This window comes from Grampus griseus (genome assembly GCF_964374135.1).
Source record: "Grampus griseus genome assembly, chromosome: 1".
Taxonomy (NCBI): Eukaryota; Metazoa; Chordata; class Mammalia; order Artiodactyla; family Delphinidae; genus Grampus; species Grampus griseus.
The window spans coordinates 165,370,037-165,501,376 of NC_139017.1; the positions used below are offsets into that span (position 1 = coordinate 165,370,037).

At 44.7% G+C, this 131,340-nt stretch overlaps 2 protein-coding genes and 1 long non-coding RNA gene across 4 annotated transcripts; 2 read left to right on the forward strand and 1 right to left on the reverse strand.

The window, feature by feature from the left end:
• The first annotated feature begins 30,824 nt into the window (after positions 1–30,824).
• Positions 30,825–46,905, forward strand: LOC309833390. Of its 2 annotated transcripts, none has more exons than XR_014297751.1 (3): positions 30,825–30,887; positions 36,454–36,537; positions 46,843–46,905. It is a non-coding gene; the product is annotated as an uncharacterized lncRNA (long non-coding RNA). The 2 variants fall into 2 exon arrangements; XR_014297752.1 differs by lacking the exon at positions 30,825–30,887 and adding an exon at positions 31,407–31,503.
• Positions 46,906–48,109: 1,204 nt separating this feature from the next.
• On the forward strand, positions 48,110–49,243 carry HTR1D (5-hydroxytryptamine receptor 1D; the record flags this gene model as incomplete). Its single annotated transcript, XM_082679269.1, has 1 exon — positions 48,110–49,243. One exon carries the CDS (start codon positions 48,110–48,112, stop codon positions 49,241–49,243), a length of 1,134 nt encoding a protein of 377 aa, XP_082535395.1.
• A 22,318-nt stretch (positions 49,244–71,561) lies between these two features.
• Positions 71,562–121,249, reverse strand: LOC309834507 (large ribosomal subunit protein eL43-like; the record flags this gene model as incomplete). Its single annotated transcript, XM_082673410.1, has 2 exons — positions 120,909–121,249; positions 71,562–71,705 (listed from the first exon to the last, which is right to left on the reverse strand). The coding sequence occupies exons 1-2, from the start codon at positions 121,230–121,232 to the stop codon at positions 71,562–71,564; spliced, it is 468 nt and encodes a 155-aa protein (XP_082529536.1). The 5' UTR covers positions 121,233–121,249.
• Between the last annotated feature and the right edge of the window lie 10,091 nt (positions 121,250–131,340).

Sequence of the window (131,340 nt, forward strand, 5' to 3'; positions counted from 1 at the left end):
CAATCCTGGACTTCCCTGTGCCTTTCTTTTATATGACTCACACGTTCACACGGTACACTTTGACAGACCTTAATATTTTAATCTACATGCAGTACTCAGGATAGCCTGTGACTAGTGCCATAGTATAGTATAGTTATTAACCTACAGTCAAAAACAAACGTGATGCTTGCATTTCAAAAGATAACGATGCATTTTTTAGAAGATATTTTTGTTCTGGTGTAAACAAAACTGTTTATGAACTTAAAGGTAGAGTAGGAGATGAAATCAGAAAGGTGAAAAGGGTGAGGTCTATAGGATCTTAAAGGCTGCTGCAAGGATTTTTGAGAGAAATGGGAAACCAGTGGAGGATTTTGAGCAGAAATATGACTTTCTCACTCAACTGCAGCCACAGGGGTTTCCATTCCTTGAAAATGAGCAGCTTCCACAAAAATCAAAAAACAACAAAAAAGGGAATTCGCTGGCGTCCAATGGCTAGGACTCCTTGCTTTCACTGCTGAGAGGGCCCGGATTCAATTCCTGGTCGGGGAACTATGATCCCTCAAGCCCCTCGGCACAGCCGAAAAAAAAATCAAAAAGAAAAAAAAAAAAATGAGCAGCTTCTATTTCAGGGCCTTTACACTGGCTGTTCCTTTCTGGATTGCTCTGTCCACAGATACCTGCAAAGCTCATTCTCTGCCCTCTTTCAAGCCTGTGCTTCTCCACAGTGAGGCTTTTCCTGACTACCCTATTTAAAATGGCAGCCTGGCCTGGCTTGCCCTGCCTTTGCACTTCTGATTCCTCCTTACCCTGCTGTACTCTTTCTATAGCACTTATAACTGTTTAACCCATATCATTTACTTACTAATTATGAACATTATTTATTGTATGTCTCCCTCTGCTAGACTGTAAGCTCCATAAAGGCAGAGATCTTGGTCTCTTTAGCCCACCGAACACCTAGAACGTGTCTGGCACATAGAAGGCTCCCACGTATTTGCTGAAAGAATGACTTAAAGGAATAAATTTTGATTATATGGAGAATTAATTTTTTTCTCATCAATGATGAATAAATGGTTATTGAAGATTTAGGATCCTGAAGAACCTCTGAATTATTTCATGGAGGTTCAGTTCTGTTCCTTAGAGGTGTTTACCAAGAAAATGGACTTAAATTCTAGGAATATTTTTAGCACTGTGCAGTGAAATAAAAGGTTTCTGGTCAATTATTTTTATTATAATTTATTTTCATATAATTCAAACTTACAGAAGAGTTGCAAGTTAGTACAAGGAACTCCCTATAGCCTCTATCTAGATTCATCAATTGTTTACATTTTGCCCCATTTGCTTTATCTTTCCCTCTCCCTGAATGTGTGTTTCTTTTTTTTTTTTTTTGCAGTACGTGGGCCTCTCACTGTTGTGGCCTCTCCCGTTGTGGAGCACAGGCTCCGGACGCGCAGGCTCAGCGGCCATGGCTCACGGGCCTAGCCACTCCGCGGCATGTGGGGTCTTCCCGGATCGGGGCACGAACCCGTGTCCCCTGCATCGGCAGGCGGACTCTCAACCACTGCGCTACCAGAGAAGCCCTACAGGTGTTTTTTAATGTTATATTTTCTGTATATAAGGAAGCCTTTTACTTTCTTCATAAGCTATGTGTAACCCATGACAATTTAGTAGACTCTGCTTTTGCAAGCTGAGGTGAAACTTCAGAAAAGGATCTTATTCTCATTGGCTCTTCCCTATTCCCCCCTCCCCCAGAAACTCTTACTGAGTCTTTCTACTTTTCATGGCAGTATAGTTATTTGCATGGGTTTGTTAAGAATATATCCTCTTTTTTTTTGGCTGTGCCACATGGCATTCGGGATCTTAGTTGCCCGACCAGAGATCGAACCCGTGCCCCCTGCAGTGGAAGCGAGGAGTCCTAATCACTGGACTGCCAGGGAAGTCCCCTATATCCTTCCTTTTGCCATTCTATAATTTGAAAAATTCATTTTGCAGTCAAAGGCTTGCCTTGTCATATTTGAAAGTGATGCTTATTTAATTACCACTTTCGATATGACTGACACTTTTAAGGAAATAGAAGCCAATGGCTTTCACAGCCCTCCCAGGAAAACTGACCTGGCACCCAGTGAACAGAGTTCCCAGCCTTACAGGTGAATAAGGAAGGTCACTTCCTGGTAAGCCCCAAAATCTTAGATAGTTGGAGGACTCAAGAGGAGAGGAATTTACCTAAACTTAAAGTCCAATCTGAGATTCCTTATGAAAATTTGCAACAAATTCATAAGGTCTGTCTGGTAGATTAACATTCTCACCGCACCTATGTACATAGTCAGGCCAAACCAAATGAGACCAATCTCATTCTGTGATCAAGAATAATCTTTCTTTGAGATTATTTTTTGGTAAAAGGGGATATATTAGTTTCCTATTGCTGCTGTAACAAATTATCACAAACTTGGTAGCTTAAAACAATATAAAAGTATTACCCTACAGCTCTGGAGGTCAGAAGTCCAAAATGGGTCTCTCACTAGGCTAAAATCAAGTTGTCGATAGAGCTGTGTTTCTTCTGGAAATGTTAGGGGAAAAGCCATTTCCTTGCCTTTTCCAGCTTCTAGAGGCTACCTGCGTTCCTTGGTTCATGGCCCCCTTCCAACTTCAAAGCCAGCAATGGTTGTCAAGTCTTTCTCATGATGCCAGCTCTCTGTTCTGACTCTTTTGCTTACCTCTTCCCAAGGAACCCTTCGGGGGCTTCCCTGGTGGTCCAGTGGGTGAGACTCCACACTCCCAACGCAGGGGCCCGGATCCGATCCCTGGTCGGGGGACTAGATACCGCATGCATGCTGCAACTAAGAGTTTGCATACCACAACTAAGAGTCCCCATGCCGCAACTAAAAAAACAAAGATCCCACATGCTGCAGCTAAGACCCAGCGCAGGCAAAAGAAATAAATAAATAGATAGATTTTTTTTTTTAAAAAACCCTTGGGATTACACTGGGCTCACCCACATAATCCAGGGTAATCTTCCCATCTCAAGATCATCTGATTAGCAACCTTAATTCCCCTCTGCTATGTTACATAACATATCTATTCACAGGTTCCAGGGATTAGGACATGGACATATATGGGGGGCATTATTCTGCCTGCCAAACTGAGAGACTATAGAGAAAATTTTATGCTTCAGCAGAGAACTGCATTGTTTAGAGCAGGAGTTGGCAAACTACTGTATATGGAGCAAATCCAATAGCCACTTGTTTTTATATCCCTTGAGTGGATTTTACCCTTTTAAAGTGTTGAAAAAAAATTAAGAATAATATTTTGCGGGCTTCCCTGGTGGCGCAGTGGTTGAGAGTCCGCCTGCCGATGCGGGGGACACGGGATCGTTCCCCGGTCGGGGAAGATCCCACATGCCACGGAGCGACTGGGCCCGTGAGCCATGGCCGCTGAGCCTGCGCGTCCGGAGCCTGTGCTCCGCAACGGGAGAGGCCACAACGGTGAGAGGCCCGCGTACCGCCAAAAAAAAAAAAAAGAATAATATTTTGCGACATGTGAAAATTATATAAAATTCAAATTTTACTGCCCTAAGTAAAGTTGTAGTGGAACTCGGCCAGGTGCACTTGTGTGTTATCTATGGCTACCTTCATACCTAAGGGACAGAGTTGAATATTTGAACAAGACCATATGGCCCACAAAGCCTAAAATATTTACTACCTGGCTCTTACCAGTAAAAACTGACCCTGGTCCGGCACACACTTTTCCAGGTTATCTGATTCTAGCTTTTCATTGCCTTTGAACTACTTTATAACTCTGTGAATTGTAGAGAACTGATAGCAAAGTAAAATAATTCTCGTCTATCCACATGCACATTCTGTCTGGCAGACGTTCCATGGATTTTACTCCTTCACTGTGGAAGAAGCTGGTTTTTCTTCCATTTGGACATTTATGTCAATATTCCTGATCAATAAATATGTCTGTTCCTTGGATTCTCCTTTGAACTGGTTGTAACATCTTACCAGTTCCTTCACTGACGATGTGTTAAATGAAATCTTTAATACGTGTTCATTTTATACCTGAATGCAAATCATGATTTTACCCTTTTTTGAAAATGGTGCTTTAACATGGGCTATTCAGTGAGAGATGCAAAGATGCATGAGACCCAGCCTCAGCCCCTCCAAATCCAGCCTCTGCCTGGCCCCTGCTTTGGCCCTAAAATTTCCAAAGCTTCCAGAGATACCACAGAAGTCGTTCTGCTATTGGGCCTATTTAGTGATATAGCCAACACCAGGACTCAAGGGCCTGTACAAGGGAGGCACACAGCGGAACATGGACAGACTAGAACCTGTCCAGAGGTGAATAGCAATAGTCTGGGGATCCAAGTGCACAAAAGATGAGACTAAGCAGGCATTTTGCACGGTAGCAGAGCAGATGGCCTTTGGAGTCAGACAGCCTACCTCGTTCCTGTCCTAGTTCTGCCATAATGTGATCTTAGACAAGTGACATTGTCTTCTCTGATCCCACTCCTTCTGTATAAAGTGGGCATAATACAGATTACTTACAGAGTTGTTGTGAGAACTACATAAAGAAACTGCACTTGGTCCAAGGCCTCTCACGTGGTAGGCTTCAATAAATATTATCACCAGTGCTTGACCAGAAAATTCTAAGAGGAGGAGCAGGGACCTTTCCTGGAGAGGAGGGGTTGGTCCCCAATGCAGTGGTCCTGCCCATGCCCATAACACCTGCCCCTGTGCCCTGGAACATTTTTTTTTTTTTTTTTTTTTTTTTTTGCTGGGCCCAGCCACTCACACGGCATGTGGGATCCTCCTGGACCGGGGCACGAACCCGTATCCCCTGCATCGGCAGGCGGACTCTCAACCACTGTGCCACCAGGGAAGCCCCCAGAGGAGGCAGCTTTTAATGAGACTTGGAGGGGGAGAAGGAGATGGCCAGGAGGAAAAGTTGAGAGGGGTGGGAGAGGAAGACAGCATTTCAGTTAGTAGGAACCAACTAGAGCTCAGCAATTTCAAGGAACGGGAAGGGTGAATGCTTCCTTTTCCTCCCTCTCCACCTCCCATGCCCCAGAGCTACCTACCCCAGTACAGAATCTGCCCAGGATATTCATACACACCTGGAAGTCTGAGCAACAATATTGGTCTCTCCCTTACCTCTCTGACTGGAAGCATTTCTAGGAGGTAGGGTGACAAGAGCACATGTTTGGGACTAAACCCACCTTGGTTCAAATCCCAACTTGGTAACTTCCTAGCCGTGTGAGCAAGTAGCTCTCCCTCCCTGAGCCTCTGTTTCCCCACCTATGACAGGGCGCTAACACCCTGCAGCCTGTTCTAATAATGAAAAACCAGGAGGCTGTGGCCAAACCTCCTGGCACCACCCTGGCACAGTAAACAGCAGCTGTTATTCTTATTAGGAGGTATGTGGATGACTGCTTCAATTCCAACTAGTTAATTTCAGGGGCTGAAACATTTTCCATGGAGCAGATGCCCACTGGCTCTAATGACAATCTATGGGCAAAAATCTCTGCAGGGGAAAAAAAAAAATTCTGCAGGATGCAAAGTCTAAAAATTAAACGAAGCCTGAAATTTAAACAAGCCTAAAAATTAAACGAAACAATTCATGTATGCAGAGTGCTTTGTCCAACGTCTAGCACGTAGCGGGTGGTGCTCCAGAAATGAGAGCGCTTCCTAATATTTATAATTCAACAAGCTTTCTTATGCAGACTTAAAATGGCTTTAGCGCAGTGTAAATAACCATGATTTACAGAGGATTTTTTCAGGAATTCATCTCATGCTTTCTTTCAAGGGACTCCTATCTTGTGCAACCATTTTATCTCTCTTTACAAACCTCGTTAGGTTCTGTGTATTTTAAAGACAAGTTACTTTTTGGCAAGCTTGAATTTGTAACTAGAAAAGGGATATGATTGCTTTAGAACCAGAGAGCCCATGTGTGAGGTTGCCATAGAAACGATTTAATGTAAACTTTATTTTACAGTACGCCCATCTAAGTCATTGGTTGGGAATGGAAGAGGAGGGGAGAAGCTAGAAGCAATGTCCTCCAAAAGAGAAGAGAAATAATAACTAGGAAAAGGCTGATGGGTACAGAGTAATCCTTTTCTGCTCAGGGAAAATGTAGTTAAAAGGTTCATGCTTCTGATGAGGGCAGAGGCCGCATGGAGCTGGCTTTCTTGTGTTTCCGTCTATGGATTGAGATACAGGGGCAGAAACAGGGATAGAGAAAGAAGGGAAAACAGTAAAGTTAAATAGCACTCCCAACTAAAAGTGTGTAGTCTCTACGGCTATGAGAACACCACTGGCAAGTAAGAAAAGCCACAGGTACAGCCTTTTGTAGTTAAGGTGTTTTCAAGCCCCACAGGGATATTTAGATATATATCACAGGAAGTTTTAGACTGTTAGGAGATGAAGAGTAAATTAAAGATAACTTCTGTTCTAGCCAGAGCCCTAAGTCCGTGTTAAACCTAACAGTGATAAATAATAGTTAAGAATTAATAAAAAAAAAAAAAATCAGTGATACCTGGCTACTTGTTTCAATCTAATTCTTGTTCTAATTGCATATATTTTAATACAATATATTATTATATAGAACATTAACAGTTTGCTAGTGTTTCATTGGTCTTTTTAAAAAGCAAGTTTTCTCTATTCACTAACCACCCCTTCTGCTAAACGTCTGAGTCATCAGCCAGTTGACAAATATTTACCGAGTGTCTAATGTTTGCCAGACCCTGAGCTAGGCCTATGGGTACATTCGGAGGTAATCAAAGTAAGCAGGGTCACTTCCCTCGTAGATTTTATAGCCTAGGAAGGGAGGTAAAATTCAAGAAAAATTACAGAAGTGCCTTATAATTGCAGGGCAAGTCTGAAGATGTGCAGTTTTGTGCAAGCAGAATATGAGAAGTGTGAGCCTAAAATGAAGTACTAAAACGTCACTCACGCAGAACGTGACCTCCAGAACGCTCGAGCATGAACGCCAAGAACTAGAATCCTGGGCTTCCCTGGTGGCGCAGTGGTTGGGAGTCCGCCTGCCGATGCAGGGGTCGCGGGTTCATGCCCCGGTCCAGGAGGATCCCACATGCCGCGGAGCGGCTGGGCCCGTGAGCCATGGCCGCTGAGCCTGTGCGTCCGGAGCCTGTGCTCTGCAACGGGAGAGGCCACAACAGTGGGAGGCCCGCGTACCGCAAAAAAAAAAAAAAAAAAAAAAAAAAAAGGTAAAAAAAGAACTAGAATCCTACTCACGTGCTTTCTGAATTCAGCAAATTTAATTTTTTTTTTTTTTTTAGTATCCATTATGTACAAGGTATAAAACAAACGTGATCCTTGCCCTCCACGAGCTTGCACTGTATGTGGGGAGACAGATATATGGAAATGACCTCTTGTAGTTCTGTTATTAGCACACAGTCCTTGAGCCCTCGTTCTGGGCCTGGCATGAGGCTAAGTGCTGACGTGTGTTATCTCATTTAGCCTTCACAACAACGTCGTCATGTCGGTGCTATTATTATCCTTATTTTTCATGTGGGGAAACTGAGTCACAGGGTGGTGGAACAACTTGCTCAAGGTCACACAACTAGGAAGTGGTGGAGTGGGAATTTGAACCCAGGCACTGGGTTTCCAGGGCTTAGCTGCCTGGCCACTGTCTGCTGCTAATCACACTGTGTGAGCAGCTATTTGAACCTATTTTGGACAGAGGATATTAATCAGGAATTTGGAAAAGTCATACAGTGGAAATGGTGGGAAAAGCCAGAAGTCAGGACAGAAATCCCCAGGATTAAGAGGGGCTCCTGGGTAAAAAAGAGACTCCCTTCCGTTCCCCAGTGTTGGAGCACATCTGCTCCTTCCTCCTCACTTTTCGGGCAAGGCACCACCTGGTCCTGCTCTGAGAATGCTGAAAAGCAGAGAGTATTTAACAAAAGCTGGAGAGGAAAGAGGGTCACGGGACACCCGGGTTAGCTGGGCATGCGCCAAGCCTGTTCCTAGGATCGCCGGAAGAGAGCAGCCATCAAGCACATGTGTCCCCCGGAAATGGGCCTGGAAAAGAGGGAACCACGGGAGGCCCTGGGAGGCATGGAGGTGACAAGCCTGGGTCGGGACCCTGGAGGGTCCCACTCACCAATGACCGCTGGGTGACCTTGGGCAGCCATTATACCTCCCTGCACCTTGGTTTCTTTTTCCCACTATTCCCACTGCTTCCACAGTATAATGTTTCCAAATTCCTGACTGATAGCCTAGAGTGAGGAAATAGAGGCAAGGTGTGTGACCTTACTCAAGGTGAAGGCTAAGAAGTGGGGAGCCTGGATGCAGACCCAGCTCTCCTCCCCACCGGTCACAGTCCTTCCCACACTCAAAGGCCCAGCTGCCGCACTGAGTCAGCCCCCTGAAGCAGAGGACCAGTTTGCTTTCAGGTGGTTTCCCTAAATCAGTCCCATCGCACACCACCTTCTCCCTCCCCCTCCTGGCCACGCCAAGAGCTCCCTGAGAGCCCAGTGATGTAGAGCCCTTCACCCAGCCCAACCCACCACTGAGCACTCAGTGGAATGGGTCTGTGACTGATGGATACAACCATTTTCCTGATAAATAATTAAAACCCACTGGACATTTGCAGCCTCAGCTTTTGGGGTAGCAAGTGCTGCCTCGGTTATTTCTGAAATAATTAATGAATGTGCTTGTCTAATCTCACTTCGGGTGTCAGGAGCAGGCAAAGGGGGGGGGGGTTGCTGCTTCTGCCCCACCAGGGACTTGGAGGGTTATTTTTATAAATTGGACCTCAGAGCCTTTGCTGAGACAGCCCCTCCCTCCCTGTTCGGCTGCTTCAAGATGACAGATGTTCTGGCCAACCCCCCCCACCCGGAGACAACTCTAGACACGCCTTCCTCATACTCAGGCCCACGCAGCTCCACACACAAGCACTTGTGCACTGTCCCCACCAGCCACACCCCTGAGGTCACACCGAGGGTCACAGTACAGTGAGAGCCAGAGGTATGCTGTAACCCCGCTGTGCTAAAGGCCAGTGGCTTAGATGTCACATCTCCCATGTGCCAGGCTCACTAGCAGCATCATTTCCTCTTAAGACATCTTCCTGGAGAGGAGTTTTATTATCACCCCCACCTCCATTTTCCAGTTGGGGAAACTGAGGCTTAGAGAGGGTAAGTCACCCACCCAGAATCCCATGGGTAGTATATGGCAGAGGTGGATTGGAAGATCAGATCTGTTGGACCCTGGAGCTCTTAACCAGTAAATTAACCTGGGAGAGCCAGCAGGTCAGTGGAAACCAGGCTGGATGGAAATCTCACAGGGACTGACCATTTGAGCAAAGCATCTCAGGGGTGTCACTGGGGAACAAAGCAACCAACTATCTCCTTCCAAAAATAATAAAAGTGCAACTCTTAGAAGTCCAAGCAGCTCTCTAGGGACCATACACCCGGGCAGCCCTGGGCAGCTGGAAGAGACCAGCCCATTCAGCCTCCTTGAGGGCAGAGGCTGGCACTGGGTCCCAGGAGCCTCTGCTCCTCACTCTGCTTGTGTCTCCCTGTTCTGTTCCTGAAATGTGCCCCTCAAATGCCACTAACATACTGGAGAGTCTGCATGTTTCTCTTGTGCGGAGCAAAGGAGGTACTTGGAGGGCCAAGGCTGTTGGGTTAAAAACCCAGAACCTGAAACTTCTGAGGACAAGGAAAGCAACAAACATCCTGCCAGAATAGGCTCAGGAAGCCAAGAGAAGCTCTTTGCACCACTTCTGAGGCGCCAGAGGTTTGCATGAAGATCTTCCAGACCAGAGTCCTCTGCTCAAAATTAACTAAGCATCGTGACAAAAAAAAAAAAAGAACAAATCAAAGCAATGGCAGTTTTTTTTTAAGTAGAAATGTTATACATGCTCATGTGTAAAGAAAAAATTTCTTTTTTTTAATGCCTAAACAAATATATGTGTGTGTCTGGGTGTATAGTGTTAGGGCTTCTTGTTTATTTCTTTTGCTTTACTTTTCTACCAGCAACAAAATCATTTTTTATTGTCCTAGGACATACATTTTTCATTTAACAATATACTGTGGACATCTTTCCAATATTTTTAGATCTGTGTATTCTTTTAATTAATCTAAAATTTTAATAAGTAATACATTCACGTGGTTCAAAATTCCAAAGGTATACAACAGTATTCAAAGATGAGCTTCCCCCCACCCCTCCCCTTCAGGCGCCTGGCTAGCTCCCTAGAAGCAATGAGCATGACCTTTCTTGTGTATCCTTCCAGATCTGCTAAGCATGGACAAGCAAATGTGTACGTACATTGTGCCTCCCAGTTTACATATCAATATATATTGTACATATAATGTATTCTGTTCTGCACCTTGCCTTTCTTAATTAATACCATGTCTAGAAGTCGGTCATATCCATATGCAACATTTCATTCCTTTTGGTAGTTAATAACATTCCATGGGAGGTAGGTAGACTAATTCCACTGATGGACCTTTAGGTTGCTTCCCGTTTCTTGCTTTTTGCCATTACGCAGAGTGCTTCAGTGAATCTCCTGTATGCCTATCCCTATGTGGTCATGCTTTTATTTCTACCTGACAGATTCCTAAAAGTGGAATTGCTGGGTCAAAAAGTATGCAGGCTTTAAATTTTAGTAAATAGTGCCAGATTATTTTCCCAAAGTTTGTAGCAATTTGTGAGCTCACAAACATTTCTCCATATTTTATTAGTTGTTTACATTTTTGCCAATCTGATGAGAGAAAATAGCATCTCCTGATTCATAATGTACATTTCCCTGACTTCTCTGAGGGGATGAGCATCTTTTCATAAGCATTTTGGCTATTTGCAGTCAATTTCTATGATTGTCCATGTCCTTAGCCCATTTTTCTAGTGAGTTCTTTGTCTTCTTCCTATTTACTTCTTAGGACTATTTCTTTTTAACATCTTTATTAGAGTATTACAGTGGTGTGTTAGTTTCTGCTTTATAACAAAGTGAATCAACTATACATATATATGTATCCCCATATCTCCTCCCTCTTGCATCTCCCTCCCACCCTCCCTATCCCACCCCTCTAGGTGATCACAAAGCACCAAGCTGATCTCCCTGTGCTATGTGGCTGCTTCCCACTAGCTAGCTATTTACATTTGGTAGTGTGTATATGTCCATGCCACTCTCTCACTTTGTCCCAGCTTACCCTTCCCCCTCCCTGTGTCCTCAGGTCCATTCTCTATGTCTGCATCTTTGTTCCTGTCCTGACCCTAGGTTCTTCAGAACCATTTTTTTGTTTTTAGATTCCATATATATGTGTTAGCATACAGTATTTGTTTTTCTCTTTCTGACTTACTTCACTCTGTATGACAGACTCTAAGTCCATCCACCTCACTACAAATAACTCAATTCCATTTCCTTTTATGGCCGAGTAATATTCCATTGTATATATGTCACATCTTCTTTGTCCATTCATCTGTTGATGGACACTTAGGTTGCTTCCATGTCCTGGCTATCGTAAATAGAGCTGCAATGAACATTGTGGTACATGACTCTTTTTGAATTATGGTTTTCTCAGGGTATATGCCCAGTAGTGGGATTGCTGGGTCATATGGTAGTTCTATTTGTAGTTTTTTAAGGAATCTCCATACTCTTCTCCATAGTGGTTGTATCAGTTTACATTCCCAGCAACAGTGCAAGAGGGTTCCCTTTTCTCCACAACCTCTCCAGCATTTATTGTTTGTAGATTTTTTGATGATGGCCATTCTGACTGGTGTGAGGTGATACCTCATTGTAGTTTTGATTTGCATTTCTCTAATAATTAGTGATGTTGAGCATCCTTTCATGTGTTTGTTGGCAGTCTGTATATCTTCTTTGGAGAAATGTCTATTTAGGTCTTCTGCCTATTTCTGGATTAGGTTGTTTGATTTTTGATATTGAGCTGCATGAGCTTCTTGTAAATTTTGGAGATTAATCCTTTGTCAGTTGCTTCATTTGCAAAATATTTTCTCCCATTCTGAGGGTTGTCTTTTGGTCTTGTTTATGTTTTCCTTTGCTGTGCAAAAGCTTTTAAGTTTCATTAGGTCCCATTTGTTTATTTTTGTTTTTATTTCCATTTCTCTAGGAGGTGGGTCAAAAAGGATCTTGCTGTGATTTATGTCATAGAGTGTTCTGCCTATGTTTTCCTCTAAGCATTTTATAGTGTCTGGCCTTACATTTAGGTCTTTAATCCATTTTGAATTTATTTTTGTTTATGATGTTAGGGAGTGTTCTAATTTCATTCTTTTATATGTAGCTGTCCAGTTTTCCCAGTACCACTTATTGTTATTGAAGAGGCTGTGTTTTCTCCATTGTATGTTCTTGCCTCCTTTATCAAAAATGTGACAAGATTTGCGTGGGTTTATCTCTGGGCTTTCTATCCTGTTCCATTGATCTATATTTCTGTTTTTGTGTCAGTACCATATTGTCTTGATTACTGTAGCTTTATAGTATAGTCTAAAGTCCAGGAGCCTGATTCCTCCAGCTCGGTTTTTCCTTCTGAAGACTGCTTTAGCTATTTGGGGTCTTTTGTGTTTCCATACAAATTGTGTAGTTTTTTGTTCTAGTTCTGTGAAAAATGCCATTGGTAGTTTGATAGGGATTGCATTGAATCTATAGATTGCTTTGGGTAAGATAGTCATTTTCACAATGTTGATTCTTCCAATCCAAGAACATGGTATATCTCTCCATCTGTTTGTATCATCTTTAATTTCTTTCATCAGTGTCTTAAATATCTGCATACGGGTCTTTTGTCTCCTTAGGTGGGTTTATTCCTAGGTATTTTATTCTTTTAGTTGTAGTGGTAAATGGGAGTGTTTCCTTAATTTCTCTTTCAGATTTTTCATCATTAGTGTATAGGAATGCAAAAGATTTCTGTGCATTAATTTTGTATCCTGCTACTTTACCACATTCATTGATTAGCTCTAGTAGTTTTCTGGTAGCATCTTTAGGATTCTCTATGTATAGTATCATGTCATCTGCAAACAGTGACAGCTTTACTTCTTCTTTTCCAATTTGGATTCCTTTTATTTCTTTTTCTTCTCTGATTGCTGTGGCTAAAAATTCCAAAACTATGTTGAATAATACTGGTGAGAGTGGGCAACCTTTTCTTGTTCCTGATCTTAGAGGAAATGGTTTCAGTTTTTCACCATTGAGAACGATGTTGGCTGTGGGTTTGTCGTATATGGCCTTTATTATGTTGAGGTAAGTTCCCTCTTTGCCTACTTTCTGGAGGGTTTTTAATCATAAATGGGTGTTGAATTTGGTTGAAACTTTTTCTGCATCTATTGAGATGATCATATGGTTTTTCTCCTTCAGTTTGTTAATATGGTGTATCACATTGATTAATTTGTGCATGTTGAAGAATCCTTGCATTCCTGGAATAAACCCCACTTGATCATGGTGTATGATCCTTTTAATGTGTTGTTGGATTCTGTTTGCTAGTATTTTGTTGAGAATTTTTGCATCTATGTTCATCAGTGATATTGGCCTGTAGTTTTCTTTCTTTGTGACATCTTTGTCTGGTTTTGGTATCAGGGTGATAGTAGCCTCGTAGAATGAGTTTGGGAGTGTTCCTCCCTCTGCTATATTTTGGAAGAGTTTGAGAAGGATAGGTGTTAGCTCTTCTCTAAGTGTTCGATAAAATTCTCCTGTGAAGCCATCTGATCCTGGGAGGACCATTTTTGTATTAACCCTTTGTTTTATGTGGAAATATTTCCCCCTAATTTGTTATTTTGACTTTGTGTGTAGTGTCATGTGCCAAAGAGAAAACTTTATTTTTGTTTGTTGTCAAATCTGTCAAGCATGATAATATTTTAAGGAAAATAAATTTACTTTTATCTTAAAAGATAAATGTTTTTAATTTAGATAGTGTAATTTCAGCGTGAATGCTGATTTGGCTTGATGCCCAGATGCTTTACTATTCTAGGTATTGTGAAAGAGAAAACAACAGAGGTCATTGGATACACAAATCTTTTTACTCTGCTTAGTTGCAGATAATCCCCCCCCCTCCAGATGATGAAGATGCTGCTGCTGCTGACGATGCTGATGACAAACACCTACTCTGTGTCAGGTGCTATGCTACACTCTTCCTTATGCTCTACTCTGCACTATCTCATTTAATCCTTAAAACAGCTTTTGGAGGTAGGTTTTTTTTTTTTCTCTTGAAATAGAATTCACAGATCATAACATTCACCCCTTTAAAGTGTACAATTCAGCGATTTTTAGTCTATTCACAAAGTTGGGTAACCATCACCACTATCTAAATCTAGAACATTTTTATCACCCCCCCAACCCCACAAAAATACCCATGGTAAACTGTTCTCATCTCCACTTTACAGATGAAGAAACAAGCTCACAGAGTTGATGTAACTTGGCCAAGACCACACAGCTGGGTCTGGATTTGAACCGAAGCCCCATTGCCTGGGATGGCATCTTCCTAACCGAGATCCACTATTCTAGACGAGGGATCAGCAAACTTTTTCTTTAAAGAGCCAGATGGTAAATATTTCAGACTTTGTGAGTCACACAGTAAGTAAGTATTCTTTTCACTGAATTTAGGGCAAACTAAGGATAGCTCCATATGACAAAGAAATTTCTAAACGTCCAAAAGTGGGTCAAGATTCCAGGGAGGTATTCAAGCAGAGGGTTGGGTCCAGAATAATCCAACTGGAGCCGAGACTCCAGTTCAAAGTCAGGAGCACCAGACCTATGAGACATCTCCCATCTCAGCTCCCATGTCTAAGAGCACACCTGGCCTACAGCAGGCCCTTCAGAAGGTGTATTGTAAGGTCTAAAGTGTCACGTGCTGCCCTGGCATCTGTGAGCCTCACAGGGCCCCAAAGGCAGTTCCACTGCTCCAGGTATTCCCCCACCCATCAGGAAAGGCTCTCTACCCTGCTAGTTCCCCTACTGGCCAGACCAGCTGCCCAACCTGGTCCTTAACCTAACCTATTTCAACTCCCTGCCAGCCTGAGAAATTATTCAAACAAGCCAATCACTTCCTCCTGAGGAAAACAAGGGTCACCCCATCCTCTCGTTTACTACAAAGTCCACCCTCCCAAAGCCCCTGCTGGCTCACTCTGTTCCTGACTGCAACCCCCGTGTGGCCCTCTGTGGCAGGCCATGTACACTTCTGGGGCTGTGCATATGTTTGATTAATATTACCTTCTCTTTGAGTTCATCTGTCCATTGTCAAGTGTCATGTGTTTGGCTATCTGTACTGTTCAGGGCGGGGTTCCTCCCTCACCAACCAGATGAATAGGAGGCAATCGGAACAGAGGCATCCACCGCCCTTTCCCTGAATAATTTTTCCGGTGTCAGCGATCTGATTTTCCCTTGCAGACATCCCCCCCCCCCACCCCGCCCCACCTGCCACTCAGGTAGGACTGGCTCATTAACATATTACGTCCATTTTGCCACAGTGATTGGTTCAAAGACAGACACATGACCCAGCTTGATATACTGAGAGTCAATTCCAGGACTTTTTCTGGAACTGTTGAGAAAGAGTCACTTCCTTTCTGCTGAGGTGGCTGATAAGTAAGATAATCAACAGAAGTTCCTGGTGGCTGCTTTATTGCACTCACGGGGAGCCTGTCTGAGAATGAAGCTGTTATAGTGGAAAATATAGCCTGGATCCAGCTATACCTGAAGTGGTGCTGTTCTTAGACATGTTCAGCTATGTGAGTCAATAAGTACCCTCCCCCCTTTCTTTTTTGCTTAGCTCAAAAGTCGTGACTAACAATACACTCCATAAATATAAGTTGAATGAATAAATGCATTCTCAGTGCTTGCTACACTCCTTGGCATATGGTAGCTCTTAATCTGTATCAAATGAAGTCACCCACTTAAGAGAGAAGAAATCTTATCTGTTGGAAACAGAGCAAGGACTAAGATAAGAAATCTAAGATGGTGTGAAATTTTCGGGGCTGTATATTTTCATGTACTCAGGCCACCCACTGAAGCCACCAAGAACCAGAAAGGACTGGTCTGCCTGGGAAGAACCTCCCTGTGTCAGTATCATGCATGCCTCTCTTGGTGGTCCTGTTCCCTTGGATGGGTCACCCCAACAAAAGGCTTTTTTCCCCAGGTGTGTATAATGGGGTTGGAGAGCATCATATACTTGGCCAAATATTAGGTCTTCCATGAAACAAGCCATTGATGGGTTACCAAAGCACAACTATGTCTTATTCTAGTATAGCTCAATCCAGTGACCATAGTTACAGTCTATGCAGGGGATGTTAACCAGGGTCCATGGACAGAATTCAGGCAGGACATGGACTTGGATAGTGGAAAATTATATCTGCGTTTTTACTATCTTTTAACCCAAAGTTAGAATGGATCAAGGCAATAAACTACATATTATTAGCAATTCCTGTGGCTCTGGTTCCTAAAAATCATAGATATTTTGGCATCACATTATGGTTATTGCAGATATCTTGAAATATTGTTTATGGTCACCATGACTTTGAAATTAGAGTACGTAGTTATTACACCAGCTGCTAGATCTTGTTATTTAATGTGTTAATAAAAAATCACTCTTGGGACTTCCCTGGTGGTGCAGTGGTTAAAAATCTGCCTGCCAATGCTGGGGACACGGGTTCGATCCCTAGTCCTGGAAGATCCCACATGCCGCGGAGCAAATAAGCCCGTGCACCACGAATACTGAGCCTGCGCTCTAGAGCCCGCAAGCCACAACTACTGAGCCCACGTGCCACAACTACTGAAGCCTGCGTGCCTAGAGCCCATGCTCCATGACAAGAGAAGACACTGCAATGAGAAGCCCATGCACCACAACGGAGAGTAGCCCCCACTAGACACAGCTAGAGAAAGCCCGTGTGCAGCAACGAAGACCCAAGGCAACCAAAAAAAAAAGAGCACTCATTATTATATCATGGGTTTTTAAAAATTTTTTTATTCATTCATTTATTTTTTGTCTGCACTGGGTCTTCATTGCTGTGTGTGAGCTTTCTCTAGTTGTGGAGAGCAGGGGCTACTCTCTGTTGCAGTGTGGGATCCTCCTGGACCAGGGACCGAACCTGTGTCCCCTCCATTGGCAGGCAGATTCTTAACCACTGAGCCACCAGGGAAGTCCCTATAATGGGGTTTGTTTGTTTGTTTTTTTAATTGAAAACATTTTTTAAAATTATTTATTTATTTTTGGCTGCACTGGGTCTTCATTGCTGTGTGTGGGGCTTTTGTTTTTTTAATTGAAAACATTTTTTAAAATTATTTATTTATTTTTGGCTGCACTGGGTCTTCATTGCTGTGTGTGGGCTTTCTCTGGTTGCAGCGAGCAGGGGCTGCTCTTCATTGTGGTGTGCGGGCTTCTCATTGCAGTGGCTTCTCTTGTTGCGGAGCACGGGCTCTAGCCGTGTGGGCTTCAGTAGTTGTAGCTCGCAGGACTTAGTTGCTCCGCGGCATGTGGGATCTTCCTGGGCCAGGGCTCGAACCTGTGTCCCCTGCATTGGCAGGCGGATTCTTAACCACTGTGCCACCAGGGAAGCCTATGATGGGTTGTTGTTTTTTTTGCGGTACTCGGGCCTCTCACTGCTGTGGCCTCTCCCGTTGAGGAGCACAGGCTCCGGATGCGCAGGCTCAGCAGCCATGGCTCACGGGCCCAGCCGCTCCGCGGCACGTGGGATCTTCCTGGACCGGGGCACGAACCCGTGTCCCCTGCATCGGCAGGCGGACTCTCAACCACTGCGCCACCAGGGAAGCCCTATAATGGGGTTTTTAAAAAGCATTTTGACAACTGTATTTCATTATCATTTGTTTTCTTTGCAATTCTATGTATTTTATTTTAGGCATTTAAAAACATGTTCTGAGGAGGAGTCCATAGGTTTTGCCAGGTTGTCAAAGAGGTCTGAAACACAAAAACAGACTAAGAGTCCCAAAACTAGTCCTTTTATCAGTTATACCCTGAATCCAGTTCTTAGCCTCAGTGGACCTCAATGGACCTATCTATAAATGGGAACATTAATACCTATATTACAAGACTATTGGAATGTTTAAATGGCATAAACATAGTATCTAGCCCACTGCTTAATATATAGGAGGAAATCTGGGCATGTTTATTCCCCTTTCTTCATTTCAAGCCGTTCCCAACTGGTGAAGCAGCATAAGGCACAGGGAATTGACGCCAGAGCCTCCCGGGTTCAAGTCCCACTTCTGCTGTTTTATTAGCTGTGTGATCTTAGCTCCCTAAAGCTGTCTCCTCATCTTTGAATCGGGTCATTTTTCCCCAGCGGTGTTACAAGCATGAAAGATTTTACATCTGTAAAATGCCCCACATAGTGCCTGGAGCAGAGGAGATTCCAAAAGGTAGAAGCTGCTCTCATCACCAACAGTCCCATCAGTTCCTGTCCAAAAAAAAGCTGGACACTGCCTAGCACATTCCCAAGTCGTCCTTGCTTTGCCAGAGAACCATCCTCATCCTCAGCTCATCCCTTAACGGTCCCAGTCACACTCTTCTAAGTGGTGAGTAAGTATATGGGAATTTCTCTTCCCTGATTTAGCTTTTCCCCCAGTCACCGCCTCAGGATAGCTCTGGAGGCAGCCTGGTGCTGTCCTCATGCATAAAATACTAGGTAGTCAGAGCTGAAATGTCCTCTGGACCTTGTGTTATAAATGGGGAACCTGAGTCGCAGGAGGGTAAGGAGACTTACTCAAGGTTGTGCAGATTTCCTTCAGGAACATAGATTAAGTTGCTGTCCTTTCTCAAAATCGTTTCATCTTTCCTCTGCATCCTTCCTCCCTGAGAAAGAGAACAAGGAGGGTCAACCATAGGCCTTTCTGGAAAGTGTAGGTGAATAATAATGAGAAAAAATAAAAGAGCTAACTCTCAAGCACTTAATCATGCCTGGCTTTGTGTTAAGAGCTGGACAGACATCCCCTCACACCTCCTCACTCCAACCTAGGAAGCAGGTATACTATCGCCATCTTACAGAAGAGGAAACCCCAGAGAGGGCTACATATCTTGTCCAAGGTCACATAGCTAGTAAGTGGCAGGGCCAGGATTTGAATCCTGAGCTGTCTGATGCAGCACCTGTGCTCTTCCCCTGATGACATTCCAAAGGCCTCTTCTGCATCTCATGTTTACCGAGTTCCAACGACACTGTGACTTTACAGTCGCGCTGTTGCATGGGGTCAGCACTGCCCCTGTTGGGGGCCCCCAATCCTGCAGCCTCTCCCTTGTACAGCACTGTGTCCTCCACCCCGCACCCCAGTGTCAAGAGCTGGTGCCAGCTGCAGTCCCTGCATGCTCCAACCGGAACCCAGATCCAAGGGGAGCCCTGGAGCTGAGCCGACCTGCTGCCCACCCCACGGGCACCACTGTCCCCCTGTCTTTAGATTACAGGGCTGCATGAACCTGCTGATTGTGTTTGTATTGGGGTTGATTTGTGTTTGTGCTCAGCACGTATCCACACCCCCCACCATGAAAGCAGACGGGCACTTTGTGCCTCCAAAAGAAACATAATGAAGGCAATTTAGCAGCTTCCTCAAAGGATGCTCTTCCTCCACATGGGAGGAAATGTCTTTGGAGCTGCGTTAAAATGTTTGAGGAGGGCTTCCCTGGTGACGCAGTGGTTGAGAGTCTGCCTGCCGATGCAGGGGACACGGGTTCGTTCCCCGGTCTGGGAAGATCCTACATGCCGCGGAGCGGCTGGGCCCGTGAGCCATGGCCGCTGAGCCTGCGCGTCCGGAGCCTGTGCTCTGCAACGGGAGAGGCCACAACAGTGAGAGGCCCGCGTACCTTAAAAAAAAAAAAAAGCTTTTCTTTTATTTTTTAGTATTTGTAGAATTTTAGCCAGAAGGTACCTTAGAAGCTCCTCATACGTAATGTGGAGCATGAAGTTGCTGATGTAATGTAGCTTTTGCTCAAAAGCCTCATAATTAATTTTTATCATATATTTGAATATGTATTTTGAAGTCACATAAGTTATATGCTTGAAAATAATGCCAACAAGAAGAGGAAAATGCCAACGTGTAAGAGAGTGAAAGGTGAAAGTCCCTTGCACTCACCCTATCGCCCTCCCTCCTCAGCTGACCACTGTTAACAGCTTGGTGTGATTTCTTCCAGTCACTTTTCTAGCATTTATGTGCATTTTTATAGTTGTACATATACACAAATGTAGTTTTGGTACCTGAATGGGATCACAGCATATGCTGTTCTGTAACTTGCTTTTTTCACTTCAGCTTTTTTCACTCAGAGAGCTTATCACACCAATACATGGAGATCTGCCAAACTATTTCTAATGCTTTATGGTAGCTCATAATGTAGATATAATATCATTTATTTAACTAAAAGGAATACAAAGGCATAGAAGGAAATCTAAATATCATCTTCATTTTTTTTTACAGTGATAAACATACATCTGTATGCGTGTGGGAGAGTATATTTTTAGGATGATATTTAGCAGTGGAATTGTCAAAAGTATGCTTACTCGAACTTTTTTTTTTTTTTTTTTGCGGTACGCGGGCCTCTCACTGTTGTGGCCTCTCCCCTTGCGGAGCACAGGCTCCGGACGCGCAGGCTCAGCGGCCATGGCTCACGGGCCCAGCCGCTCCGTGGCATGTGGGATCCTCCCAGACCGGGGCACGAACCCGTGTCCCCTGCATCGGCAGGCGGACTCTCAACCACTGCGCCACCAGGGAAGCCCTTACTCGAACTTTTGATAGCTGATGTTAAATTTTCTTCCAAAAAGACCATCCTCATATGCACTTCTCCCAGGAATGAATGAGGGCCCCATTTCCTCACATCCTAGCCAATGCTGGGTATTACCAATCTTTTAAAATTTATTCTCTGATGGGTGAAAATCAACTCTAATTTTTCAAAATTGCATTTCAAATGAATGTTTATATCTACATGGAATTCAGAGGTTTTTTATGTTTTGAAGGGAACACATGAGATTTTAAAAAGATGCTTAGGAATCTCAAATGTATCTGTCAATTAAGTTTTCATGCCAGGAGGTTCCCTTGAATTTCAGAAACTGTCAAACTTTCTTTTTTTGGAGCGATGAGAGCTGATCTTTCCAGGATACCTGAGGGTTAAATTTGGAAGCATCCTTTTTTTTTTTTTTTTTTTCCAAGCCACGTTTTAGAATTAAATTCTGCCTTTCAGCTTGGCTGGGCCCTGGCAGGCGTGGTATGATGGGATTATAAAGTAATGAGACTGGTTGATGTGTGGGTTTACAGCGTCAGCCTTATTTCTCTCTGCTCAATTCATCTTTGAGAAAGAACCCAATACTTACTGGATTCCTCTCTGTAACATGCACACAGCCACAGGGTGGAAGAACACTCCAGGAACAAGGGGCTCGTGAGCTTTAGGGATACAATGGGGAGAGAGGCAGGGAAGCAGCTTTGCGGAGCTGTCTGCGGGGGCAGGCACAGTGCTGGCTACTCTCCCTAATATCCTTTAATCTCGGTTCCAGAGTAGCAATCCCTCACTTCATACTTTATACTTTTCATGATGCTCCCCTGTGCATTAGGATCTCCTTTGTACCCCCCCCCCCCAGTCCTTTAAGAGTAGATGGTATGGGCTTCCCTGGTGGCGCAGTGGTTGAGAGTCCGCCTGCCGATGCAGGGGATGCAGGTTTGTGCCCCGGTCCGGGAGGATCCCACATGCCGCGGAGCGGCTGGGCCCGTGAGCCATGGCCGCTGAGCCTGCGCGTCCGGAGCCTGTGGACGCAAAAAAAAAAAAAAAGAGTAGATGGTATAAGTCCTAGTTCATAGTTGGAGAAATAGACTCAGGCTGAGTGGCGTGGGCCCCAGAGCCGGTTGCCTGCGTTGGAATCCTGGTGCAGTCATTTACTAGCTGTGAGTCCTTAGGCAAATTACCACCCACTCTGTGCAGTTTCCTCATCTGTAAAATGGGGATAATAAAGCACAGACCTCATGATCAGTTGGGAGCTATTGTATGGAAAGTGTTCCTTGGGACTTCCCTGGTGGGCCAGTGATTAAGACTCCGCCCTTCCATTTCAGGGCGTATGGGTTCGATCCCTGGTGGGGGGAACTAAGATCCTGCCAGAGGGCAGCGCAGCCAAGAAGAAAAACAGTGTTCCTCAAGGCAGTGCCTGGCATTCAGTGAACTCTTAGCAGACGGCTCCTGTTTTTTCCAGCTCTCCCTAAGGAGACCTGGGGAGTTATTTCAGCCCTCTGAGCCTCAGGTAGTTCATCCATAGAATAGGGATGATAATCCCCTCTTCAAAGGCTGTTGTGAAGATGAATTAAGGAATTATTTGCACGCTGTGCCCAGTGCCTTGTCACCCTCCTGGCCTCAGCCCTTTCTCTCATTGACATGTTCGGAGGGGTGCCGTCCTGGAATCCTCTGGGAAATACAAGATTGTGGAGGGCAGCAGGGTTGACTGAGGGTGCTCTCTGTGTCTCTCCCTGAGTCTGAAATTGGTCTGTGACAACCTACTGGGCTTCTCAAAAATGGTCCTAATTTTTCTCCCCTCATCTTCCCCACAGCCACTGCTGGAGTCAGGCCCCATACTTCCTCCTGCCTGGTCTTCCCCATGGCAGACCCTAGTCTTCACCCATCCTTTACCCTAGTTCTGGAGTTTTCTCCATATCACATACCAAGTTTGGATTACCAAACCAAACTCCAGTCCACTCGCCCATGCAGTAAAGCCATTTACTGACACTGGGTTGTAGTGAAGGAAAGTGCAGCATTTATTGCAGGGCAACAAGCAAGGAGTCCAGGCAGCTGATGCTCAAAAGACCAAACTCCAGTCCACTCGCCCATGCAGTAAAGCCATTTACTGACACTGGGTTGTAGTGAAGGAAAGTGCAGCATTTATTGCAGGGCAACAAGCAAGGAGTCCAGGCAGCTGATGCTCAAAAGACCTGAACCCCCTGATGGCTTTCAGGGAAAGGTTTTTAAAGACAGGGTGAGGGAGGGAGGTTGTGGGGTGTATGATCAGCTCGTGGACATTCTTCTGATTGGTTGGTGGTGAGGTAATCAAGAGTCAACATCATCAACCTTCTGGTTCCAAGCTTTTGGGGTCTACATGCTTGTGGGCAGCATGCACTTCACTTCTTCCACCTGGTGGGGGTTTCAGTATCTGCAAAGCAGCTCAAAGGACATGGCTCAGAATATTATCTATAGCCCTTGAGAAGGAACTGAAGGTCCTTGACTTTGTTTAATGGCTAAACTATTATTATTTTGTCTTGCTTGACTTTTTCTCACTTCTCTGATCAAATTTATTCTTTGGAACTTGGGAAAGGCCTAGGAGGCTAAAGTTTCTCTACAAATAAGAGGCAGGTGGAGGGCACTTGCGGGTTGGGGGAGGGGTGGGTCCTGTCCCAGGAAGGCCCCATAGGGTCCTGCTCCGTTACATTGAGCACTTACTATGTACCCAGCAATGAGCTAAATACTTTATAGGCATCATTTCATGTGCCACAATATAGGGAGATGCTTTTACTATGCCCATTTAACAGATGAGCAGGGAAGTAACTCATCTAAGGTCACATAGCTGGTAAGTGGAGGAGTGAGGCGAAAACACACTAAAATCCTCACCACAGTCCTGTAAGGTAAGTAATAGCCCTTTTTCATTATTTTATTCATTTGGGAAATACGTACTGTGCATCTAGCATGTGCAGGCATTAATCTAGGGCCTTGGGTGGATTGACAAACAGGATAGACAGTAGTGGAAGAGATGGACGGTAAACAATGAAAATATAACGTCAGGTAAGTGCTAAGAAAAAAACATACTGCAACAGGGTAAGGGGAAAGAGCATGATTGAGAGGGAGTGCTGGGTAGACCTCCTCCAGGAGGAGATAGCTGAGAGGAAACCGGAAAGAAGGTGGAGGAGAGAGGAAATAAGGCCTTGGAAAGATGATGGGTCCTGCCCAGGTCACCTGGCAAGAACTAACGGTCAAGTGAATGGGACTCAAAACCAGGTCCCTGTGCTTTTCTCTGCTTCTCGCCACCTCTTTTCCTCCTAAGACATCCCTAAGACTGCCTGAAGCTGGGACATCGAGGTAGAAGCTTCTTCTTGGCCATTTGGGGGGCAGAAGCATCAAAACCCTTCTCAAATGGCTTTGTCATGAATTAAACCAAGATACCAGAAAATCTGCTCCTCTTGGGGGACACACCTCCATCCACAAATAATTGACCAGTTAGACTAAGTTGAATGTTGCTTTTTTTCTTCTTTAAACAGAATTGATCAGTGAATTTTGTTAAAATGACTAATCTGGCCCCAGCCCCAAGTCGGCCCTGCTGGAAGTCTTCTTTGCAAATTACTAACTCTCCAACCCAGCCTGGAGAAGATTCAGAGAGCCGAGAGGTAGGAAGTTATCCCAAACCACAAACAATCCTTCCACAGAAATTCCTTCCCTCCATGAAAAACCCTGGGGAGCTGGTGGTGATAGAGGGGGTGAGGGGTGTTTAAATTTAACAAACACTAAATGAGTGCCTACTATGGGCCAGGCCAAGTGGTAGGTATTTCCATATCCTGTTTCAGTTAATTCTCACAATAACACAGGGAGGTAGGCACTAACATCCTCATTTTACAAGTGAGAAAACTGTAGCTCAGAGAAGTACTGTACCTGCCCAAGTTCATTCCATAAGAGAGTAGCAGAGCTGGAATTTTCTCCCAGGCCTAACTTCCAAGTCCGTTTTCTTTTCTCTCTGACACTTACCTCCCTTCTATTTTCCAGGTTCTGTCTTGTTTATTCCTTGCCCCCCAACTCTGCGAGAAAGATGTTATTATTCTCATTTTATAGGTAGATCAGGTGAATGGGTTGCTGGAGTTGTCCCCATTTTACAGATGAGGATACTGAGGCTCAGGGAGCTAAAGTATCAGAATTTGAACCCAGGCCCACTGGCTTTCCACTATACGCCAGCAGCCCCAGGGAAGACAATCAGAGTGATGTGAATGGGGACAATGGGAAATATCAAACTTTACCTATTTCTTTGGCTGGTTTAAACTTCTTACAAATTGTATCGCAGAATCTAAAACTTCCCAAGATCCTGTAGGGAAAGATTCTTGTCTTAGAGGTCACACGAAATGTCCTCTGTGAGCTGAACTCCTCTGCTGCAACTTAAACCCATCACGGGTTGATCTGAGTCAAGAGAGGCCCTCCCTCCCTTCCTGGCCACCACGAGCCTCAGCCTCGCTGTCCCCTCAGATTTCTATTCCCTGGGCAAAGCAATCAAGCTCTTAATTAAATTCTCTGGTTTGAAGTCAAGCCGGAGGAAAACAAACAGAAAAAGCTCTCCTGTGGGACCTGTCTCCTCCTTTCACGGAGGTTTGATGCTGGAGATATTATCTCTGACGCTCTCTGGACAGCCATCCCTCACTGCTCCCGGGGCATTTCCTGTTGGCTCCTTCCCCACGAAGCCCCACCCCATCTGGCCCAGAGGAAATTGCAACGGGCGGTGTGGGATGTTATCAAGAGTCTCCTGCCTGTTCCAGTTAGGAGTGAGTCTCTGGACTGCAGTCAAGCGGGGAGGGTGGGGGTGGGAAGGTTTCAAAGATGGGGAGGGGCAGTAGCAGGAAGCACTGAGGCAGGGACTCAGGGACATCTGGGCACTTCTTCCCAAGGACAGCAGATACCTGAGCACACGCATCCCCCCTCCCTAGGTGACCTCCATTCTCCTCCGACCACCACTCGAATGGACACAAGGAACCATGGAGAGCTGGAAAGAGCACTGGATGGTGAGTCAAGGAGCCTGAGGTCTAGTCCAGATCTGTGACTAACTCACTGTGTGACTGGTTAATCGTAATCAAAGCACGATGTGTTGTGGGATTACTTAAGTGTTATGCTAAATCCCATGCATGGATGATCTTACTTCATTCTTATAATTTTAGCCACCCCTCCCTTTTTTTTTCAAAGAAACTGAGTCTCAGAAAGGTTAAGTGACCAACCCAAAGTCACACAGCTGGTAAGTGGCAGAGCAGAGATTCAAACCAAATAGTCTGTCTCCAGAGCTCAAGCTCCTGACCACATCCTCTAGTTAGTTCCTCCTTCTAGGTCTCAGTTTCCCCAACTGTAAATTAACGGGATTGGGGTACTTGCACTGTGAAGACCCTTCCAGCTCTGACAATCTGTGTGCTGTATTCAACGTTCACTGGGAATTCCCTGGGCTGAGAATACAAAGGTAAGTGAGGCTTAACCTCTGTCCTCAGGTTATAAACTCCTTGAGAGTAGAAATCACATCTAAATTATCCTTGCTGCCCTGCACCATTTACCTTCGCACTGTGCAGAGCGAAGGTGCTCAAAATATTTGTTGATTAGATGCATGATTCATGCGGGGAGCACAGGCTTCGCGACTTAGATATAATCGAGGTCCCATTCTGTTACTACCCTTGCAAGAGAAAGTCCCCTAACTTCCGTGTCTGGTTCTTCATCCAGCAGCAATCCACAATGGTACCTTCCTGGCAGGGTTACAGAGAGGGGACTGCACGTTAAGCACTTAGCATTGTGCTTGGCACATAAGAACTGCTCAATAAATATTGGTTCCTTTCTTTGACAGATTCTCCCATCCTTCCTTTTACCCTTGACACCAGCTGGCAAGGGGCCGTGCTGTACCCCTCTTTGTTGTCCCCTGGTCGAAGCTGAGAACTAATTTCCACTGCTGGAGACTGGTAGCAAACTTGCTTAGCCAGCTCCTGAGTGGCGAGGAGGGGAGAAAACAGGGAGAAGGCTGGGCTTCCGGTTTCCTGAAAAGCCCTCCCCTGGATTCTGATTCCCATGCAGTGCCTGCTCCTCCCTGGCTGGTGCAGCTGTCACCTCTGTCTAGACTGCTCTCCCCTGAAGAAATTGCAAACCGCAGACTGTCTGATGACAAAGCTTGCCCCAGACAGTAGTCCCCTGACACACAATTTGTTCAACCCTCTTCAGAAGAGGGCAAGCCTGGCTCCCACCTCCCAAGCAAGGTGGACTCTATGGGAGCAGGAGTGTCTGGGTGGCTTCTTTCATGCCTCTATCCATTCATCCATCCATCGATGGTTGAATGCCTACAGTGTGCCAGGCTCAGTGCTGGGCATGGGACATGGCTAGGTGAATAACCTCTACCCTTCAGAAACCCATGATGTTGGGGGAGATGGATGCAAAATAATTGTGAAAGGGGTGGCATTCCAATTACAATTACAGTGATAGCGAACACTCATGGAGGGCTTACTGCGTGCCAGGCACTGGGCTATGTACTTAGATGCACAAGTTTAAGTTGGCCCTCATCATAACCCCACGAAGTAGGTACTGTTATTGTGATCATTTTACACATGAGCAAACAGGCTCACAGAATTTAGATACAGTAGGTCCCCTACATACGAACCTTCAAGTTGCAAACTTTCATAAGATGCGAACGTGCATTCGCATGTCCAACCACATAAAGTACTGTATAGAGTACAGTAGTACAGTATCTTTATTTCAAGCCCAGGATGTCCGGAAGCCAGTGTAAAAGCAGCAGGGATGTAGCTGGTACATACTACTGTACTTTTCAAGGTACTGTACTGTAAGATTAAACATGTTTTCTTTATTTCTTGTGTTTGTTTTTTATGTATTTTTTGTGTGAAAAGTATTATAAACCTATTACAGTACAGTATTATATAGCCGATTGTGTTAGTTGGGTACCTAGGCTAACTTTGTGGGACTTATGAACGGGCTCTAGGAACAACTCGTTCGTATGCAGGGGACTTGCCATAACCTGCCCAGGGCTGCACAGCTACTGAGCAGTGAAATCAAGGTTCAAACTCAGTCTGATCACTGAGTCAACATTTTTACCCCCCACTCGGCCCTTGGACCTCCACAGAGGGAACCACCATTTCTGTTCAGGAGGAAGGAGAGGGACCCTGCAAAGAGGGGAATTTTGGAGTTGGGCCTTGAGGGATGAGTCATGGTAAGCCAAGGAGGTGTGAGATTCTGGAAATGAGGGGGGATTCTGATCAATGGAAATGAAGGTCAGAACTTTCCACATGGGAGGAAAAGCATGAGCCAGGTTTGAGAAGGCAGGGTACAGAGTGGGAACAGACTGGGAAGAGCCTGGAATGCCAGGACAAGGGAGTCAGAACCTCTTCAGGAGAGAATGGGGAGGGCCTGGAGCTGTCTGGACGAGGGATCCATGTGTTTTAGGAAACCCGCTCTCATGAAGCATGGAGGATGGTTTGGAGGGGGGAGGAAGCTGATCAGGAATTGCCCCAGGTTTTTTCATCATGGCAGCAGTAGGGATTGTGATGATTTCCACATGGGTATCACAGTTCAGGGTACCATGGATTGCCAACCTACCCTGTCCAATCATGCCACTCCCTTGCTCAAAGCCCTTCCCTGGCTCCCATGGCTCTCAGGATAAAGCACAGGCTCCTTTACCTGGCATTCAAAGCTCTTCATAAGCTGGCCCCTTCCTGCCTCTCCAGCTGCATCTTGACTACTTCTCCCCACACTAGCAATATCTACAGCCTTGCAGTTTCCCTAACTAAATTCTCTCTTTTAGCCCCTGTGCCTTTGCACATGCTGTTCCTTCTACCAGGGAACTTCTCTGCTTTCCTTCCCCCGTCTTTGCTCAGATGCCTCCTACTCGCCCTTCAAGGCTCAGCACAGGGGTGGCCCTTGTTCAACTCCCAGGTAGGGCATGCTGTCCTCTGCATTCCTTACCCGCCCCCACCTCTCTCCCTTCCGCCACACTGCGCTGTGCTTAATGGCATGTGGGTTTTCTCTCCTGGACTCTGAGCTTCCTGAGAGTAGGGACTGTACTTAACACATCCGCTGGCCCAGGGTGAGGTCTGAGAAGCTGAAGTGAACCCTCTCCTGCAGACCCAGCCTTTTCCTTAAACCAGCTTTCCAGTGGCACTGTGCATCTCCGGCTGCTTTTGTTGTTAAATGATGTCAGCTGTTAGAGTGTGCTGAGATGCTGCACATCCTCGTCCCTTCTGTTTCTCATCACTGGTCAGGGCAGCTTCTGGGGCTGTCAGGGTCTTTCCAGTGAGCACACACAGCCCGGGCATGTCTATATTTTCTCTGCCGTGTGATTTCTGACAGCAGATCTCAGGCTGGTACCTCGGCAGCAGCTACAGGTGCTTGGGCCATGTAGACAGGACCCCTTCCTCCTCTATGAAGCTTCAACTTGGGGCAGCAGCAGCAGTACCTATTTTGGGCAATGCCTACATTTGGCATTGGTCAACCTTCCTACTTCGTTTTTGGGAGAAGAGCCCAGGGCCTGAGTAGAGGGGAGAAGGCCGAGGTGTGGCTGCCGATAACGCCTGTCTATTTGCCAGTGGTTTATTTGCCTGGGATTTGCGCTAAGACAAAAAGAACTTTTGCATTATTGATGATCATTGATCAGAGCCTTCCAAAAAAGAGAGAGATTGAGAGAGAGAGATGAAGGTTCCAGGCCAGTCATCAAATGGTAAACCAGGAGGGTGAGGAGTGGAGAAAAGAGGGGAGGTCCACGTGGGTAGAGAACTCATGGAGCAGAAGGACACAGAAAGACACTGGAAAGAAAGTCTGGAGAAGCTGCTGAGTTTGGGGTGTACCAGATGTCAAACAGCTGTGTGGGCTGGAAATAAACTAGCAGCAGGGGCTGCTTCTGGCCTCTCCCTACACCCAGTTAAGGAGACTTCACGACAAGAGCTGTTGCCAGGGACAGAGGGTCACTTCATAATGACAGAAGAGTCAGTTCATGAAGATGATATAACAATCCTAGCAGCGCATGCACCTAATAACAAGGCTTGGAAATACATGAAGAACAAGGAGACAAAAAGCCCATAAAGGGACAGAAGGCCCGCTCCCCCTGAGGGCATGAAACTTGGCCATGCCCAGCCCTGAGCCTCTTCCTGAACCTTTCTCTTCCGTCTGTCGTTCCTCTTTGTGCTCAAGTCTTCTCTCTTCTCTCAACCCTGGTTCTTAGAACCAGGAAGATTCTTCTCCACACCCCCATCACCTGCTGTAACCTGGGGGCTGGGTCCCCTGCTCAGAATCCGCTGTTCGAATGAGCGAGGCAGCTGCCCCTCCCCCCACCTCCGACCTCAACTCCTGCTAATCACTGCCCTTGCCTCGCTGCCCTCACTTGGTGCGTGGTTTCCCCGTATTTCTGCAGGGCTCACTCCCTCACTTCTCGTCTTTGCTCAGATGCCACTTTCGCGGGAAGGCCTCCCCTGACCTCCCTGTTCAAAGCCTGCACCTCACTATCTCCTTTCCCGGCTTCATTTTCCTCCACCCTATTTACCTCTATAAACACTTCGTATGTTCTACTTACTACATTCATGTAAGCTCCATCGGGTCCACATCCGTTTTGTTCACTGTTATGTCCCCAGTGCTTAGAACATGCCTGACCCACAGATCAATATTTGTTAAATGAAGGGAAAAAAACCTAACTAGGGCTAAGCACAGGGGACAGGGACAGATGGGGGAGGCTAGGCTTTCAGCAAGGGTCTCTGGGCAGGGCCCACCTCTCACCACCCCCTACTCCGGACACAGCCCGTCCTCTCTCCTGCAGGTGGGGACCGGGGAGCACCGAGCTGCGGACTTCCTCACCTCCCTTCCTCAGCGTCTACCCACCCCTGGGCCTGGGGCTGCGGCGACGGCGGAGGCGGGGGTTCGGAGCTCCCGGCCGCCCCGCCGGGACAGGAAAGGGCCGAGCCTCCCTCCTGGCGGGCGGAGGGCAGAGTGGGGAGGGAGCCTCGCGGGTGTGGGGAGGAGCTGGGGGAGGGGAGCGAGGAGGAGCGGCGGGCGCGTGAAGGGGAGAGGGGAGCCGGAGCCGCAGGGCGCAGGGAGGTGGGGCTCGAGACGGCGCGGGCCAGGAAAGAGCCCCCGGGGCGGCGGGGGGGGGGGGGGGCGACGCCCGGAGCTGGGCTGGGAGTCACGGCGGAGATGAGGCAGTCGCCGGCGGTGAGACGAGGCTCTGCGCGAGGAAGAGGACCCGGGAGGGTGAGCCCGCGGTCCGCACCTGCGTGTCCGGGAGGGGGTAAGCGCTCGGAGCCCGGTGCCTCCCGGTGTGGGGCGGGGCGGGGTGGCGCCGGGGCCCCGGCTGCTCGTAGTGCGGCCGTCCCGGTGGAGTTGGGAGGGGAGGCAGCGCCCTCGTCGGCGCCCCGCTGGCCCGGGCGTCCCGTCTCTCGGCGCCTTCGGACGGGAGGGGCACTCGCCGTAAGGGGGTCCCGGAGGACCTGTCCAGCCGGAGGGGAGCGTCGGGGGGCGCGGCCCGGAGCCCCAGGAGCCCCAGGATGGAGGGTGGACCGAGTCAGCGCCCGGGGTCGGTTGCGGGATCCCTGGCGCGCGTTCTGGGAGATCTGGCTGGGCGGGAGGCGCCCCTCGGGCGGGGGGCTGCGACGCTCCCACGTGGCCCCTGGCGGCCGAGGGCAGCCGGGCGCCGCCCCCTGCCGGCCAGGTCCGAGCGCCGCAGGGTCGCCCCTTTCTGGAGCGGAGTTGGAGGAGCGTCTAGTGTGGAGCCTCGGCTTCCAGACCCGGAGCCCGGCGGCCCTGACTTGCTTTGTGACCTTGGACGGGTCACTGCGTCTCTTCGAGCCTCAGTTTGCACATCTATCAAATGGAGAGGATAATTCTCCCACCCTGCAGGATCTGTGGTAAAAAAATGAGATGCCTTATGAATGCCTTTTTATAAACTGTAGAGTTCTGTACAAATCCCAGTTAATTACATAATGTCAGAAATGGAAGGGCACTAAGAAATCTGATTTATTGCAGATGCAGAGAGTGGGGAATAAATCTTGCCCAAGGTCAAACTGCTTGTAAAAGAATATAAGACTGAAGCCCCTTGCCTCACTAGCTCTGGTGAGGTTCAAGGGTTAAGAGCAGGGGCTCTCAGTCAGACTGGCTGCATTAGCAAACAGGGCTTGGCTGTTTACTAGCTGTGTGAGCTTGGGAAAGCCCTTAACCTCTTCTGAGCCTTGGTTTCCTCCCATGTGAAATAGGGATTAGAATGGTCACCTCACAGGGTTGCTGTGCAAATCAGATAGGGTCATTGCTCAGCACAGCACCTGGCACTGGTGGCCATCACGGCTCTGGTTGGTAGGAGCAACCTCTCACTCTCTTCCTTGGTGTCAGCTTCCAGGGTTTTCTAATCGGCCGCACCTCGTGGGTCTTTGCTGTCTTCTGGGTGGCGCAGCCACGGCCAGGGTCTAAGCTTTCCTCACAAGGACATCAAGGGACTCTTAACCAACAGTAGCCAGCAAAACCATTTGGGCAGCTGGGCCTTCTACAGCCTTTGGTCTGTCCAGCTGGTGGGGAGAAGTGGGTGGCCTTTGTCATGGAGGCATCAGGAAGCCAGGAACTAGAGGATGGCATGGGAGGGAGGGGGCTGGCTACCTGGACATGACTGGCAGGCCCTAGGGCCTCTTCCCCTCCTAATGGTGCCTAGGACAGGCCCAGAAATACAGAGATGCTTCCTCAGTTGGTCAGTTACCTGATGGATAAATAATGAGGGTGGATACCCTGGGTCATCCCTTCCCTCCTAGACCACAGGTAGATGATTGTTCTTTTTGGCAAGAGTGATATGAATGTGAGCAGAAATACAGATTCTCAAAGCTGGGAATTCCCAGGACCTGAGAGGTCCCTCTCTTTGCACAGACGGCTTCCACCCGAGGCCCGCAGAGGGGCAGGGGCGTGCCAAGGTCATCAGTGTCCTCCAGGAAGCTGAATTCAGCAAACACTGTTCAGTCTTTGACTTTCTCTGCTGATCGCTCCTTCCCCTCGAAACACTGTCTTCTCCTGGCTCCTGTGACTTAACACTGTCGTATTTTTCTTCTTGGTCTCTGTTGTTTTTCCAGATTCAGCCTCCTTTCTACAGCCATTAACCGCTGTGCTCTCCCAGGCCCTCCTGTCTCGTAGAAGATGCTCTCCCTGGGTGATCTCATCCACCCCATTGGCTCTAGTTACCCGCTCTGTGCACATGGCTCATAAATGCATGTTTGTTGTCAGCCAGGCACTGTTCTAGGCCCTGGGGTTATAGTGATGAGCTGACAGAAGGTGCATGGGTGGGGAGGGGCAGGGGAAACAAGCAATAAACAAACAGGCAGGAAATATCAGATATGGTAAAGTGCTAAAATGAGCATGAAGCAGGGTGCTATAGTAAAGGATGAGATACTTTATGTTGTCTGGTCAAAGCTTTGCCAAGGAGGTGATATTTAAGGAGAGGGCTGGTAAAAGATGAAGTCAGAGAGGTACCTGGAGGGGGCAGTGGGTGAATCATGTAGGGACTTGCAGGCCATGGTGAGGATTTTGGATTATATTCTGAGATGGGAGCCATTGGATAGTTTTAAACAGAAGAGAGGGAATGCTGTTATTTCTCCTCGGCTCATTTGAGCCTTACATGAAGAGTTACTCTATATTGATTGTGAGCCTATTGTGCTCTGGTCACTGGAGTGGGGAGGAAATAGGTAGGTCTTCAAGGAGCTTCCAGGCACAGGCATAAGAGGCACAAACAAACCTGGAGTCAGGAGAGGGTTCAGAGGATGGAGATTTTGCATCCAGTTGACCAAGGAAGGCTTCCTGGAGGAAGCAGCTTTGAGAAGGGCCTCAGAGAGCAGATTATAATAGATATGTGGGAAGGGGAATGGGAAACATTGTTCTTCCAGGCAGAGGAACAGCCTGAACCAAGACACAGTTGCCCCAAATGTGTGTAGAGAAGTCAGGGGAAAGGAGACAGAACCCGTGGGGGGAGTGAGAGTCCGGCTAGGTAGCTAGGGAGTCCGGGCTCTCCAGAGCAAGGCCCATTTATTTGCTGTGTGACCTTGAGCCAATTGCGTTACATTTCTGAGCCTCAGCTTCCTCATTCCTAAAAGGGAAATAAATGTTTAAATGCTGGGGGAGAGAAGGAAGGAGGGAGGATTCCAAGTGTTGGGGATGGGTGAGTAAGACCAGGATAATGCCTACAAAGGAAGCAAAGCTGGGGTAGGGTGGAAGATAGTGGCTCAGCTGAGTTTGGGTTCCCTATGAGACATCCAGGAGGGATGAACAAAGGACATTTGTGGCCAGAGGCACAAAGCACGGGGTTGGGGAGCAAAGGTAAAATTGTCAGTGTGCTTCTTTCATTCATTCTTTGAGTAAATCACTGCAGAACCACTATAAGTATTGAGCCCCAAACATACAGCTGTGAACAAAAGCGGACTCTGCTCCAGGAAGTTGCCATCTTGTGGGGAGAGAGACCCACAAGCACTGGATGCAGGATGATGAGAACTGTACAGTATGAACAATGTCATGAGGTACCGGCTGGCACAGAGGAGAGAGGCCAACCTCACTTCGGTGGAAGGAGTAGACACGTTTCCGCAAAGAGAAGACAGTTGAATTTGATCCCGAGGGTGATATCAGAGTTGGATGGGTGAATGAGGCAGAGGGTACCCCACACAGGTCCCTTGCCTTCGTGACACACATGTCCCCCTCCCTTCCGGAACTCAAGTCCAACAGGGAGACAGGCAGTCAGCAAGTGAGCCCAGTCTAGGGCAGTCCAGTGTGATGTGTAATAAGGACACCAGTGGGACAGGGAGGAGGGATGATCAATTCCATCCCTAGGGTCCAGAGGAACCTCCAGAGAGGGTGGAGGAGACAAGAGGAAGGGCATTCCAGGAAGCGGGAATAGCCCGTGCAAAGGCTCAGAGGAGTGAGAGAAGCACAGGAGGAGGTCTCAGCCAAACTGGAGGTGGGGTCTCTTGCTGAGCGCAGGCCAACAGGAGGATGAGAGGAGAGGCCTGGCCTGTGCAATCTCTGTACAGGTGAGCAACAGGAAATGAAGAAAAAGGATTTGGGGTGCATGGCAGGGAAGGTTTTCCCAAGCTGTAGTCCCGTGGAATAGGTGTCACTGGCCCCAGGTCCTCTTCACTTGCTAATTCTATTTGTCCTCCAGTGCTCAGCTTCAAAGCCACTTTCACCTGGGGATCTTAGGGCTGCCGCAGCTTACATGTCCCCCCTACTTTCCCGTGGTTCCCTGCATGCACCACTGTCATCCTCTGTGGTCCCAGGTCCCAGGAGTTTTCCCCAGGGCCATGGTGTCTCCCTAAGAGCAGGGTCCACATCTGTGTTGCTCTTGGCAACATGTGATAGGCCTTTTTTTTTTTTTTTTGCTGCGCAGCGCAGCTTGTGGGATCTTACTTCCCCAGTCAGGGATTGATGAACCCATGCCTCCTGCAATGGAAGCGCGGAGTCCTAACCACTGGACAACCAGGGAATTCCTGTGAAAGGCTTTAAGTAATTCGCTATTGAACGGATGAGGAAACAGGCTCAGACAGGTTGAGTAACTTGCCCAAGGTCGCAGAGCTAATAAATGGCAGAGCTGGGAAACAAGTTCAGTCTACCTAACTCCAAAGCACTATCTGACTCCAAAGCTTATGTTCTAATCACGGCTGTATTATGCCTCCCAGCAGGGAAAGCAGGTGATGAATCCCGTAAACACCAACAAATTCAGTGTTTAATTTCTAGGAAATGAATTCCTGTTGTTAGTACCCTGCGCATCCAGTCTGGAGAAGACAGCCTCTCCTCCGTCCTGAAAACAGTTTCACTCCATCGGCTCAAGTGCTTTCTGGGGACCCAGATGTGTAGCATCTGGCAGGGAGGGGCAGGTTGAGCTCCAGGACCAGGGGGTGCAGCCCTTAAAGTTTCTTGCAGAGTGTGGTCTGTCCTGCCACTCTGCTCCCAGGATTGCTCCCCTAGGATGGAAACTCAGATGGGAGGCGGGGAGAGAATTTGAAAATACCAAAAGCGTATGGTGTGAAATGGGCATGAGAGCGTCTGGATACTCCTGTCCTGGATGCTGCTGCAAACAGGAGACAGTGGATGGAAAGGAGCATGGATGGGAGTCTGAAGACTTGGTCTCTGCCTGTAATTCACGGTGTGACCTTGGGCAAGTGTCTTACCCTTTCTCTCCCTATCGGCACCATCAGGGAGTTGGAGTGGATGATGCCTAAGAGTCCTTCCTGCTGTGACACTCTGAGATCCTTCTTGAATCCCAGGGCTGACATTACTATCACCCCTCACACAACTCAGTGTGGTCAGTGGAGCAGCAGATCACCTGGGAGCCTCTCTGAAATGCAGACTCTCAGGTCCTGCTCCAGACCCCCAGAATCAGAATCTGCATTTTATACATTTATTTATTTTTATTTTATTTTATTTATTTTTGGCTGCGTTGGGTCTTTGTTGCTGCGCGCTGGCCTTCTCTAGTTGCGGCGAGCGGGGGCTACCCTTTGTTGCACTGCGCGGGTTTCTCATTGCAGTGGCTTCTCTTGTTGTGGAGCACGGGCTCTAGGCGCACGAGCTTCAGTAGTTGTGGCACGCGGGCTTCAGTAGTTGTGGATCGCGGGCTCCAGAGCGCAGGCTCAGTAGTTGTGGCACACGGGCTTAGTTGCTCCGCGGCATGTGGGATCTTCCCGGGCCAGGGCTTAAACCCATGTCCCCTGCAGGCGGATTCTTAACCACTGCGCCACCGAGGAAAGCCCAGAGTCTGCATTTTAAATAAGATCTTCGGTAATGCATGTGCACATTCTTAACCACCTTCCCACCTTTCTCTTTGGGCCATGCTGGAAAAACAGGCAGAAGATTGCGTGCTGAGTGCGGGCTGAAGGTGTCTGTGCACCCTCCCATCACTGGACCTGGCAGAGAGAGACCCCATTCAGGTGAGAGTGATGGAGCCCAGCTCATAACAGGGACCCAGCAGAGATTTTTTGAATGTGAGCCGGCACATATGGTTAAATATTTGTGAATGCATAAGGGAGTGGAACTGACTTGACTCGGCACCTTTTATGAGTGATGGAGCTTGGAATTGAGCAAGCCAGTTTCCAATTCTAGATCTATAGTGCCCTAGCTTTGGGGCCTTAGGCAAGCCAATTCTCTGAGCTTCAGATCCCTTCCCTGGGAAATTACTATAATAGCACCAACTTCAGAGGGTTGTGGTCGGACTTAAATGAGTTGACATAGGGGAAGTGCTTAGAACAATGCCTGGGACTTCCCTGGTGGTCCAGTGGTTAAGACTCCGTGCTCCCAATGCAGGGGGCCCAGGTTAGATCCCTGATCAGGGAACTAGATCCTGCATGCCACAACTAAGAGCTCGCATGCCACAACTAAAAAGATCCCATACACTGCAACTAATACCCGGCACAGACAAATAAATAAATAAATATTAAAAAAAAAAAAATCCTGCCTGGCACATAGTAAGCTCTTAATAATGTTGGTCATTAATTTACTACTACTGCTATTCCAGCCCTTGCCCACACAGCACCGGGTACTGTCCCAACCCCTTCCTGGGATTGCACTGTTTCATGGAAACAGAGTCCCAAAATGACCCCTAGGGGGCGATATCACCCCTGTTGTAAAGACCCGTTCTAGAGCGGTGCTATCCAATAGGAATACAATTCAGGCCACAAATGTAATTTTAGATCTAGAAAATTTAGAGGTAGCCACGTTTTAAAAAAGTGAAATTAATTTCAATTATATATTTTACTTACTCAATATATCCAAGGTATTATCATGTAACTGATATAAAAATTATTAATGAGATATTTTACGTTCTTGTTTGAACTAAGTCTTTGAAACCCAGGCTGTTTTACACTTAAAGCAGCACATCTCAGTGGCCACATTTCAAGCTCTCAATGCCCGCATGTGGCCAATAGTGACTATTCTAGAGTTTCTCAGCGCTGGCTCTGAATCCCAGCTGTGCCACGTATTGCCTATGTGGCCTTGGGCTAGTCATTTCACCTCTGTGGATCTCAGTTTCTTCATCTGTAAAGTGGGGAAAACAACTCTGCCCCAAGGTGTAGTCTTAGGGGCAGATGGTGAGAGTTTAAAACTTCTTTGCCCTCTTTCTCACAAGCATGGGAGAATTCAGTGAGAGCCTTTGTACAATGCATTTAGTCATTCAAGGTGGTCCCTTCCCTGTTGAAGGCTGGTAATTGACCCAGCGCAAGGCTGAAAGTAGGAAGGGGTTGGAGTTTCATGTTTCCCTAACTGTTACAAAGGCTTTGGAAACAAGCTTTACCTGTCTTTGACTTTTTAAAGATAATAAGCTTGCCGGTGATGAAGATAACCAGAGATCATCCAGACCAGTGGCTTCCAAACCTGGCTACACCCTAGAAACATGTGGGGAGCTTTGAACAATTACAGTGTCTGGGCTCTACCCCTCAGGGGTTGAAGCCTGGACATCTGTTTGTTTGTTTGTTTGTTTAACAGCATTTGTATTTTTTTAAAGTTCCCCCAGGTGATTCTGATGCACAGCAAGAGACTCTCTGATCTGGTCCAACCCTCTCATTTTCAAGATAGAGAAACTGAGGCCCAGACGAGGAACTGTCTTTTGTAAGGTCACAGAGAATTAGTAGCAGAACCAAGCTAAAGCCCAGGGCTCCCATCTCTCAGTCCATTTCTCAGGGCCCATTTCTCACCAATTCATGGAGCCTTTTATAAACACTTATTGACCTCTTGCTCTGGGCCAGCTGTCAGGGCTATAGGAGCTAAATAAGATATGGTCCCTGCACTCAATGTCCAGTGATGGAGACAGTGCTGTGCGGCTGTGGGCATCCAGAAGAGGGGTAGCTAACCCTGAGGAAGCTGTCCTGGGGAAAGCTTAGATAAGGCTTCATGGGGAGATGCCAGAGCTTAGTCCTGAAGGGTGACTTAATTTCCAGACAGAGACAAAGGTGTAGAGCAGGAAACAGCACTGGGACATGGGAATGGCAGCAGGATGCTGGCAGAAAAACAAGCAGATCTGTGCTGCTACAGTGTGAAGGTCACAGCCAGCTAGGTTCAGAGGTGATGCTGGAAATGTAATTAAAGACCAGTTCATGAAGGGTCTCTTAAACCAAGCCATGGAGCTGAGACTTAATCCCGGGTGCAGTGGGAGCCACTGTAAGGTTTTAAGGGAGTGACATGGTCAGACTTTTAGTTAAAAGGAGGATTCCGGGTGTGATATGGTAACAGAATGGAAAGGAGTTGAGGCAGGGAGACCATTTAAGCCGAGAAAATTTTGGCCTGAAACAAGACAGTGGCAACAGGGATAGAGAAGAAGGAAAAGAGCCAAGGCAGAGTTAGCTTTCGGCAGTGGAACTGATAGAGTTTAGTAATTCAGTGAAAGAGGGGACTGTATCAGTCAGCTATGGCTGTGTAACAAGCCACCCTCAAACTCAGTGGATTAAAACAATAACATTTATTACTACAACTCATGCATCTGGAGATTGACTGACTTAATCTGAAATGGGCTGGGCATTTCTGCTATTTTAGCTGGGCTCACACATGCATCTACCCATCAGCTGAGGAGCTCTGTTCTCTGTGGGGATTTGCTGGGGCCTTTAGTGTGAGCAGCTCTGCTCCACATGTTTGTCTCCTCCTCTTGGGACCGGTGGCTAGCCCACACACGTTCTTCTCACGGAGATGGCAGAGTGCAAGGGGAAACATGCACAGCGTCTTGACTAGATTTGGAATCGGTTCACTGTCACCTCTGCCTCACTCTGTTGGCCATAGCAAGTCCATGCTGAGCCCAGAATCCAGGAGCAAGGAAATATACACCTCGTCTTGACAGGGTAAGATGGAGGCAGCATGGGGTAGTGGAAGCATTGAGCTGAGCTAGGAGAAAGGTGGAACTTTGTGATCTTGGGCAAGACACCCACCTCTCTAGGCCTTAGCAATCTCAGCTGATTAGATTGGATTATATCATTTTTTAAAATTAATTATTATTTATTTATTTTTACTTTTTGGCTGTGTTGGGTCTTCGTTGCTGCACGCGGGCTTTCTGTAGCTGCAGCAAGAGGGGGCTACTCTTCCCTGCGGTGCGCGGGCTTCTCATTTCGGTGGCTTCTCTGGTTGTGGAGCACAGGCTCTAGGCGTGTGGGCTTCAGTAGTTGTGGCGCACAGGCTCAGTAGTTGTGGTGCACAGGCTCAGTTGCTCCGCGGCACGTGGGATCTTCCTAGACCAGGGATCGAACCCGTGTCCCCTGCATTGGCAGGCGGATTCTTAACCACTGCACCACCAGGGAAGTTCCTGTTATGAACAATTCTTGCACATGCCTTTTGGTGAACAGCTGTACATGTTTTTACTGGGTATATAACTGGGAGTAGAAGTTCTGGGTCAGAGGTTTGGCTACTTGTTTGTTTGTTTTTTTTAGCCATGAGGCATGTGGGATCCTAGTTCCCTGACCAGAGATCGAACCCGTGCCCCCTGCACTGGAAGCATGGAGTCCCAACCACTGGACTGCCAGGGAAGTCCCTTGGCTACTTTTTATTTTTTGACATTTTCCAGATTTTATAATTGGAGAAACTGAGGTGAAAGGTTGACTTGCTCAAGAAACTGATTAAATTTCAAAACTTGCATTCATTTACAGATAGAGAGACTGACTGATTGATAGAAACACACATTAAAACTTCTCAGTCTTCCTCTCTTTATTTCACTCGCATGACACCCCCGGGAGATAGACTTGATACCCTGATTTTACAGAGAAGACTCAGACTGTGGGAGGTCCCATGAGATAGAGAGAATGAGATGAAACAACAGCTGTGGATGTACTTTGTGGAAATCATTCTCAGATTTGTGGAGGATTTGCCCGTCCAGGGCGCACTCATCCGTACCACACAGCTTCCAGAGAAAGAACAGGCATGAATTCCTCTGTGGGGGATTGATTCTACTGCAACAAATCTTTATCACAGGGCTTCCCTGGTGGCGCAGTGGTTGAGAGTCCGCCTGCTGATGCAGGGGACACGGGTTCGTGCCCCGGTTCGGGAAGATCCCACATGCCGCGGAGCGGCTGGGCCCGTGAGCCGTGGCTGCTGGGCCTGCCTGCTCGTCTGGAGCCTGTGCTCCGCAACGGGAGAGGCCACAACAGTGAGAGGCCCGCGTACCGCAAAAAAACAAACAAACAAAATCTATCACAGCCTTGTTTTTTTTTTCCTTCCTCCAAAAGGATGGGACTGGCTTCTGAGAATACACTAAGCCCATACATCCTGTTTGTTTCTGGCAAGGTTTTACGACTCGCTTAGTTAAAGATCCTTCCGAAAGGGGAGGTGACTGATCTTCCTGCAGTCTGGAGGAAGCCTTAGTTAAGAGTGATAAAAAGGGCACCTGTGGTATGGCAGCCACTGTGCCTTCCTGGAATCTACATAGCAGTTCTGGGAAAAAGGTGCTGGGACCCCATTTACAGATGGGAAGAAAAGCGCAGGAGGTGAAATGACTTGCCTCCATCCCACAGTAGGGATTGTTTGGTGGGAAGGAACTGAAAATCCTCTGTCTGATTTCTTTCTCAGGGCCTGGTGTGTCCATTTGAACTGACTCAACTAGGAAAAGTGCAAGTTGCTACAAATGAAGTTTCCTGGGTCTAGGGGCTTCTCATGGACATATAAGGATAAGGAGTATCACTGGGCTTGGAAGGCTCCTTCCTCCTCTCCTAGGGCAGGTGGTTCCCCTCTCTCTCTGCTCCTTTCTCTGCTCCGTTCTCCCGCCTCTCTCTGCAGACCTGTTTTTGTTTTGCTTTGTGTTTTTGGTTTGTTTACTTACGGCTTTTCTGCTCCCCGCCACCACTTGCCCTGGCTTTGGTCATGGCTGTGACCCGACTCTCGCCCCAGCATCCTTAGCTTTCAAGTTGCTTCCCCTCCATCATCTATCCACCCAGCTGCTTACAACCTCCAATCTAAATTCCCCAGAGAGAATCTGCTGGCTTGTTTTGACTCACATGTCCACCCTGGTCCAGTCAGCTGTGGTCAGAGGTGGTCTGTGGACCAAGTAGGGATTGGGACCCAGGTCTGTCTGCCTGCTTTTTCTCCTCCATCCCTCTGCAGAGATGCTGGAGCTGGAGGATGCATGGTATGGCTAGAATCTGTGTGATCTGGATTCCAGGGAAGATGCTGCTGGGCTCTGGAGAGGCTGAGGAGGGTCCTTGCTGCTGCTGTGAGGGCTCTCAGAAGTGTGGTGGGCAGGGGAGAAGCTCCCTGGTATGGCTGGTAGTTCTGACAATGACAGACATCACTCACTAAAACGGACAGTGATGCCTTGTTTCTAGTGAGGGAAGAGACCTTGTTGCCTGGAGACCTGAACATGGTTGGATACGTCCTAGAGACATTTGGGCATTTGGGTCCATGTTCTTACCAGTTCTCCCCAAACTCCGGTGAGGTATGAAGTATCACCTCCATCACTGAGTGACTTGCCCAATGGCCACAGTGAGGAAGAGGAGAAACGGGGATTGGAGTCTGAGCCTGCCTGACCTAAAATGTATGCTTTTAGCCACTCCCTCCAGCTCTGTTACCATGGTTACATTTGTTCAGGATGCTACAGTTACAGCACATCACATACATGATCTTACTGGAACTACTAAACACCCCTTTGGGGCAGCACAGCCATGCTAATGTTCCCATTTTACCAATGAAGAAACTGAGGGTCAAAGAGAAATCATGTCTTGCCCATGATTACCCTGCTGGTCAGTGGCAGAGATGGGATCAGAACCCAGATCTTTGGAACCAGGATGTATGGATAGGTATTAATGTATCAGAATCAATGTATCAGTGCTGGTAGTGGGGTTCTCTTTTTTTATAATGTACAAAGTTAAGAAGAATTACAGATATATCCTTCCCTACAAAAGAGTGTATATAAATATATATAAAAAACATACTTACAGATTAAAGCCTAACAATAAACCTCCATGTACTCACCTCCACCTTAAAAACCAGAACATCACTGATACCTTTAAAACCCTTCCACGATGATTACATCCCCTCTTCTTTTCCCCTCTAGTGGTAACCACTATCCTGAATTTTATTTTATTATTATTATTTTTTAATTATTTTATTTATTTTTGGCTTCGTTGGGTCTTCTTTGCTGCACAGAGGCTTTCTCTAGTTGCAGCAAGTGGGGGCTACTCTTTGTTGCAGTGCACAGGCTTCTCATCGCGGTGGCTTTTCTTATTGCAGAGCACGGACTCTAGGCACGCAGGCTTCAGTGGTTGCAGCGCACAGGCTCAGTAGTTGTGGCACACGGGCTTAGTTGCTCCGCGGCATGTGAGATCTTCCCGGACCAGGGATTAAACATTTGTCCCTTGCATTGGCAGTCAGATTCTTAACCGCTGTGCCGCCAGGGAAGTCCCTTTATTTTTTATTTATTTACTTATTTTTGGCCGCACCACGCGGCTTGCGGGATCTTAGTTCCCCAACTAGGGATCAAACTTGGGCCCCCTGCAGCGAAAGACCTGAGTCTTAACCACTGGACCACCAAGAAATTCCCCTGAATTTTTTTTTTTTTTTTTTTTTGCCGTACGTGGGCCTCTCACTGTTGCGGCCTCTCCCGTTGCGGAGCACAGGCTCCGGACGCGCAGGCTCAGCGGCCATGGCTCACGGGCCCAGCCGCTCCGCGGCATGTGGGATCTTCCCGGACCGGGGCACGAACCCGCGTCCCCTGCATCGGCAGCGGACTCTCAACCACTGCGCCACCAGGGAAGCCCTTCCCCTGAATTTTATATTTAACATTTCCTTGCTTTTCCTTATGGCTTTGCCACATATGTTAATATCCTTAAACAGTTTGTTTCTTCTGGCATGTTTTTGACGTTGGCACTGTTATGTTTGTGAGAATCATCCATTTTGATGCGTGTGCTTTGGTTTACTCAGTCTTGCTTCTCTGTAGCACCCGTCATAGGAATATGCCACATTCTGCCATTCTGCTGCTGATGGACGATTGGGTGGTTTCCAGTTGTTTGCTGTTACAGTCAGTACCACCTTAACTATTCTCGTTCCTCTCTGCTGGGGAACACATCAAAGAGTTTCTCTGTCTTATATACCTGGGAGTGAAATTACTGGGTTGTGAGGTAGTCATTACATTTTTAGATTTACGGCATAAGGCCAAATTGTTTGCTAACAAAGCTCCTCTAATTTATACTCTGCTAGTGGGAGGTGACAATTCCTGTTGGGCCACATCTTTACCAAACTGACATGACGTGATCAGATTAAAATTTTTTACCTATCTGCTGGATGAAGATAGTATCTCACTGTTGTTTGAATTTGTATTTTTTATCTTATTATTTGAAATGTGATGGGAAAGAGGTGGTTGACTCTAGAGCTGTAGTCTGTGTCTCCAAATGTAGCTGGATTGTGGGAAATTCCCCCAAATTTGTTCCAGTTGGAGAAAGATGGCAGTCAGGAGATAGCCCCAGAATCGTGTGAATTCCTGCAGAGCTCCAGCCCAGCATTCCTGCCCGAGGCAATCCACCCCGTCCTTCTTCCCAAGATGTCACCCACCAGCCTCTCAGGCCTTTCTGAGCCCACGCCTTTCACTGGAATGAGGTCATTGGAATCCCTGGAACCCAAGGAGTGACCGCCAGGGTTTGTGGGGCAAGCACACCAGCCTTCCTTGAGAAATGACGGCACCTCGCTCACCCAGACCGTCTGGAGGGAAGAAAATTCCAAGCAGTCCAGCCCGACTTCACATTTTCCCTGTGAACGGAAGTGGGAGGAAATAGGCCTTTGGGGAGGAGCACGAGGCAAGGAGAGGGCTGGGGTGGCAGGAGGGAATCACTGTTTTCACTTACCACCGTGAGATCCCAAACCAGCTTCTCTCCTAGAAGCAAACATGCCTTAAGGCTTTGCTTCCTGAACTGAGGCAGTGTGGAGAAGCGTGGAAATTTCAGAGCTGGCCCTGGACCCGGTTTTTCCACTTGCACGTGGACGACCTTGGGCAGGTGACTTCACCTTTCTGAGCACTGATTGGTTTATTTGTAGGTTAGGGGTCCTTGGTGGAGTTGGCCCCAGGGCTAACTCAGTGCCTGGAACATACCAAGAGCCCCATGAAAGGTAGTATGATAATATTCCTCAAACTTTGGGAATGTTTTAGAGCAGGTGGCTTAAGATGGGTTTTCTTAAACTGAAGCTGTTTCCCCTCCTCGAGGCAGATATTTTTTAAAGATGAAGCATGATTTTGGGAAGTGGGAGGGAAACTACCACATTGCACATTTAGCTTCTTAATGTTTTAAATCAGTCAATCAATAGGCATAGACTGAACCTTCCCAACAAAGCCCTGAGCCAAGCAGAATGAAGGAAGTAGGATGATAATGGTTCTTGACACTTCTCAGCCTTTTAGTGGGTTTCAAAGGCCGACCTTGCCCAGAGCAATGAAAGCTCCACGGCAGCCCTGGGTGCCATATGGGGTGGCTCCTGTTTCGGGAAGAAATCTGAGACCTAAGGACTTGCCCAAAGTCATACAGGAAGGCTGGGGTAGAATAAGGATTAGAGCCCAGATTGCCCCAGTCCAAGCCAAACCCTCCCCTGTGCCCTGCTGCCTCCCATGCCCAGCGCCAGCCACCGCCTGAGCACTGTCCCCTGCCCACCTCTGCTCTCTGCACTCCAGCCTCTGGGCCTTTACTCTTGCCTTTCCAGCCACCAGGAATGCCATCCCTCCCGACCTTGACTACTGAAACCCTTCTCCTTAATGTAGGCAGCCAGTAGAACAATACACAGGCCTTAAGAATGATATTGTGCGGACTTCCCTGCTGGCACAGTGGTTAAGAATCCGCGCGCCAGGGCTTCCCTGGTGGCGCAGTGGTTGGGAGTCCGCCTGCCGATGCAGGGAACATGGGTTCGTGCCCCGGTCCATGAGGCTCCCGCATGCCACGGAGCGGCTGGGCCCGTGAGCCATGGCCGCTGAGCCTGCGCGTCCAGAGCCTGTGCTCTGCAACGGGAGAGGCCACAGCAGTGAGAGGACCGCGTACCGCAAAAAAAAAAAGAATCCGCCCGCCAATGCAGGGGACACGGGTTCGATCCCTGGTCCGGGAAGATCCCACCTGCCATAGAGCAACTAAGCCCACGCACCACAAATACTGAGCCTGTGCGCCACAACTCCTGAAGCCCGCGTGCCTAGAGCCCTTGCTCCACAACAAGAGAAGCCACCGCAATGAGAAGCCCGCGCACCCCAATGGAGAGTAGCCCCCGCTCACTGCAACTAGAGAAAGCCCACGTGCAGCAACGAAGACCCAATGCAACCAAAAATAAATAAATAAAAATGAATAAAATTATTTAAAAAAGGAAAAACAGGGGACTTCCCTGGTGGTCCAGTGGTTAAGATTCCGTGCTCCCAATGCAGGGTCATGGATTCGATCCCTGGTTGGGGAACTAAGATCCCGCATGCCCCACAGCATGGCCTAAAAAATAATAATAATGAATAAATAAACATACAAACTATGAAACAAATTCATACATAATAATTATGATCACATTTTTTTAAAGTACATGTGTATATATATATATATTCTGTCTTGCCAGCTCCATCTCAGGGTCTTTGAAGCTACATGTCTGCTTCCCTTGCTGGGCTATGAATGCTTTTAGGGCAAGACCTGTTTGCTAAGCTGACCTGGAAGAGATAAAATGAATCATAGGGATTCCTGGTGGAGTTGTAGGATTCCACGCAAGGCAGGGGGAGACACAATGGGGGCTGTGGACGAGGCTAAGGGGTCTTGGCATTCTTCTTGCCAACCCCATATACCCAGGGGCTGCCTGCCAGGCCCCACGGACTTCAGACCCCAGGACTTGCCTCTGTCCTAAATGCTGAAACCCAGATTCAAGTCCCGAGACACAGAGGAGAAAAGAAAATGATTCTTTAAGATTTTTTTTGTGACTAAATTTCCAGTTTTCATTTGGAAAGCCAAATGTATTTTCTGGATTTGAACTTTCACCATGAAAAATGCTCTGGGGTTTTTATTTTGGCAGTTCATTTCTTTGCTTAACAAAAAGGTGGTTTGGTTTGGTTTGGTTTGGTTTTGAGTCATGCATGCTCACTCTAGGAAATTTGGAAAATTCATATGAATAGAAGAAAGTTCACTGCCCCCCTCCCCAATTTGTAGAGAAATAAACTGTAACAATTTGGTATCTTTCCAAGTGGCCTCTGTGTGTGTATGTGTGTGTGTGTAGAGTTATTTTGTTTAGTTTCCATTGTTGCTGAATAAATAGGATGATTTCTGATTCACAATTTACAGAACTGGTTTCATGTCCTTGTAACAAGCCTGTGATGCTTCCAGCAGCTGTGACACTTTGCCCCCTCTGGGGATTGGGGGGTGGGCACGTCGCGCTTCCCTGGATTCTCCTCACACTTGTGAGAGTGCCAGTTACGCTGCACCGCTGCCAACACTAAACAGTATCCTTTTAATCTTAGAGTTAATCTCAAGTGTCTAAATTGTCCTTCTAGAGCCCAACTCTACTTTTTTTTTCCTTAACCCCCAGAACTTCTGAACACGTGCCCTCCTCGATGAACCCACAGTGATCTCTTTGTTTTGCCTTCTCCCAGCTCATGCATTCTTCAAGTCTTGGTAACCGGAATGTTTTGTCTGTTTGGGCTCCAGACGTTCAGTGGGACAGGAACCAAAGTTAAGTACCTCATGACACGTCCAGACGAACCTGAGAAAATTGTGAGCTGTTGACTGCACTGCCTCTCTGAATCAGCTGGTACTTCTTTTTGTCTCTAGTTTTAAAAGCTCCCCAGAGGGGACTTGCCTGGTGGCACAGTGGTTAAGAATCTGCCTGCCAATGCAGAAGACACGGGTTCGATCCCTGGTCCGGGAAGATCCCACATGCAGTGGAGCAACTAAGCCTGTGCGCCACAACTACTGAGGCTGTGCTCTAGGGCCTGTGCTCCACAAGAGAAGCCACAGCAATGAGAAGCCCGCCCACCGCAACAAAGAGTAGCCCCCTCTCGTGCAACTAGAGAAAGCCCAGGTGCAGCAACGAAGACCCAAACACAGCCCAAAATAAATAAATTAATAAATTAAAAAAAAAAAAAAAAAAAAAGCTCCCCAGAGGCGACCTGAAAGCCAGAATCTTCTCAGCATAGGATGGAGGAAATTATTCTGAAGTTCTCATTAAACACATTTATCTCTCAAGCTTTGGAAGGAGCCAAAATGCCAAAGGCAAAAATTCCAGAACACTGCCTACACTGTTTTGATATCCTGATAAATGTCTAACAAATCTAGCATGTGTCCTCTAGGCCTGACCAGTTGCTGGGCAAAGTTCCAGAACAGTGAGACATCTTGGGATTCATCTGGTTTAGGAAAGACCTTTAACTACTAGGTGGTAGTCACCTCAATGTTCTTTAAATAGTCAGGTTTTGAGGTCTTTTCACTGGGGTCTGTTCTGATGGCTGCCTCCCACCAGCGTGAAACAGAAGGATGACCTTATTCTGTGAGCAGAACAACTGTGAAGGAAGTAGCTGCATGTGTGAAAGTCTGTGGGAAGAGAGAGCCACCTACAATGTCCCCACCAAATCAGTCAGTGGAAGGCCTTCTGCAGGGAGCTCCCAACAGATCCCTGAATGCCACAGAAACCCCAGGGGCTTGGGATGCAGGGACCCTCCAAGCCCTCAAGATTTCTCTTGCTGTGGTCCTTTCCATCACCACACTGGCCACAGTCCTTTCCAACGCCTTTGTGCTTACCACCATCTTCCTGACCAGGAAGCTCCACACCCCAGCCAACTATCTCATTGGCTCCCTGGCCGTGACTGACCTCTTAGTTTCCATCTTGGTCATGCCCATCAGCATCGCATATACCACCACCCACACCTGGAGCTTTGGCCAACTCCTGTGTGACATCTGGCTGTCTTCTGACATCACGTGCTGCACAGCCTCCATCCTGCATTTCTGTGTCATTGCTCTGGACAGGTACTGGGCCATCACTGATGCTTTGGAGTATAGTAAACGCCGGACAGCAGGCCGTGCGGTCGCCATGATTGCCATTGTCTGGGCCATCTCCATCTGCATCTCCATCCCACCGCTCTTTTGGCGGCAGGCCAAAGCTCAGGAAGAGATGTCGGACTGCCTGGTGAACACTTCTCAGATCTCCTACACCATCTATTCCACCTGTGGGGCCTTCTACTTCCCATCTGTGTTGCTCATCATCCTTTATGGCCGGATCTACACAGCCGCCCTGAACCGCATCCTGAATCCGCCATCCCTCTACGGGAAGTGCTTTACCACAGCCCGTCTCATCACAGGCTCTGCGGGGTCCTCTCTCTGCTCGCTCAATCCCAGCCTTCACGAGGAGCACTCTCATTCCGCCGGCTCCCCTCTCTTTTTTAACCATGTGAAGATCAAGCTTGCGGATAGTGTCCCGGAGCGCCAGAGGATTTCTGCTGCCCGAGAGAGGAAAGCCACTAAAACCCTGGGGATCATTCTGGGCGCCTTTATCATCTGCTGGCTGCCCTTCTTTGTTGCATCTCTGGTCCTCCCCATCTGCCGGGACTCCTGCTGGATCCACCCAGCTCTTTCTGACTCTTTCACCTGGCTAGGCTATCTAAACTCCCTCATCAATCCAATAATCTATACTGTGTTTAACAAAGACTTTCAGCAAGCATTTCAGAAAGTCGTCCATTTCGGGAAAGCCTCTTAGTCTTGTTTGGTGGCAACTCTTGTTATCTTTTATGTCCTGTAACCCAACTGGAATTGTCTTTTTTATTTTTCCTGAGAGTTGGGTTAGTCCTGATATCTTGGGTTTTGGTTCAATCAATAGAATTGTTCAGCATTCTTTTTTGCTGCTGTTTTCTTGACCTCTGAGCCACCCAAAGCTGGGCAGCTGTGTAAAATGGAACAAGACCTCACTTAGTATATTTTCACAGTTCATCCATGTTGGGAAGAATGTGACCACAGGTTTCCCCATTGATGCAATTCAGGCAGAAAGCTGCCTGACTCTGTAGGAAGACCCCAGGCTCAAAGCGGGAGGCTTTCTGGTCTACGTAAGTTTTGTATGGAGCTTAAAAGAGGGTAGATGAGATTAATGACCTGAGTTGAAAGAGAATTTGGAGTCAGGTGGATGGGTTTCCATTCCATATGGCACCTTAATTGGAAATTAACACTCAAGTATCAATATTTCTTCCGCTGAGTCCTTCTTAGATTGAATCTTCCTTAGTTGTTCATGGGGAGAGATTCAGCATTGGAGGTGCCAGTGATACAGAGTGACAGAGAGAGATTCAGAAGCCAGGGGCAGGGGAGTGGGATGGCTGGAACCAGATAACTACCCTGTGCCTATCCTTCCCCAGTTTCCCTGCACCATCTTAATGTTCTGAAGTTAAAACCCACAGTTACCCCCATTGAAGTAGATTGACAGGATTTGCACCTACCAAGCTTGGAATACCATTCTGAATTTTGTTCCTATATCCCATTCTCTTTAGAGATCTTAAGCTGTTGAGTATTGTCAAATAAAAAGCATGAAACATCATGATCAGCAAAGCCTCAAAGGGGTAATTTTTCCCCCTCTCCCTGGACATAGAAACCTTTCAATTAAATTGTCTCTAGCATTTATTGAGCACCTACCACATGCCAGGCCCTGTGCCAGAGTCCTGGTAGTTATTATTTCATTGGAGCCTCATAACAATGGAAGTCAGTGTAACATGATGATTACAGCTGAGGACCTAATGCCTCAGTTCAAATCCAAGTACTACCAATTTCTAGCTGGGTGACCTTGGACAGGTTTCTTAATCCCTCTTTGCCTCACTTCCCTCAAATGTAAAATGAGGAAAATAATGGGTATATTATTGTATATTTTAATACAGTGCTTGGCCTAAGAGCTCCTGCCCAAGGTCAAGCCATATAAAAACAGCAGCTGCTATGTATTGAGTGCCTGCAATGCTCCTTACATAAATTTCTGGTTTGCTTTTCATCCTCATTTTGCAATAAAGAAACTTGCCTATGGTTAGGGAAGATTTCATAAAGAGGTGACACATCAGCAGACTCCCGAAAGATGAGCCTTTTGGGGATGGGAGACTAAGGAAGGGGAGGTGTGATGAAGCCTCATGGGGGAGATGGGGCAGAGCAAAGGAAGGTAGGGAGGGTCACGCCAGGTGGAGAAAAGAGCAGGAACAGAGACTGGGAGGCCTGTAATGCTCCATGGGGTCTCTGGGCACAGGGAGAAGGAGAGTCGGGAATATGGAATATCAGAAAGGGAGGAAAAAGGAGGGATGCCAAGATAAGGGTAGGGGAGCACCCAGAGGAGTCTTGTGCTGACCTTGAAGTTTCTGCTGGACATCTCACAGTGTGGTCCCTGGACCATCTGCATCACAATCTCCCAGGGAGACTCCGTCAACATTGAATTTCTGGTCCCTAACTCAGACCCACTACGTCAGAATCTCTGGCAGTGAAACCCAGGAATCTGTTTTAAATAAACCTCTCTCCACTTCTTGCACTAGGTGATTTTTAGGCACTAGATTGTTCCCAAATTTCTAAAACCACTGTGTTAGTGACTTGCTCACCCCGTGGAGGCCCTCCCTGAGCCCAGAGACACGTCTCAGCATGATCACTGCTCTCCTCTGCTCCCCGCGTGCCCTTCCCTACTTTCCTTTAAGGCTGTGCTCTTCCCCACCTCCTCCATCTCGCTTTGGGCCATCTTCCTGATCTGATCTGGGAAAGATCAAGAATCCAGAGACTGGACAGGGAACTATGTACATACAGTGTGTCTCAGTGGTTAAAGGCACAGGCTTTGAGGTCAGAAATACATGGGGTTGGGGCTTCCCTGGTGGCGCAGTGGTTGAGAGTCCGCCTGCCGATGCGGGGGACATGGGTTCGTGCCCCGGTCCAGAAAGATCCCACATGCCGCAGAGCGGCTGGGCCCGTGAGCCATGGCCGCTGAGCCTGCGCGTCCGGAGCCTGTGCTCCGCAATGGGAGAGGCCACAACAGTTAGAGGCCCGCGTACCGCAAAAAAAAAAAAAAAAAAAAAAGGAATACGTGGGGTTGGATCCCGGTTCTGCCATTTATCAACTGTGTGACCTGGGGCAAGTCCCCTAATCTCTCTGTGCTCCAGTTTTTTCATCTGTTAAATGGAGTTGTCAGTATTTAAGCCATAGGATCTTTGTGAGGATTAAATGAGGCAGTGATTTGCAAAATGCTTCACACAGTGCCTGGCACGTAAGTGCTCAGTAAAATGCCACCTGTTACTATTTGAGAACTTTGAGCCAATTACAAAAGAGGCTCAAATGCCACCACCTCGAGGCCTTCCCTAACTGTCTAGAACAAAGGTTGGTAAAACTTTTAAAAACAGCTTTATTGGTAAGATGTGGCACATATATACAATGGAATCTTACTTAGCCATAAAAAGAAACGAAATTGAATTATTTGTAGTGAGGTGGATGGACCTAGAGTCTGTCATACAGACTGAAGTAAGTCAGAAAGAGAAAGACAAATACCGTATGCTAACACGTATATATGGAATCTAAGAAAAAAAAATGTCATGAAGAACCTAGGGGTAAGACAGAAATAAAGACACAGACCTACTAGAGAACGGACTTGAGGCTATGGGGAGGGGGAAGGGTAAGCTGTGACAAAGTGAGAGAGTGGCATGGACATGTATGCACTACCAAATGTAAAATAGATAGCTAGTGGGAAGCAGCCACATAGCACAGGGAGATCAGCTTGGTGCTTTGTGATGCGTGGGATAGGGAGGGTGGGAGGGAGGGAGACGCAAGAGGGAAGAGATATGGAAACATATGTATATGCATAACTGATTCACTTTGTTATAAAGCAGAAACTAACACACCATTGTAAAGCAATTATACTCCAATAAAGATGTAAAAAAAAACAGCTTTATTGGGATATAATTCATATACCATAAATTCACCCATTTAAACGGTACAATTCCATGCCTTTTAGTATGTTTACAGAGTTGTGGAACCATCACCACAATCAGTTTTCATCACTCCAAAAAGAAACCGTGCACACTTTAGCCATCATTGCCCACCCTCTCTCCCTAGGCGATCAGTAACCTATTTCTGTCACTGTAGATGGACTCTTCTGGATATTTCATACAAATGGAATCATACAATACGTGGTACTTTGTGACTGGCTTCTTTCTTTTCACAGTTGATCCATATTGTAGCGTACATCACTATTACATTTCTTTTTCTTTCTTTAATATTTATTTATTTAGGTTGCGCCAGGTCTTAGTGGCGGCACGTGGGCTTCTTAGTTGCAGCATGCATGCGGGACCTAGTTCCCCAACCAGGGAGCGAACCCGGGCCCCCTGCATTGGGGGCGGTCCCTACATTTCCTTTTTTTTTTTTTTTTTTTTTTTGCGGTACGCGGGCCTCTCACTGTTGTGGCCTCTCCCGTTGCGAAGCACAGGCTCCGGACGCGCAGGCTCAGCAGCCATGGCTCACGGGCCCAGCCGCTCCGCGGCATGTGGGATCTTCCCGGACCGGGTCACGAACCCGCGTACCCTGCATCGGCAGGCAGACTCTCAACCACTGCGCCACCAGGGAAGCCCCCTACATTTCCTTTTATTGTCAGATAATATTCCACTGTATGACTATACCACATTTTATTTATTCGTTTATCTATTGATGGACGTTTCGGTTGTTTCCACTTTTTGGCTACTGTGGATACGGCTGCTCTGACCTTTGTGGTATAAGTTTTTGTGTGGACATATGCTTTCATTTCTCTTAGGTATATAGCTAGGAGTGGAGTTGCTGGGTCATATGGTAACTCTGTCTACCCTGTTGAGGAACTGCCAGACTTTTCCAAAGCGGCTGCACCATTTTACATTCCCATTATCAGTGTGTGAGGGTTCCAGTTTGTTCACATTCTCACTCTTACTTGTTATTGTCTGTCTTTGATTATAGCCATTCTAGTGGGTGTGAAATGGTATCTCCTTGTGATGGCAAACTTTTTTTTTAAGGGCCAGAGAGTAAGTATTTTCAGCTTCACAGGTCATAGAATCTGTGTTGTAATTATTCAACTCTGCCATTGTAGCATGAAAGCAGCCATAGACAATACATAAATCAATGAGCTTGGCTATATTCCACGAGAATGTTATTTACTAAAATAGATGGCAGCTCACAGGCTGTAGTCGGAAGACCTCAGAAGAGCAGGCACCCCTCCCCTCCATCTACCCAGCCATCTCTGTCCCCTTCTCTGACTTTATTATATTTATTACTGAGGATGATATATATTAGTTCTTGCTTATTGTCTGTCTGTCACCTCTAGGGTGTCAGCTTCTTAAAGGTGGGGATCTTACTTATCATGTATCATTGTTTGATCGCCAACACACTTCAGTGCCTAGACATGGTAGATACTCAATAAATATTTGTTTGAATGAAACACCACTTCCAGGTTTATAAATGACTTATTCTCAATGTCTTTGTCTTTAAAGTTTTAAGAGAAGGTAACTTGTTCCTGTGGCTGGAACCTCACATATCATGAGATTTGGTGTCAGGTAGACCTAGGTCAGACTCAGGGCAGTTCTGTCCTGAGTGTAGCTGAGGCAAGAGGTGAGTGAGGAGGCTGGGTTACCCCAGTATCCCCAAGGAGCCAGGGCTGGGCTGATCCCTTAGCCTGCACTCAGCCCGGGCCCTCTGTCCTTCTGCTCAGATGCCCCCTCCTCCACAGTTTCTACCCAGGGACCGTCAAAGGATAGGCCAGCTTAGGAGAAAGATCAGCTGTTTTCTGCTCTTTCTTATTATTACCTGAAAGCTGCCCATGCCTGGAGAACTGCACACTAATTAGGCCACATGAAGATCAGATTAAAAATAAACTTATTTCCCATGACCACAGAGGAAGCCGGTATTTGGGGCTTTACTCCTTCCCCCTCTGCCAACATCCTTGTCATGCTCCTAATTCTTTCACAATTAGTCACAAACACACGCACAGCATGATGGCGATGATGCTGGGGGAGAGCAGAGCCTTGTCTACGACAGGAATTTGCTAATTTCTGACATACGCAAGTGTGGCAGACACTGCAGGATTCACGTCTAGCAGCCAGTCCTGCTTCCTGCCATCAATCAGGTCAAATGGCAACATGCCAGTTCCCCCAGGAGGTGAATCCTGATTGGTTTAAACCAGTTGGAATACTTCCATTCCCTTTACTAGGGATTGGTCAAGGGATGGATATGTGACCCAGTTCTGGCCAGTGGGATATAAGTAGGGAAACCAACTGGTCAGATCTGCCAGGGACCAAGGGGGTTCCCAGGATCTGAAAATTTAGGTACAAAATGGAGAAGTACCTTGCCAACCTGGAGAAGCTGGTTATTCAAGATATAAGGGGAAACACAACATTGTAAATCAACTATATTTCAATTTTAAAAAATAAATAAAATAAAAAGATACAAGGGAAAGTTGCTAGGGCCTTTGGAAAGATACTCCTTGCAGGGAAAGAGAGACGTGAGGAAAAAAAAGTTCTAAAAATGTTCTTCCTTCTTGGGAGCTGTCCGGTGAGGATGGGAAGCTTGGGCAGCCATCCTGTGATCCTGCAGGAAAACCTTGTGGATGCCCTGAGGATGGCAGAGGAGAAGGAGCAAGCCCACTTCCTTGACTGCATCACTGAGGCACCAAAGCTTCCCTGGGACTGCCTGTCTCGGATTACTTGTTAAGTGAACAGTAATCATCCTTATGATTTAAACACTGTTCGCTGGATTTTTCTGTTACTTGCTACTGAACGCATCGAGACAGATAGCAGGAGGACACACCTCTCTCTTGCTACCCGGTCCTCTCACGGGTTGGAAGGCAGCAAGTTTGGGCAGCACGAGGCACTCTTGGGTTGGCACGGGGTTGGCGCCTTGGGCAGGGAAGTGAGGACAGCCAGAGGATGTTTCTCAGTGTGAGCCAGCCAGTGTGGTAAACAGGTTATATTCATTGGCTGCGTTAAGAGGCAACCCAGGGATTTCCAGTGCAGCACGGGTACTCCCTGAGGTCCATGGGCTCAGGGTGACTCATCTGAGGTCACACTCACACTAACTAGTTTGAATCTAGGTCCATCCCATCCAAAGTGCATGCTCTTTCTCTTCACAGCAATGTCTTGGTTACATCGTGAAGAAGGGATAACTCCTAGAACATTCTTGGTGACAGGGAGATCAGTGCCCATGAGACACCCAGGCCATCTTGGTCAGTACTGACTGTTCTTCCCACTGGGCCCAAATCTGATTTCCAGTAACTTCCACCTGCCCGTCCCTATCCTGCCTTTTTGGAACCTGGAGGCCAGGGCTGTGTCTCCTCAGGCTCATCAGCCTCATGCCTCATCAGAACTTAACGTAACCCAGGAAGGAATTGGCCCATATTGCACTTGTTGTCAAACTAAAGTGCCAAGTCTTATACACACCTAGTGCTTTCCAGCTGGCTACATTCTCCTGCCCCCTGGTCCCTGATTCTGTCTCTGCACAATTGAGCCCAAGGGGAGGACTTTTCATTGATCCATGTTACATTTCTTCTTGTAGGTTCCTACACATCATTCTGAAGATTAAGTGGGTTTTGCATCCTGATTCTGTCAGCCTCTATAGGTGCTATCTCTCCCAGCTTTGTGGGATCCTCATAGTAAATGCACCCCAAATATTAAAGACAGTTACATCTATAAGGGAGAGGGTCAGGGCCCCCGGACAACCTTCTCCAGGCGAGCACTGCCAAAGGTATTGGTACTACCCCCCGCTCTTTTAGTCAGGGTTCTCCAGAGACATAGAACAAATAGGATGTGCATTTATATAGAAAGAGAATTATTTCAAGGAATTGACTTACACAATTGTGGAGGCTTGATGAGTCCAAAATCTGATGGGGAGGATGACAGACCGGAGATTCAGACAAAAGTGTTCCACCTTGAGTCCAAAAGCAGTCTGGTGCAGAAGAGCCAATGTTGCTGGTGAAGCCCAAAGGACATCTTCTGGAGAAGTCTCTCTTGCTTAGGGGACGTCAGCCATTTTGTTCTATGCAGGCCTTCAGCTGATTGGATGAGGCCCACCCACATTATGGAGAGCAATCTGCTTTACTCAAAGTCCACTGGCTTAAATGTCCATCTTATCCAAAAACACCCTCACAGAAACATCCAGAATCATATTTGACCAAATTTCTGGGCACTGTGGTCCTGACAAACTGACACGTAAAGTTAACCACTACCCACCTCTGCTTCCACAGCCAGGCTCCCTGACAGCACATCACTCTGGCCTATGATCGCTCATCTTGAGCCCCACAGGGACTCTCATTGATCTTTGTACTCTTAGTACCTGGCACACAGCCAGTGCTGAATTAATGATAACAATAACTAGCATTTATTGAGCTCTTACTGTGTACCCAGGTACTGCCCTAAGTATTTTATGAGCATTTAACTCATTTAACCCACATGAAGATGGTCCTTTTCCTATCCTCCAGATAAAATACTGGAAGTCCCAAGAAATTAGATAATTCGTCCAGTGTCACACTGCTAGTAAATGCTAGTAGAGCTAGAATTCCAGCCCTATAGTTAGTTATACCTCAGAATTCACACTCAACCCCAGTGGATGTGGTCAGGGCCAAAATGGCGTGTGGCTGTGAGGGAAAAGCACAGGTTTGGGAATCAGACAAACTGGGCTATGTATGCCAGCTCTTCCATTTACTTGCTTAATATCTCTCTGTGCCTCAGTTTGCTCTTCTGTATGGTGTGTATAACAATAACACTAGCCTCAAAGGGTGATTGGGACCTGGCACTGTGCCCAGGACTGTGGCATTCAAAACCAGGGAGAGTATTGAATGAGCCTGGGCCGTGGTATACTCACAAGGAATTTTTGTTGAGCACCTATGTTCCAGGTGATTTACAGACATTTTCTTAAGTAATCTTCATATCAGCTCTGGGAGGGATCTGTGTCCTTCTCCCCCTTTCACAGATGCGGAAATGGAGTTCAGAGCACTCATGAATCACATAACCAGGCTGGGATTTGTCCCATTGTCCTTAGATATTGCTTAGATATCCCTCTATCCCAGGGATCATAAACTCAAGGGACTAAGGCTCAGAATGGTTAAGTAATTTGCACATTCATAAGTGAGTGAAGCTGACTGGTGTGATACAACTGGGAGGTGTGGGGACTCTGGTGACTGGAGCTCATATGCCCTAACTAAAGGTGGCAGCTACTACTCATCTCTCACTAACTCGTGCCATACAGAAATGTGTCAGCTCTGCTGACTTTGAAGAGAGTAAGGAATTGGGATTTTTAATGCAATCCCCTTATTTTTAAATGTTGATAACTAATTTAAAAAACAAACCACTGTGCAACTATGCAGACAACTAAACAAACCTGTGAGCCAGATCCGGCCCCTGGGCTGCCATTTGGCAACTTCTGATCCTCCCTAGGCTATTGGCTAATTTCTGTACCCTGTACAGCAGTTGGATCCCTCACAGAGCTCACAGTTTATCTGGGGACCAAAGTGCATAAGCAGATTAGAAAACCAGACAGCCTGTCCACCACTGTCCTGTCCCGTAACCCATTCTGTGTCCTGCCCCCTCAGCTTCCTCAGATGCCATCCTAGCCACCTTCCTGTCACAGGAAAGGCTGGCTTGTGGGGGAGGGAAAGGGACAGTGCCCTGTTTACACTGCCCCTGGCAAGGAGCAGATGCAAGGAGTCTTCTGCATCTGGGAGTCTTAGGACAGTGCATTTACCTGCTTCCCCAGGGCCCCCTGCAGTCTGCTCCCAAGGGCAAGAGCAGGGATTCCACACCTGGAGAATATCAGATGGGAGGGGACCTTCAAGGTCATCCAGGACAATCCCGATCAGATCATTAACATCAGAGAAGCCGCTCACATTTTGATTGCTTCATCCCCCAACAACTCGGTGAGGTGGGAACTACTTATCCCTATTTTGCAGCTGGGGAGACTGAGGCTCAGAATGGTTAAATAATTTGCACAGCAATTAAATTGCAAAGCCAAGATAAACATCTAATCATTGTGACCAAGAGCCAGTACTACTAGCTACCAGCCTGCACCACTTCCCCGAGCCACAGTCCCACTAGCTGCTTGACTCCTTCCCATTCCTGCCACGTTATCCTCGAGCCTCTGCTCGAGGATACCAGTGACAGGGTACTCACTCCCTCTCTATGTTTTTAACCACAGCAACACTCCTTCAGCACTAACCAGGCACTAGGCCTCGCACTAGGCACTTTAAAAATGTTTTATGTCATTCTATCCTCGCAACAGTCCTGTGTGCTCCACATTATACCCATTTTACAGATGAGAGAACCAAGGCTTAATGTGATAAAGAAACTTGCCCAAGGTTACAAAACTAGTTAGGGACAGACTGGGATTCAAATTCAGGTCTGTTCTTTATGTAGCTCGGACTGAAAACTTCTTTTGGTTTTGGGGAAAGAAATATCTGTTCCCTTAAAGTAACGACCCTAATTCCTAGTTCTCCCATTTCTTTTCCCCAGATGCCCTCTTCAGATATTTGAAGGAAGATGTACCCCCTGAGTCTTTTTTATACCAGATTCAATATTCTGGCTTCTTCAACTGTTCCCCCATACTGTGTAGTTTTGTGGTCCCCCTTTCAGCTATTATTTTCTTCATCCTCCTATGAATGACTTACACTTTCTCCATGTCCCTTTCAAAGTTCTGATCCCAAATGGAACTCGGAACTCCAGACATGGACAGGAGTGTTACCTCCTTCATTGTACATACAGTGCTTCTATTAATACAGCCTCAAACCCAGTAAAGCATCTATGTTTGAAGCACTGTCCCATGCACTTGTGATAGAGAGTGAATAAGCCAGCAACTTCCCTGCCCCCCTGGAATTTACATTCTTCCCATTGAGCTAAAGAAGGAGGCAGAGCCACAGGTCACTTAAGTGAACTTTATTTATTATTATTATTATTTTTAAAATTTATTTTCTTTTTCAGTTTTTTGGCTGCGTCAGGTCTCCATTGCTGTGCACAGGCTTCTCTCTAGTTGTGGCGCGTGAGCTTCTCTCTAGTTGTGGTGTGCGGTTTTTTTCTTTTTTTCTCTCCCTAGTTGTGGCATGCGGGCTCCAGAGCACGTGGGCTCTGTAGTTTGCCGCACACCGGCTCTCTTGTTGAGGCATGCGAGCTCAGTAGTTGTGCGTGGGCTTAGTTGCCCCGCGGCATGTGGGATCTTAGTTCCCTGACCAGGGATTGAACCCGCGTCCCCTGCATTGGAAGGCGGATTCTTAACCACTGTGCCAACAGGGAAGTTCCCACTTAATGAACTTTAGACACAGATCCTAGAATGTCAGAGCTGGTAGGGCCCGATTTCTTCAGGTCCTTTTTTATAGATGAGGAACCTGAGCCCAGAGAGGGGCCGTGACAGACCCAAGATTCCACAGTGAGACAGAATCAGCTTCTGCCTTTTTCAGGACCTCAGGCGCAGATGAGCCCTGGGGTCTCAGAGGGGAATGTAGACTGAGATGAAAATGCCACCCTGGAGAATTTGGCTAAGGGCACCTACCCTAGGCCTCCTTCCTCAGAGCTGTCGGCAGAAATACTGGTCTATTCTATATATGCCCACCAGGTGGCACAGGGGCACCAGAGAAAGGCACAGGAATCAACGATGAGTGGGCGCCTTCCTCATTCAGAGCAATTATTCCTAGCAAGTGGAAATAACGAGGTGGGAAGACTGCCTGCTCTGGGACAGCACTCAGGCAACTGTATACATTATATACATATACAGAGGTGAATTCTGCCTCAAATAAGGAGATTGCCTTGGGGAATTGTTCAAAACTTGGATACAGGCGTCACGTAGACTTGGTAGGAAATCTAGCTCCCCATTGCTGCTTTATCATGTCACCTCCTGACACCTAGTTTCTGACACGTAGAGTGGATGCAAGACAAGGTCCTCATTTCCCAGGACTCTACACAGAGCCCGAGTTGCTTATGCCCTCTTCTTGACTGGTCCCTTTTCCAGGTGGATGGTGGGCAACTCCTGCTGGCAGAGACGTCTTGGTTAGAGGGCAGGGAGAAGATGAGGTTAATGGAATCTGACAATCTCACAACACAGCTTAGGCCTGGCAGCTCGTTCACCTCACATCACACAGGAACCGCATGTGCAAAGGCTCTGGGGCTGGGAACTGTGAATGTTTGGGGCGATGGGGGCCAAGGATGCCTGAGAGCAAAGAGAGAGTTGGAGAAGTAGGCTGGGCCTTGAGGGCTATACCAGACGATTGACTTTGAACTTTATCCTGGGAGCAATAGGGAGCTGCTGAAGGTTATTCAGAAGGGGGATGACTTGGTTAGGTAAGTGTTGAGACCCATCACCCTGATTGCAGGTGAAGGGAGGAATGGAGGTGGGGGAGCCTGGAGGCAGAGAGAGAGACCAACCAGGAGGCTGAGCAAATGAGAGCTGAGACTGGACTCTGTGATGGCGATGGTGGCGGGTTTTCCATCCACTCAGAGCTTCTGACCAGCTTAAGGCACACCATTAACACTTGTCTGTCTTGTCCAGGAGATAGTTCTCACAGGGTAAGGGGCTGCCCAGACAGGAGGAGAAGGTGGTCCCTACAGTGGGTGTTTCCTAGAAGATCCTTGAGGAAAACAGATAGCCTAGGCTAATGAGAGAGACAAGATCCTGGGCCAGGGTGCAGGGGAGATGCAGTGTGATCTAATGGTTAGAAACACACATCTCTCTCGTGTACCAGACTAGCCAGTTTTTAGCTGTGTGACCCTAGACAGGTCACTTTGCTTCTCTGATATTCAGTTTACTCATCCATAAAATGTGGTTGCCAGTAGGGCTCACCCCTTGAAGCTGTTGTCAGGGCAACGTAATATGCTCAGTGCAGTGCTGGGAACCGAGGAAGCACCCAACACATGGAAGCCCAAGGGGGAGCTTCCGGTTCTCAACTCCCCTCAGAAACAGTCTTTTGCTGTGGCACGGTGGTCATTTTGGCTCTGCAGCACCTCATCAGGCCAGGGTGGCTCCAAAAACAGGCCAGCCTGGGCTGCACACCACACTGAATCAGGCCAAGGGAATTCCAGCCAGAAGCAAAGAAATGATGCCTTGGTCAGCCCAGGGCCACATTCTGCGAGAAATTACCATTTCTGTTCCACTTTTAAACAAAATTTTATATTTATTTATTTATTTATTTTAGCCATGCAGCATGCAGGATCTTAGTTCCCTGACCAGGGATCAAACCCATGCCCCCTGCAGTGGAAGCCCGGAGTCTTAACTGTTTCAATTTTTAAAGCATTAAAAATGATTCTCCGTACTCCAGGGATCTCAGGTGAGATTCCTTACTTTAATTTTGGCAGTTTCTCCCTTATTTTGTGAGTGCTGGTGTAGTACAATCTTCCCATAGTTCCGGTCATTGTGGTAAGGGTTTTGTATCTATTCTTTCATGGAATCTTTATAGCAGGTCTCTTAGGTAGGTACTATTTGTTGTTATCTTCACTGTATGGGTGGAGAAACTGAGGCTTGAAGAGGTTAACAAATGTACCTGGGTCTGACACCAGCCCCTTTGCTTGTCACCATGACACTTACCTGCCTTGTGGACAGGTCATCAGAAAGGCACTTAGGGCACCCGAACAATCTGCCCCCAGAGTTACCTAGTGAGTAGAATGCCAAGGCTTGTCTGGACCAAAAGCCAATAAGAGAAATGACCATGGGATACAGGGCCCAGCAGTTGTCATAAGTCTGACTGAGGCACAGTCCATGGTATTAGTTGGGGTCCCTTATGTAATACATGCCTCTGAGAGTTTAGTACAGGGAAAAAATTGTCTCTTCCACATCACTGACCTGATTCTTCCAATCAGACTGTAGCAACAGCTAATTCTTATATAGAATTCACCACGTGACAGGCCTGTTATAAGAACTGAATATGCCTTGGCTCATTTAATCCTCCCAATGACCCTAAGAGAGGGGTATTATTATTATATCATCTCCATTTTTTAGATGAAAAACAGAAGCACAGAGAAGTTAAATAACTGCCTAAGTAAGTGGTAGAGTTGGGCTTCAAAACAACACAGTCTGGCTCTGGGGTTTGTGTGCTTAATCACATGTTTACTACTTCCCATATAATTTGTAACTCATCCTGTTTCCCTCTTTGCTTTGACTGCCAGGAAACTCAGAGCCATGGTTTTTGCTCTGTCATAGTTGCTGTCCTTAGAAAACTTGACCTAGCATTTCTGCTATTATTAGTCAATTTTTCACCTTTCTTCCCTCCTTCTCCACTGTCCTTTGGTCCAGGCTTTCATTACTTCTTGATTCTTGCTCTTTAATTATCCATCAAATAGGCTTGCAGCTGCAATGCAAAACCCTTTTTGGAATAGACAAGACATAATGCATCAGTGAGATGAACAGACTATTTCTGCCCAGCTGAACCAGGTGGACACAGTCAGTGCTAGATGGATGTCTTTTGAGCAACTTTTCTGTGACCAACATCATGCTTTGTGAAGTGGAGGACATAACAATGAACCTAAGTTGGTCCCAGTGTTAGTTAAGTTATGCTAACTGCTGTAAGAGAGAAATCCTGAGATCTCAATGCCTAAACACTAAATAGAAGTTGGTTCAATGTGGGTACCATTCAGTCAAGCGACTTGGGTGAAACCCAGGCTGACCAAGGCTCTGCTGTGTTCAGCATGTGGTTTCCCAGGTTCATGTGGTGTTGGCATCCAGTTGGCAGATGGGAGAGAAATGAGAGAGCTTTGAGAAAGCATACATAGTTCTTAACTTGGATTTGGCCTGGACACGCACACATTGTCTCTGCCCATATCGCATTGTCACATTCTTAGTTGCAAGAGGTGCTGGAAAATGTAGTCTGGGCTGGCTGCTTTGCTCTGAAACAACTCTACACATGAAAGGGGAACATCTCTGGTAAATAGCTGGCACTGTTCCAGTTCACAAGGACTTAAAATTATTGAACCCTTATAAAATGGCTAAGGATACCATGCGGTGTGTATTATGCCCAAGAGGAGGGAAATGTTCTTCCTCTGTTTACAAGGAACCGTGAGCAAAATGAAGTATTTATATTTTAGACCAAACATATTTGTCCAACAGGGGAATGGATTATGATGCGAGAGGGAGAGTTCCTCATGACAGGAAGTATTGAAGCAGAGGCTGAATTTTCACTTGGCTGAAGGCTCTAGAAGTAGTCAGGCTAGATGCTTCCTACTAGTCCTTCTAACTTTGAGCTTCTGTGCTAGGCTCCAGAGTCATCTCCGAGTGCCTATTTTGTGTCAAGTTCCAAGTGGGGTTTGGGGGACCCAAAGACAAAGGAGACAGGGTTCTGATTCTCAGGTTACTCACTGTAATGCGTTGAAATAGGACATCTGGGACGCAGGATAGTGGAATGGCCTGAGCTCTGGAAACAGGAGATTGGCATTTAATTCCTAGCTGTGAGACATCGGAGAAGCCACTTGGCTTCTCTGGTTCTCAGTCTCCTCATTTATAAAATAGGGACAATAGTTATCTTCATAGGTTCTGAGGACTCAATGATACAATTACATTTAGAGCATTTGTAGCACAGCGCCTGGTAGGTAGTGAACACTTTATTTTATTTGCAGTAATGTTTTTATGAAGGCCTTGGGTAAGTCACTTCATTTCTTCAAGCTTCAGTTTTCTCATCCGTAGGATGGAATTAACTTCCATCATGGGGCTGGAATCTTGCTGTGTTGTAGGGTCTGGGGTCTGCCTTTTCAGCTCTCAGCTTCCGGAAGCGGTAAGCGGGTCGCATCACACCCAGTGGGTAAGTACGAGAAGATTACGGACCGCAATCGGCACCTTCCCGGACAGAGGAGGAACCTGAGCGAACCAGGACGCGATTTCCTGGCTGCGCTCCCAGGAAGGACGTTTGTGCTGGGTCCCATCCCCCGGCCGGTCCTGCTCAGGAAACGTGGAGAGAAAGCCAGGAACCAGGCCTGCCGGGCCCCGCGGCCCCTCCGAGCCTCCCCCCTCTGCTGCCCCCGACTGCAGGAAGCCGGCCGGCGGGAACGCCCTGCCCGGCGGGTGGGAACGGCCCCGCCGGCTTCCCAGGCCCGCGGGGGCGCGGCGCGTCGCTGTCACTGCGGCAGGCGCGCAGCCTCCCGCGCCGCCCGCACTCCCGCTGCAGTCGGCCCATTAGCATTGCAGGAAAGTGCTGCAGTCCTGGTCCCTCCCGGGCGCCGGAGCGGAGAGACTGGGTCCCGCAGGCGCCTACACCCCACCCGCCTCGGAGCCCACGCCGCGGGGGCTTGGACTGGGGAGGGAGAGGTGACCGACCCTTTCTTTTGGGAGGTGAGACGCTGAGGCCTGAGGGTTTGTAGGTGAGTGGCCCAAGGTCATGGCTAGTAAACAGCAGGGCCAGAATTCGACCCGTGGTCTGTTTGACTCTAGAGTTTGTGCCTTGAGTCTGTGGTCCTGGTCCAGGTTCTTGAGGGGCTTCAGGTTCTTGTGGAGGCCCAAGAACAGGAGGCCTGATTCTGGGGGTTACTGATGGCCTCCTAGAGGTCTGTGAAAGCCTTGATTTTGTGTACAGCATCTTGTGTGTTGCATTTTTCCTCAAAGGTGTCAGCGACCCAAAAAAGGTCTCACCATAGCTTTCCAAGGCCCACGGGTTCCCCTGTGGGGACACCAGCTTTGTCCAGGCCTGAGCCTCCTCTGCAATCTATGTGGCATCTTAACGTCTCTGCAGGGGAAGGACTTGGGGTCTCTACAGGATCCCAGCCTCTTTCGCCTGGATCTTGAGAATCTTTTTATAGAATCCTGGGGTCTGTCTCTGAACTTGAGGTCCCCATGGGGCCCTGGTATCTCTTTCTGAGGTTCTGAGAATCTCACTATAAAGTCCTATGGTCCCCATGGTGTGAGTTCTAAACCTGGGCCTCAGGATGCCTATGGACCCTGAAATTGCAGGCAAGACTTTGTGGGTCTGTCTGTATACATGTATACATGGGAGATGTTTCATGGATTTCACCAGATTCTCAAAGGGGGCCCTGATTCCGCAATCTTGGAAAAACATTGCTTTTGAGCATCCCGTGTTAGACAGACCTTGCTCCCTTTCACCAATAAGAGCCAGGGAAGAATAGGAGGGAGGAGATAAAAGGCAGTGTTGTTTAGTAGAAGAATATGGGTGTGGAGTCAAGTGTTCTGGGTTAAAATCCCAGATTTCCACTCAACAGCTGTGTGACACTGAACAAATTTCTTAACATCTCTAGGCCTCAAGGCCACCTCCTCTAGGAAGCCTTCCCTATGTCCTGGATTCACTTAGGTCCCCACAACACGTCCCCCAAGCTCTCATTGCACCTGGGCTGATACTTTGTGAGATTTTTTTTTTTTTAATTTATTTTTGGCTGCGTTGGGTCTTCATTGCTGCGCACGGGCTTTCTCTACTTGAGATGAGTGGGGGCTACTCTTTGTTGCAGTGTGCAGGCTTCTCATTGCGGTGCCTTCTCTTGTTGCGGAGCACGAGCTCTAGGCGCCGGACTTCAGTAATTGTGGCATGTGGGCTCAGTAGTTGTGGCTCGAGGGCTTAGTTGCTTCATGGCATGTGGGATCTTCCTGGACCAGGGATTGAACCCGTGTCCCTTGCATTGGCAAGCGGATTCTTAACCACTGTACCACCAGGGAAGTCCCACTCTGTGAGATTTAATGCAGTTAATTAATGAAGTAATTAACTGTGCTTAATATTTTCTTGTCTCTCCACCCCACCAGTCTTAAGGTCTAAGAAGGCAGGGACCTTTGCTGTCTTACACATGTTAGGCTCTCAGCCATTTGTTATGAAATAAATGAAAGAGTGAAGGAATGGAGGGACTGCCAGACACTGCACTAGGGGCAGAAAGGAATTAGAAATGAATAAGCATTTTTCCACTCCTTGAGGAGGTCCCAGGCTAGTGGGGGGTATAATATGAGCTTGTGCAAGGAAGACTGTCCTAAATATGTTAATGGGGGGTAAACATTAATGGGGATAAACACTAATGGGGAAAGCACCAAGAGATCCAAAGATGAGTGAGAATCAGTCTCAGAAGAGTGACATAATGACTTCCCTTTGAATTATGTGTTATAACTTACAAAGTGCTTAACTTACGTAAAATATGCAGGTATGTCCTTACTCCACAGAGATGGGGAAACTGCTGCTGCGAAGAGTTCAGTGACTTGCCCGAGGCCACCCAGCAATCATGGCTGCCTAAGTACACAGAGCACTCACTTTGGAATTTAGCCCTCACCCTTTAGGAATTGAGTTTTGATGTTGTGAAGGTCTTGGTTTAGATCCCAATAGATGTGAGACTTTGGGCAGTTTACTTTACCTCCTTGAGTCTTGTTTTTCTAATCTGCAAGATAGGAATAATGACCTTCATAACCTATATGATGCTTGGTTTATAGTAAAGGATCCATAAGTGTTTGTTGAATGAATGTATGAAATACATGTGTTGGTGGATGGTCTGAAATGTGAGAGGACTTAAAATTATGCCATTTGGGGGGTGGTAGGAGAAACTGAGGGTGATTCTATCCCTTCCCACTCTTACTTTCTATGATTCCTGTGAGACTTAAGCATTGGCCTCAGCCACATTGTTCTAATTTATTGTTTGGAAACCAACAAAAGTGAGCCAGCACGGGCTTGGTTAGCTTTCTTATTATATACATCTTTACTGCCTTTTTTCTGATGACCAAGTAATACATCCTCTTTGTAAAAAAATTTAAATTGCAGAAAGATATAATGAGGAGAAATGAAAGTGCAGGCAGGTTTAGGCACTGTAGCCGCAAGATGCTGTCAGATTGTTTACTCCTTGGGAGGTGGGGATGGGGCACAGGACAGGGAGCAAAAAAAGATTCTTCCTGTTTAAAGGAAGAATACTACTGGCCTTGCTATGGTTCCTGGGAGTTCTGTTCAGAGTCTTGCCTCTGGCTATACCATTGAAAGTTCAAGTGCAGCTAAGGGCTGGGGAGACATGAGAAGATGAGAATTGTCTGGGCTGGGGCTTTCCCTGGAATGCCATGAAGAATGAGGTGGAACCTGTAGAATTTTCTATGGCGTATGAACAGTTGATTCACATGCCCATTGCTGATACACCCTGTAGCTGTGTCTTCATCCTCTTTCTCCCTCTTAGCATTCAGTAGAGTCTTTTTTGAAAATTCCTGCTATACACACACACACACACACAAAGAAACGCAAAATAAAAAGAAGGCATCGTATTTAGTTTTCTATATTCTCCATTTTGTAATGCATATACTAAGCATATAAATTATAATTATAGGATCCTACTACTTCTGTAATTCTGCAACTTATTCTTACTCTTTTTTTTTTTAAATTTAACAATACCCGGTAGACACCTTTTCTTGCCTATTCATGAAAATCTATTCCATTCCTTTTACCAAATGAGCTTCTTATGGTTGGAACTATTACCTCCAGTCCAGAGGCCAGCACATGAGAGGCCTTACTGGGAGGCCATGTTGGAATAGTCACAGCAGCCACCATATCCTGGCATGAACTAGATGCCAGGCTCTGAACTAAGCTCTTTCACATGTTATTTCATTTGATCCTCACAGCCCCTGAATGGAATAAATACTATTATTATTCACATTTTTCAGATGAGAAACTGAGGTGCAGAGACTTGAAAGCCCAAGGTCACACAACTGGTAAGTAATGGAGCTGAGATTTGAATCCTGATCTGTCCTGTGCCAAAGCTTTTGCTCTGAATGAATGAATAAGTGGCTGATCAGTTCATGGGTCCCAGAGAGAAGGTTCTGTCTTCAGAACCTCCCCTGTATGTCCTGGGTTCTCTCTTCCAAGTGTCTGCAATGCTTGGAATCAGCACATAGCAGGGACTCAGTAAAGGCCCTTTCTTTGCCTGCAGCAATCCTGTGGCCATGCCTTCCTTTCATGGGAAGTTGAATTTTGGAATCTCTTATTCTAGAAATAAGCTGCGATTTGTTAGGGGCTCTTGAGGACCAGCCCAGGCAATTCAGAACAGCCATTTGCCTGTCCCCCCTCGCAGGAAATTAATCAGAACCCCAAAGCCCTTTCCCTCTTCCCACAGGCCAGCACTCTGGAAACACCCAGTGCCTTGCTGCAGTTCTGCTAGAAGACTGCGGAGTCGCCAAGGGCAGTTTAACACAGATCCATCTCTCTGTAAGGAAAACGAGAGGAGAGAGGCACAAGGGAGAACCGGGTCAGCTCTGCTGCAAAGAATGAGAACTTGAAGGCGTCCCCAGCCTGGATGGGTGCTGAGTGACAGAGACACTTTGGGGTATCAGCTGCGACTCTGCAGAATCCACCTGGGGTCTAAAAACTGCAGTTTCTATTCCAATGGCCATGCTCTGCAGGGCCCCTTTCAGTGAACCTCTTCCTCTCTCAGCACCTCAAAGTCTTCCACTATGAAATGATTAGGTGGATTATCACTAGGGATGCTATCTGGTGTTAGGAACTAGAAATAATATTGATGATAATAATAATAAGAATGAAGGGCTTCCCTGGTGGCTCAGTGGTTAAGAATCCGCCTGCCAATGTAGGGGACATGGGTTCGAGCCCTGGTCCGGGAAGTTCCCACATGCCGTGGAGCAACTAAGCCTGTGTGCCACAACTACTGAGCCTGCGCTCTAGAGCCCGTGAGCCACAACTACTGAGCCCACATGCCACGACTACTGAAGCCCATGCGCCTAGAGCCCTTGCTCCGCGGCAAGAGAAGCCACCGCAATGAGAAGCCTGCGTGCCACAAGGAAGAGTAGCCCCTGCTCGCTGCAACTAGAGAAAGCCTGCACCCAGCAATGAAGACCCAACACAGCCAAAAATAAATAAATAAATAAAATTAAAAAAAAAAAGAATGAAAATAAGAATGACAGGTACATTGTGGAAAACTGTGCCTGGTGCTTTCCACACTGTCTTATATAATTTTAAACCGAACACCACAAGGACTGTATTAATATGCTCATTTTACAGATGAGGAGAATGAGGCTCAAAGAGAGCTAGTACGGGCCAGAACACGGGTATATAATCCCAGCGTTTTCTGGCATCAGAACCTGAGCTCCACAAACATGTGTGGGCTCTGACCTCAAGGAAGTAAGGAAGTGCTAAGAAACAAAGGGGAGGTCAGTTTGACACAAGTTAAAATGTGTTCATGCCCACATGAGAGTTAACACAATGCCATGGGTATTAAGAGTAGGGAGGGCTTCCCTGGTGGCGCAGTGGTTGAGAGTCTGCCTGCCGATGTAGGGGACACGGGTTCGTGCCTTGGCCCGGGAAGATCCCACATGCCGCGGAGCGGCTGGGCTCGTGAGCCATGGCCACTGAGCCTGCGCGTCCGGAGGCTGTGCTCCGCAGCGGCAGAGGCCACAACAGTGAGAGGCCCGCGTACCGCAAAAAAAAAAAAAAAAAAAAAAAAAGAGTAGGGAGAGTAGGGAGAGTCAGCTTCTGGCTGGGAGAAACTAGGAAGAGTTGTAAACTGAGAAGAGACAGCAAGGGAAGAGCATGAGCAATGCGCAGATGTGGGAAAGCAGTGGGTGTGCTGGGGGAAGTTTGGATAAACTTTGTGTGTGTGTGTGTGTGTGTGTGTGTGTGTGTGTGTGTGTGTGTGTGTGTAAAGGTAGGAAGAGATCACACCAGGCCAGGCATTTGGCCTTTATTCCATAGGCAATAAGGAGCTTACACAAGAGATATCTCAAGAGACCAGCTATGCTGCTGCAGTCAAAGAGGAAGCAGCCCTCAGTGCATCTGGGTCTGGGCTTGTGAATGCAACCCTGTGTCAGTATGTGGGAGGGCATCTGAGGGGAGAGTGTCTAGAGCTGTGTTCTGTACCATGCTGGATCTGGGTCTTAGCCTGTCTTCAAAGGACCCCTCTCCCTTCTCTGGGCTCTAGGTACCTTGCACATAGTAGGTCCACAGGAAAATGTCATAGAATTATTGGTGGGCCCTTTGAAATCATCTGGTCATTGCCCCTTCCCATTTTAAAGAAGGCAAAAGGAGGGAACATAGATGGCAAAGGACTTATCTAGGATCACACATGGAATTAATAGCAGAGCTGGGGACTGGAACCCATGCCTCCTGAGTTCAAGCTGAGTTCCTTTTCCACACTTTGCTGAGTAATAGAAATAGTATTTTTTGAGAGATTACTCCATACTAGACCTTGGGCTAAATACCTTTACATGGATTATCTCATTTAATCCCACAATCCCCGGAGGGTGCCCCTTTTGAAAGCAGGACGTCTTGTCTTCCATTTCGATTTTCCACCGCGCGTAGCACAGGACCTGGGCACCTAGCTAGACAGGCGATAGAAACTTGGAAAAGTCCAAGTCCCGGGAAGGGGGAGAAGACAAAGGGGGAGGGACCGTCTATCAGCTCCGCCCCCACAAAGACCCCGCCTTCCAGGACGCTGACGTCACCTTCTGGCTCCGCCCCTCATTGTCAGTCTTGGGAGCCGGAGGAGGCGCCGGCCGCCGGGAGCCGAGCGCCGGAGCCCTTGGCGGGCGGGAGCGCGGGCCGTAGCCACCGAGGTGAGGAGTCTGTGGGAAGGTGGCGGGAGCGCGGCGCGGGAGGCCGGGCGGGCGGGCGGAGAGAGGAGGGCGCCCGAAGGAGGAGGCCTGCCCCGCCAAGGGGTCGGGGCACCCAGTGGTGACCGGGCAGAACCGGCGGGCGCACCCCGGCGAGGGCTGGGGGGTTGTGGAGTTGAGGTGGGGGTAGAGTTTGAGCGGAATTTCGGAGAAGGAGCTCGGAAAGGGAGATCTGTGGAGAGAGACCTTGAGAATTCTTTTGGAGTTGGAGATTTTTCCTTTGAAGGGGGAGGGAAGGTTTTGAGAGACTTCTTGGTGGGAGCGAGAACCTGAGGAGAAATGTTAGGGGCCAAGAGCTGAGCAGAGGAGAGTTTTAGGGTCGAGTTTGGGAGTTGGGGGGTGGGGAGGCGCGCGGGGCCCGGTGGGGGCGGGGAGCGGTGCGGCCGGGCGGGGGGCCGGGACGCCGGGGAGGGGGCTGCGCGGGGCCCGTGGGCACCCGGGGAGGAAGGAAGTGATCTTACAGGAAGAGCCCGGGAGCTCCCGAGGAGGAGGAGGAGGAGAGGTGGAGAAGGAGGAGGAGGAGGGAGGTTTGGGAGCGCTCAGGCTGGCGTGCGGGCCGGGCTGCGGGGCCCGGTGGCGGGGACGCGGGATGGGCGAGGAGGGGGTCCCGCCGCGGCCGCCGCAGCTGTCCGCCCGCAGCGCCAGCCCGTGTCCCGGCCGATGCTGGTCTCGCAGCCAGACCGCTGGGCCGGGAAGGAATTCGAGGCATTCGCTTTGTTTAAGTTGCCAGTAGACAGTCCTTAGGACTAATTAATGGTGGAATCTGCTGGGGGACGCGGGCGAGCCGGGCCGGGGCCGCCCCCGCCCGCAGCCGCGGTGAACTTTCCGCAGCGCGAGCGGCCCGCCTCCCTGCGCGCCCCCACCCTTGCCCGGGCGGGGAAAGAGCCATGGCTTCCCGGAGCGCTGGAATGAAGTGCGGTTTCTGGGGCCGGTGGCCTCGGGCTGCGAGGGCTGCTGAAGGGAACCCGGCGTCCCGGAGCGGCCGGGCTGGGGGTTCGGAGCCCGCTGTAGAGCTCCCTGGGGTGCCTGCGGTTTCTGTTAATAACCTTGGAGGAGGCTCTGCGAGCCGAGAAAGACCATCTTGCTTTGGAGCATCTGTTTCTTCGTCGCGTCAGTCCCTTTCCTAACACTGCAGAGCTTGTTGTGGCTTGTTTCGGAAATGCCGAGACCAGTGCTCACACTTGAGGGTGGGAGAGGGGAAGAGAATAGGCAGCCCCCACTTCAAAAAAAAAAAAAAAAATCCCTGCAGTGTGATCTCCGTAAAGCCCGAGAGACTGCAGATTCTCCGTCGCACCTTCACTGACTTGGATGACCTTGGGAAAGGAATTGTGCTTCTAGTGTTTAATTTGTCCATTAAGGAGAAAATACTCTCTGGACCTGCCTGCCTTTTTGGGGGTATTTTGAGAGGTGGGGTTTGTTCAGGGCGTTTTACGGACTGCTGCAGTTCTGGCCTAAGGAGTTGGACTGGTGTCAGAGCCTGGGGAATTCAGATCACCTATTAAGATTTTACTACCTAAGGTTAGGGAGGGAGGTGTTTGGATTTTAGGGGGATGTTTCCCTTCGGAGAATCTGTACGGTGTGTTCCAGACGGCTTTCTGTTACTTTGCGTGCAGCTTTGGCGGCGTTCATGTGGTTAAATTGAATAACCCCCATAGAAAAAAATTCTTTTCTTGTTAGAAATAATTGTTTTGCTCAGAATTCCCCTTGGGGCAGATGAAGGTTTTGCTCAATTTACTCAGAAGAATTTTCCAGGTTTCTAAAATTAAATCACTTCTAAACATAGTAACTGAAGTTTGAAAAACTGGAAACGGTGGGATGGGAAGGGAGTTGATCTAGAGTGATGAACAAGGAGCAAATACAGGTTCATTGTTGTCCTGTGATTACTAATAGGGATTGTGAATTAGCCTTGATTAATAGATATTTTCTTACTCTTAAATAATTTAAGACCAAGAAAGGGAACTAATATTGTTGAGTTGCCTACTCTGTGCCCAGTAATTGTGCTACATGGTATAGATCTCATATAGTCTTCACAACAATGCTGTGAGGTGGTAGTTGGCATCCCTGTTTCACAGATGAGCAAACTGAGGGTGACTTTCCTAAGTGTATGCATACAACTAGTAAGAAGTGGAGCTGGAATTCAAACCGAAGTCTGTTTCTAAGATCCACTCTGCATATTGGGTTGGGAGCCAGGAGGCCTAGTTTCCAGGCCTTTGACTCAGCCACTGGGTCACTATGGTTGCTAAAAATGAGTCAATTAAGTCTGTTCCCCAATAATACTACCTTTTCTTCCAGCAATGTTATCAGTAAGCTTTTGAGATATTCTAATTTTTTTGATAGAAAGACAAACATATAAGGCTGTGGTAGAGGTATGTTCTGTATGCTTAGGTGCTTAATTTTTTTCTTATGATGGAAGCATTTGTATTACAATAAAGAGCATAGAATTCATTTATGTAATGGAAGATGACGGATAGCTAATTGTCCTTCTGCTGTAGAGGGCATCATTAAGGAGACATTCATAATCAGAAATGGAACCATTTTTCATGGAACATGGCTTTTTGGGACAGTGTTAGTTTATGAGTAGAGCACACACATTTCATACAGGTAGGACCCAAGTAGTCAAGCTGAAAGATTTGGTATAAACTTTGATGCACATGATAGATGCTCAGTAAATATTGCTGGATGAATGAATGCATGCATTCTCTTTAAAAAAATCAGCTTTATTGAGGTATAATTTACATACGATAAGATTCACCAACCTGAAGTGTACAGTTTAATGAGGTTTGACAAATGCATACAGTTATGTGATCACCACAACTGCCCTCATTTGTTTAAACTGTGTGTTATCTCTTAGGTGTTGGTTAGCAGAGTGATCGTTGGGAATGCTGTGAAGTTTCTATGTTCAGAATCAATACTGGTGAGATCAGAGTGAATACTAGAGAGTCAGTGTGCCAACTTTGTAGGAAACAGGGAAACCTTAGGTATCTAATGGTGAGGTGCATGAGAAGAGTAAGAGAGGTAGAGATGAGGACACTTGTCAGATCAGCAGAAAGATAAATTCGTGAGGAACCGGGTTTTCATTACTTTTTAGGATAGGGGATACACTGTGGGGAAAATAAAAAATTACCCAAAGATTTATTAACAACTTGAATTTCTACTTTTGTTTCTTTTTTGAAATAGTAGCTCTTGTAATATAAAACTTAACATCTTTGGAGCTTCCCTGGTGGCGCAGTGGTTGAGAGTCCGCCTGCCGATGCAGGGGACGTGGGTTCGTGCCCTGGTCCGGGAGGATCCCACATGCCGCGGAGCGGCTGGGCCCGTGAGCCTTGGCCGCTGAGCATGCGCGTCTGGAGCCTGTGCTCCGCAACGGGAGAGGCCACAACAGTGAGAGGCCCGCGTACCGCAAAAAAACAAAAAAAAAACTTAACATCTTTGGCTATACTTAAGAAGTGCTTTACACAATATGGTTGTTCAAATAATTCTTAAGGGTGGGGATGCTATAAAATGATTAAAGGCTTTGCCCTTCCACCTGTGACAGAATATCCTTAGTGTTAATCTCTAACTTGTTTTAGCTAATATTCCACAAAGGGAATACATTAGGTAGGAATTGTGTCTTGCTGGGAAAACATAGATTATTTTTTCCTTCTCATAATTTCTGAAGTCACTGAACCTGTCCCATTCTGCTTCAGCTCAAGTCCCTGTCTTAGAAAATGCTTGAAACTACTGTATCTGACCTGCTAGAAGAAGCCCTAGTTTTATCTTTGACTCCTTGTTTTTCTTTTTTTTTTTTTCTTTTTTTTTCGCCGTGCCACGCGGCATGCAGGATCTTAGTTCCCCCATCAGGGACCAAAACCTGTGCCCCCTGCAATAGAAGCTCAGAGTCTTAACCACTGGACTGCCAGGGAAGTCCCTATCTCGTTTTTCTTTATTCATTCTATTTTTATTGTTGACTCTTAGATAATCCTCTTCTCCCACTTATGAATCTTGAGAATGGAAACCCATCAACCATTGGCCCTCCATATACCATTAGGAAATGATAATTAAATTAAAATACCAGTCTACCAATTCAACATTTTGGGTGGTGATAGAGAGAAAATAACAACTATGAGGTAGTCATTATCCTCTTTATACATGAGGGAGCTGGGCTCAGAGCAGTTACTGTTGGAGCTATGAGGGGCAGACCAGCTCAGATGTGATTGATGCTCAAGTTTAGGATCTTTGTGTTTCATTACACTGCTGTATTGGAGTTGGGGTGGCAAGGGAAGAGCTTGAAAATACCATATTAAAATATAAGCTAAAAGATAACGAGCATGGCTCACCTTTTTAGGCATTGCTGTTTTCATCTATTCCTTTTTTAATTTCTAGAGATGCCGTCTCACATTCAAAGGAATTTATAGCTCATCCTTTATTGTATAACTCCCTTTCTAGACCCAGCATTTATTCTTTATAAACATGGTACTTTATATTCACTGGCTGCTTGACTTATTTTATGAAAAATATCCTCCTGTTTTCTATGGATCTGAAAGCTTCCACCAGGTTAATATGTCAATCAAGTCCTTCCATATTTGCATGTGCTCCTCTGTTCCCATTTTATCTGGACAGACTAATATTTTTAAAACATATGTTACTAAAAACTTGCAGAAAATTTAAAAAATTATTACAACTTTTAATTGAAGTATATAATATTTATATGTAGAAAAGTACACATAAGTGTACAACTTGATGATTTTTTTCACAAACTGAATATACGCATGTAACCAGCACCCAGATCAAGAAACAGCATTGCCAGGACCTAGAAGCCCCTGTTGAGTTCCCTTCGGGTTCTCGCTGCCTTTCCAGTCACCCAGGGTAATCACCATCCTGACTTCTAACAGCATAGATCAGTTTTTGTACTTTTGTAAAAATGTTTGTAAAACATTTTTACAAAAGTACAAAACATTGTAAAAACAATGTTTTTACAAACAATTTTTGTACTTTGTACTTTTGTAAAAATGGAATCATACAGTATATACTCTTGGGTCTGGCTCCTTTTATTCAACAGTATGTGAGTACGCAGAAACTTTTAATGGTTTTCTTTGGGGCTTGGAATAAAATTAAACTCTATCTTGGCCTATAATGCCTTGTATAACCTGGCCCGTATGTACCAATGTCATCTTATGTTAGTTTCACATAAGATTATGTGCTTCATTCACCCTACCTGCTTATTTATTTTTAAACACAAGTCCTTTCCTACCTCAGGGCCTTTGTACATGTGGCGCTCTCTTTCTTGAATACTCTCTCCCCTGCTCTTTGGCTTCCTCCTTCAAGCTTCAGCTTATGATTCAGAGATACTTTCCCTCATCACTTTTTTTTTTTTTAAATAAATTTATTTATTTATTTTTGGCCGCATTGGGTCTTCGTTGCTGAGCGTAGGCTTTCTCTAGTTGCTACTCTTTGTTGTGGTGCGTGGGCTTCTCATTGCGGTGGCTTCTCTTGTTGTGGAGCACGGGCTCTAGGCGCGCAGGCTTCAGTAGTTGTGGCACGTGGGCGCAGTAGTTGTGGTGCATGGGCTTAGTTGCTCTAGCGGCATGTGGGATCTTCCCAGACCAGGGATCGAACCCATGTCCCCTGCATTGGCAGGCGGATTCTTAACCACTGCGCCACCAGGGAAGTCCCTTTCCCTCATCATTTTATCTAGCTAATCCTTTCCTCTTATTCCCTATTACTGGCATCTGTTAACTCCCTTTATAACCCCTATTACAATTATAATGATATATCTGCTTGCCTGATTATTATCTGTCTTCCCAACTAGACTTCATGGGAACAGGGAACTCATCTGCTTTGTTCACCAGTGTATACCTAGTACCTAACACAGTGAGTGACATGTAGTAGGTATTTAATAAATGTTTAACGACCACATTCCCAATTCAGCACCTTTATTTCCATTATCTTCTGTCCTTTTCTTCTCTTATGCTGTTTAATTATTTCATTTTTTCCATCCTTCAAGACTCAGCTCAATTCCCCATCTTTGAAGTCTGTCCTGACTTTGCAATAGTAAGTCTCTCTTCTCTAAAATTTTGTGACATTTATTGCCGATACGCCTCATGTTCTTGGTTAAGTCACACTAGCATGTATCTTATGTCCTTAGTTGGGTCAGAAGCTTCTCACTTTCTCAAAAATTTTGCGGCTTGTTACGCTAGTGCCCCTCATGTTCTTGATTAACTTTATTAACTTGTATCTTAATTACCTAATTTTATCAGAAGCTTTTGGATTAGAAGCTAAGTTTGTCTTGGCTGGTACTCCCCTCAGTTACTTTCACTGAACTTTGCACATAGTAGGCTCTCGGTACAGTTTTAGATGATTGATCATAATGATGCTTATGTAAGTAATAATTTAATTTCTCAGGCTTATTAACATTTTAATTAGAATTCTGCTTAGTGTTTTCTCTAATCAAAAGGCTGAGAGTGCCCCAACTGCTTCAGGTGCTTAGGGTGTGAAAGTACAGGAGTCTAGACCTGCTGCAGATACTTCTGGAATCTGTCACTGGAAAAGAACTATGCACAGTTTCTTCTTGGAATGACGCTTAATCAAATGTTTGTCTAATGCTCTCAGATTGGAGCTATTAACTGAAATGAGATACTAGGTACTACCTCATTTGAATTACTCTGTTGAGTAACATTTTATTTTGATATCAACAATGAAAAATTTAAGCCAGTTAAATCTGCTTCAAGCTACCTTCTCTGACTTGCCAATAAGCTCTCTCAGTAGTTATTTTTTCTCTTTTATTAATGGTAGAAGAATGTATGTACTAATTTCGTATGTACTTACTTTGAGCCAGTTTAAGTGCAAATTTGAATTAGTAGTAACTGGGTGGTTTAACTTAGTATACATGTAACACAATTGAGTGATAAATGTAAACCCATTTTTTAAGAGATGCGTACTGTGTATTTTAAGTTTCTTTTTTTTGGCCATGTGGATTGTGGGATCTTAGTTCCCCGACCAGGGATCACACCCGCGTCCCCTGCATTGGAAGGCGGATTCTTTACCACTGGACCTCCAGGGAAGTTCCATGACTGCTTTTTAAAAACAAATATTAGAAGTTTACAAAATGAGTAGTTGTATATTTATTTTAGTGAGATTTCCAAACTGAAATATTTGGTATACTACTTTTGAACTTGTCTGTAGAGCGTATTTCATGTTCTTAATCCTGATAAGTGTTCATTTGGGGGGAGTTATATTTAACTTTTGGAGATAAGTCTGTGAATGAAGTGAGTAATCAACATTGTTTTTGGTCATAAATGAGATGTAATTCTAAAAGGTGGAGACTAGGATTTTTTTGTGTATGAGGCTTGTCTTTGAGACTCTTACAAATGGAGTTTCAAAAAGGTTTTGAGCCTTGGTGGCATTGTTGAAAGTGAGTCTTGCTTCCCAAGATGACTTGAATAACAGCACTCATTTTGAACCTCTATAAATAAAAATAATTGCTTGACTATAACTTGTTTAACTTGTATTATGATTGAATTGAAATTCTCTCTAATAAAGCATTATCTTGTATTAATATCAACATAGTTTTATTTGTAGCCTTTTAAAAATTCGTCCTTTTTTTTGGTCTAAAAAAGAAAGTTTTTAAAAAGGGGGAGAAAGGAACATTTTTAGTTTGCTGAGAGGCACATCTGTATGGGAACAGATTTGAAGTTAATTACAGTTAAAAGGTATTTTCCTTTCCCACTTACCAAGGCATTATTTGTATAGGTTTTCTGCAGAGGCTAAAGAGTTTAGATAGAAAAATGACAGTATTTTCCTGTTTCTAAGTGTAAAATCTCTGCTTTTATCCAGTTTCAAGCATTTAACTGGAAAAGTTAAATTCCAGTAGTAGTAGAAGTAATTTTTTGGCTCTTTAAATCCTGAAACAGCTTTATCATAAATGTGCTGTCTTTCTAATTACCTGGGGTAATTTATCTGGTTTAGGCCATCTGAGTGATTTATATCTAACATCAGTGAATAAACAGTTCATTTAAGTCTTATATCAGTTCTTGAAAATTCTTGTAAGGATTCTTTCTTATTGAGGACTAATAATAAAACCTAACATTTATTGACTACGTGCCAGCCACTGTACTTAAGTGCTTTTTATGTCTATTTAATCTTTCTCTTAACAACCTTTTGGGGTAGATACTGTTAATTATCCCCATTTAACAGATGAAAAATCCTTAAGATATGAGCTCAGTTTGCCCACAGTCAACACAATTGGTGATTGCCAAGCTAGGACTTGACTCTGAGCTTGTTCTTGAAAATTACATTGCTCGAACCAGAACACAAAATGATTTTATGAACTGTGTGCATTTAAGGTCATTATTCCTTGAGTAAATGAGGTCAACATTGGCTTATGTTTCTTAGGATAGAAAGAATACCATTTTTAGGTCATGATAAATTTAAAGATATAGTAAATGTCTTTAAAATGGAATACTGTTACAGAATACACAGAAGCTGGTTGAGCATAGAAGATATTACAAATGTAGTTACGCTGTTTGTGTAACAAAGTAATGGTCCCTGGTAGGTTTATATCAGGAATACCAGTTTTAATGCATTTTGCCACAGCTGTACTGGAGTGCAATATGAGATAGTCTTAATATAATTTGATAAAATTATATACTTCCCAACATAAGCTAAATTTTTTTTTTGGTAGGAACCTTGAGGACTGGCGATTATGTTAGACTTTTGTTTTAAGACTAGATCCCAAGACAGTTTGAAAGAGACTAGCAGGATCTTAAAGTAGCATGATGGAAAACTAGGTGGGTGGGTAGTGAGGCAGTTAATGGAACAGGGAGAAATAATAAGGTAACTGAGGGATAAAATTTCAGATCATAAAGAGAGGCAAGAGGAGTGGGATTTGAGCAGAAATATTAGAAGGTAGTGGTTGTTCACTAAATAGGTACAATCCACAGGAGTGCAGAGAATCTTTAGGGAAGAGGAGTGGAGAGGAGACGAACACAGATTTTAGTTACATTTTTGGTCAGTTTCACATCAAATTTAAAAGCCAGGAATTTGGGGACTTCCCTGGTGGCCCAGTGGTTAAGAGTCCGCCTGCTAATGTAGGGGACACAGGTTTGATCCCTGGTGGGGGAAGATCCCACATGCCGTGGGGCGACTAAGCCCATGCACCACAACTACTGAGCCTGCACTCTAGAGCCTGCAAGCCACAACTAGTGAGCCCACGTGCCGCAACTACTGAAGCCCGCGTGCCCTAGAGCCTGTGTGCCGCAACTACTGAGCCTGCGCGTCTGGAGCCTGTGCTCCGCAACGGGAGAGGCTGCGATGGTGAGAGGCCCGCGCACCGCAGTGAAGAGTGGCCCCCGCTTGCCGCAACTGGAGAAAGCCCTCGCACAGAAACGAAGACCCAACACAGCAAAAATAAATAAATAAATTAATAAACACCTACCCCCAACATCTTCTAAAAAACAAAGCAGGAATTTTGTTAATTTTTTTCAGTTTACAGTACTTGTTATATATTTGATCCAGGCCTAATTAATGTGGAGAAAAGAAAAAGGCAAAAGAAGTGCAGTATATAGCCCTTGTTCTTAAAGAATTTAAAATTCTCAATGGGGAGACAGTACCTAGTTTTTAAAATAGTTCCATAACAGTCTTGGGCCATATATAAATGCCAAAATGGGGGATGTAGACTTGTGGTTCCAGAGCTTGGGTTTCATAAAACCAGTCATATTTCAAAAGAGGTTTTTGTTTTCCAAGTAAGGACATGAAAACGAAAAACAGTCTTTTCATCTAATACCACCATTTTGTAAAAGATGGAACATTTTATTTATTTTTATTTTTTTTAAATTGGGATATATTTGTTTCACAATGTTGTGTTAGTTTCTACCGTACAGCAAAGTGGAGTTCCCTGTGGTATACAGCAGGTTCTCAAGAGCTATCTATTTTATACATATTAATTAGTGTATGTATGTCAATCCTAATCTCCCAGTTCATCCCACCCCCCCTTTCCCCCTTTGGTGTCCATACGTTTGTTCTCTACGTCTTTGTCTCTATTTCTGCCTTGCAACAGGTTCACGTGTACCATTTTTCTAGATTCCACATATATGTGTTAACATACGATGCTTGTTTTTCTCTTCCTGACTTACTTCACTCTGTATGACAGTCTCTAGGTCCATCCATGTCTCTACAAATGACCCAGTTTCATTCCTTTTTATGGCTGAGTAATATTCCATTGTTTATATGTACCACATCTTCTTTATCCATTCGCCTGTTGATGAACACCTAGGTTGCTTCCGTGACCTGGCTGTTGTAAATAGTGCTACAATGAACATTGGGGTGCATGTGTCTTTTTGAATTATGGTTTTCTCAGGGTATATGCCCAGCAGTGGGATTGCTGAGTCATATGGTAATTCTATTTTTAGTTTTTTTTTTTTTTGCGGTAAGCGGGCCTCTCACTGTTGTGGCCTCTCCCGTTGCGGAGCACAGGCTCCGGACGCGCAGGCTCAGCGGCCATGGCTCACGGGCCCAGTCGCTCCGTGGCGTGTGGGATCCTCCCGGACCGGTGCACGAACCCATGTCCCCTGCATCAGTAGGCAGACTCTCAACCACTGCGCCACCAGGGAAGCCCCTATTTTTAGTTTTTTAAGGAACCTCTATACTGTTCTCCATAGTGGCTCTATCAATTTACATTCCCACCAACAGTGCAAGAGGGTTAAAGATGGAACATTTTAAAACAGAGAAACGAAAGGGCATCATCTCAGATGAAAGGAGTTTTTTATACTGAATAATTCAGCCTTATGAAAAGTTCACTTAAGTTTTTTTTTGTGTGTGTGAAAATGCCATTGAATCTATGGTACAGTGGTGACTGCTCTAGGAGGTCTGTTGTTATGCTGTTAATTTATGTCAAAATGACAGATCATAGTTTACTGAGATTAGTCTGGGCTGAAGTGACCTGTGAGGGCTTCATGGAGGCAGTTAGACTAGAGTTTACAGTGATGGATGGATAGGATTTGAATAGGTAGAAAGGAAGGGGATAGTTTTCCAGGCCCGGGCAGAGCAAGAGAAAAGATACTGAGATTGGAACAAACTTGTATTATTGATTGGACCTGAGAATACTTGTCTGATCCTATAATAGAGTTAGATTATGGACTAGGAGGAGATAAGATCAGTGAGGTAATGCTCAGTCAGATTATGAACAGTCTTGAAAGTTATACAGAGGAATTTGGACTTGATCTTGCCAACATTTGGGAATCATTGAAGGATTATAAATAGGGACATGACTTGATAAACTTGGAACTTGTAGAGTGATTAATCAGGAGATATTATGTAGATTATTAGAAAGGAGGCCAGTTGACAAAGCAATAAAGAGGCATGGACATGTATACACTACCAAACGTAAGGTAGATAGCTAGTGGGAAGCAGCCGCATAGCACAGGGAGATCAGCTCGGTGCTGTGTGACCGCCTGGAGGGGTGGGATAGGGAGGGTGGGAGGGAGGGTGACGCAAGCGGGAAGAGATATGGGAACATATGTATATATATAACTGATTCATTTTGTTGTGAAGCTGAAACTAACATACCATTGTAAAGCAATTATGCTCCAATAAAGATGTTTAAAAAAAAAAAAAAAAAAAGAATTGTCATAGAGGGGGCTTCCTTGGTGGCGCAGTGGTTAAGAATCCTCCTGCCAATGCAGTGGACATGAGTTCGAGCCCTGGTCCGGGAAGATAACACATGCCGCGGAGCAGCTAAGCCCGTGCGCCACAACTACAGAGCCTGTACTCTAGAGCCTGTGAGCCACAACTACTGGGCCCGCGTGCTGCAACTACTGAAGCCTGCGCGCCTAGAGCCTGTGCTCCGCAACAAGAGAAGCCACCACAGTGAGAAGCCTGCACACCACGACGAAGCATAGCCCCCGCTCGCTGCAACTAGAGAAAGCCCACGTGTAGCAATGAAAGACCCAGTGCAGCCAAAAAAAAAAAAAAAAAAGAATTGTAGAAATTCAGGTGTGAACACTATTGAGACCTGAATTTAGGGAGTAAAAAAAAGAAAAAAAGAGGGATATGTTGGAGAGAAGATTTGAAGAAGGAAGAGATAGGACTTAATGATGATGTAGAGAAAGAAAGAAATGATAACTCTAAGATTATAGGATTGGTAAAACTGAGGAGCATTTGTGATATTAGTTAACTGAAGTTGGGAAAAGGAGAAAGACATAGGCTTTTGCCTTGAATTCTCTGCTAACTACTTTACATCCATGTGTTTTTACAATTCCATTTATTTGAGATATGTTGAGAGTCTCTAATGTTGCCCTGGGATTGAATTGGAAGTTAAAAGATTTCCTCTATTTTGGAAGTAGTGCTTATTTGGAAAAAAAAAAAAGTATGTTTCAAACCACTAAGTTCTTAGTTATGGAAATTATACCCCAATAAAAAACATCATCATTAGTTAGATTATCAAGTGCAACAGAATTTTTGGAACGCTTTTTTTACTTTAGGTTTTTTAAAACAGAATTTGTCCTATGTAAATTAACAGCAGTGTAGCAATAAACTGGTTCACCTTGGATGGCTTAGTTTATAATATTAGTTAAAATAGTCTTTGAATTTCTGTTACTGCAGCATGTTTTAGTAGAATATATTACCTGCCATTTCTTTAGCATCTGCTCTGTATCAGATACCTGATGTCTGTTAACTCTTTAATCTTGACAGCTACTTCATGAAATACGTACTATTATTCCTACTTTATAGATGAGGAAACTGAAGCTCATAGGGGCTTAAGAAATATCCCTGGGGGACTGGTAGAGTTAGGACTCTAGAGTACGGTGACACAAAACTTGTGTTCTTTATACTACTCTGTGTTTGGGTTAGACCTCGTAAGAATAGGAATGAAGTGTGGGTCAGTTGAGATAATTGATTAGGCAGTAATTCAAATCAGTGAAGTGCTACCCAAATTTAACTGGTGTTATCTATCCTTTTCCATCCTGTCTGGGTAGGTGGGGGTGGGGTGGAGTCAGCTTAAAAGACCAAATAGGATCTGTAGCCCTAGTTCTAGTCAATTACATTCACTTATGTTTTGGATAATGTCTCTCTTACGCTTTTGTAGAGCTCTTAACAAATCCTTATTAAAAACAAATGTTTGATTCAGAAAACAAAAAAATCCCCAATTTTGACACAGTTCAGCTAATTGCTAATCTTGGCAAATGAAATTAAAGGAAGTTTCAGGGTCCAGCTTCTGGGAAAGTGGGACTGAAGATCATTCTACTTGAAACTGTAGTTAGTACTGGAGACTCACTGTCAATGATACTTAGCAATTTTTTGGTCTGTTCCTCTCTCTTCATTCCTCTATCATCTGCAGCCATAAAATTCTTTAGCTTACTCTTCATGTTTGCCATTGATAATTACTTCAAAGTTCTATTTTTACTATCTCCTCAACATTATAAATCTAAGCCCCATCCCTTTCCGCCTCATTCCTTTACCAGCTGCTTCTACTGGGTCTGATAGAACCTGTGCACAAATGTGAGTCGAGTCCTAGGTTTTTAATCTTTTCTCCCAATATTTCCTCCACCTCTTAACCTATAACTGAAAACAACTCTTCTCTCTAATGAATACTGTTATTTGTGTTTTTGCTGGTTGAATACTCTTTGACTCCTTGGACAGCGGGAATCAATCAGTGTACGTTTTTCTGATTCTTTTTTTTTTTTTTTTTGCGGTACGTGGGCCTCTCACTGTTGTGGCCTCTCCCGTTGAGGAGCACAGGCTCCGGACGCGCAGGCTCAGTGGCCGTGGCTCACGGACACAGCCGCTCCGCGGCGTGTGGGATCCTCCCGGACCGGGGCACGAACCCGTGTCCCCTGCGTTGGCAGGCGGACTCTCAACCACTGCGCCACCAGGGAAGCCCATGCCTTAATCTCTTAATCCCTAATCTCTCTGCAGTATTTAAGCTATTGATCATCTTCCTCCTTGAAGCTCTGTTCTTTGATTAGGAGTTAAAAATGTGTGTGTTTGGCTCCATCTAGCCTAGTAAGGCCATTTTGCCTGGAACTTGGCTTGTTGTTGGACTCTGGTGTTCATCTTGTAGCCTGTACTGACTAGCAGGGAAGGGATGGAGCAGATTGGCACTGTGCGTTTTATAGGACTCTGTACCCCTGTGGACTTCTACGAAAATAATTGATTTGACTTGCCAGTCTTCCTTTTCTTTCTCTTTTCTCTCTCCCTGATCCTTCTGTGGCTTGTGTGTAAAATGGATTCTAGTCTTGACTCTGGTTAAATACTTAACAATACCTAAAACCAAACATGTCCTTTTTAGAGCAGACTTGTGGAAAGAGTGATATGAGTTGAGTTCTTTGGTAAACTCATGTGAGATTTGAAATGCTCCAAAAAATTTGGGAAACTTTAATGAATATCAGTAAGTGACCTTAATGAGAAAAATTTTATGTCTTCTCTCTTATTTCGGTATGATTTGCACGGAAAGTTATTTCTGAAAAAACAGATCGACTTCTATCACAACAAAAATAACTAGACTGAGAATCTCAATATAATAGAATTTCTAAGTCCTACTTATTTTCAGGAGTATTTGCTATAATAACACTGAGCTGTGACAGTTGCCTGGAGTTTATTAGGATTTTGACCTGAGTTTGCCAAGACAGTTTCAGAAAGTTACAGAGATGGCTGGGAAGGCATAGCATGAGCAAATGTGGGTTAGCCTAATACAAATGCAGTAGAGCAAATTTTTGAAATGACATGATTTTTTGAGAAGGAAGCAGTACTGAGTAATGCCACTTTTTTTGTTGTTTTGTCTTGTTGTGCTGTGTTAAATGAACGTTGAAGCCTTGCATCCTGAATTTTTTTTTAATCCTTAGAAGTTTTGAGTCATTCTCTGTCCTCTGATATTTGTCACATTGTCCTGTCAGGAAATGGAATTATTCAGCCTAGAGAGATGATAAAGAGCTTTGGACTGGGTCTGGAGGTTCTAGTTGAGTCTTTGTCATTACCTAGCTATACAAATTTGAGCAAGTTACTTTACAGTTTGGACTTCAGATTTGTCAAATGAGAAAGTGGAGTAATTCATTTCTAAGAAGACACTACCATTTTAATTTGAGGGGTTTTGCAATGTGTCATTTGACATGTAAGAAATACAATGTAGCTTGTATTCTTTGTGGTAGGTATTGTCGCTGTTTTACACGAGGACACTGAGGCACAGTTAAGTAACTTGTCTGTGCTCCTATTAAAAGTGACATATTGTCTGTGACTCCAGCTCTTCTGTCCCACATAAGTGTATCTGTTACATGTTAATCTCAGAATGCGTACAAATGATGGCATATGGTGGTGGGAACAAAGTAGAATTCAAACATTTGTTGAATGTTTGACTAGGTTATTTATTGTGTTGCTTCCTTAAGCCATGTGCTGTTAATATCCTAACATAATTTTCATTACACATTACATTAGTATAGAAATATATACTCACAATTATTAACCAATATGCCTGGGTTTGAATTTCAGCTCTACCATATATTTGTGTAAACTTGGAAAGAAACTCTACCTCTTTGTGACTCAGTTTACTTATCTGAAAAATGAGGTTAATTGTATCTGCCTCATGGCGTTGTGAGAAATAAAGGAGTTCACACGAAGGATTTAGACTGACACGAAGTAAACATATAATCAGTGCTAGCTATTGTTATTATATTATGCTTTTAACTTTTCCAAGTACTTTAAATAACATTTCCTTCAAGTAACATTCCTATGAGGAAAATAAGGTCTGGAGTTAGCATATTTAGTCCCATTTTACAAAGAAGAAATCCATGAAGAAACTTGTGTAAGGATACCAGAACAAAATTAAATGGAATAAAATTTAAAAGATTATCAAACCCCAATCTGAAAGAGAAAAAAAATGGTTTGGGATGAGTGTCATAATAGTCACCTCTCTTACAGAAGGAGGACAAACCTGAGGTGTTTGGAATGAGAAGGAAAATCATACCCCGCTACTCTTTTCTTCTGGTCCTTGATTCTCTTCCTGCTGTTAGAAGGGAGCTGGGGAGGATGTTGCTGCGTCATTCCTGTGTCCTAGTCTAGCCATCTAGCAAGCTGAGAAACAGCATTTGAAGGGTATTGGATTTGCTGCGAACTGAGAAAAGAGCTTACCTTTTCTATGTTGGAAAACAAGGTAAAATGAATGGGAGACGGGAGTTACCAGCGTGAGCTGTTGCTGTCGTGTGAGTAGTTTTCACGGATTTAACTCTTGAACTGCTTCAACTTAATACCACATCCCACTCTTTTGTCCTGTGTCAGTTTCCTGCACTTGTTTAGATCTAAGTGCTTCTCTCTCTCTCTCTCTCTCTCTCTCTCTCTCTCTGTGTGTGTGTGTGTGTGTGTGTGTGTGTGTGTTTTCTTGCACAGCTTGTTATCTCTTAGCTGTCAGCACCTGATTTTGCTGCAGTATGTACTGCATGATCTCTGCATTGCTGTAACCAGATCGTGGTCAGACTTGTCCTTTCCATCTTTTTGAGGAAAAGATTTCTTTGCATCTCTCTCCCTCAGGGGTCTGCTGTAGTGTGCTGTAGCTTTGGAGGCTCTTCCCTACCCCTTGGAAAAATCTGAAGACAAAAGAATTTTTGAGAAGTCATCTTGTTTGGGGGTGTCTCTTGGCTAGGATTTCTCCTGTTAGCCTTCCCTTAGGTCTAATACATAGAAACGGTGTCTTCAGCAGATGTATATTGTGCCTGTTCATGTAAGAGACCACTATTCCTAGTCACAGGAAATGCAGAGTATAAACATTGAAGGATATTGAATTAGACTGAATAATGATTAGGGATAGATGAAGCAATATGTCTAGTAGTAGAAAACTTTAGGATCAGGCAGGCCTGGGCTTAATTCCCAGTTCTGTCTTTTATTGCCAGTGTGATCCTGGGCAAATTGCTTAAATTCCCCGAGTCTCAGTTTTCCCATCTACAGAATAGACGTACTAATAATACCTGGTTCTTAGGGTTGTTTTAAGGATTAATTGAGAGAATGAATTTATGACACTGAACAGAATGCATAGGTATAGTCCTGTGAGCTGTTACTAACCTTTCTGAAGTTGAGTTCCTTGTTAAAATTGGTATTAGTACTTAGCTCAGGTATGTTGTAAAGATTAAATGAGGATAGAAAGATATCTGGCACATAAATTTTACATGTGCAAGAAACATCTGAGGCAACTGAAATACTACAGGCAGTATTTCTTTGGAAGAAACAAATTAAAATGCTGCCCAGGTCATACCAACACCAGCACCTAGACAGTGCTACTTTAGCGGTCTATCTAGGTTACTCTTGCTGTCCTGAGCTAAATATGTGCATTTCTAATTGTATTTTGCCTTTGATTCATTGTTTTCTCAGTTTATCTCAGAGTCCAGTCCCTTCAGTTTTATACATACTCATATTCTACTCATTCTCAAAGATAAGCTTAAGTTTCACCATGAAGCTCTTTTAGATCACTCCAGAGAAATTATTTGTCCCACTTCTAAATGCCATTATGACACAGCTTGGACCGATATGTATAGCATTTTTGCTCCCATTATCTGCCTGGAGATAATCTAGTTTAGACATCTTCTATGAAACCTTTCCTGACTCCATAATAAATCATCTTCTGTACTTTGTACACCTTTTGTTATGGACGTATCACATTGTGTTATAATTGTTTACCTTTGTATACTTATAATCTTATGAATATCATAAGAACAGAGTATCTCTGAATTCCCACTTTGTAGCATATGCCTTGCTCAATAAATATTGAGACTGATGCATTAACCTTGTGTTGGTATTTTTCTTTTTCCAACCCGAGAGGGAAGGAGTGGGAAGTTCACTTTGGTGTCTCTCTGTGTGTTTTAAAACAACACAAACAAAAATATGTATTATGTAATTCACATACTGTAAGATTCACAATTTGAAGTTGTGCAATTCACTTTTTTAAAAAGTATATTTACAGGGTTTGTGCAGTCATCATCACTATCTAATTTCAGAACATTTTCATCACCCCACAAAGAAACTCCATGCCCATTAGCAGTCACTGTCCATTCTCCCCTACCTCCAGTCTCTGGCAACCATAATCTGCTTTATATCTCTATGGATTTATCTCTTCTGGACATTTCATACAAATGAAATCACACCATATGTAGACTTTTTTGTCTGGCTTCTCACTTACCACAGTGTTTTCAAGATTCATCCGTATTATGGCATGTATCAGTGCTTCATTCATTTTTAGAGCTCAATAGTATCCCATTGTATGAATATACCATATTTTGTTTATCTGTTCATCAGTTAATAGACATTTGGGTTGTTTTAATTTTTGGCTATTATGAATAAAGATTGCTGTACAAGTTTTTGTATGGATATAAGTTTTCTCTTCATTATATACCTAGAATAGAATTGCTGGATCATATGATAAATGTGGTTAACTTTTTGCAGAGCTACCAAATTTTTGTTCACAGCACCTGCACCATTTTGCATTCCCACAAACAAGGGGAATGCAAAATGTACAAGGGCTCCAGTTTCTCCACATTCTCGCAATACTTGTTATTGTGCTTCTTTTTGATTATAGCTATAATGATGGGTGTGAAGTGGTATCTCATGGTTTTGATTTGCATTTCCCTAATGACTAATGATGTTGGAGCATCGTTTCATGTGCTTATTGGCCATTTTGTATATCTTCTTTGGAGCAATGCTTGTGCAAATCCTTTGCAATTCCCCCCCCCCCCCCCCCCCCCCCCCCCGCGGTACACAGGCCTCTCACCTTTGTGACCTCTCCTGTTGCGGAGCACAGGCTCCGGATGCGCAGGCTTAGCGGCCATGGCTTACGGGCCCAGCAGCTCCGCGGCATGTGAGATCCTCCCGGACCAGGGCACGAACCCGCGTCCCCTGCATCGGCAGGCGGACTCTCAACCACTGCGCCACCAGGGAAGCCCCTTTGCCAATTTTTTAATAGGTTGTCTTTTTTTTCTTTTTTCTTTTTTTTTTGGCCACCCTGCACGGCTTGTGGGATTTTAGTTCCCCAACCAGGGACTGAACCCAGGCCCTTGGCAGTGAGAGCGCCGAATCCTAACCACTGGACTGCCAGGGAATTCCAATAGGTTGTCTTTCAATTGTTGAATTATAAGAGTTCTTTCTGTATTTTGGATACTAGTCTCTTATCAGACATATGATTTGCAAATATTTTTTGTGAGTTTTTGGACCTATTTGCCTAGAATTCGTTGCCCACCTCAATACATATATATGATATAGTAGAACTAGAGGTCCTGAAAGAGCATATATTGATTGAAGTGATTGCTATACTACAGGTAGCACTGCAGTTAGGCAGTTCTAGAAGTCTTGGGTTACAGGAAAGGTAGCGAACATTTGACTGGGAACTGGGGAATTTTGGGTTTTCATCCTAGCATTGCCACACCCAGGTAGTATGAGCTTGAGCATATCATGTAATTTTTCAGGGTCTCAGTTTTCTCTTCTGTAAAGTGATTTGGACTAGATAGTCTTTAAGGTCACCACTAAAGTTGTTTGAGTTGGTAAGTTCCTTGTGGGCAACATGTATCCTTTTTTTAAAAAATTTTTTATTTTATATTGGAGAATAGTTGATTAGCAGTGTTATGTAGTTTCAGGTGTACAGCAAAGTGATTCAGTTATACATATACATGTATCTATTGTTTTTCAAATTCTTTCCCTATTTAGGTTGTTACATAATACTGAGTAGAGTTCCCTGTGCTGTACAGTAGGTCCTTGTTGGTTATCTATTTTTATATTTATTGAAATATAGTTGATTTACAGTGCTGTGCCAATCTCTGCTGTACAGCAAAGTGACTCAGTTATACACAGATAGACATTCTTTTTTTACATTCATTTCCATTATGGTTTATCACAAGATATTGAGTGTAGTGCCCTGTGCTGTACATTAGGACCTTGTTGGGGGCACATGCATTATAAGTCAGATTATACTCCATCTCACTTGTTCCTAAAAAGATCTACATTTTTTTACTCCCTTCTCCCATGGTTTGTTTTTTTATTTTATTTTATTTTTTAATTTGTTTTTTGGCTTCACCACACGGCATGTGGGATCTTAGTTCCCCAACCAAGGATCGAACTCGCGCCCTCTGTGTTGGAAGTGCGGGTCTTAACCACTGGACCGCCAGGGAAGTCCCCATGTTTTGTGTTTTTACTGTCATATTTTATATCTTCATGTTTATCCCTTCACTGTTTATTGTGGTAATAGTTGCTTCCTGCCAGTTTCCAGTTTGTTTTCAGTGAGACTTGCTCCACATGTGGGTGTACTTTTGATGTTTTCATTGGGGGAGGTGAGCCTCCTACTCCATCAAGTTGATCTCCCCTCTATCTTATTTGTTAACACAGAACCCTTCTGCATGCTCTTACCTTTGGGGGAAAACTTTGTGGGTTTTTTTTTCTCTTTGATCAAGGACCCTCTTCTTTTTTTTTTTTTCATAATGACAGAAAGGTTTTTTTTTTTTCTTTTATTTTTAAACTCAGATTGGGACTTGAACCCACAGGCTGACATTCAAACCCACTGTCTTTTTTTTGTTGTTTCTTTAACATTTATTTATTTATTTATTTTTTGGCTGTATTGGGTCTTCGTTTCTGTGCGAGGGCTTTCTCTAGTTGCGGCAAGCGGGGGCCACTCTTCATTGCGGTGCGCGGGCCTCTCACTATCGTGGCCTCTCTTGTTGCGGAGCACAGGCTCCAGATGCGCAGGCTCAGTAGCTGTGGCTCACGGGCTTAGTTGCTCCGCGGCATGTGGGATCTTCCCAGACCAGGGCTCGAACCCGTGTCCCCTGCATTGGCAGGCAGATTCTCAACCACTGCGCCACCAGGGAAGCCCTTTTTTTTTTTTTTTTAAACTAGTCATAATTAATTCTGACCACCTCCAGTCATATTAATAAACCTGGGTTTTGTTAAAGAATTTATAGCTTAAAAGAGACCTTCAGAGATCTTTTAATCCAGTGTTCTCTATAACAGATGAATTAGAGGTTCAAAAAAGTTAGGTTCATGGATTTAATGTCCCATTTGCTGGGTATTTACTATGATCCTGGCTCAGGCTGTGTAACTAGTTAGTGGCAGAATTGAGAAGAGAATTGAGGTGTAGTATCAGGAATTTGCTAGTGTTTCAACTAAGGGCAACAATAATTTGTCTCCGAATTCTGATTCCTAACTAATTTGTAGCCTCAAGTAGAACTAGCATATTTGTTACATACTTTAGGTGTAAATGGATGCATAGTTTTAATTTTTAATCATCTTTCCTTCCTCTAAGGGCCTGTTTTCAGCCTTAGAGAGTTACTTATGGCTCTAAGGTCTTGAAGTGGCTACCTGTGATTTATTATAACAATTCCAATCCAAGACCACTGGTTACAATTTCCCAAGCTATGTTCTTTCTGGTTACTTTGACTCCTGATGAAAATGATTTTATATTGGCACTGTGCCTCTTCCTCACCACCTGTTCCTGTTAATGTGATTTTTCCAAATCTTCAATGGAATATGCAACTACATTAGAATCACAAATAAAACTTTCTTGAAAATCTCAAAAGCCTCTACCTAACCCCCCTCTCCAATAAATGGGTATGAGGATAGGCTGATGAAATTATTTGAATAGAAGTGTAGCATATTCCCAAGGAGCCCACAGTTCTTTTGAAATATGCAATTTCAAAAACCAAAAAATAATTAAGAATGAAAAACATAATCCACTTCATGGCAAAACCTGACCTGAACTAAAGTGAAGCTATTTATAATTTTATTTATCCTACTTAGTATGATTATTTAACTGTAAAAATATTAGTGTGTCTACCTACTGGGTGCTGCCCTGGTCCCTATTGTATTATCTTTCCAAAATCTAAAAAATTCTGAATTCCAAAATATATTTAGCCCAAAACATGGATCTGTATTTGTTTTGTCAGTGATAGTTCCTTGTTACATTGATTCTTTTGAAATAAACCCAGGGAGTTGAAATTTTATATTGAGCCTTCATTGGTTAATAAAGCCTGACAGCTAATTCCACTACCGTTGTTTGTTTTTCAAAGGAACACTGCAGTGCCATGTATTCATTAATATTGGGGTAGGTATTTTCTTTTGCTCTTCAAAACAGTTGAGAATTTTTATGTTTTCTTTTTTTCTTCTTCAGTTTTTATTTTTTTGAAATTCTAAACCTACTGAAGAGTTGAGTAAATAGTATTATGAGTACTCATATATCTTTCACCTACATCAGTGGTTCTCAAAGGGTTATTCACAGATTGCCAGGGGTACCCAAGACCCTTTAAGGGGATTTGCAAAGTGAAACTATTTTCATAATAATACTAAGACATCATTTGCCTTTTTCACTGTGGTGACATTTGTGCTGATGATATAAAAGCAATCAATGGGGATTAAGCTGCTGGTGTATTAGCACAAATCAACATAACGGTATCAAATTGCATTAGTAATAATCGTGTTTGCAACACACTTGCAGTAAAACAGAAATGCCAGTTTTACTTAAGAATGTCCTTGATAAAGCAGTAAAAATTATTAATTTTATTAAATCTTGAATCTTGAGTACACATCTTTCAATATTCTGTGTGATGAAATGGCAAGTTCTATGAAGTACTTCTTTGCATATCAAGGTAGAGTGGTTATTTGAGGAAAAACACTAGTATGAGTGTTTGAGTTGCAAGCTAAGCTAACCTCTTTTTTCATGAATCATCATTTTTTACTTGAAATAATGATCGACAGATAAACTGGTTATGCGGATTTGGGTATTTGGCAGACATTTTTTTGGAAATGAATGAAATGAAGCTTGTTACTTTAGGGAAAACAACTGACAGTATCTGTTGCCGATGATAGGATTAGAACTTTCAAGCAAAAATTAGAATTTGCATAACTTTATTTGCCACTGTGAGCTTGGCAGCTTCCCAGTACTTAGTCTTTTTTGATGAGATTGATGATGAAATTAACAAAAGTGATTTTTCGATATTGTACAATGAAATGTGTCAACATTTAGAAGATCTGCATATCTGTCAACTTAGTGAACCAGTATTTTACAAATGACCAATGCATGATTTTATAAGATCATGCTTGGGTAAAAGATCCATTCAAAGTGCAAGATAGGGGGCTTCCCTGGTGCACAGAGGTTAAGAATCTGCCTGCCAACGCAGGAGACACAGGTTTGAGCTCTGGTCCAGGAAGATACCACATGCCGCGGAGCAACTGAGCCCGTGCGCCACACCTGCTGAGCCTGTGCTCTAGAGCCCACGAGCCACAACTAGTGAGCCCGTGTGCCACAGCTACTGAAGCCTGCATGCCTAGAGCCTGTGCTTTGCAATAAGAGAAGCCACCGCAATGAGAAGCCCGCGCACTGCAACGAAGAGTAGCTCCCACTCGTTGCAACTAGAGAAAGCCCGCGCGCAGCAACGAAGACCCAACACAGCCAAAAATAAATAAATTTATTTTTTAAAAAAATACTAAACCACTAATTACAAAACAAACAAAAACATTGGGGTGCATGTACCCTTTCAGTATTTTTGTTTTTTCCAGATACATACCCAGAAGTGGAATTGCTGGATCATGTGGTAATTCTATTTTTATTTTTATTTTATTTTATTTTATTTTTTGTGGTACGTGGGCCTCTCACTGTTGTGGCCTCTCCCGTTGCGGAGCACAGGCTCCGGACGCGCAGGCTCAGCGGCAATGGCTCACGGGCCCAGCCACTCCGCGGCATGTGGGATCTTCCCGGACTGGGGCACGAACCCGTGTCCCTTGCATCGGCAGGCGGACTCTCAACCACTGCGCCACCAGAGAAGCCCTATTTTTATTTTTAAAGGAACCTCCAAACTGTTTTCCATAGTGGTTGCACCAATTTACATTCCCATCAACAGTGTACAAGGGTTCCCTTTTCTCTACATCCTCTCCAACAGTATAATTTTTTTTGTTTGTTTTGTTTGTTTGTTTGTTTGTTGTTTTGGCTGTGCCATGCGGCATGTGGGATCTTAGTTCTCCAGCCAGAGATCTAACCCACGCTCCCTGCCTTGGAAGCATGGAGTCTTAATCCCTGGATCACCAGGGAAGTCCCAGTACAGTTGTTTTTTGAGAGATATTCTCTTGAAGAACAGTAATAGATGAGAGATTGATATGTAATTGAATAATATGTGGTCTCTGACATGAAAAATAACTACAATTGGCCTTCTGCATCTGCAAATTCAATCAACCACAAGTGGAAAATATTTGGGGAAGAAACTTCCAGAAAGTTCCAAAAAGCAAAACTTGAATTTGCCATGCATGAGGCAACTATCTACATAGCATTTACATTGTGTTTACATAGCATTTACACTGTTTTAGGGATTATAAGTGATCTAGAGATGATTTAAAGTATATGGGAGACTTCCCTGGTAGTCCAGTGGTTACGAATCCATCTTTCAATGCAGGGGACATGGGTTTGATTCCAGGTCGGGGAACTAAGATCCCACATACCTCGGGGCAACTAAGCCCACAGGCCACAACTACTGAGCCCACGCGCTCTTGGGGCCTGAGCACCACAGCTAGAGAGAAGCCCGTGCCCTGCAATGAAAGATCCCGCATGCCGCAACTAAGACCTGGCGCAGCCAAAAAAAAAAAAAGTATATGGGAGGATGTGTGTAGATTATATGCAAATACTATGCCTTTTATATGAGAGACTTGAGCACTGGCAGATTTTGGTATCCAGAGGGTGGGTGATGGTCTTGGAATGACTGTACTAAGTTTGAATGGTGCCCTGCAGGTAGCTGCAATTAGTTGCATTTCATTGGTCAATAAAGTGAGGTCACCTGACTGTGCAGAGGGGGTTCAGGCCTTCCTTAGCTTGTGATCAAGTGTTGGACCTTTCAGAATATCATTGATGAACTTGATAAATAAAAAAAGTAAGAAATTAGAATGATGCCTAGCCTAGTGCCTGGCTCATAATAGGTACTTAATATTTGTTGACTTAATTAAAGATGTAACTGGAAGGGTGTGCCAGAAAACACTATACTTGATGATTTATTGATTGATTTAGTGCATTTAGTCTGCTAGGTGCTGCAGGAGGTAAAGAGGTAGAAAACAGTATTTATGCTCTTGAGGAGAACCTGCAGCATTAGCTGAGAGGAAACAAACTCATTTAAAAATTTTATTTATTTATTTATTTTTTATTTGGCTGCACCCGGTCTTAGTTGTGGCACGTGGGATCTTTAGTTGTGGCATGCGGACTTCTTAGTTGCAGCATGCATGCAGGATCTAGTTCTCCAACCAGGGATTGAACCCGGGCCCCTTGTATTGGGAGTGTGGAGTCTTACCCACTAGACCACCAGGGAAGTCCCATTCTTGTCCTGATAAATATTTATTGACTGTTCCCTACATGCCAGGTAGTGTTTTAGGCACTGGGATACAGTGGTGAACAAAATTCTTGCCTTCATGGAGCTTACAGACTAGTTGGAAGAAATAAACAGTAGACCTATATCAACAAAATAATTTCAGACAGATACAAAGGAAAATAAAACAGTTTGATACAGTAGGGAGTAATGGGAGGAGAGGAGTATACCTTTAGCTGGGATTGTCAGGAAGGCATCCTGAGGAAGTGACATTTGAACTGTGACTAGAATTACGAGGAGGCAGCAGCCATGGGAAGATCTGGGAGAAGGCGGAGGAAGCTGCAAGTACAAAGATCCTAAGGTTGTGATTGAGCTGGCCTTTGTGAGAACTCAAGGAGGCCAGTGTGTATGGAGCAAAGAGAGGGATCAAAAAAAAAAAAAGGGATCAGAGAGAGTGGTAAAAGAATATGATAGGAGATGAAGTAAGAGAGGAAGGCAGTGACCAGATTGTGTAAGGTTTTTATTTTTTTAATTTTAATTTTTTTTTTTTGGCTGCGTTGGGTCTTTGTTGCTGCGTGTGGCCTTTCTCTAGTTGCAGTGAGTGAGGGCTACTCTTCGTTACAGTGCGCAGGCTTCTCATTGCGGTGGCTTCTCTTGTTGCGGAGCACAGGCTCTAGGTGCGCGGGCTTCAGTAGTTGCGGTGTGTGGGCTCAGTAGTTGTGGCTCGTGGGCTCTAGAGCACAGGCTCAGTAGTTGTGGTGCATGGGCTTCGTTGCTCCGCGGCATGTGGGATCTTCCTGGACGAGGGATCGAACCCGTGTCCCCTGCATTAGCAGGTGGATTCTTAACCACTGTACCACCAGGGAAGTCCCAGGCTTTTTATTTTAAGTGATAGGAAACCATTGAGAAATACAGATTGTACTATGTAAAACAACTGAAGGATTCAGGTCATTGATAACGACTTGATTTTAATATTAACTTGATATATCCTGAGGATACTGCCCTCTCCTTTCCTTTTTTTGCTGTTTTCCTTAAACAGATTTTTACTGAAAAACTGTTATATTCATAATATTGTACTAGTGGAAATACAAAGAAACAATAAGTCCACACTATGTCTTTGAAGAATTTTGCATTGTAGTTGGAGTCATATGGTGTAAATGCAAAAAATATGTCTATGAGTGCATTGTATAAGAGGACAATACGGGACTTCCCTGGTGGCGCAGTGGTTAAGAATCCACCTGCCAATGCATGGAACACGGGTTCAGTCCCTGGTCCGGGAAGATCCCACACTCTGGAGCAACTAAGCCCGTGCGCCACAACTACTGAGCCTGCACTCTAGAGCCCGTGAGCCACAACTACTGAGCCCACGTGCCACAACTACTGAAGCCCACGTGCCCTAGAACCTGTGCTCCGCAACAAGAGAAGCCACCGCAATGAGAAGCATGCGCACGGCAACGAAGAGTAGCCCCCGCTCACCACAACTAGAGAAAAGCCCAGGTGCAGCAACGAAGACCCAATCCAGCCAAAAATAAATAAATAAAAATAAATAAAAAAAAAAGACGACAATACAGCTGTCATATAGTATATGCTAAACAGCAGAAGGTGCCCCAGAAGGGAGGAGTTAACGTGCAGTGGGTGTGGAAGACCTGCACTGTAGAGGAGATGGCACTGAACTGCTTCTTGAATAGACTTGATGAGATGGAGATCATTCCAGGCAGGGGAAATACCTGAGTAAAGGTAAAACGTGAAGGACTTTGTCCTCAGGAAATAATGAGGAGGTCTGTCCAGGGAAGGAAAAAGGTAATGGCTGGCATGCCTTGAGTAACAGACTAAGGAATTTAGACTGTAGTCTGTAGTTGTAGTGGGCGCGCCTCACAAATCTGATTTGTGCATTAGTCACTTGTATGCTAACTGTTTATTCAACTAATATTTATTGTCTACTGTGTTCACTTGTATTCTTTGAAATTCTAACAGCCTTGATCACTTGCAGATGTAAAATTGAGTTGTGATTCTGGTACATGGTTTGTACATAGATATAAAAACATGCAGAAAATGAATGAACCGGGAAAAAAAGATTCTTATAAGTGATCTTATTTCCTTAGGCAAGTTTGATGGGGTGGGATTTGTATCACTAGTAGGTGGTGAATAGTTGGAGGATTTTGTTGAGAGGCGGGTTGGGGGAAATGTTGAAACTGTAGGAAGGCTATGCTGATGTTAAAATGTGTTGCAAGATTCCAAGTCTCATTGTCATCTTGATATTCTGGATCCTGATAGAGCAATGGTCATTTATGTCTGAGGGCTGCAAATAAGAGGATGGTGAGCCAAATGATGAGATTTTCCTATCTTGTTCATTATTTAAAATGCAACCACAGGGGACTTCCCTGGTGGTCCAGTGGTTAAGACTCTGCGCTCCCAGTGCAGGTGGCCCGGGTTGGATCCCTGGTCAGTGAAGTAGATCCTGCATGCCACAACTAAGAGCCCACATGCCACAACTAAAGATCCCACATGCCACAACGAAGATCTCACATGCCACAACGAAGATCCTGCGTGCCACAACTAAGACCCAGGGCAACCAAATAAATAAATATTAAAAAAAAAAGAAATGGATTGTTGGAAATAAAGATTGTTTTAAAAAAGATACAACCACATACACATACACACAATCCCAATAGCTCCTTAACTAATTCATTCCCTCTCTTTCTCCCTCCCTCCCTCTCCCTCTTTTTCTCCCTCTCCCCCTATCACCTACCCAGGCCCCACTGGCTTTAAAAAGATTTTTACCATTCCTGACCAATCTCAGCAATGTCACAGATAAGTGTACTTTATGGCATTAATTAGGACCACTGCTGTAGTCTTTTATTTAAGATTATTGAAAGTCTTTACTCGCTTATTTTCTCTTTAGCTTATGGAGGACTAAGCCAACATATAGGCTTACGCTGATAGTGTTTATCAGCTGTCCCTAATAATTACAGCTTTTATAACTGGAAGAAATCATCTGGACTCTTTTTTTCACCCCATTTTATAGATCTGACAACTGCTGTTTCTTAGCCTGAAGGAGGGAATTATTATTTGGATATAAAGGAACCTGTCTCTCCCCATATCCCAATGCATTGTGGTGAGGTCACTGTTGGTCCTCAAGCAAAGCAAGATATTGATGTTTATATCCTAGTTCTCTGTCATCAAGAGACTTAATATTGCAATTGGAGAGATAAGACTTAGACATAAAAAGATTGATAATGGGTAAGCCACAACCTTTCTTTATTAAGGATAAATTAATTAGAGTTTAGGACATTTACCTCTTTCCAAGCTCGAGATATAGTGGGACTTTTAATAATGCTGGCCTTAGAGGTTAAGAGTCTTATATCAGGTGTTTATTCTCTCATCAAGGTTCAAATTATACTAATAATTATCTTTGTATAGCACTTTACAGTTTTTGAAGTGTTTCTATAGGCATTAACATGTTTGAATTTTAGGGCACCATTGTTAGGTGCAGGGACGAGAGCATTTGTCACTACTTTGTAGTTGAAACTTGAACTCAGATTTTCCTTCATATCCACCTCTTAGCGTACTAAACAACACTGCTTCTGTGATTTCACTTGCTTTATATTCAGGTCTCCATAGTAATGAATTATGTTTTGATAAGTTCCATTTTGGAATAAACCCAATATTTTTTAAACTGAAAAAGCTATATTTTCCATTACTTTTTATTATTCATAAGGAGTTGAATGAACTTGATTTTTTGTTTTTAAAAACTGAAGGACTGAAGAATTTGATCTTAGGTGGTTTCTTGAGTTTGAATTAAAATATCCCATTTAATTCTCATGGATTCAGCAAACATTTATCAAATGTCTTTTATGTGCCAGTCTTAGTGCAGGGGGAGGGAGATGTTTAGGGTGAGGCGGGGCAGAGGGGGAAGACTTAAGAATGAAAGTGTTACCATGAAAAAAGCAAGAATTTAAAGTCAGGTAGACCTGCATTCAAATCCCAGCCTGCTACTTATTTATTAGTTGCAATTGCTTAACTTCTCAGAGTTTCAATTTCCTAATCTATAAAATGAGGATAATAATACCTATTTTGTAGGACTGTTTTGAGGATTACGGTGATGTTTATAAAGCATGTAAAGTACGTGCTTTATAGGATATTATTTACCATAACGAATGAATAGACAAGTGTGTGTGGTGAGAGCTGAGTTTTTTTTTTTTTCTTTTTTGCGGTACTTGGGCCTCTCACTGTTGTGGCCTCTCCCGTTGCAGAGCACAGGCTCCAGACGTGCAGGCTCAGCGGCCATGGCTCACGGGCCCAGCCGGTCCTCGGCATGTGGGATCTTCCCAGACCGGGGCACGAACCTGCGTCCCTTGCATCGGCAGGTGGACTCTCAACCACTGCGCCACCAGGGAAGCCCCGAGAGCAGAGTTTTGACAGAAAGTGTTTGGCTGACCTAATGTAGAATAGAGTGAGGTGATTTTGGCTGCCAACATACTATGTTCTGCTTTTGTTGAAACTTGCAGCTTTCACATTGGTGTTTGCCAACGTTGTATTTGACTTCTCATATAATAGAAGCCAAGTCATTCCCAAGGAGTGTAAGTCATTTGGAAACATCTGTAGGCTAGACTTTTAAAATTCTGTTGTAGTTTAGTTGGAAAAACATCTCACATTACCATAGGGTAGTGAAAGTCATGTGGCGGGGAGCCTCCCTGGGCTGACGCCTAGATTTAATTTTCTGAATGATGTAACCATCAAAAGGAAGAATAATTACCAACTAGGGTGTAAAGTTCTATGACAGTAAGTATAGCTGGTAAACTGAATAGGATGAAAGACCAAGAGCCTGCTTCGTTTTCTTTCCTTTTTTTTTTTTTTTTTTAAATTTTATCTGTTTATATTTTTTGCTACGTTGGGTCTTCGTTGCTGCGCGCGGGCTTTCCCTACTTGCAGAGAGCGGGGGCTACTCTTCGTTGCGGTGCGCGGGCTTCTCATTGCAGTGACTTCTCTTGTTGTGGCGCACAGGCTTCAGTAGTTGTGGCTCGCGGGCTCTAGAGCGCAGTATCAGTAGTTGTGGCGCACGGGCTTAGTCACTCCGCGGCATGTGGGATCTTCCCGGACCAGGGTTCGAACCCATGTCCCTTGCATTGGCAGGCGGATCCTTAACCACTGTGCCACCAGGGAAGCCCCTGCGCCACCAGGGAAGCCCTTGCTTTGTTTTCTGAAATGGTGCTTTATTCATTTATAAACATTTATCGAGTACCTACTGTATGCTAGGCACTGTTATGGTGCTAGGAATACAATGGTAGCGGGGTTCAGGACCCCGTTTTCTTTAAAAAAAGTTTTTTTGATGTGGACCATTTTTTTTAAAGTCGTTATTGAATTTGTTACAATATTGCTTCTGTGTTACGTTTCGGTTTTTTGGACGCCAGGCATGTGGGATCTTAGCTCCCCAACCAGGGATTGAACCCACACCCCCTGCATTGGAAGGTGAACTCTTTTTTTTTTTTTTTTTTTTAAGACGGTGAACTCTTAACTACTGGATCACCAGGGAAGTCTTCCCCACGCATCCCCCACCCCCTCCATTTTCTAATAGAACTTACATTCCAGTGAGGGAGAGGGTAAATAAATATTAAATATAAAATACAATGAATCTCAGGTAATGCTAAGTACCGTGAAGAGAAATAAAGCAGGAGAAACAAGTAGCAAGTTAGAGAAGGGGTGCCTACTTTTAGATAGGCTCTCTCTTTAGGTAGGATGACACAGAAGACTTATCTGAGAGGTTTCAGAATGAAGCCAGCGAGTGACCCTCTAAGATAAGGAGCAAGGCTCTTTGGTATAAGGAGTGGAGATAGCTCTGACTTGAGAAGTTGCTTTAGAAGGTGAAAGGGAGGATTACCTTGTTAAGTGATTGAAATCAGCCCATATTAATTCTCAAGTGTCTGCTGAAGGGAAAGGAGTAGGTCTAGTTCTGTTGAAAATCAGTCTGCAAGCCATCTTTGGAATACATACTGTAGATTACACCGCTCCAGAAAATGTACATTTAGGTGTCTAGGAGACCTAACAATTTTTTTCCCCTTATAGTATTTTTAAAAGTATAGTGTTTGAGCCATCTGTATCAGAATACAAATGCAAACTGATGTGCACAACAGGTCCAATTAACCAGAATATTTGTGGATGGTAACTGGGAATTTGTGATTTTAACAAGTAATTCCATATCCATACTGAGGTTTGAAAATTACTGTTTGTTATCTTGCTGATAGAAATCATCTTCATTTCAGACTTAGTGGGTGGGCATGCTAATTTCCTGCTTTTTTAAGATTCATTACTTTTCATCATCTATGCTGGAGCTTGCGTTTCCTTTTGCCTTGATTTAGTTCTTGGCTTTAATCTCTGATATACTACAGCTTCCTCATTAAGATGTGTTGATGTGACAGCAGAAAATGAAACTCTTATCCTCTTTGCTTACATTATTTTGCATTTTCACCATCAGCCACATCCCTGGGAAGGAGCAACCACTGAACAAGAACACTGCGCTGGCTATATAGACTGATATGATTTAGGACAAAGCTTGCTTACGCTCAGTAGTGTTTTCATTTTCTGTTAATTGAAAATTCTAGTTTTTTGTGATTAAAGTTTTTTATTTCTTTATAGCTCTTTAAATCTCTAACATGCAAGATGCTAAATGAAAGAAAAAACAAACAGAATGAGGATATTGAGAAAGTATTTAATATGTTTAATAGTAGACAGTAAATATTCAGTTTGATTTCAAGGGAGGGGATGGAAACAATCAACAATGGCAAATTTAATCATCGGTAGATGGTCAAACCAGTTCCTAAAGAGGCATCACAGCCAACATTCTAGTGGGCACAGTGTAGAAGAAAGTGTGCACTGTTTCCCCCATGTTTAATTTTAGTGATACCACTGATGTTCATTGTCAGGTTGTGGGAAGACTGGTAGCTGGGAAGACTGGTAGCTTGGAAGCCCATCTGCCAGGACCCATCTCCAGGCCGGTGGTCAGGCTTAAGAATTTTGTACCTTGCCTTTTGGGTACTGTTATGGCTAGTGTCTTCCTTTAGTAGGGGCCTCTTGGAAAGAGGTTGAGCCTTTTAGAACTTGAAAGGGTCTTTGAATGAATGAAAGTCTATACTTTTCATTTTACTGTTAAAGAAAAAGATTCAGAGAACTGAAATTTTCTCTAAGGGCTAGATACAGAATATGATCTGATAATGTGGCTTCTTTCAGTGGTGTCATACAATTGAGTCATCTTTTAAAAATGTGCCCTCTTCCCCCAAAGGATGCCACTTTCTATTTAAGGGTTCTTGTAGTCGTTCCATCCTAGTATTTGGTTGATTTTGATTTTGCCTGTCCAGTGATTGGGAGGCCCCATTAGAATGTGAGTGGCAATTTGTATCTTGCTTTTAGTAAAAATTATGTAATGTTTAAGAGACAAGCTCTTTATTTTATTTAATTTGTTTATTTTTGGCTGCTTTGGGTCTTCGTCGCTGCGTGCAAGCTTTCTCTAGTTGCGGCGAGCAGGGGCTACTCTTCGTTGCAGTGTGCAAGCTTTTCATTGCAGTGGCTTCCCTTGTTGTGGAGCATGGGCTCTAGGCACGTGGGCTTTGGTAGTTGTGCCTCGTGGGCTCAGTAGTTGTGGCTCACGGGCTCTAGAGCGCAGGCTCGGTAGTTGTGGTGCACGGGCTCAGTTGCTCTGCGGCATGTGGGATCTTCCTGGACCAGGGCTTGAACCTGTGTCCCTGACATTAGCAGGCTGATTCCCAACCACTGTGCCACCAGGGAAGTCCCTAAGAGACAAACTCTCAAAGTTAAGGCATTTGGAGGAGCAGTAACTGATCCCCTGAATTCTCCTCCTCCAGTAACAGAGGAGGGGAATTCACAAAGAATTGGTCTCTTTGCTTGGTACCTTTTTTCCTTTCTTTTTCCTCCCTTTTCCGTAGCTACTTGACTCCCGTAAACTCAGGCTTCTGCAGAGGTATGGTGTGGCATAAGAGACCTGAGTTGGGAGTCTGGATACCTAGGTCTTAGGTTCAGTTTTGCTCCAAGCTTCAATTTCCTCTCTTTTGGTCATATTTTCCCCATCATTAAAATGAAAATCGGGGAATTCCCTGGTGGTCCAGTGGTTAGGACTCCGCACTTCTACTGCAGGGGGCATGGGTTCAATTTCTGGTTGGGGAACTAAGATCCCATAAGCCGCGAGGTGCGGCCAAAAAAATAAAAAATAAAATGAAAATTAGGACTGGATAATTGACCCCCAAGGATTTTTCCAGCTTTGATATTCTTTGATTTCATGAATCCTGGAAGGACCACAACTTGCAGTTTGCTTTGATACACAGCATAGATTCTGCACTGGAACTTTACCACAGTGCACCTTGGGTGGTCACAGGCTAAAGTTTTCTTTTTTCAGGAGGAATGTTTCTGAGAGTGTGGATTTTATAGATAAGCCAGTTTTTGTTTTGTTTTGTTTTAAAGAGATAAAAGGATAAAAATAGGAGTGAGAGAAGACTTGAAAGTTGGATCTGTGGGAAGTACATTATGTATATCCCAAGTAACTGTTTTACAATAGCAAATGCTTTGTTACATCTATATAGGGTGGCAGAGTATTGTGGCATTCTCCTGAGGCTATTGCAGGGAACAAGGGGCCAAAAGGAAGTTCAAAGTCCATGTTAGTTTCCACCTTTGGAAAAGGAGTGTTAGTTTACCCTAGGGCCTGAGAGGAGGAGAACTGCTGATGATTTGAGCACCTGTCTCAGCACTTTATGACTAGAAAATCTGCAGTTTATGCCTGACTTGTTTGGCTTAAATTATGGAAGCTTGTTTCCCCTGAACATGTCACTTCAACCCTAGGACAGATTAGTGATTCCTGTGGGATACTCAGAGCTCTTTGGGTATTTATCTGTCCCCAGAGCAGGCTTGATTGTTATGTTGTAAGGTGGTAAAATACAGTCTGCTCTGTATTGGAAACCATTCACCCTTATGCTTTATTCTTCTAAGTGGGTGGGGTTCCTTCTATTCCTGCCTGAATGAAAAGCATTTAGCCAACTTCCTGATCATGCCCTGTCTTGTCCTTCATTTTTTCTTTGCTTTTCATTATTCTTTGCTGCAGCTCAGCCCATCATCCATTTGCGGCTCTACCCAAGGCAGGAGCCACAAGCTTTGTACATGCTTATTATTAGAAAAGAAACTTAAAAAGCTTGAGTTAGGAAAGGGTTTTTGTCTCTTGCAGTAGTCACAGGATTAGGATGAAGGGGGAAGCTGAGGGACATGGGGAGACTTGGATCCAATAAAACACTGTAGATTAAATGAAGGATTTGAGGAAATGGAACTTCGGGTAGCTGACAGGGCAAAAATACTTGAGGAATGCTCCGGATTTGATAAATAGGTTATTTTTAGTTTGCAGAAAAAGAGTAGTTTCATCAGTGTAGTGGAATCTTGCAGTTGTGTTTGTAACCTAAACTAATCGGCTTAGGCTATGCCGGAAAAGTGTCAGGTGGCATGTTAATTTCCTCCTCACTTTTAGTATTGCCTGATTTAACTCCTGCAGTCCTGTGCCTGGACCTCAGGGCAGTGGTAGTGGGGAGTAATTACCCGAATGCTTGCACTTGGGCTATAGATCTCTGCTGTGGGTGTAATGCAGTGCTTAGATCCAGTGTTCCCTTGTGGGACCCCAAGCATGACTTTGGGTGGTACTGCCTTAAAGTCTGACTTGCTGTTTTTCCAATTAATTTGGCATTCTCTATCCATTTCTCTTGGTTCCTGGTTATTTCATTCTGCTTTAAGTGATTTTTAATGGATTTTGAGCTCTCAGTTATCATTCACACAGTTCATCTTCATTGAGTTCCCACTCAAATATTTGCCTGCCATTATTGTAGATGCTGTGTTCTTTGGTGTTTGTTTCTTAGAGACTCTAGATTTTTTTTTTTTTTTTTTTGCGGTACGCGGGCCTCTCACTGTAGTGGCCTCTCCCATTGCGGAGCACAGGCTCCGGACGCGCAGACTCAGCGGCCATGGCTCACGGGCCCAGCTGCTCCGCGGCATGTGGGATCTTCCCGGACCGGGGCACGAACCCGTGTCCCCTGCATCGGCAGGCGGACTCTCAACAACTGTGCCACCAGGGAAGCCCTGACTCTAGATTTTATATATGTTATTCTTTTGAAGAATGTAAGCTTGTTAATTACTTAAAGTATTTAATAACTTAAGTACTTAAATTAAAAAAGTATTTAAATTTTTAATTTTGGGAAAGACAGTTTATATAAATTACAGGGTCAGAAAAACATGGTCCAGTTTTAGCTTGGGTACAGTATGCTCGTTTATATAGGAGATGGACCGTCTTAACTGGAAGATGTGACCTTTGCCCTTGAAGAATTTGCAATGGTGAGGAGAAAACAATAGACAGTACAAATTATTGAAGAAAATATAAAAGCAAGTACAAACTAAATCAGTTGTGCATAACTGCCTGAGTATTGTAGGGCCGTTTGGTTAGTAGGGTTTATACCTCCCTGCTGGAACAAGTTTTTCTCTTATTTCTTTAGCTTTATACACAAGGATGTCAGCTAGAAGCTTTTGAGTGTGGCTGTTTGTAGACTTGGGATTTTTCTACTTGGGCTGGACTTATATTTTGCTTAACATAAAAATCATATAACTGATTCTCATAGAGACAAGGAAAATTTAAGAGGTAGTCAGCTCAATAAAGCAAAAGTAGCTAGTGGACTGATCCGTCTAACTTGGGGAGGCCAGGGGAGCAGAGGTAGTGATGTTCCTGTTTCTCCTCCCTCTGGGCTCCGAAGAAAGAGGGTACATATTGAAAGCCCTCCTTTAGTTAATTTCAGTTTACCTTAGGTCAGCAAATTATTTAAAATATGTGCCTCAGTTTGCTCATTATATAAAATGGATTTGATAATACCTCCTTATAGACTTGTTATGAGGTTTAATTGAGATTATGGGACTGCAAGTACTTTGAACTATGAAATAATGTATAAGCATTAGATATTATTAGGAGGTATGTTATTTGGGGAGGAGGAGGCATAGACTTTTGAGGCCTTCTGGTAGGCTAGGGAGCCTTTCTGATGATTCTGGGTATTTTAGAATCTGGACTCCCTTTAGTTGGTATCAATAAGGAAAGTAATATTATTCAGTGTTATTTGAAAAGGGTGTATATGTGGGAAATGAATCATTCTTTCTTATAAGTCTATATAAGTGTATCTGTACTTATAAGAACATAAGTATAGGCACTCATAGTTTTCAGCTATTTAGCTATTGAACATTTACTGAGTTATTATTATGTGCCAAGTTCTATGCATGTGCTTGGATTCAGAGATGATATACATAATCCTGGCCTTTTAAGAGCTCTAGGTTTGGTGGAAAGAGATAAACCAGTAGATAATTATAGTATAGAATGGTAAGTGCTATGCTAGAGATAAACCTAGGGTCCTTCAAAAGGGCTTGTTTTTACTTGATTCCTCTCACTTACCTCTCCAGACTGTTTAAAAACTGTAATAGATCTTAGTGGGGTCTGGAGAAAAGAAGCAGTTTGCCTAAGGCCAAGCCCATAGCTAGCCAGTAATAAGCTAAAACTAGAATCTGAGTTGTCATACTCACTGTCTCTTTCAGCTATGTTCTTAGCTCCATCAGCACTGACCTCAGTTTTCCTCCCTTGTCCTGAATTCTTACTCTTCTAAGAGGTGCCTCTCGCCTTACTCCCCGCACCACCATCTTTCCAAGCTTCTGTTTTTATTACCTTGTTTCACAGTTACTATTGCAGTGGAAGTAGGAAGACCTGCGAGTCTTTTTTTTTTTTTTTAATATTTATTTATTTATTTGGCTGTACTGGGTCTTAGTTGTCCCACGCGGGATCTTCGTTGCCCCGTGCGGGATCTTCGTTGCCATGTGCAGGGTCTTTAGTTGTGGCATGCGGGATCATTAGTTGCGACATGAGGTATCTTTTGGTTGTGGCAGACAGGGTCTTTAGTTGCGGCATGTGGGGTCTTTAGTTGCGGCATGCGAACCCTTAGTTGCGGCATGTGGGATCTAGTTTCCTGACCAGGGATGGAACGTGGGCCCCCTGCATTGGGAATGTGGGCCCCCTGCATTGGGAGTGTGGAGTCTTAGCCACTAGACCACCAGGGAAGTCCAAGACCTGGGAGTCTTGGTAGGTAGAAGTTTGTTGAGGTAGAAGAACAGTTCTTAGCGTTGGCTGCACGTTAGGATTGCTTACAGAGCTTTTGTAAAACACTGGTACGTAAGATTCTGATTTTTACTCTAATGTTTGTTTGTTATTGAATATATCTAAAGTACACAAAATTTTCAGTAAAATACTCAGTGAATTTTTATATGTGTAAATAGTCATGTGAAGACTACTCACAGGGATTTACCTGGTGGTGCAGTGGTTAAGAATACACCTGCCAATGCAGGGGACACGGGTTCAATCCTTGGTCTGGGAAGATCCCACATGCGGTGGAGCAACTAAGCCTGTGTGCTGCAACTACTGAGCCTGCATTTTAGAGCCTGCGAGCCACAACTGCTGAGCCTGCATGCCACAACTGCTGAAGCCCGCATGCCCTAGAGCCCACGTGCCTCATCTACTGAGCCCACGTCCCTCAACTACTGAAGCCCGCGTGCTCTAGGGCCTGTGTGCCGCAACTACTGAGCTCACGTGCCGCAAATACCGAAGCCCTTGCGCCTAGAGCCCGTGTTCTGCAACAAGAGAAGCCGCTGCAATGAGAAGCCTGTGCACCACAACAAAGAGTAGCCCCGCTCACCACAACTAGAGGAAGCCTGTGCGCAGCAATGAAGACCCAACGCAGCCAAAAAAAAATAACAACAAAAAACAAAAGACTACTCACATCAAGATATGCTCTGGATCAAAATATAGAACATTTCCAAAACTCCAGAAGGCTCCCTCGTGCTTCTTCCTCATCAGTTACTGGCTGCCCAAGTAGTCACTTACTCTGACTTCTATTCCCATTGATTAGCTTTGTCTATTCTTGAGTTTCATATAAGTAGAATCAGATAGCATGCACTCTTTTTGGGTCTGGATTTTTTTGCTCAGTATCATATCTGGTATTCATCCATGTTGCATTCATTCATCTAGTATGTAATAGCTCATTGTTTGGATGTACCACAATTATTTATTTATTCTGTTACGGGACTTTTGGGACAGTTTTGGCTATATGACAAAGCTGCCATGAACATTCTTAGTATTGTACATGTCTTTTTGGTAGACAGGCACTCATTTCTGTTGGATATATACCTAGGAATAGGATTGCTGGATCATATGCTCAGCTTTGGTAGAAGCTGATAAAGAGTTTTATAGTTGTACCTAGGTGTCAGCATTAAAAAAAGTATTTTTTTATTATGAAGATTTCAAACATTCGCAAAGCTGGAGAGGCTAATACAGTGAACCTGTATGTATCTATCTAGATTCAATAATTTTCAAGATTTTGCTACATTTGCTTCATTTGTTGAAGAACTTTAAAGCAAATCCCAGATATCATGTAATTTTACCCCACATACTTTAATACGCATCTTTAAATATGGACATTTTCTCACATAACCGTGCCATTATGAAATTTAATGATGTTAACAAATCCTTAATATCTAAGTCCTAGGTCATAATCAAATTCCCTTGATTGTCTCAAAAATGTCTTTGCAGTTAGTTTGTTAGAATAAGGATCCACCCAGAGTCCACACATTAAGTTATGTTTCTTAAGTTTCTTTACATCTAGAGTGGTCCCTCTTCCCCTGCTCCCCCATCCCTTGCCTTTTTCGAATCATTGACCTCTTATAGAAATTGAGTCAGTTATCAGACAGTAGTGATAGTTTTGCAAGGTCCCCAGGTTTTTCTAATATTTAGCCAGAGTTGAAAACCCCTCAGATACAGTATTATCTCAGGACTATTCATAAAGAGAGGGTGAAGGGTAGGGGGTAGAATATAAATATTGTGTGGGTGATTGAAGTTATCATGACAGATTAGAGCATGGACATCTTATACAATAGAAGTGGGATGTGGCAGTAGCAATGGTGATGTACCTCAAGGAAGAGTGTGGGAACTAGTTACTGAGTTTGCATTTGTCTATCCTCATTTCACTTTATTGTGTGAATCTTCTTGTTTAGTAGGAACTTCAAAGACTGATTCTCTAACCGAAGAATCAGAGACTCTGACAAGAAAAAGCAGATATGATTTCTTCCCTGTTGAAGTTCTTTTCTTGTGGAACTGTAGACCATGAGATTTTCTTTTTTAATTAGCTGAACAAAACTGGAAATTAGAAAATAGGTCATTCATACCAATTGAGATACTTGAGGCATAATGAAAGAAAACTGTAAGTGATTAAAAAATTAAGTTTGTACACAGCATAGGGAGGAAATGTTAAAATACCTATACTGGCCAAAGGCTGGTGTGTCCTAAGGGTGGCCACAATAAAGTACAACAGGTGATGGTTTCCTACATGAGGAAGCCCTAGGGCGGTTCCTCCTACTTTGTGCCAAGTACCTTCTAGCAATTAGCCATCGTATCACTCGATTCTCTTCACCTACTAGGGCCAAATTGTCCAAGTAATCTTATTTTAACTAACTTATCAGATGTGGGTGCTCAACAGAGTTTTTGTGGGAAAGTGATAATGTAGGTCACTGGCATGGATTGAAATGGTATATTCAGTTCAGGAAACCTAGGGAAGGTCAGAGCATAGGATTTGAGGTGTTGTGGGATCGTAGATCGTCGGAACTTAGAAGGGCCCTTGGGTTCTTGGATTTTGCCCATCCCTCCCTGCAAGAAGTCTTTTTGTTATAGAGAATTTCAAATTTAAACGAAAGGAAACTTCATAACGAACTCCCACGTACCCATACACAATTGCAGCAGTTATAAACTATGGATGATGTTGTTTCATCTATACCCTCATTCACTTAACCCCATCTGTATTATTATTATTATTAATTAATTAATTAATTAATTAATTTATTTTTGGCTGTGTTGGGTCTTCGTTTCTGTGCGAGGGCTTTCTCCAGTTGCGGCGAGCGGCGGGCACTCTTCATCGCGATGCATGGGCCTCTCACTATCGCGGCCTCTCTTGTTGCCGAGCACAGGCTCCAGACGCGCAGGCTCAGCAGTTGTGGCTCACGGGCCCAGTTGCTCCACGGCATGTGAGCTCTTCCCAGACCAGGGCTCGAACCCGTGTCCTCTGCATTGGCAGGCAGATTCTCAACCACTGCGCCACCAGGGAAGCCCTCCTGTATTATTTTGAAGCAAATTCCAGACGTATCATCTGTAAGCATTTTGGTATGTATCTTTAAGAGTTAACAGCTTTTTAAATTTAAAAAAACCCACAACATCACATCAAAAATTTCACAGGAGGGACTTGCTCACCTCCAGTGTGCCTGGGGAAGGACCAGCTTCAGAGTTCTCTCAGTGGTCATTGGTAAGATTCAGTTCCTCCAGGACATGGGAGTGAGGCCCTCAGTTCCTTGCCGGTTGGTGGGTGGAGGCCACCTTCAGTTCCTTGCCACATGGACCTCTCCAGCATAGCAGCTAGCTTCATCAAAGCAAGCAAGAGGTGGCGAGAGCAAGAGAGAGGCAACAAGAAAAAATTCAGTCTTTTCTACCTAATCTCAGAAGTGACATCTCATAACTCTTGCCATATATTCTCTTCATTAGAAGTAAGTCATTAGGTCCAGCCCACACTCAAGGGAGGAGCCCCCATAGAACTTGGATACTAGGAGGTGGACATCCCTGGGAGCCGTTTTAGAAGATCCCCCCGCCACACTCCCTGAGATGAGCTTAGAGTCCAGGTCTGGCTAGCTGTCAACATATTTGCCTTTTTACCACATTATTGATGTCACTGGGGAGAAAAGGGCCTTTAACTCCTGCATTCCATTTGCCTCTATCCGTGTAATAACTGTTATACAGTTTCCTGTGACAGTCTGATAAATGTCATGTTTATATATGTCAGTAACCAGAGGCAGTTGTTAAAAATCGTAGGTAGGATAGGTTGATTGGCTCTGAGCTTTTTTTACCTTGATCAAGAAATGAACCAGTCACCAGTCCTTAAAAAAATATAGACTATGTGTTTCACATTTTGCCAGGCCTATGGAGCTACAAAAGGAATATAAAAGGATAAGAAGATAGTCTATAATTATTGTGTGGTATGGACAATAAGTGCAAAAAATGAGAAATCAGCAATAAATCAATTCAGCCAATACTTTTTGAGTACTTTCTATGTACAGAGCTCCATGTTAAGTGCTGTGGGGAATATAAAACTCATTTAAGACAACCTTCTGCTCTCTCCTTAGGAGATAATATAAGATAAAGCTATAATGCAAAGTAGAGTGGAAATTGCTCAAGTAGGGAGACAAAGTGCTTTGAGAGTATAGGATAGAGAGGCTTAGAATGTCCAAGCCAAAAGGGCCCTTAGAGATCATCAGGTGTCATGGTCTTTACCATTTTGGGGACATGGAGCCACTTAGCCAGAGAAGTTCAAGAAACCTTGCTAAGATAAGGGAATCAAGTGGAATTAGAATATAAATTTTTCAGCTGCCAGGGACAGAGGGACTTGGGTTGGAAATAGGTAGCCTTGGGTCATAGTATAGAGTACTCCAGAGCTGGGGACTTTTTCAGTCAAACTTACACCGAAACTGGCCAAACGTAGACTGTGTAACTGCTTTGTATACCTATAATATAACAATAACCATGTTTTATAGTGTGCAGAGTACTTTCACATACATTATTTCATTTGATCCTTTCAGTCTTGTAGTGAAGACAGATTGTTATTTTTGTCTTACAAATGAAGAAACTTTGAGTAAGAGTTTCTCTGAGTAAGAGAATTAGAATAATCCTACAAGGGTCCAGAACTAATAAATTGGAGAGTCAAGACTAGAACTCAGGACTCCATTGCCCTTTGTACAGCCCAGTATGTGTGTGAGTATAAGTGCTGTTTTGCTTTTTTTAATACTGAAGACATTGACTTGAGACTTGTTGGCAAGCATGACTTACTAAAAGAGCATGATACAGAGACACAGCCTTAGCTGCAAAGAAGGAACTTGGAGGGGGACCCAGGAGAACCTGGCAGGGAGCCTGACTGTTTGTGGACTCCTCCCTGCCCTTTCAGATGCTGCTTGGTTACACCTCTGGCCCCACCCATCCACCTCTCTTAGTACTTCTTTAAAACTCTTTCGGTTGGAACTGGGCAAGTTAATTTCTCAAGGTTCCTCTCCTTTTCCTGGTACAACATAGACAGAGGGAAAAAAGACACTAAATAAACTTGTGCAGAGGATGTAAGGCTTAATCAGAATGGTAATGAGAAGAGAATTGAATTAACATTTTTAGGATGTGTTTTATGCTAGGCCTTATGTGCTTAGGCACGTAATGTATATTTTCATATAGCCCTTACAACACCCCCATGAAGTTTAGATATTATAATCTCTATATCCACTTGAAAACACTGAGATTGTGAAGTTTAGTCACCTAACCTGATATGTGACTGAATTATAGTGGGAACCCAGCTTCTCTCACTCCCAAGACCGTTGCCATTATAGTGTGTTGCCTGGGAAGCAGGCAGGGTGGACAGGGAGTGTGGAATGGAGACAAAGGGAAGTGCCCTAGGGGCTATAAAATGGAAAAAAAGCTTCTTGTTGGGGTAGAAATAACAGTGATCCCCATATATGCCTTGAAGTTAAAATAGCAGCAGAAAACCTTTTAAACTCAGGCCCTTTAGTAAGAAAGCCCAGTGTTCTGTCTTGACAGCACCAAGTGAAAGAATATAGAAGGGTGTTTTTATCTTCCATTGTATGTAGTAAGGGAGGTGAGATGTACATGTAAACAGAAACTTCTAGATACTCTGGGCATTTAGGAATCAGTCCAAGGGAAATGGCATCCTAAGTTGGGTGTGAGGGTGTGAGACCTTTGGGTGACTTGCAGCTTGTGAGTGCAGCAGTACTCTGATAAGTGCACCCATTAAACAGAAACAGACAGAACAACTCTGCTTCCTCAGCCCTGCATTCTCTTTAATCCATCACCTTCACTTTCAAATAGCCAAACTTTTCTAAAAAGCTGTTTATACTCACTGCCTCACTCTGCTCACTCAGCCTGCTCTAGTCTGGCTTCTGCCCTTATCATTTCACTGCAACACCTCTTGCTAAGGTGACTAATGTCCTCCATGAAGCTGAATTCAACAGATATTTTTCGTCTTTAATTTTCTCAGTGAAGTCAACACTGTTGGCTGCCCTTTTTTTCTGGAAACACTCTCTTCTCTTGGCTCCAGTGACATAACACTCTCTTGTTCTTCCTCATAGTTCTCTGTTGTTTGTGCAGGCTCATCCTCTATTCTTCAGCTATTAAATGTTCTTCTCTCCCTGGCTGTCCCCTCTCCTCATAGTGGACACTCTGCCTGGGTGATCTCATCCACCCCATTGGCTTTAGTAACCACACCTCTGTGCACATGACTCATAAATGCATGTCTCCAGCCTAAATCACTCCCCTGTGCTGTAGACTCATCTATTTATTGTCAGTCAGGCACTGTTCTAGTTCCTGGGGATATAGTGATGAGCTAGACAGGGAGTGGGGAGGAAGAGACGAGCAATAAACAAATAGACAAACTGTCAGATAAGGTTGAGTGCTAAGGTGAGCATAAGCCAGGGTGATATGTTAGCAGGTGAGAGCTACTTTATATCGGCTGATCAAGTCTTTATAGAGGTGGTAAAATTTAAGCTGACTCTTCAATGAACGAAAGGAGCCAGCTGTACAAAGGGAAAAGGGAGCAGTGCAAAGGCCGTAAGGCAAGAATGAACAGTGTGTGCGCAAGGAACAGGAAGTGAGGAGGGGACCTGGTAGGAAATGAGGCCAGAGAAGTAGATAGGGGTCAGATCATGTAGGGCCTTGTAGGCTATGGTGAGGACTTTGGATTATTCTAAGTGAATGGGAAAGCCATTAGAGATTTTGTTGTTTTTAAGCAGGATAGAGTCTTGTTCTGATTAAATTTTTAGAAATTAATTCACCATTATTTGGAGAATGGGGACAGTTGGTAGTAGGGAGGCTTAAGGAGAGGCTATTGTAATTGGTAGGGTGAGAGTCCAGGAGCTTGGACTAGGGTGCTTAATAGCAGTGTAGAGGGCAGAGGGACAGATTCAAGAAAATTTGGAAGTAGAGTTGATAGGACTTGCTGATGGATTTGCATGTGGGATGTGAGGGAAAGAAGAATCCAGGATGATTCCAGGTGTTTGGCCTGGACAGTTGGGTCAATGGTGTGGCTGTGGACTGAGATGGGGGAAGATCTGAAGAGGAATGGGTTTGGGGAGAGAAGAGTAAAAGGTGAAGGCCATCAAGCATATGAGAATGTATGGATTTGTGATGTCGATTAGACGTCTAAGTAGAGATGTTAGGTAGCTTGTTGGATATCCTTTTGGAGTTCAGGGGGGTCAGTCCTGGAGGTAAAAGCTTTGGAAGTCATTGATATTAAGTCATGGTACTGGATGAGATTATCCAAAGAAAGGAAGGGTACAGATAAAGAAAAGAGGTCCAGGACCGTCCCTTGTCAAGCAGAGGAGAAGGAGCCAGCAAAAATGAATCAGGGAGAGCCAGGGGAGGAGTAGGAAGAAGATCAGGAAAGTGTGTTATCCTGCATCCAAGGAAGAAAGTGTTTTGACGGAGAAAGAGTGTTTATTTGTGTTAATGCTATTTAGAGGTCAAAGAGGTGACCTTAGAATTTGGTGATATTGAGGCCTTTGACCCTGAGGAACAGTTCTAGTGGACTGTTGAGGATAGAAGCCTGGTTGGAGTGAACTGAGAGAATGAGAGGGGAGGAAATGAAGAGTGTAGACCACTCTTCCAGAGGTATTGCTTTGAAGAGAAGCAGAGACGTTGGGGCTGGAGCAGCTGGAGGAAGTGAGCTCAAAAGAGAGTTTATTTCAGTTTTTTTTTGTCTTGTTTTTTAAGATGGGTAATTCTAGAATCTTGCTTCTCAAATGTGGCCTCTGGATCTAATCTGTCGGGGATCAACATGTGGTAGTACTGTGTACGATTTGTACATAGCTTACTTCACACGTGACTCACTATTTGGGTTCACCAACTTACTGGTCTACCATTTGAGAAGTCCACTGATCATATGCTTGGATGTTGCAGCAATGTCACCTTGCTACACAAATGTCTGTATGCTTACTCTCAATTTCTGTACCTATAACGGTAACAGTTTGTGAGCCAGTGCTGGTTTGTGGACCACACTTAAGAGTAGTGCCATTCTCAAGCATATTTGTATGCTGATGGGTATGAGTCTGTAAAGAGAAAAATGATGATGTAAGAGAGAGTGGGGATAACTGCATATGAAGATAAGAGGGGAGGGCTTCCCTGGTGGCGTAGTGGTTGAGAGTCTGCCTGCCAATGCAGGGGACACGGGTATGTGCCCCGGTCCGGGAAGATCCCACATGCCGTGGAGCGGCTGGGCCCTTGAGCCATGGCCACTGAGCCTGCGCGTCCGGAGCCTGTGCTCCGCAACGGGAGAGGCCACAACAGTGAGAGGCCCGCGTACCGCCAAAAAAAAAAAAAAAAAAAAGATAAGAGGGAATTGGATCCATAGTAGATATGAAAGTTTGTACTTTATATACTAACAAAGAGTCTTCATTGTAGCAGTAGGGAAAGCAGAGTGCTCGTGTGTTGTTAGATTTGGAGTGGAAGATGACGGTTTCATGTTGCTTCTTGGTGGCAAAGTCATTAGCTGATGGGAGCTGGAGGCTTACTGAAAGGGAAAAAGATGTGAAAGAGTCATTTTGGGGGAATAGAAAAGTGAACCTACTAAGAGAAATGCAGCGGGATTGCTGGCAGCATTGAGGGGGCCCGTTTGAAATTTGTGGTGGTAAATTTAAAATGATACCAGTCAATGTAGTTATATTTTCTCTAGAGATACAACTTTATTTCAACTTTATAACTTTGCTGCTTTGGTGTAGGCCTGGAGAGGTTGTTAGTTTGGTTTAACAAGGATTGAAGTTTTACTAGTTGAATATGAAGAAATGAATTAAAGTTGTTTGCAAGGGACTGATTATGAGGGAAGTGAGGACACCAAGCGGGGGCATGGAATTCGTTAAATTACTTAACTTTATAGTAGTATCTGTTCAGTACTGATAATAGTATCTGTTTCACAGAGTTGTTACAAGGATTAAATTCATTCATATAAATTACCTAGAACAGTGTCTGGCACATAGGAAGTGCCCTGTATGCACCCAGTATTGTTAGCTATTATCTCTCCTGGACCACAGAACTAGCCTCCTTACTGATCTCTTGGCATCATCCTTACCTCCTTCCATCTGTTGTCCATACTAAAGCCAAGGTGATCTTTTTGAAATGTACACACGTTACATCTTTTTTTTTTTTTTTATTTTTTTTAATTTTTTTTTGTGGTACGCGGGCCTCTCACTGTTGTGGCCTCTCCTGTTGTGGAGCACAGCCTCCGGACACACAGGCTCAGCGGCCATGGCTCATGGGCCCAGCCGCTCTGCGGCATGTGGGATCTTCCCGGACTGGGGCACGAACCCGTGTCCCCTGCATCGGCAGGCAGACTCTCAACCACTGCGCCACCAGGGAAGCCCACGATACATCTTTTTAACACTTAAATGACTTAAATTATTTGGGTAGTTTAATAATAATTTGGGCTCCAAAGGCCTGCATGGTATGGCCCTCTCCAGTCTCATCTCTTGTGTCTATTGGTTCTCCCTTCTTTGGTTATACAGATTTACTTTAGTTCTTCAAGCTCACTGTACTCCCTCTTCTACTTGGAACATTTTACTGCGAATTGGAGCCTTCCTAGACCTCCCCCAGTGGGTCACTTTCTATTAATTGTACTTCGTAGATTTTATATTTAATATGATTCTTCAGTCAGTGCTTTTCTGTTGTACTGTACAAAATGCCTCGAAGACAGTCTGTTTCTATTCACTGTTTTATCCCCAGTGCTTGTCCCAGAGCTTGATGCACGGTCAGTCAATATTTGAATGAATGAATGAATGAATGAATGAATGAATGAATGAAAAAACGAACAAACTACCCATCGACCTCATGTAGGTTTGTGATGTTTGGACTGTGGATCAGGACTGACTTTTTTGAGGGTGAGATCTGAGAGATGATTCCTTAGAGGAGGTATAATGGAGAGGAGAAAGCAAAATTTGGGGCAGAAATATGTAGGTGAGAATCCACTTATCAGTTATCACTTATCAGCTATGTGACTTCGAACCTTTAATGTTTCCTCATTTATAAACTAAACATGATGGTATTTTCCTGATAGGTTACCATGAAGATTAAATTAGGTAATAAAAGCCCTTTGGTTCCTTTCTCCTTAGGGTGATTTCTGTGACTTGCTGTTTAACTACATTTGCCATTACTTGCTGTAATCCTTGTGGCCCCTTGATACCCTAATTATAGACTTCTAGAGGTTAAAGGCAGCCAGCATGTTCTTCTGATTCAGCCAACTTTGTTAAAGCAGGTGAATAACCAACAATCTCAGGCATGTGGTTCTGTTGCTAAACCCCACAAACATGGGCTAATTGCAAGGATGCCTGGTCTCAATTACAACCTACTGGTTAGGGAAGGAGACAGCAGAGCCAGGTGGCCTCCTTGAGGGCCTGCATTTACACAGATATGCTGATCACAAATGAGTCTTATCAATTGTTTATTAATACTAAGTTCTTAAGTCCTTTCTTTCCAATTGCAATCTTGTTTATATTTTTGGGTCTGTGTTGGGTAAGGCTTCTTTAGTGAGGTGAAGAAACGCTGAAGCTCAGAGATGGGATTATTGGGTGCCAGTCCTGCCTCTGTTTCTAGCTTTCCTAAAAGGGTCACAAGTCTCTCAGTCTGTTTGCTCATCTGTCATATGGGGGATAAGAGTATCTTCTTCTCATCTTAAGAGGTACATGGGTAAAAAGTTATCCTGGGAGAATTAGAAAGACATTATTTTAGTAGCCCTCCATCATAGATAAGTGTTGAAACCTCTGTTATTAACACAATTTAAGAATTAATGACAGGACTTGAGAAAAGAACACTTGCACTGGATTCTCTTCCCTGTGGGCAGGTGTGTGGGTGGGGAGGAAGGGCATGAGAAAAAGGCAGGGTTTACAGAAATGCACGTGTCTTTTGCAGCTGAACTCCAACATGGTAACCTGAGTGTGGGACGCTGGTCAGTGGTGGTGCCATGTTAGCTTCTTTCGCCAATCCAGGTGGCACTAGGTTGACTCTCACCAAGCTGCTGGTACTCTTCAGCTCCAGACCACCGACTGGTCCCACCCCATCCTGCTAGCAGCCTGTTTACCAGGTTGGATTTTTGTTGAAGAGACCACATAGGGCAGAAAAAAATGTTAAAAATCCCTCCTGGCTTTTTTCGCCAACAATCCTGAGAATGCTACCTCAGCAATTATAGGGGAAAACATGACGATCTCCTTGCTTCTCAGTACGCACAGTGGGGCACTAGATTTGACTCTTAGGACTTTGGATATTATGGTTATCTCAGGTGTACATTTTTATCCTGCCCTCTCATTTTCTACCTTTATACTTTCTTCTTTGCTTATATTTGAAAGAGTTAATTAGTAGATGAGGGGTGGCCTGGTCCAAAAGAATTGCAGGTAATGGTTTCTCTGTGATTCCTAGTCATTCTGGTTCTCTCTGATACCTATTTTTCTGATAACAGAAAGTAATCATTGCATACACTTAGGTGAAAGGCCTGAGGGTGGTTTTTCTAGAGACTGCGGATGACCCAGTTATTTCAGTTTGATCTACAAGTTTCATTGACTCTTTTCTCTGTCATCTCCATTCCATTCTTAAGCTTGCCCATTCAGAGAATTTTCAGATCCTGCATTTCTGTTCTAAAATTTCCACTTAAATTTTTTTCAATTTCTCTGCTTTTAATAGATGTTATAATAGCTGCTTTAATATCCTTGTCTGATAATTCCAACATCTGGGTCATCTTAGAGTTGCCGTCTCCTGATTGTCTTTTCTCTTGCAAATGGGTTTAGTTCTTTTAGTTCTTTATGTAATTTGGGATTGTGCCCTGGACATGGGTGCATGTGAATGTTATGTTGTGGAGACTCTGGCTTCTGTTGATGTTTTTGTTTTAGCAGATAGTTAAGTTGGTTAGACTCAAAATTGCACGTTCTGTCTCACCTGTGGTGGGTGGCAGTTCAAATCTCAGTCCAGTTCTTTTGTCCTTAGCTGAGGTCCTTGGACTCTGCCCCATGTGGACATGGTTCAGGGGTCAGCTGGAGATTGGGCAGAGTGTCTCACAGAACCTAGGCTCTCCATCTCAGGCTCTCTTCTTTCTTCTTCTTGTCTGTGGCTTCTCTGGTCTCTCTGCCTTCTGGACAGAAAGTCTAGGGTTTAATTTTTAATTGGATCTTCAGCTGGACAACCCTCAGGTCAAAGCTCCAAAAATGGGGAATTCTTCCCCTGCCAGTCCCTTCTTCCAGTTTTTAACTTTTCTAAAATCTGCCAGCCATTGTTCACTTCAGATAGTTGTTTTTTATATTTTATTCAGAGTGTTTAGTTGTTTATCTGTGGGAGGAGTGTACTGGAAGCAGAACTACCCACTAGCATTTTTATCTATTATCAAAGTGTTTTGGTAACAAAAGTGATATACATTTAAGAGAGTTTTTTTTTTTTTTTGTTACATAAATTAACCCATTTAGGCTGCAGTGTTTCAAATGGTGGTGCTTCTGCTGGTCCTTCAATTCCTTCACTCTTCTGATGGCAGACTTTACTGTGGCGGCAGAAATGGTGTTGTAGGTCCAGGCACTACCAGCTACTGTTTTCATGCAGGAGCCACAGTGCCAAATGCCCACAGCTCGTCTCTTCATCTTGGCTTTGCCACAGAAGGAGCAAGTGTGCTTGGCGTGCTGGCTGATTTCAATTTTCTTCACCCTTTTCCTGAGGGAGGCACCATAATGGGTCCCATATTTACCCACCATTCTGAACTTCTTGGTGCGTTTAGCCATGTCGCCGCAACCTAGGTCCGAGCCCAGAGAGTAAGAGAGCTTTAATCTTCAATCAAATGAGGATGGACTGATGCATTTCCTTAATGTGGCTTGTGAACTATCTCAGGTGGACTCAACCGGGTTCACTTCAACCAGCTTTGCAGCCTTGGGCCAGTCTCTTCTCCTTGCTGGGACTCATTTTCTCCTCTGGAAGATGAGGCAGTTGGGCTCTTCCGTGATCTGTAAGGGTCCTGTTATCTCTTCTTCTAGACAGAGAGCACATGCACACAGAACCCTCACTATCACCGCCAGCAGTAATAGCCAGGAGCACCAGAGGAGATGCCTGGGGCAGTGATGTGGCTGGATCCGCTGGGGTGAGAGGCTCTGAAGGGGCAGCACTACAGAGTTTGAGGAGTTTACAGTCATCCTTTGTCTCTGGGGACAGAGGACCAGGACACTGAGGATGCAAGAAGTAAATGACATTCAGAAGCAAAGGAAAGAAATCATTTGCCCTTAGAAATAAGGAAAGGCTGTGTGATAGTTGAAAACAAATCAGGATCATCTGGAGTTCCTGTTTGTTTGATTTTTGGCAATGTATTCTATCCTGTTTTGAAGAGAATAGGCTCCTGGGCTTTATTACTATGCCAGCAAATTTGGCAGTAGGTGGAGGGGGCAGCAGCTTTCAGTAGAGGTGCTGCTGTCACTGTTAGGAGTTTAGAATTTTTATGTAGGAAAGGTTCTAGGCTATGCAAAGGAAGGTGTGTGTGTGTGTGTGTGTGTGTGTGTGTGTGTGTGTGTGTGTGTAAGGTGGGTGGAGGGGCAGGGCAGAAGTCTGTGGGCCAGTCCTGATGCTGTTTGAATAGCACCCACACTTAGTCTGCGTAGACTGATTGTCTTTCTGAAGTGTGTGGTGCGGGGAGAGAGAGCTAAAGCTTCTGCCATGCCCACCCAAGCCATCCCTTGGGTGCTGCCCCTGGTACAGATCCTTTTTTCTAGCTGTTTTCATTGCTTATCAATAATTCTTCTCTCTTAGGTCTTAACTGGCTTGAGACTTCAAGCCTTCGTCTTTTTTAAAGCCAGTTTTAAAAAGCTATCATTTTATTACTTCTTCATCTTAATTCTAGCCTTTTCTAGCTCCCTAGGAGGATGGAGGTAGGGGTAGATTCTGTATCTGTATGTATGTTACGTGGTTGGTGGTGGAGGTGTGGAAATTGGATTAAAGGGACCAACAGGGCTTCCCTGGTGGCGCAGTGGTTGAGAGTCCGCCTGCCGATGCAGGGGACACGGGTTCGTGCCCTGGTCCGGGAGGATCCCACATGTTGCGGAGCGGCTGGGCCCGTGAGCCATGGCCGCTGAGCCTGCGCGTCCGGAGCCTGTGCTCCGCAACGGGAGAGGCCACAACAGTGAGAGGCCTGCGTACCGCAAAAAAAAGGGACCAACAGCCTGGGAAGGAGGTCACAGGGTGGTCTGTGGGATATATAAGAGAGGGATGGGCAGTTGTCATGAAAGGAGGGGGATAGTGTGAGTGTAAGACGATGTACAAAAGCTTTAGTTTTGCCACTAGCTTAGAAGCCATTTTTCTGTTCTTCCTCAGGACTGGGATGGACAGAAGTTTGACCCAGATCTTCCACCTTCATTTACTCTTCTCCAATGTTAGGGGTAAGATTCAATGGGTTAGGAGGCTTTTCAGCCCCCCTGGAGAAAGTTTATTACAAAACCAGGGGTAAAGTTTGCAGACAGGCTCTGTTTTTGTTCTAATTGATATTGAGTAGTTCAGGGCTGTTTTGAGGACCAAGTCTAGAAGGCACCCCAGTGAGAGTCAGCATGATGACTTGGCTTTTTGTAGTTGGACAGACTTGGGTTTAAACCCTGCCTGTCACTTACTCACAAGCTGTGAGACCTTGGACAAGTCACTTGACTTGTTGAAATTTAGATTCTTCATCTATAAGGGGGTAACATTATTGTGTTATTGTCTGGTGTAAAACATAAAACATATTGCCCAGGGTGTGGTGGATACTTCACAGATGTTTGGTTTTATTATTTTTTTCCTCACGCATATTCCAGAACATCTTATTTTTAGTAGAATCCCAGCTTTAGCCCTAAGCAATTGTGTGACTCAGCCTTTCCAGGCTTTAGTTTCCTTCCTTAAAATGTGGGCATTTAACTAGTTGATTTCTGAGATCCTTCCTGAATGTAAGCTGTCATACGAATTTTTAGACTGTTGGGGAATGTATAGGTCTGTTAATTTCAGGAACAACAATGTAGTCTATCCTGGGACCATATCATCCAGTAGGAAAGGGGAAGTCTCCTAGAGCCAAACTCCCTCTCTCCCCTGAGGAGAGAGATAGCCAGCTTCCTTCAGAGTCAGGATCTGCACGCAGATTCTCCCTTATCTCTTTCTGACACTGCAGTGTATGTGAAGGTCTTTGGGAGAGGCCTTTGGGTCAGCCCAGTCTTGGTGCAATTCATGTTTTACCTATCTTTTCCCTTCTGTTTATATTCTCTCCAGGTCAAGAGGCAACTGCCATTAAAAGATAGTGAGTGACTGTTGCCAAGACAACAAGCATCAGGGGAGCAGCCAGAAGCATTGACAGAAAGCCTAAATTACCTAAATGGTAAGTATGTTGTACAATGTTGTAGAGCCACACTGATAGGATTGGGTGGTTTCTGAAGTCTCTACAATTTTACCACCATTACAAGAGAGGGAGGAAAGTCAGTATTTGTTGATGACCTATTCTGAACCAAGTACTGTGTTAAGTACCTCACATGTTTTCTCATTCAATCCACCCAGCCAACCTTCAGAAATAGGCCTATCTACCATTTACTGAACACTTACTATATGCTAGGCATAGTCCTGTTCGACAGACATTATCTCCCTTAATATTTACACCAGCACTATGAGGTCAGTGCTGCTATTTTCACCACAAGGAAGTGAGCTTAGAGAGGTCAAATGACTTCTCCAAGTTCATACAAGTAGTAGATGGTAGGACTAGATTTTAAACCTGGGTTATTTTCATTGCACTATAATGCTTCTCTTTTGTGAAAGTTACTTTTTATTTATTTATTTATTTTTATTTTTTTTTTTTGAAAGTTACTTTTTGGTTGAGGCAGTGACTGACAGCTAGTTCCTTTTCCTAGCCCTTTCCGGATTGTGTATGCCAGTATCTTATTGGTGTTGTTGACTGAGGCAGTGGAGAGTACTAATGAAATAGAAGAAACTAGAGCAGTGAGTGGCCAGAGGACCTAGTGGTCTTGGTCACCAGCGGTAGCTGTTTAATAGTTAGAACAAGGTTCTCTGGGAAGGAAGAGCAATGGGGCAACCAGAGAATGAGTCTGGGAAATGGGTTCTAGGCATAGGAGTGATTGGACATAGGAAAGGAATCTTAGCAAGACCTCTCACTCTCATGGGAACCCCTCCTGGAAACAGGCATAGTTTGGGACAGGCTCTTCTTGAGGGAGTGGGAAACTTTGAGGCAAATTCTTGCCCTGTTCGTTGGTTCAGGTTTCTTGTTCTGTTCCTTTCCCTGGAGGATTTTTCCTACCCCAGGGAACTGGGTAGATAATGAAATTCATTTTTGGTTGGGTGGGGTGGCAGCCAGTATTCATTTGTTCATTGATCTTTCTGAGGGTACTTTAGTCTCTCTTTATTGGAGCACCAATGTTTTTTCAATATACTTGGTGAATTTGGGAGGGGGCAGTAATCATTTTCATCAACAAAATTTATTACACATACCTCTTATACATAGAGTGTTTTGCTATATACTGGGACTTATGTTCTGATGGTACCACTTACCACGTGGCTAGCACGGTTCTTGGAGCTAAGTGTCCAGCCTTAAACAAAACAGGGAAAAAATCCTTGTTCTCAAGGATTATATTCTAATGGGTAGAAATATTTTAAAAAATGAATAGCTAGATGTAAATAAATAAGTAGATAAATAAACAACACCCATAGGTGATAGTTTCTCAGAAGAACCAACAGCAGGGTAAGGTGGTAATAGGGAGTGATGGGGAGCTGAGAGATTGTTACTTTATGTAAGGTCATCAGGGAAGTCCTCTGATGAGGTGATATTTTAAGCCAAGATCTGAAAGAAGTGAGGAACACACCCAGGGAAATACCTGGGAGAAAAGCATCCCAGGCAGAGGGAACAGCTAATGTAAAAGCCCTGAGGTATCAGTGTGGCTTGTTCTGTCCAAGTCCCGACAGGGCCGCCAGTGTGCTGGAGTGGAGTTAGTCGGGAAAGAGCAGTAGGGGATGAAAGCAGAGAAGTAATGGGACTCAGATCACCTAGGGCCTGAGAGCGGGGGTAAGACCTTTGGAGTGGATTTTATTTATTTAAAAAAATATTTGTTTGTTTGTTTGTTTGTTTGTTTGCTGCATTGGGTCTCAGTTCCAGCACACAGGATCTTTTGTTGCGGTGCGCAGGCTCTTCGTCGCAGTGCGTGGGCTTCTCTCCAGTTGTGGCGAATGGGCTTCTCTCTAGTTGTGGCACGCTGGCTCCAGAGCTCATGGGCTCTGTAGTTGTGGTGTGTGGGCTTAGTTGCCCCGCGACATGTGGGATCTTAATTCCCTGACCAGGGATCGAACCAGCGTCCCCTGCATTGCAAGACGGATTCTTAACCACTGGACCACCAGGGAAGTCCCTGGAGTGCATTTTATTCTGAGCGAGATGGGAGCCACTGGGGAGGGGACAGTGGAGGAGAGACATGATTTGACTTACGTTTTAAAAGGCTTATACTCTGTTTGCTCTTGGGGAACAAGACTGTGGAAGGTGGGGTAAAGTGGGCATCAGCGGAAGCAGGGAGACCAGGTAGGAAGCTTTCGCCTTCGTTAGGGCAGGGATGGTGGTGGCTCAGACTAGGGTGGCAGTGCTGTGTAGCCAGAAAGGAATGGTTTCTGGACATATTTTTTTTGAAGGCAGAGTCAAATTCTAATTCTCTCTGTAGAGATGTTTGATTTATCTGGAGTTAACCTCTAGGTCACATGGGCTTGAGGGTATCATTGGAAACTTGACAGTGATCTCTGGTAAAATTCTAAACCTGATTGAGCGAAGGATAAGAACGCAGGGATGACCGTAGAAATCACTAAGAGTAACTCAAGCTAACTGATAATTTTTTTTTCTTTAAGTTTTGCTGTGATTTTACTTAAATTGTAAAACCAGTACAAGTTTGTTATTGAAATATTAGAAAACAAAGGAAAAAAATGATACCATCCAGGGGTAATTACTCTATATATAGCACTTCGATGTATATTAGGGCAATTCGTTTTTGAAAAGGTTCCTAGGCTGGGGTATCAGGAATATGCTACAAAGGTAATATGTCTTAAGTGCTAAAATTAGGTATTTAACATTTTCTCATGTGATCCTAAGACAAAGAAAATTTGGGGCTGGCTTGCATGCAAAGGATATACAAGTACTGATTAATGGATTGATGTTTATCTAGACGGGTTGTTTTTAGTGGCATTCTGGAGGGCTGTTCTTGGTTATATTTTGTTTAACAATTTGAAAATCAATTTGGATGAAGATACAGAAGAGACATGCCTGTTAGATTAATAAATAGTGAGTGAATGCTTATAAACTGGAAGTTGTAGAAAATACTTAGACAATTGAAACTATTGATTGAAACCAACTTTCAAATTGAAATGAAAAAAAAAAAGGTAAATAATGTAAGCTTAAGATGGACCAATCAACCAAAAATAGTAAACGAAAAATTTCAGATATAAACAATTTATAAGTTTTGAATTGCATGCTCTTCTGAGTAGCGTGATGAAATCTTGCTCCGTCCTCTTGTCCAGTTGACCTTTGAACAACGCGGGTTTGAACTGTGCGGGTCCATTTATATGCGGATTTTTTCTATAGTAAGTACTACAGTACCGCACGATCTGCAGTTGGTTGAATCTACGGATGCAGAACTCAGGATACAGAGGAACTGCATGTATGGAGGAACTGCCTCTATGAAGGGCCAAGTGTAAGTTATACATGGATTTTGAGTGCTCGGAAGGTTGTTGCCCCTAACCCTCACATTGTTCAAGGGTTAACTGTATAGGAAAAAACATAATACGTAGAGGGTTCTGTACTGTGTGTGGTTTCAGGCATCCACCAGGGGTCTTGAAACATATCCCCCGTGGGTAAGGGGGGGATACTCTATCTAGAGGTTTTAGGGCTGTTGCACTTTTTGTTGGGGGAGGGCCTGTTTGAAAAGGCTTCAGAATACTGCAGTGACAGATGATCACCGTCAGAATGGTGCAGGGGAGGCTTGGAAGGAAGAGGAAAAGGGAGAAAGGGGGAATTCTAAACTTGGTCCTCAAATATTACCGCCTCAGCCTCTGCACTTGCTGTGAGATTTCAAGGGCTTCTCTGTTGCACTCAACCATATCAGTTACCTGCTCTGCTCCTCCCCTTGTGCCTGTCGTGTCAGTACTGCTGAGTTACTTAAAGTTCCCCAAATGCAGCATTGTTTTGTTTGCCTGCCCTCCCTTCCTTCCTCCCTGTAAACAATTACTTTATACCCTTTATGTACCACTGTTCAAAGTGCTGGAGAGACAGCAGTAAAAAACAGCTGCAAATACAAAAAAACATGTCTGATCTCATAGATCTTACAATCTAGTAAAAAGAGTCACACGGTAAATAAATTCTCAAGCAATTAAGTGGTAAAATGTGCTAAGAAGGAACAAGTAGAATATCTTACCTTAGAGCTGTCCGAAGATGAAATGAGCTGCCTTGGGAGGAAATGAGTACCCTTCCTGTCATTGAATAGGAGCTGAATGACTACTTGCTAGATAATTTCTTCATTGAGTGGGAAGTTGGATCAGATGATCTCTAAATCCTTTCCAACCTGGAGAATCTCTACATACTAGTTGGGCTCCCAGCCCTGAGGTTTGCATATCTAAAATACATGAATTTGTGATTCTGGGAAAAATCTTTTTAAGTCCAGAAATTAAATAGAAACACTCAAGAAGTGCTGGTGAGATGTGGACAGCTGAAGGTTTTAAGACAGGTAACTAGAAATTGTCAGGAGGAAGCTGCTTTAAAATAGTTTTCCCATTTTCTTTAGATCAGGGACTGGCAAACTGTGGTCCACAGGCCCACTGCCTTTTTTTTTTTTTTCGGTACGCGGGCCTCTCACTGTTGTGGCCTCTCCCGTTGTGGAGCAGAGGCTCCGGATGCGCAGGCTCAGCGGCCATGGCTCACGGACGCAGCCGCTCTGCGGCATGTGGGATCTTCCTGAACCGGGGCATGAACCGATATCCCCTGCATCGGCAGGCGGATTCTCAACCACTGCGCCACCAGGGAAGCCCTCCACTGCCTATTTTTGTAAATAAAGTTTAGTTGAAACACAGCCATGTCATTTGCTTATGTATTGTGTGTGGCTGCTTCACACTACAATGGCAGAGTTGAGTAGTTGGGACAGAGACCTTAGGCCTTACAAAGCCTAAAATATTTGCTATCAAACTAAGTTGTATACTTATATGGATACTATCAAACTTTACAGAAAAAGTTTGCTGATCCCCTACTTTAAATGACTGTTGGGAACAGGAAGTGAATCATGGCAGCTGTGTTGGGGGAAAGGGCAGGGCAAGTTTGATTCTGTACTATTTCAGACCTTCCTGGCCCACTAGGACAGGAAAAAGAACCAGCCTCCAAAATGCTGGATAGGGCCACTTGGAACTGGGTTCAAGACCTTTGGCAGAAAGGAGGTCTGAATGAGAGACAGTGATATATCTTTCTAGTATGAGTTGGAACTGAGTTAGACACTGGTATGTGTGTTGGGCGGGGGGAGGAAGTTGGCATTAAAGAATGGACTACTCGTCCCTTTCTTCACTTTCCCATGATTTCTGAGGCTTAATATAAACAATTTCCTTCCCACACCCCACTCTTGGGTACAATTAATCACTTCTGAGCTTCTAGTGCACATATATCAGGTGGTGAAATGTACTAAGTGAAAAGAAGCAGAGTGGGTGCTATGTTTTGTGAGATGGTCAGGGAGGCCTCTTTTTTTTATATATAAATATTATTTTTATTTTTCACTTATATCTCAATAAAGCTGTTATAAAACATATATAATAAAAATATTAGGAAATAAATCCAGCAACATATAAAAACATAACACATAATCAAGTTTGGTTTATCCTGTGAATGCAAGGTTGGTTTAACATTTCAAAAAATCACTTTAATTCACAATATTAATTGAATAAAGGAGAAAATCAACATGATCATTTAAGTTGATGCAAAAGAAAACCATTGGATAAAATTCCACACCCTACATGATTAAAAAGAAAAAAAAATCAGCTAATTAGGAATGAAGAGGTACGTCCTCAATCTGATGAATGACATTTACCGGAAAACCTCTAGTAAACATTATAAGTAACATTGAAATACTGAATCCTTCCCCCACCCAAGGTCAGTAGCGAAGCAGTATGTCCACTCTCATCATTTTACTTCAACATTGTATTTGGGGAAAATAAATGTCTCACAATTTGGAAAGGAAAAGGCTAAATAGTCATTATTTGCAGAAGATATACCATATGTGTAGAAAATCTAAAGGAATCTGCAACAGTTACTAGAAATGATAAGTGATTTTAGCAATATCACCTAATATAGTTAATGTTTTTTTTTTCAGGTGCACATATTTATTTTTAAAATAAATGTATTTATTTATTTGTTTTTATTTATTTATTTTTGGCTGCATTGGGTCTTCGTTGCTGCGCGTGGGCTTTCTCTAGTTGCAGTGAGCGGGGGCTACTCTTCGTTGCGGTGCATGGGCTTCTCATTGTGGGGGCTTCTCGTTGTGGAGCATGGGCTCTAGGTGCACGGGCTTCAGTAGTTGTGGCATGTGGGCTCAGTAGTTGTGGCTTGTGGGCTCTAGAGCGCAGGCTCAGTAGTCGTGGCGCACGGGCCTATTTCCTCTGCGGCATGTGGGATCCTCCCGGACCAGGGCTCAAACTCATGTCCCCTGCATTAGCAGGCAGATTCTTAACCACTGCGCCACCAGGGAAGCCAGGGAGGCCTCTTTATTTATTTATTTATTTTTGGCGGTATGCGGGCCTCTCACTGTTGTGGCCCCTCCCGTTGCGGAGCACAGGCTCCGGACGCATAGGCTCAGTGGCCGTGGCTCATGGGCCCAGCCGCTCCGTGGCATGTGGGATCTTCCCGGACCGGGGCACGAACCCGTGTCCCCCTGCATCAGCAGGCGGACTCTCAACCACTGCGCCACCAGGGAAGCCCCTCTTTATTCTTATTTTATAATTGGTTCTAGCTTTCTGATTCTTGAAGTCAAGGGTTGGGTCTTAATGATCTCTCTCTAGCACTTGGCAAAATGCTGGGTGCATTACAGATGTTCCATAGATGTCTACTAAATAAATGCATTTTACCTGGATAAACATACTTGATGGGGAGTGCAGGAAGACTGGAAAGAGAGGCATCTGTCTCTTCCCTTTGTGGATGGTCCTGGAGGTAGCAAAGCATTTCTTTCTCTGGCTGTGCTTAGAGCCAAAAGGTCAGAGATAAGTGACTCTAACCTCATTTTCAATCCATTTCCTTATTTATTACCCTGGGTAGAAGGGCTGATTTTAGTGAGTCTCTCTTTTGAGGAGGATTCTGCCTAGTGAAACTTACCTTAGGTATGCACAGGACTTTTCAAAGAGATTTTGCTGACTTTAACTTTTGCTGTGAGGTAGGTGGGGTTGATATTCTTTTATTTTTTCAGAGGAAGGGTCTGAGACATGAAGAAGATCAATGACTTGGCCAAACAGGGTAGCATTCTTAAAGGAATATGGTCTTTGGAACTAGACTTGGGTTCACCATCTGGCTGTCGTTACTAGCTGTGTGACCTTGGGCAAGTTTGAGGGTAACGATCCCATAAGGTTATTGTGAAGGCTGAGTAGAATAATAGTAATAGCTACTGTTTGTTGTGACTTATGTGCAAGGCATTCTGCTAAGTGCTTTACATGCCGGGGGATTACATATTGTCTTTGGATGAGAAAACCTCAGAGAAGTAATTTGTTCAAGTAGATAGATCTGGGATTCCTAGAGAAAGCATGTATAGTAAGTCCGTACTATATTGTCTGTAGTATAGTCATGCTCAATTTGGGGTTGTCCTTTATTTGTTCCCTTTATACCTTTCTGTTTTTATC